The 144,179-nt window shown below is 47.1% G+C and overlaps 2 protein-coding genes across 2 annotated transcripts; both read right to left on the reverse strand.

Moving 5' to 3' along the window:
* Positions 1-690: 690 nt before the first annotated feature.
* Positions 691-30,288, reverse strand: Cd101 (CD101 molecule). The gene is made up of 9 exons (XM_057793938.1): positions 30,192-30,288; positions 27,832-28,212; positions 26,240-26,653; positions 23,574-23,960; positions 19,361-19,738; positions 18,272-18,676; positions 14,668-15,078; positions 10,569-10,964; positions 691-1,325 (listed from the first exon to the last, which is right to left on the reverse strand). Exons 1-9 carry the CDS (start codon positions 30,286-30,288, stop codon positions 1,060-1,062), a joined length of 3,135 nt encoding a protein of 1,044 aa, XP_057649921.1. The 3' UTR covers positions 691-1,059.
* Positions 30,289-48,344: 18,056 nt separating this feature from the next.
* Positions 48,345-115,786, reverse strand: Ptgfrn (prostaglandin F2 receptor inhibitor). The gene is made up of 9 exons (XM_057793666.1): positions 115,431-115,786; positions 86,879-87,247; positions 83,765-84,178; positions 79,458-79,838; positions 67,001-67,426; positions 63,724-64,143; positions 58,160-58,267; positions 53,545-53,850; positions 48,345-51,661 (listed from the first exon to the last, which is right to left on the reverse strand). Exons 1-9 carry the CDS (start codon positions 115,477-115,479, stop codon positions 51,495-51,497), a joined length of 2,640 nt encoding a protein of 879 aa, XP_057649649.1. The 5' UTR covers positions 115,480-115,786; the 3' UTR covers positions 48,345-51,494.
* Between the last annotated feature and the right edge of the window lie 28,393 nt (positions 115,787-144,179).

The following is a 144,179-nucleotide window of genomic DNA, read 5'->3' on the forward strand; positions in this document are numbered from 1 at the left end:
CTGGACTTTCTAACTCTTACACCAAGCATGCTAATGTGTGCATTCCCCGACCCCCCCCCCCCAAAGATGGGGCTTCTCTGTGTAGCTCTGGCTGTCCTGGAACTCACTACGTAGACCAGGCTGACCTTGATCTCAGAGATCTGCCTGCTTCTGCCTTCTGAGTGCTGGGATTAAAGGCATGTGCCATCACCACATGGTGCCAATTCATACTTCTAATCCCAGTGTTCAGAGGCTGGCCTTGATCTCAGAGATCTGCCTGCCTCTGCCTTCTGAGTGCTGGGATTAAAGGCATGTGCCATCACCACCTGGTGCCAATTCATGCTTCTAACCCCAGTGTTCAGAGGCTGGCCTTGGCAGGAAGAAAACTGCTGCAAGTTGAAGGACAGCCCAGACTATAAAGGGCGGGGCTCTACTGTGAGTTCAAGTTTAAGACTATCCCTGAGCTATTTCACAAGACCCTTTCTCAACAAAATAAGAACAGAAACAAAAACCACTCCCAAATCATAAAGCACAAAGTCAAATAAAAATGCCAAGAAGGCCACAACATGTTATCCTTTTGTCAAAGAACCAATACTGACTGGATACCTACTGTTACACTTTCCCGCAGGCATTTGAAAAGGGATTGTGGGGGGGTTCTGCCTAGAAAGAAACTGGCTGGGGAGTCAGATTCTGAGCATCTCAGTCCATGCTCTCAGTTCCTCTTGCTTTACTAACATCAGATTGCTCCTGCATCTCTTATCTAGAGAGAAATGATTTCCCCTGTGACCGAACCAAGCTGAGGTTTCCAAGGGAATAGAGAGAGGAAGGAAGGCTCTTTGACTGGTATTCTTTGTTTTCCAGAGGAGGGTTGGATCTCCAGGAAGAGAGGTCTATGTAAGCTGGGCCAATGACGCTATCTACCTCTGAAGGACTCAAAGAGTAAGACGGGTGATAAACAAAGAAACACAACAGGATCCGGTTAACAACACATGCCCAAGACACGTCCCTTCTGGTCCCTAGGTAATCCGGCCAAGGCCTGAAGCAGAATTCGTTCACCCTGGTCAGTCCGATCCAATTCCATCACATTCCCTCCATCAGCATAGGCTCTCCTTGGGGTTCAGCATCCTTCGTCTTCCTCCCCGTGGTCCAGTCTCCAGAGACTCTCTTCATGTCCACCCAGAGAGCCTTTTCTTTCTGTGCACTGAGACTCAGCTGTGACAACTTCCTGGCCTTCCAGCACAAGCAGAGCAGGGAAGCGAACAGAAGCAGCAGCATGAGGAAGGGACAGACGATGAGGAAGTGGAGGAAGACTTCAGAGGAGCAGATCCGGGAAGAGAACGTGGATTCTGCAACAAAAGAGGAACACAGAGAAGAGAGTCAGTGTCCAGATTACCGGGGTCGATCGTCACGTACACCTCCTTAAACATCAGCAGAGGCACGTGCATGTAGACGACAGGGTGGAACGGCACAGGCCCCGCATCCTGTGAGAGCACACGAAGAACAGGCCTAGGACATTCTCAACACCCGCGTCTCCCCCCTGCCCGGCTACTGCAGCTTTAGAACTGCCAGTGACCTACTTACAACCACCAGCCAAAAAGGAAGGCAAAACAAAAAAGGAAACCTTTTCTTTAATCTTCTTCCCTCAGAAAAGATATGTATAATTCAGCCCTCGTTCTCAGCTGTGTAGCTGGCCCTGAATTTTTAACTGAGTTATTCCCACCGCTGCTTCTGGAACTCACAATGAACTGTGCTGCCTTCTGCAGCAGCCAAACCTGTGGAGGAGCGTGCTTCTCCCCCTGATCCACGTCACACGGGTCACTCAGTCCCTGGCTCTGTGTCTCCCAAGCTCAACTGTCATTTCCTATGCCTCTGGGCACAGCCCCTGTCTGGTTGGATCTCACTTCTCCCAGCCTTTTCACGAGGCCCAGTTCTCCCTTGTCAGGCAGCCCCTTTGTTTGGCCCCTTCCTTACCTTGACTGAGATCATCTGACAGCGCCCTGGGATCCATGCATCACCTACAGTGCTCAAGAACGTTTGCTAATCCCAACTAAACCCAATTGACTGCTGCCGCAGGGCCAAAGACACTGTACATGCCAAAGCATGTGATCCTCAGGCAGCCGCAATCTGCTGCGAGGGACAATCAGAAGGCAACGCGGGGCAGTGGGGCTCCTAGCCGCTTCCCAGGGAAGCAAAGCAGAGTGGACTCAAATGCCACAGGTCCTGGAAAATGGTGCCCTGGGCTACTGATCAAAGGCCCGGGCTACAGGTAGTCAGCAGAAAGCCATGTGTGTAAAGAGCTACCAATCAATCACTCGCTGTGGTCTTCCAACTACATTTCTGATATATTTGAAATCGGGGCCATTCTGAACAATCCGATGCTGACAGCGGCTGTGCTTTGCTTGGAAAACCATAATGACACGAGCCCTCTCTTCTTCAAAGGTTAAGCTATAGAACTTATGAGATTATAGATTCTCGGTGATAAAGACAGGTTTAATGGGTCATTCTGATCAACCTCCTGCTGCAAAAGGAAATCCTTTTGGGGCCTCACTGATTCATTTTACATGCTGAAGACTGCTGGAAATCAAGAGAAAACCCAGACAGTTGCTCCAGCCTGGCACTGTGAGCTCTCTGAGGGTCGGACCTGTGTCTGCATCTTGTTCAGCACTTCCCCTAGAAGGCCTCGTGGGATCCGGATGAAGGAGTCAACTGCCGACCAAGTGTATTCTCCATGCCAGGACCAGCGTGGCCACCATGGTGCTGTGCAGAGTGCCTGGCCTTGGTGAATGTTAGGCTGCCAGTTCTGAATGGGGCTGGCACAGAACTGTTGAAGCTGGCAGCCTGGGTTTTTTCTAGTCTCATTTGTAGTCTTCATCTTGCCTTTGATTTTTCTTCTTGACAACGCGATCAGTGGAAGAGACATTTGGATTCTTTTGTTTTGTTTGTTTGTTTTGTTCTGAGATAATTCCACTATATAGCCTGAACGAACCTTGAACTCAGGATCCTCCTGCTTCCCAAAGGCTGGAAGTAGAGGTGTGGTCCTAATACCGCTTTAATTTCTAACTCTTCCGTCTCCGAGCAGTCTTTTCCCAGATGCTCCAGCTGGACTGTACTTAGTCTCCTAGGTGTCGTGTGAAGACACTTGCAAGCAAGGTCAAAGGAGTCAGAGACTAAGGCTGTGGTAGAACAGATCACAGGGCTGAACCACTCATCCCTACAGAAACTTCTTTTTCATAACAACAGCCACTGTAAGGAAATGGCAGGATCCCTGCAGAGAGCCCATAGATGAGGTGTAAACATTCTCCTCAGGTGTCCAGACTCGTGGAGAATGACAGACAGCCAAGATTTTCACTTCCTCAAGGAAGCTTATAAACCTCAGGGTTGGACTCCCTGGGATATCAAAGGGTGCCAGTGTTGACACATCCCTCCACCTCTATAATGGGCACACTTCAGCTAGACGGGTCCTACACCATTTCCTCACCTCCTCAGAGCTGCACACCCTTCCTCTGGCATCCCCTCTCCTCCCCACCCCACCCATTCTGCAGCAGGTGAATCAGAGATAGCCTGGCTACAAGCTCATGATGGGGAAACTTTCCCTTTCCTGAGACCTCTAGGAAGAGCCCCCCCCACCACCACTGCCTGTGAGCCCGAACTCTCTTTAGGGCCCCTATTGTGCTGTTGTCTTCCGTGGCATGAATAACTCTTATAATAAACTTCTGACCCAAAAGGACAGCCTGTCTTAGTGTCTCTCTTGACAGAGCTCAGACCCAAGAACTTTCTCTGACAGAGGGGGGAGCCATAGGGTCCTGGTTAAAACACCGGCCACGAGCATTTCTGCAGCAGGGTGGATGAGTACCAACTGTATTTCAGAGAGAGCTTGATTCAAATCTTCACTCTTCAGTTCACTCTTGTGAACATTGGACAAGTTATTCATCTCCTCCAATCCTCTGTTTTCTTATTAACTAAACAGGGATGATGATCATTCATCGAGTTTCAATGAGATATGTAATATAACATTTAGCACAATTCCTAGACCATTTGTCAAGTGGGCAAGCAATAGACATTAGCTAGAAGGTTCCTGAGGGAGTTGAGAAACACCTAGGCATCCTTCTCCCAAGCCTGCTGACTCCTCATAGAGACCTCAGCTCTGTGGTTTGGATCTAGAATGTTTTCTAAAGGCCCAAGTAGTCAAGATTTGGCCTCAGCTTGGTACTACAGAAAAGTCATGGGACTTTGAAGAGGCGGGGCCATTGGGAGCACAACCTTAAAGGGAACAGTAGAATTCTGATTTCTTCTTCTATTTTTCCTTTTTCCTCTTCGCTTCCAGGATTTCAAGAGGTGGGAAGCTTCTTGGAGTGTCACATGCACCCTCTTACCCACCTTGCTGCTGCCCAAAGCCATGGACCAGCCAACAGTGGCCTCAAAACTCCAAAACTATGAAATACAATAGGAGTTCCCTCCCTAAAGGTTATCTCAGGCTTCCTGTCCCAGAGATGGGAGGCTGAACACAACGCAACAGAATCCTCACCTTCCTCCATGGGCTCAATCTTACCCTTCACTGGAATGTTCAATGATTTCTTAGGAGACCCCACCGGCTGTGGTGATAGGGGTGAGCTATCCCATCCATCTCAGGCATCTGAACACTTGGTTCCCAATTAATGGAGCTGTTTTGCAGAGGTTGAGGAAGTCTGGCCTTGCTGGAGGAAGCATCGCAGTGGCAGGCTTTGAGAGTCTGAAGATCCACGCTGCCTCTAGTTCGCTCTCTCTGCTTTGTACAGTTCAAGACGAGAGCCTTTGTGTCTGCTCTATCGACTGCGCCTGCTACCTGCTGCCTCTGCTCTGCCATCATGGCTGCTTCCCCTCTGGAATCATAAGCCCAAACAAACTCTTTCTTCTGTAAGTTGCCTTGGCCATAGTCTTTTATTACAGCGATAGGAAAGTAACTAATGCACCGGCTTTCTTTCTAGTCAGGGGTGCTAGAGAATTGGGAGGTGAGTCCATGGTCTTACAGCTGCTGGACCGGCTGTATGGTGATGGTGAGATGGGGTGGGCATGCAGGAAACAGGAAGAAATTTGGCACTGGGCTATTCTGCCCCCGAGACTCCAGCCTTTAGCAAGAAGGAACAGTCTTCGTGGGGAGGCGGCTTCTCCATTTAGAGCTGTTTGCCACCAAAGGGCAGCACAGTGCCCTCGGCACAGCGCTGAGTTGGCCAACAGCTAGCAACTGTCAGCTCCAGTGCTTCTAAATTACTTCCCGGGGGAGGGCACTGTTTGCTCTGGGTCCTGTAGTCACCATTTCCCACCATCTGCCTCTCACCCATATGTGGATGAGAACTGGCGACACTCAGAACCATTCCAGCTTGGCATGGCATTTTGAATCAATCCAAGTAAGTGCCCCATACGCAAAGGACGTGACCTGCGGAATGGATCCAAAACCATAGCGAGCACACTTCATCTCGAACAGCCGCTTATATCTCGCGTCCTTCTGCCCACAGCCAAGCATGCCATGAATAGCTCTTCTTTTGGACACTACTTCGGAAAGGCTGACTCGAGAGGGAGAGGATGAAGATGCTTCGAACCTCCCGACTCCATCTAGAACTTGGGTCATGTGAGCTGGCCCCTAATCCCACAAGCGGCCCCTGCCAGCTTCCTGTTTTAACCTGGCTGGAAGTGTGCTTGTCCATTCTTTCATCAAGTGTTAGTTGGGTGCTTTGGGCCAGACCTTGCCGAGTGTACCGGGGAAAGTAAACAAACGGCCTTTCTAGAAACTCCAGTATGGCAGGAATGCATGTCTGCTTTAAGAATTCACTTTCCAAAAAAGTCCTCATCTAAATAAAAGCTAGGCGACAGTAATGAGTATTGTGCTGCCATCAATAGTCCATCTGCACCCTGCCCCAAAGCCTTATGGACTGACCTGTCACTGCATCTCAGACAACTTTTCAGAATGTGACATTTAGGGACCGGGTATGTAGCTCGACTGGCAGTGTGCCTGCCTGACATGCGCACAGCCCTGGGTCCGTTTCCTAGCGCCATGCAAATCTGGTGTAACGGAGCAGATATGCAGCCCTAGTGCTGAGGAGGCAGAGGCAGGAGGATCGGAACTGCAAGGTTATCCTTGGCTATACTCCGTGTGTGAGGACAGCCTGGGCTCCAGGAAACTCTATCTCAACAAACTAACAAGCAAAAGGATAATGCATTTGTGTTTAGGATCTGAAGGCGAGGTAGAAAGACTCGGTTTGGCCCTATGGCCCCTAGCCTGCTAAGTCACTATAAAGACAATACTGGGGGAGAGGAGCAAGGTCCAGAATATGCCTCCCCTCAAGCCATGGGATCCAGGGCTCTTTTCTGTCGTCCTAAAACTAACCCAATCTGGTACAGTCAAACAGAGGAAGTGGAGAAGTGAAGAGTAGTGGTGAATTGTATTTGACTTGGATTCCACCACCATGCAGAGTTGGCAGTCGGCAGGAGTACACTTGTGGGCTGGTAAATATTGAACTACTCTCAGGTCAGTCTAGAGCTGACAGAGGACATGCCATGCCGACATATTCCCAGAGTCCATGTCCACTGCTGACGACGCGTGGTACAGGTGTGACAGCTGACAGGCAGGGTGACAGCTGAGAGAAGGTGAGTCAGAGAAACGTGAAGGCTCAGATGTGGACATATCGTCATTCTGGCCACACAAGGATGGCATGGAGGTGGCGCACTGTCTTAAGGGTTCCACCCACAGCCAGGTGCTAAGCTGCTGCACGGACTTCACCTTCCTTCTCTCTGCCTCCTCCCCTATGTACTGGAAACATGCTCGGGATCCTACCAAATTGGACTCCAAACAGAGCAAATAACTAAAACTCATTGTTAGTACTTTCTGCCATTTCTATGGACTTCTCTCTTGCTCTTTACAGCTCTTGAGAAAAGACCTGAGCCTGACGTGTCTGCTTCCTTCCTCACTCTTCAGCCACCTCAGCCTGCTGATCTTACTGCTTTTCTCCCCCTAACATAGGTTCAGTGGAGATGTTCCCCTTCGCTGTGTGTGTGTGTGTTGCATGCATGCATACAGGTGTACTCTCCGTCTTGTCCCTTTGAGGCAACGTGTTTCCTGTACCCACACCTCACGTTTCTTTCTTGCCTCTACTGGCAGCCAGCAAACCCCAGGGAGCCTCCTGACCACCTCCCACAGTTCCAGGGTCACCAGTGGATATGAGATCAGGCCTGGATTGGGTACCAGGCCCTGTACTCAAACTCCCATGGCTGCAAAGTGGTGTTCTTAAGCACTGAGCCGTCTCCCAGTCTCCCATTCTTATCTGTAACAGGCTTTGGGTGCTGTTCTGTCTCTCGGGTTTCCCTTGTCTCCTGATATGCTATCCTGATTTCCCACCACCAACGCACGGACACCTCATGTGTCCTTCCTGGAGCATTGTCATTCTGGCCACACATTGATAGCTCCTAGGGTACAAGTCAGATACAGTTGACATTTGGAATTCCCACTATCTCCCAGAGAAACACTTCTCGAAAACTCTCTCTGGGTTGAGCTCCAGCCCAGCTTGCACAAACTGGACCCTCCCACTCCCCAGCCTTGGTTTGGTTGCTTGGCAAATGAACTTGTGATCCACTTGAGTCCCGATACAAATTTGCCTCTTCTGCATACGCACAGCCCACAGATGTCCAACTAATTGACCTCCCGATCCCTACGGCTTGTTCTTCCTTCCCCCTTCTCACTAGCACTGCCTGAGCTCGGGCCTCCATTTTGCCTCCTCTTGGCTACAGCTTCATGTCCTTCTCCCTGTCTGCCTCCCTCCACTTCAGCTTCACGTCTGCTCCCAATGGGAACTCTCTTAAGGTGACTCCAAGGGTGTCACTGTCATACTTAAACTTGTTCTGCTGCACCCCATGTCCGTCGTAATATAAACGCCCCGCCCTCACTTCCCACACTTAAACACATCTGAGCTCCATGCCACCCCCACTCCGGGCCCTCATCGCTTAGCCTTGGACTGTGTGTGCTGAGTTGCAAGCCCTTGCTCTGACATGAAGCTTATATCCTTTTGCTATATTGCGTACCTTTTCATTTTCCTAAACGTTTTCTCTCTTCTCATACATCTGTCTCCTAAGGAACCTTCCCACCCTTACTTGACCCTTCACTCTGGTTCAATTGCTCCCTCAGTATTCTGGGACTATACTTGTCTGCTGGCACTTGTCACGGTGGATTCAGCTTTCCCATTCTGTGGGAATGGTCCCTGCCATTTACGGTTTTGTGTGTGCAGATCTTGTACAATTCTTTTTTTTCTTTTGAGACAGGGCTTCTCTATATAACAGCCCTGACTGTCCTGGGAACTTGCTCTGTAGACCAGGCTGGTCTCGAACTCACAGAGATCCGCCTGCTTCTGCCTCCCGAGTGCTGGGATGAAAGGCGTGTGCACCACTACTGCCCAGCTCAGTGCCTAGGTTTTTTAAAACATATTTGTATTATGATCTTCATTTTTATGAGAAAGCCAGACATTGTCCACATCAATAGTCTGATGACATAGCTAATAAGTGATTAGGATTGCGATCTGAGTTTAGGCTTCTCTGATTCCAGCCCCTAAGGACTTTTTATCACCCCGATTGTCTCCCTAACCACTAGCCAGGAGCCTGAGTCAGAGAAGGCCAGTTGCTCAGTTCCAGGATTTCCTTGGGAACACGACGTTAGCTGCAATGAAAACCCTGTTGGTCATGGCACAGACCTGTGTGCTTCTTCACAAAAATGACTCCGTTTTTAGTATCTCCTTCCAGAGTTCATCTTCTACATGATCTCCAAGATATTCTCCATGATCTCACATAGATATGCTGGGCAGCCTCTCACCTGTCTCAGAGAATCTGTCACAGAATCTGTCCTGTTTATGGTTGCTATTTATTTTCTTGTAAAAACCGCTGATTCTATGGGGCCTATGAATTCTCGGGGAAAACATTTGTGGGGCTTGCCCAGATATGTGGGATAACCTGTAACTGTTGGAATAAAAAGCTGATAAAAAATTTCTGCCTGGTCATTTGGAAGTAAAAAAGAGTTACTGAGGAATGGACATGGGGGAAGGAAAATGGAGCCCTGAAGATGGATAGGGGAGAGGATGGTGGAGCCCTGAGGAATGAACAGGGGAAGAAGATGGTAGAATCCTAGGGAACAAGTCAGACTGAGCCTCACTGGGATGCCGTGAGGCTCTCTTTGCTGGAGAGAAACTGCCACACGCATCTGTTCCCTTCCTGAGATTGCAGCTAAAGCCAACTTGTCTGTTAGGAGTGTGGTGGGGTCCCAAAACTCTGCCTTAATTTCTCTAGTGATCCTTTCCCAACATAAGTCCAGTCTGTAGTTCACCTTTCCGCTATCTGAGTCCCACTAGAAAGAAGCAGCAAAGATAATGAACTGGCAGATACTATAGCCAGTCACGATGCATTGGTCCAGCTGGAAGAAAGAGTTCTTCTTAGTAACACATGCCTCAGAGATGCCCATCAGCTGTCTGATACTACACAAGGCTGAGACATTGGCTGAGGATGACTTTCCTACACAGAGAACTGTCACTCTTTGGCCAAAGGCCTTTGAGTAGCACTTCTCTTTCTTGGTGACTATAAGGCAGCTCTATATGGTATCCTTCCTTCTCTGGTGTCTTCCAAGACACAATAATACAATGGGAAGAGGATACCAAGTGAGCATTGCTGATGTTTGGATTTTAAATGATCATTTCATCCCCTAAAAGATCCTTGTGGGAAAGACTTGCTCCTAGTTTGGTTCCATTAGGAGGTAGTGGTTTCTTCAGGAGAAGGTTCTGATGGGAGATCTTCATGTCACTAAAGGCATGCCAGCTACACACTCCTGCCATGGTGTGTGCCTGTAGATTCAGAGTCCTGGGCCCAAATGTCTGAGACCAGAGTCTCCAAAGCTCTGAGCCACAGTAATTGTTTTCTGTAAGTTGAGTATGTTTGCCTAGTAACATTGTCAAAGACCTGACAGTTTGGTGAGATAAGAAAGAGAGAGAGACAGAAAGGGGGGGGGGGAGATAGAAGGAGAGAGACTGCCAGTCAGTCAGTCAGTCAGTCAGTCAGTCAGTCAGTCAGAGATCCCAGCACTGATCCTCTGAGGAAGAGAGTTTTTAGTTCTGTTAATTTTTCTTCCCTTGACCAAGGGTGTATTTGTGCATAACTGACTTTAGCTCAGCTAGGTCAAAACGCAGAGACGTCATCACAACTATCATCTCATTCTGCCTCATTTTCTTTTCCACCACACAACAGCATCCTGGGATCAGAGGATCGGCCAAGAGGTCAGTGTGCTGGCTGCCCATGTTCCTTGGATATCTGAGCACACATGATGCTGATGGCCTTTTGCTTGGGAAGGGAAAGTCAGAACAGAGCACATGTGCCCATTAGTCAAGTGTCTGTGCCCAAACCTCCTGGAACCTTGAGGGTTCAAATGAGTTACTATGGAGAAAGGCAGTAAAGTCATCATCTTTGAGAAATCTGAAAAATTGTCATTAGTCTGGAAAAAGAAGGAAACAAAGCTAGGAGGAAGCACAGAGGGAAGCCGGATAGGCCAGTGACCCCATGAGCCAGTGGCTGGTTGACCCCCACGTTACCTGAAGGCAGCACCCTGAGCATCATCCGCTGCGACTCATCGGAGGCTTGGTTGAGCCACTTGCCTGGGGAGCCATGTTGCTGCCACTCTGCCACCCTGCACCAGTACATCCCAGCATCCTCCAGCTCCACCCGATGCAGCTTCAGGACAAAGTCTGTGGGAGAGGATCGGTAGCAGTGCAGGGCCCTCCTGCGGCCCTCTTGGCCAAACTCCAGCAAGCCGTCATACTGCAGGTGGGCCAGCATCTGACTCACGGCGTTCTCCCTGCTCCAGTACCATGTCACGGAGTACAGGGAGGCTGGACTGTCAGGGCCGTCCAGGCCGCAGCTGAGGCCCACTTCTTCATGCTCAGTAGCGTTTTCCAACCAGTGCACTTTGCTGACGCGGATCTGACTTCCTAGAAGGCAAAGTGGTGAGCGGTTAGAGAAGAGAGGACTTTTGACACGGTCACCTCTGAGGTGTATCATTTCCACTGGGAGATCTTGTCTGGTATTCTCCAGACATTAGAACCTTCATCATTGATGTTTACCTTTGATCCTTCCCCTTTTTTTCCACACTTGCCAGAACATTCTTTGCTATGAACCAAGCTTACCACTTCCCCCCTTTTGCCTGACCTTTCACCTGATAGACTCTACCACTGAAACAGACACAACTTCAGCAGGGCTTGCAGCTTTCACCTGTCTTTGAACTTCCTCTTTGATCTCCCACAGGTGCTGTTCACAACTTTCAGTGTTCTCTCAAGTTCGGCGTTACACACCAGTCCCACTTCTGAGGAGATCACCTTCACCCACCACACCCAGATGTTATCTCTTGTTCAGACTGCTGAGAGACAGAATTTGCTCGATACCTCAGTATTTTAAGAGAATCTGGTTAACTACAAACATTCCCAAGTTGAGAAGTGCCATTGTGTTGTCTTCGTCAGTTCTTCACCACTGTGGCAAAAAATACCCAAGCAAAACAAGGAAGCAAAGATTTATTGTATGACTGGAGGTTTCAGCCTCCGCGATCCATTAATTCCTATATTTTGCATGTCTATAAAGCTAGCACTATGTGGATGGCTGATAAGGTTTATAACCAACTTGACCTATGACAAGGAGTCCTTGGACCATGGCTTCTGTGGTCCCTTAGTGTCCATGCCACAGATCCCACAGAAGCAGCTTCCTGTGGAATTCTGTGTGAGCAGTGGACTCCAGCCATTTCGCTCTCATCTCAAGGTCAAGTTATTAAAAACAACAACAACAACAACAACAAAACCCACAGAAGCTCAGGGTAGTCTGGAGCTCACTGTGTAAGATAGGATGTCTTTCTGCCTCAGTCTTCCTGGTTGCATGCCACCACACTTGGCTTTCAAAGGAAATGTACTGAATGAATTTACTCTTACATCCTTGAGTCTGATTGGTGGGTCCGGTCAATTCCGAGATACTGCCAAGGTACCTTTCCTTTTGTGCTAGTGCAAAGTTTGTAGCACCAACTTCTGATAGCCACACTTTCCATGAATCCCAACTTGAGTCTCTTTATTGGGCAGATGCCAAGGTTTTCACATTTTCTGCCCTGTTTTTGCTTCTAATTGTCACTGTAAAGCTGGCTAAAAGCAGCTAGCGGTAACCACGTCATAGCCTGAGTTGCCTTAGAATTCTTTCCATTCCTTTTGAGTTCAACCTCACTCAAGTCTTGGGGAATAAACACAATATTCGCCAGAAATCCATAGGAGTGACCTTTAGTCCAATTCCCAATAAAGTCTTCATTTCTTTGCAAAGTTTCACAAGCACAGTCTCTCTGTCCACATTCCTACCAGCATGTTCTTTCACCAGAATTGCCCATTAAGTTCTTTGTAAAGCGTTCTAGAGACGTTCTAGCCTGCTTCTTCAACCTCTTCCAGGCTCTTCCCACAAACCAGTTTCAGATCTTAAGAACCCACTTCATCAGGTTGGATCGCAGCATTAGCCCCACCTCTCTGACATCAATTTCCTGTATGAGTTTCTTTGTTGCTACTGCTGGTGTTGTTGTAACAAATGTCTAAAAGAAAGATTCTAGAGGAAGAATGGTTTGTTCTGTGGATGGCCTCAGAGATTTCAGTCCAAAGTCAGGTGGATTGTTTGCTTTGGGCCCAAGGTAAGGCAGAAGAATGTCAGCGCTGGAATAGGTGGCACAAGCTCCTCTCAGAGTGGCAGGGATGGAGAGAGAGAGAGAGAGAGAGAGAGAGACAGAGAGAGAGAGAGAGAGAGAGAGAGAGAGAGAGAGAGAGAGAGAGAGAGAGAGAGAGAGAGAATATGCCTGCACTATCGTCTTCCTTCTTCTTCTATTCTGTCTGGGACCGCCAGGCTATTTGATAAGACCACACGCATTCAGTCAGGTCTCCACTTAGCAAATTCTCTCTGGAGATGTTCTCCTAAACACACCCAAAACACACCTTACTAACCTCCTAGGTGCCTTTCAATGCAATCTATTCAATGATGAAGACTGCGAGAATTTCTTGATACACTAAAAGATCTAATACTGAGGCCTTATTTCTACCTGGGGAACACGGGCTTGAACCAAAAGACGTTGCCTCCTCAAAACCTGCAGGCACGCCGGGCGGTGGTGGTGCACGCCTTTAATCCCAGCACTCGGGAGGCAGAGGCAGGCGGATTTCTGTGAGTTCGAGTCCAGCCTGGTCTACAAGAGCTAGTTCCAGGACAGGAACCAAAAGCTACGGAGAAACCCTGTCTCGAAAAATCAAAAAAAAAAAAAAAAAAAACCTGCAGGCACATGCCGTCAAGTGTTTGGCCAGGGAGAGTGGAAGGCAAGTATGTCAGCCACACAGACGCAGAATGTAGGAAACATCAATGCAGTGGTGGTGGGCCCTCTGGAGCATCCACACAGGAGTAAACAGTAGGATCCACAAGTCTAGGGCTCAGATATCAAAATCCAAAGATGTAAGTGACAGTTTAGCCAGGACAGTGGTGTAGAAGCCCTGAGAGCAGCAGAGACTAAAGCAGAAGAGCCCACGAGCCTTCCCTGAGGAACCCACAAACTTAAAGGAGACAGGGGAGCGGCCTGGAGAGGAAGCAAGGCAGAGATCTCTTCTAAGCTATGTTTTACCCCTGCTTCTCTCCCAGACCGAGCTCCCCCTATGGCAAGAGCTGTGTCTTTTTCATCTTTGCAGTTCTGTTTCCTGGCATATGGGAATGTCCAGTTATAATCTTAGGGTTTTTTTCTTTTTAATGTCACCTTGAAAATAGTACTTGAAGCACCACATTAGATGGAGTTATTTACATCATGCTGTTGGCTCTTGTCCAGTTCCTTAGCCGTGACGCCCATTTGACTTTAACCCACAGTTAGAGGTGACCCAGCCAGTGCGGAGAGACCTAGACAAGCCTGCCCGCCTTCAGACAGCAGTGCTCAGACTAGCTCAAACGGATGGAAGTTCCATTACAGTTTCGAAGATCTCCAGAGGTGGAGAAGGCTCCCCCAGTAAGCCATTCCAACAGTTAACTACTTCTATTTGCCTTATGTTTAGGCAGCCAAATGTTGAAAAGCAATTTCTCCACACGTCCCCATAGAGTTGTACAGTTTCTGTTCACAGTGGGAGAAATATGCTTCGTATTACTCTTTCTCTGCCAAATTACAGTAGAGCCCCACTGGAGTGACACCGCTTGTTATTATAGAGATCTGGAGATACGATTCCCTGGGCAGCTGCACAGACCAGGCTGCCAAGCTGCCAGGCAGACCAGGCAAAGGGATCTTGTTCCCACTGGAGCTCAAAACCTCAAACTGATTCACCTTAAGTAACCTCTCCTCTTTTGGCGGGCGACCAGGTCCCGTGGGCATTTGTAGGTGGCCATTACTCTTATGGTCCAGATTTTTGTTGTTACTGTTGTTTTGTTTGGTTTGGTATTTTAGAGAGGGTTTCTCTGTGATAGCCAGGACTGTCCTGGAACTCGCTTTGAAGATCGGACTGTCCTCGAACTCACAAAGATCTGCCTGCCTCTGCCACTCTTTGCCACCACCACCCGGCCAGATGATATGTTTAATCTCTTCACAGTCACACCCTAGATGCTGTTGGAGAAAAGCCGGCCATCTTATAGAAAGACATATGACAACACCCTTCTGAGGTTTACCTGTGGGCCTGAGTTTCAATTCTGTGAGTCCTGAAGTCTTTCTTTCAAGCTTTTGCCAAGTACCATTTGTAGATAAGAGCCATTCCTCCGCGGCACAATGGTAGTGACCCTCGTCATTGGCTTCCATGTTCAGAATGTTCAGCAGAAACAAATCTTGGGAAACTTTCTCAGAATGAAATTTTTGCTTGCTCTGAGGGGTTTGAAATGCATCTCCGTATTTTACAACATTGGTTTGGTCTATTTCTAGGATCTTCAGATAGGACTCACTTGTAGGAGCGGGAGAAAAGAACCAAGTGATGGCTAACGGAAGGTTTCCAGCAGACCGGGACAAGACGGAACATTCTATATGTGTGCTGGAGCTGATGGGGAGCTCTTGGACTTGACTACTGGAGTTCAAACTCAGTTTGCTTTCTGAATGAAAAGGATAAAAAGAGTTACTTTGTTAGGGAAAACAAAATACAGAATTTCAAGCTAGCACTTCAACTAGGGAAGACAGCCATCATGTGGATGAATTCCCTCTCAGTAGATGCCCTTAGCTGTTCATTCAGCTTTGACACCATTCAAAATCTGACGAAGCCACCCTTCCCATCCCAGGCTGCGTGTGGCTAAGAATAGCTGTGACTGTGGCCCAACACAAAATTGCCAACTTACTTAAAATACTATGAAATTTGATTTCATTCTTCATACTTCGGCTGTGCATAAACTTTGTAGATGACAGTGTTGTGTTACAATGTCAAAAGACCGGACATGCCTGTGAGAATTCTGTGTGATTGCAAGTTGATGTCTCTCTTCATAACGTCCACCTGCTCATCCTCATTCTGTCCTTACTGTGTGGGGAGGGGGGAAGCCCTGGGAAAAGAGGCCAGCTCTTCCCCACACTATAATACTGTTGCACTCAGCAGAGGCATCTCGTCCATAGCATGTCTGCATCATTCTGAGAGCTCTCTGTCTCTGTGTGTTTACTATATGAACTGCTCCTAAGACCCCGATTTGTTAAAGTCTAGTCAGAGCTGCCTTCAAACACGAGCAAGCAAGAGGACGTTGTGCATGGGCTATGAAAATTGTGTCTCTTTTTTCTGCAGCCATGCCACTGGGAGGATTTCATGTGGGAAGGGACTCTGCCATCTTTTAACCCCAGTGGCTGTTCCTTTGTCACAGATGCACAATGAATCTTATTCTCATTCTCACTTCTTGCTGATCTCTCGACTGCTGTTGATGCTGCCAGAAGGTTCCTTTATTCCCCCTCAACAAACATATATTAATCACATATTCTGTCACATACCAGACTATTTTAGGTATTTTGTGAACACTTCCTATCAGTGAATCAGTTTGGAGCAGCAGTTCTCAACCTGTGGGTCGTGACCCCTTCGGGGGTGTTGACCAACCCTTTCACAGGATCCTATCAGGTATTTATGATTCATAATAGTGGCAAAATTACAGTTATGACATAGCAACAAAAATAATTTTATGGGTGGGGGGTCACCACAACAGAAGGAACTGTATTAAAGGGTCAAAGCATTAATTAGGAAGGTTGAGAACCACTGGTTTAGAGGAAGATATAAGACAGGAACAAAGACTCACATGTATAACAGAGATATGCAGAAATGCAACAAATATCAGGATCACCCAGCAGGTTTACCTAACCCAAGGACAGGAATGGGGAGAGACTTCCTGGAGGAGGCAACTCTGAGCTAAGACTTGAAGATTAATAGTAGTCGTTCAGATGAATAGAGAGCAAAGGAATTCCACATAAAAGGAACAATTTGAATAATGGCTTTGAACACGCGATACATGTGGATTATCAAACTTCAGGCGGTTCAGTGTGGTTGGGTCAGATCTAAGACAAAAAGTAGGAAGCCCTGGAGAAACAGCTGCGTGGGATTACCGAAAGTCTTTCAGGGTTTGCCAGGAGAGTTTGGACATGAAGAGGACACAGCTTCTAATCTGGGGCGCTGGGATGTGGTAAGGACAACAGGAACAGTATGGAAGGGACATCTTTGGACAATGATGATAATGTAGGCTCTGACACTGAGTACAGGCATGTCTGGGAAGCAGTTAGATAGGAATCCCAAGACCAGAAGGAAAACCATTCTGAACAATGAATGTGGAAGTTGTCAATGGGTGGATCGTATCCACAGGCAGAAAGGATTTTCCCTAGAAAAGCCTGGAGGGTTAGAGGACACGTCAAGCTTGAATCCCAAAGAATGGATGTTTTTAACGAAAACACTGGGCTCACTGGGACAAATGCTTGCCTACCCTGGAAGAGAATCAGAAGTTCAAGGTCATTCTTGGCTACGTAATTCATCTGATGCTAACCTGAGTTAAGAAAAAGAAAGCAAAGCCAAGCGTGCAGCCCACACCTGTAATCCTAGCACTTAGGAGGCTGAGGCAGGAGGATCAGCCCGCACTACAGAATAAGACACTGTCAAAAAACAAAACACACACACACAAAAAATTTAAATAGTGACTCCATGGAGGAGGAGAATACAAGAGAATGAGAAGAAATCATTAGTAGTAGGAAGAAAACTTCCTGTCATTGGGTCGAGAACAAAGTAAATAAATAAATAAATAAATAAATAAATAAATAAAAGATTAGAGATTTATGGAATCAATCTCAAACATCAGGGAAGGACAAGGAAATTAAGGCATGAATTCATGAGTAAGGTCATTACTATGAGCACAAATAATTCTCAGCAACACAGAGATGGTGGTGGCTGCCACGCCTGAGCATCTGCTTGGCAAGCCAGGCACTGCAGTAGGCATGCTACAGACACACCTCAGTTCACGTGCACACCAGCAATTTACAGAAGCAGTGACTGAGGTGGGGGTAGATTAAGTAACGTGTAAAACCCTGGCTGCATCACCATCCCGGGAAAATACAAGTCAGGAGAGAGAAAGCACACGCATGGCCTAGCAGAACTTCAGTTTGGCTGGGTTTTACTTTTAGCCTCTGTGAACTATTATTAAGTTAAGACTGATTTGACTGAAGCCATAGGTTCTCTCTTGTATGTTAACACATTTAAAGAGGTAGCTAAGTGTATTCTAATGGAATCGACATGATTGCCACCACTTCTAAACATGAGAAAGGTGTTGGGTCACTGGCAGGGACCAACCTAAAAGATTGTGCCCTCTGGAGGGAGGCCCTTGAGGACCTGCTGTGCCAAACGGTATCTTTTAGCTGCTGGCAAAAGAAAGTCCCAGCAGATGGGAAAAGGCACAGAGCGGTAGTCATTAGTTGGTGTGGAGGTATTTCATTGTTTTAATAATGGTCAGTATGGTTCCCATGTGTGCTGGCTTTGTGTTCATACCACCATACATGCTTACTTTACCACCACAAATGCAGTGACTGGGTATTTTTGTTTACTTCTATAGTTTACACAAAGTTGGGGGAGGAGTTTTGTTGTTGTTACAGTTTGAGACAGAGGCTCGAATTGTAGTGTCGGCTGACCTTGAATTCTCAATCTTCCTGCCTCAGCCTCCTGAGTACAGGGATTATAAGAGTGCATAATCACACCTGACCAGAAAAAAATAAAAAGATTCTTTTCTAATTTTTTTTTTTTTTACCCCTTTTTAAAAGCAGGGATCAATTTCGCGCCTTCCTTACCTGGAAAAGTGACAGTAATCCTCACTGGGTTAGAGGTGGCAGATACCCGGGCTGGGCCACTTGTGTACAGGGAATTCCTGTCATAACCTTCCACCGTGCACCGATACACCCCGGTCTCCTCCACGGAGGCATCGTGGATTTGGAGTTGAGAGCGGAGTGAAGACTGTGAAACCTTTGTCTTCCTGTGGAACTGGGAGAGGTCGTTCCCCCATTCAACTGTGCCATTGTGGGTGATCCGAACTAGCTGATGGAAGGCTCCAGAACCAGCTGGCTGGAACTGCCACGTCACTGAGCATGGCAGCTCGAGGTCCGAGTGGTTGGCCCTCACTATGCAGGACAGGTCGAAGGTGTGGGTGAGTGTCACGTGTGGCTGACGGCTCATCAGACGAACCTGTAAACTTGATTCTGTGGGGGGGAAGTGAGACACGCTTCCTGTTTACCAAGCCCCAGCGCAGGACGTCCAAGTTTTCTCAATGGCACCCTTCACACAGGGACACACATTTGTGCTCCTGGACTATCATGAATTTGGGGGTACAGTCTGTCCCGAATCCCAACCCCAGCCCTCCCAAGTTTCCCGCATTGCCGCCGACTGTTCCCAGCAGCCACAACAAACAGGCAGTGTTTCCACAGTGTGCCACTCAGACAGCTGCGCTGAGCAAGTGGAACACTCACAGCCGGGGTCTGGCCTCCTTCCTCTCCCCACTCAGCAAGTAGAACACGCACAGCCAGTGTCTGGCCTCCTCCCCACCCCCAGGGTTCAGCATCACTCTCTCGCTTGGGCTAGAAAAGACTTTGGGATGCCCAGGCTGCTGCCAGAACGGAACAGGCTTGGCTCCATTCATCTGGAAGCCAACTCCTATTCATAGGGGTTTGTGCTCAACTTTGAACAATTCACAAGCTGCGCTCTAGAACCATCTATAAGGATGAATGAACTCGAAGGTTAGTCGGCAGGCCTGATAGGTAGATCCTGCTTCATTTATCGTGGGGGTACCTACACAACTGGCAGGGGGTCTGGATGACCCTACTCAAACTGCAGTATAGAACGAAGTGATTGACACACATTCAGAAAAGGATTCCCCAGATACTCACTCAGAGATTTGACAGTGATTGCAATCTTTTGGGTCCACTGCAACTCTTTGGCCTGGTTCTGGAGCCTCTCCGACACTCTGCATTCATAGGTGCCACTGTCTGTGACCATGGCCGAGACGATCTCCAGCCGAAAGGTGGCCCAGTCCACTTTCTCCAACCTTTTGTTACTGTGGGACCTGGGGCCTGGAGAAGAGACTCCCAGCTGAACAGTACCATCTTGTTCCATGCCAGCCACAAACACAGGTGTGGTCTGGGCCTGTGGGATGAGCCACCAGCTCACAGACAGAGGACCTGCATCCCCACCTGCCTTGCAGAGAAGGGTAAGCTCCTCTCCTTCCCACACGGCCTGCTGCTCGGCAGACACGGTCACATTTCTTGCTGTGGATTACAGATTATGGAAGAAAAGTGCTTTAATTAAACAGAAACATTTCTAAAATACAGTGGCATTGAATTATAGAGATTTGACTTGCTTGTGACAAATCAGAGCTGGTTGATTCCTCCTTATCACACCCAGAACAAAGATCTGCCAAACGTTTAAATCGTAAATGGATGAATGGATGGATGGATGGATGAATAGATAAACGTATGTATGTATGTATAGATAAATATGTGTGTATGCATGTGTGTATATATATGTATAGATGGGTGGATGAGGGAGTGAACAGATGGATGAGTGGATGGATGGATGTGTAGATGATAGATAGATAGATAGATAGATAGATAGATAGATAGATAGATAAATGTAGATGGATACGTGTGCATGTGTGTATGTATGTATAGATGGGTGGATGAGTGGGTGCATAGATGGATGAGTGGATGGATGTATAGATGATAGATAGATAGATAGATAGATAGATAATAGATAGATAGATAGATAGATGTAGATGGATAAGTGTGCATATGTGTGTGTGTGTGTGTGTGTGTGTGAAATAAAATTTTCCTAAGATAATCATCACAAAGTAGAAACAAGACAGGTGATACGTACACGATTCGTAACATACACTTATTTTTCCTACTGTTTTGTTCAGTCATCCCATCCTGAAAAATATCCAGTTGAGCAAATATCTGATAGTATTTTGTTTGATTCATTAGGGCGAGTAAATGATCCCGAACGTAATGAAGTCCTGATGACTTAAATGTTTAGGGTACTTGTTTTGTTTTTAGAGTACAGGCTGTCTGGGTTTTCAATACGTTCTCTGTCTTCCTATTTACTGTGCCCTAGTCAGTCCTAATCCACTCAGGGTGTGTTTTAAACAGGGTAAGAAAATTAACTAGGTCTCTGTGTATAATACTACCATTAAAAAGAAACTAATTTGGGGAAATGTATATTTATATATACACAAGTCATGTATACAGATGCATATCTATCTATCTATCTATCTTTTATCATCGGCAAAGATAGTCTTCTTATGTTTGAATTACTGTGCATAACTATAAATGTAAGGCTGGCTCCCAGATGGGAAATTCAAAACCTGGAGAAATGTAAGTATTCACTCAACAAATGCTTATTGTGCAAGGTCCTGTCCCGGCTGCTCTGTGGGCCATGCAGACATATCAGGAGCTCCCGCGTCCTGGGCAGCCCAGCACTAAAGGCCAGCCACCACCACCCAGAGGCAGAACGACTCAGGGCAGCACACTTGACCTCTCTGAGCCTTCGCGTTGTTTTCCAGGAAAAATGAGGGTAATAACAACAGCCACATTTTGCTTTGTTGAAAAGATTGAACAAAGGCCACACAAAGGGCTTAGGCCCTGGGCTACAGAGAGTACTGAAAAGGGGTTAGCTATTACCATTAGTGTTTAATAAGAGACACTGGCAACAGCGGAGGTAGTTCAGAGCAAAAAGAGAAAAATAAAACAGAACCAGCATTAGAAATCTAAAGGGGATCTAAACGAATCTGCAAATTGCTCTTCCCCACCGCTTCAGGCAGGCACGCACCAGCTACAACAGCAGCATAAAGACTAATCTTCATAACCAGGTGGAGCAAATTATCAAACCTGCCTCTGCATTGTGGGTGTCAGAGGCACGATCATGCTATCTGCCTTTTGTTTTTAATATAAAAATGACTCATAACTGAAATTTAGAAACTAGAAAGAAAATGACTAGTCATAATTTCACCACTGTAACATAGCCATCGTGATTAGTTTCAGGTAACATCCCTTCAAGCATTCACTGTGGCCATTAGCCTCATAGTCAGAAGAAAGGCACAGGGAGAGTGGGTGTTCCCTTCTGTTTGAAATATTCATGGATGAGCCGGGCGGTGGTGGCGCACGCCTTTAATCCCAGCACTCGGGAGGCAGAGGCAGGGGGATCTCTGGGAGTTCGAAGCCAGCCTGGTCTACAAGAGCTGGTTCCAGGACAGGAACCAAAAAGCTACAGAGAAACCCTGTCTCGAAAAATCAAAAAAAATAAAATAAAATATTCATGGACCAATAAAAATCCGCTCATATTTCAAATAGCAGTTTGACTTTCCAAAACAGAATGTTAGACAAGGTCCTCAATAAATATGTTAATAAGTTTTCCAGTTGCTACATGCTAGGCCCAGGTTGGACTCCAACCTATGGAAAAAAAAAAACCCTCTTTATCATTGAAAGATAAGTCCCCGGGACCAGGAGTGGAATGCCATGACGCACCCTTTGGAGCTCCCAGGGTCAAGTTCCTATACACGGGATTTAGGGAAGTTGGTAGATATTTGCCTGGAAACTTCAGAGTTTTAGTGAGTTCTGTGTAAATATGTAAACCACCCACATTGTCTTTCCTGAACCCTAGAAACTTAGACCAAATGTTTAGCGTGTAAACTGACACCAGGACACTTCCTATCCTGCCACTCTCGTCCAGGGCTTGCTATCTTCCTCCAGAGCCACTGGGGAGCGGGGAGCAGAATGCCGAAGAGGCATCCATCTATCTTTGGAGACACCCTAATGAGCAAGTGTAGCAAGATAGCTTTCATTTTAGCTCAGTTTATTTTTAATTAAAATTTCTTCCCCTAGTTTTTGCTTTTGGGCAAATTTTCTTTCTAGACTTTGACTTTAACACTCAGTCCAGACGATTCTAATATTGGTTCTGGGTGCGTCTGTTTTTGCTCTATGTAAAGCACTGATTATTCAAACATAATTAAAGTCACTCAACCTCCATAAAGCAAGGATGAACTAAGTGACTGTCCTGAGTCTGTCTTCTGTTGCAATAACGAAATATCTGAGACTGGGTAATGGATAAGGAGGTTCGTGGTGCTCACGATTCTGAGGGTTTAAAGAATCCAGATATTGCAGTACTGGCATGGTGAGGACCCTCCAGCTACAGCAGAACTTTATGGAAGAGAAAGGGAAGCCGGAGCAATAAGCACCCATGGTGGCCTCGTTTATACAGTCCTGTCTCCCACGGTGGCATTAATACATCCGTGAGAGTGGAGTTCCCACAACCTCATTGTGTCCACATCACTACACTGGGGACCACACTGAGCCTCTGAAGGGCAATTAGACACAGGGCACAGCAGTGGCTCACGCTGTTTCATTCACAGGGATGCTCAGGACTAGTTGAGCAGACATCTCACCGCATCACAACAAGCATAGAGAATGGAGTCTGTCTGCTTTCATTTGTCTCCTCATTTCTCACTGAGTCAGAATTATGACCCGCTGCAAGTTAACGTAACGAGATTAGCAGAAAGCAATTGAAAAATGGCTGCCCTGCCTCAACTCAAGGTCAGTTTACTTGGCCGTGTGTTCCCCAGGAAAAGGGACTCTACCCCCGCTCAACCCCCATATACACATACATTCACACACACTGGTACACACATGTGCAGTATATTCATGCACTTGTAAGCCTATGCTCATGTGTGTACATGTGTACAAACACATAAAGTCAGAGGACTTTATTAATACAGAAAACCTAGCATACAAAAAAAATGTAACCCAAAAAGCCAAATAGACTCAAACAACGTAAGATGACAAGAAGGGACTTAAGGGCACCTACTTGTGTCATTTTATAGACAAGAGAGTTGAACTGAGATAAATGAAGAGAGGTACCCATGGCCTATGTCTCAGGAATTGAACTCCCAACATCTTGGCTAGTCTTGATACATTCCCCTCCTTCACTTCACCTCCAGTGGGGTCTGACAGACTCCAGACTCTAAAGGAAGATGCCTACTGTGTTCCTGTACTACCCAGGGAGGGCGAGTCTGAAGACAGCACCATCTGTGGCTATCCCCATGTCACATACCTGCTGGCTCTCTCAGCTTCACCTGGGTGACTGAGGACTGCTTTCTCTGAAGAACCTGCCAGGAGTTGGTCTGAGTTCTCAGCACCTCTGCCACCTCACAACTGTAGGTGCCTACGTCCTCTGGACCCACAGAGAAGATCTTGAGAGAGAAAGCCTGGGGGTTTAACTTTGAAACCTGCAGCAGTCCTTGACTTGCTCTGTCTCTGTAGTCTGTCTTCAGGCTCAGGACCCCACCAGCATCAATTTGGGCAATTTCCTTCCCGTTGAGGAGCCAAACTCCCTGAAACTGCAGGTCACTGCCCCTGCCAACAACCAGGCAAATAAGTTCCAAGGGTTTTCCTTCAGCAGGTGAGCTCCTGGCTGTGATGTTCACTTCAAAATCTCTTGCTGGTCAACAAAAGCAAGGCAGATGTTTAGAAAACCCACAGTACTTGCCCCCTTTCAGCACACGAGAAATGAGATCTGTGATAGCAATACCACGGTTGCATCTTATGTAGCCTTTCAGTTCCATGGTGGCTGTGAGTTCCCTACTCCAAAACAGCCCCACAGTGAAGGAAAATCACAAAGTCCCTGACTATTCCTAATCACCCAGAAACGACAGTATCCATGGTTTTCTGAAAGCAGTCCCCAGCAAGTAAAAAGCATGCAACAGTTGTGTTAAGTATCTACTTAGGCGTGCCTCCTTAATTAAAAAGTGAAATATTTCATGCTGTGTTGAATTGCTGTAAATTATGATTTCTGGTTTTCTCTTTCATTTTTGTGCTGGGCATTGAACCTGGGCCTCACTGAGTGCTGGGCTATCACTGCTTGCTCTGAGCCATTATCCCCAGCCTTTATTTCTTACTTTGTTCATTTGTCTAAGAAACAATCATAGAATTTTTCTAACTTCTGAGCATATGTGATATGACTTTGTAGGACCTAGTGAGTGTATCTCAGACACTTGAGGGCCATAGGATGATTTGTAATGGAGCAGAGTAACATATAAAGTTAGTGATCCACCACTAGAATATTCCTTTCCACGGTATGTTGTGGAATATCATATTTGTTTAACTATGTAAAGACGTGTTGCTTTTGTTTATGTTGCATTTTTTTTTTAACTATGTAAAGATGCATTACATTGGTTTCACTTTGTCTGCCTAAAACACCTGATTGGTCTAATAAAAAGCTGAATGACCAATAGCTAAGCAGTAGAGGGATAGGCAGGGCAAGCAGGCAGAGAAAACAAGTAGTAGGAGGAATTTAGACTCAAGAAAAAATAAGGGAGAAAGAGGGAGATACCCAGACCAATCAGCCAGACAGCCACTGAGGAAGCAAGAAATAGGACATATGGAGTGAAATAAGGTGAAAGCCCTGAGGTAAAATGTAGATGAAGAGAAACAGGTTAATGTAAGTTATAAGAGCTAGTGGGACAAGCCTAAACTAAGGCCAAGCATTCATAACTAATAATACGTCTTCATGTAATGATTTGGGGTCTGGCAGTCCAAGAAAGTCTGCTACATTTGGTGCCCCACATTTGGCGCTAAAATGCTGTTTTACCTTCCTCACAGTGGCTATACATTAAACACTAGAGGCCCAACTGCTCATTTTAAACACTAGAGGCCCAGCTGCTCAGGTTGTAGCCTGGGGGGGGGGGGGTGGAATTCTTTCCCCCAGACAATGGCTCTGTTGCTACTATGAAAGGTCACTTTACTGAATCTCTATTGTTCTAATAAAACTTGAAATTCAAAGGCTGGTGTGAAAACCTGCCAGCGCATAGAGTTAGAGTAGCGACTGGCTAATTTTCTGTCTTTGCTGGCATCCCCAGAAGCCCCTCTCTTTTTATCCCACCTCTTTCTGCTACTTCCTGTCAACTAGTTGCTAACTCTACCTTTCTGAGCCCAGGTTAATTTTATTTAATAACACAAATGCAACACATAGTTAAACAAATACAGCATAAACGAATGTAATACAGTTTTGCCTAGTTAGACAAATATTCCACAGCAACAGTGGATACTCAGTTTTAGCTTGGACCAAGGCACATAAAGAGACCAGAAAATGACCAGGCCTTTCTGTCTACTTTTGACAAAAATGTCAGTGGATCATAAAAGGTGACAATTTCAAGTCTGGTGGAAAGACATTCTGTTACTAACAGGGACAAGGCTTCATAGTGGAAATTATTGCAGCATTGAGGCCCAGCTGCCTGTGGTAGGCAGTCTTAGGAGAGAGGCAGATTTGACTTTGGAAGTAGGTTCCTCTTTTCCCCAGCAGGGATTAGAACGTACTCAGGGTGTTGTAACTATGGTCCTTTGTTTTGAAAACATGGGGCTGACCAAATTATGGGATGATTATTTGACCTACAATAAAATAATAAAGATAACATGCTTACAAAATGCCTGACAAACATGGTTATAAAATCATGTCCAAGGCTGGTTTGTGGCATCCAATCTAGCTGTTTCATATTTCTTGTCCCATATAAAATCTCACATGAGCAAAGCCAAAATGGAACATTCTGGAACACCTCCACTTTAGTTATGCTTCCCAGATGACAAACACAAAATTAACTTAAACTTTTTATCTACTTTTTAGGAAAAGTCAATAAAAGGTTTAGAAAAAAAAAAAAAGCTATCCGGCTATCCCTAGTGTAACCACTGACAGCAAGTTCACAGGTTTCCTGAGAAGATAATTACCAGCCGGCTGGATCTTCAGAGCTGTTTGATCTGTCCGCTTCCTTGTGATCAAAGTCCACGTTTCATCTGGATCCTGAATCCATTCTGTGGCCTCACAGAACAACTGGCCTTGGTCTGAGGGCTGGAGCCTGCCTATGGACAGCTTGAAGGAGGTGGCACCCAGCTTGTCCAGCCGCACGTCACCAGCCGCGAACCTAGCTGCATAGGAGGGCCCGGGGGCCAACAGAAAATCCCTGGAGAGAGAAATGATCTCAATGGCTTGGCTCTCTCCTTCCCGCATCAGGTACCAGGTGAGAGCGAGGTGGGTATGTTGAGCTGTTGCTTTGGTTGCCTCGCATGTGAGTTCTAATGGCTCACTTTCCTTCTTCCTGAGCGTCTGGGAGGGCATGGTGGCAGAGAGGGTGTCGGGAATCACTAGGAACAAAGCAACAGTGGTCATGTGACTGGTCCATGTTTCCTTCATTAGACCCTCTCAAGGGAAGGTGGCACCTACATCTTATCTCAAAGCACATCCTTTGAGTTTGCTTTTCTAATGCAGGCCTTCCCAATTGTTGAGGGATATTGGGAACTTCGCACAGCTAGTGGCTCAGTGATGTCTGGCCCTGGCTTTGCTCCATCAGCATAGGCTAGAGCCAGGTTAGCTACTCAGCCACCAGGGGAAGGAGCACTGGAGCTTCTAGGTCTAGATTATGGCCTTCAGCCTTCCTGCGTCTCTAGATGCACATGAGTGGCTCGCTTCCTTTCCCTTCCCAGACCCTAATCTGCGTTCTCCATTACAGAGCCCTGAAATCATATCATTTGTTATTCAGATCCCCAATGCAATCTTTCCCAAAGTTTTCATAGCCCTCGTAGGACCCTACCACTCTCTTCTTCCTCAAATGTAAGCCATCCAGCCCAAGCCCGTGTGAAAGCAGCACAGAGATGGAGTCACCAGATGCTCCAGACACTGCTCTAAGAGGTGGGTGTCCCCAGGAGCTTGGAAGTGGTGGAAGATGTGCATATAAATAGCCAGTTATGGCATAACTGGGCAAATGCTGGTAAACACAGTGTGAGCAGGGAACTAAGAAGAATTAAGTTGGGGTAGGCCCTGAGGCGATCTAAAGGTTTCTGAGAAGGTGGTAATGTTGAATCTGCATCCTGGAATTCATGGAGGTGTCTGCTAAACTGCAAAAGAAAGCTAGATACACCAGGCAAATGACAGTTGCAGGAATTCCTATAGAAGTCTCCATAGGACAACGTGATAGAAAATGGTGGTTGGAAAATAACCACCCTACGGTTAATGACATCACCTATGATATTAGTGCTATCTCTCTTAGCAAGTTGCAAGGTGATATGGGGTGAGGGGACAAGCAAAAGTCTATCTAATGCTTTGCTACTACCAGCTTATGAGTGGGGACCTTGGAAATGCCCCCACAATGGCTCAATCTGTGTGGGGTAGGTCACTGAGAAAACTTGAGACCCCTACTTGTAACACATTTCCAAAATACTTGGAGGGGTATCCAGAGCAAGCAGCCTAGTGGAAAGCCTTTCGCATGGCAGGGCACTGTGATGGTGGAGACAGGCTTGCCAGGGGCTAGCTAGCAAGAGCTCACCGGTTAGATCTGTCTTCGCACTGTAACTTCCCAAGTACTTCCTATCCGTGTTGGGGGTGTGGCACTCATATTCGCCAGCATCCTTCATCTGGAGCTTTGTGATGTGCAGCAGGACCGAGTTGCCCCGCAGCCTCTCCACGTAGATCTCCTTGCTCTTCACCCTCTGGGCATACACTGCGTAAGAGAAGCTGGCATCCTTGGTACTGATGATCTGGACTTCCCTGGTCGGGGCTGTTGCCAGGTAAATGGACCACTGGAAATCCTGCATAGAAGGTCCCTGATGACCACTTACGTTGCAGCTGATGCTGACAGGGTAACCTTCGGCTCTGTACAGAGGGCCTTCTTGAATTTTCACTTCCCTCTGGCCGAGGCTGAGCTTAGCTTGCAAGTCGGAGGAAGGAAGGGGAATAAAAATAGATGAGCGCTCTAATTCCCAGGGTACCACATCATGTAGCTCTCTATATTACCATCCTAGTAAATGAGATCTCAGGTTATTGGTTATCATCACCTCAAATCTTCACTGCCTTCCTTAGGCTGGCTGGCAGCGGAATGGCTCAGTGAGGTCACTGCTCCTCCGTTACTTAAGCTAGCATAGGCCTGGTCTCCTTTTGAAAACGTTTAGCTTCAACCATGTACCAAGACCACACCCACAAAGCAACAGCGTGTCTAAATGGACTTACTTAAAAGGTAATATAATATCTGATTTTTTTTGTGTGGTATTTTATGGCAAAACAGCATAAACCACCAAACCTCAAATTCCATGACACAGTTTCTCTCACGCAAGGGCTTTCAAGAGAGGCAAAGTCCTCAGCTCTGCTCTTGACTTAAAGGTCTTAGTCTTTCTTGCTGGCTAGTTGGAGATATTTGTAGCTCTTAGCCATGTCTGATGCAAAAGTAGATAAAAGGAGCACCGGAAGTGGCGACAACACTTCCTGTCTACTGTAAAGGTTTTTCTTTTCTATTTGCTTTTGCTTCATTTTGCTGTTTTTGCTTTCTGATTTCTTAGAAAGGCCCATTCACTTGACCGAGAAATCTAGACAGGATGCTTTATGAAGCCCTGCAGGTTCTTTGCTCAGAGTTTAATTTTTTTCTTATGGTTTTCAGCTAGGATATTTTCCTATTGAAACTGCTGTGGAATATGATTTTGAGATGTGTTACATTTGTTTACCCTGTATGTTATGTGGAACATTTGTTTTATTGATGTAAAGATATGTTGTATTCTTTTATGTTGCACTTGTTGAACTCTATGAAGCTGTGATTCTTCGCCTGTCTAAAACATCTGATGTTCTAACAAAGAGCTGAACAGCCAATACCAAGGCAGGAGAGAGGATAGGTGGGGCTGGCAGGCAGAGTATAAATAGGAGGAGAACTCTGGAAGGAGATGGTCACAATAAAGAAGGATTAAGGAGTAAGAAAAGAACGGGTCATCCGCCATCCAGCTACACAGCCAGACACGGAAAAAGAAGGAGAGAAAAGGGATACAGAATTAGAGCAAGGTAAAAGCCCAGAGGCAAAAGATAGATGGGATAATTAGTTAAGAAAAGTTGGCAAGAAATAAGTCAAGCTAAGGTCAGGCATTTTTAAGAAAGAATAAGCCTCTTCCGTGTGTATTTATTTGGGAGCTGGTGGCAGGCCCCTCAATAGAGTAAGAGTTAAAAAAAAAAAACTACAGAAACCTCAGAATATTAGGTTTAAAGGAGAAAATGTGATCAAAAGGTCATGTTCCTATAGAGAAATTGCTGGGGAATATTAATTTCAAGTGTGTGACTTTTGTTTACACTGTGTTTGTTAAACTGTGAAGCTTTGTTACTGGGCCTGTCTAAAACACTGGATGGTTTAATAAAGAGCTAGATGGCCAATAGTGAGGCAGGAGCAAGGGTAGGAGGGGCTGACAGGCAGAGAGGATAAATAGAAGGAGAGATCTGGGAGAAGAAAAAAAAAAGAGGAGCAAGAGAACAAGGAGAGAAGGACATCAGGGCCAGCCACCCAGCCACCCAGCCACCCAGCCACCCAGCCACCCAGCCACCCAGCCAGTCACAGAGTAAGAGAGAAAGAAAGGTATACAGAAGTAGAGAAAGATAAAGGCCCAGAGGCAAAAGGTAGTCAGGATAATTTAAGAAAAGCTGGCAAGAAACAAGCCACACTTGTTAGGTAAACATAACTAAGAATAAGCCTCTGGGTGTGACTATTTATTTGGGAGCTGGGTGGTGGGCTCCTCAGAAAGCCAAAAGAGTAAAAAATTCACAAAACAAGAAATGTTTTTTCCATTCGGCATTATTTTTTTTCCAAAAATCACTACGTTTGTTTATTAAGACTAAAAGGGAAGGGATCTCGTCTTGTGTTTCTGAAAGAGCAGAGACCAGAGACAATGATGCCACAGTGATGGACAAGATCTGCCATGAGGGCCCGGGAACCCTTGAAGAACCAGACGGGGTGGATGACATCAAAAGCGTCCATCGAGAGCTGTGGCAGGGACAGAGGAGCTGACAGAATAGAATCCTTCAGAACAGGCTCCAGAGAAGCAGAGCAGGGACAAAGAGTTCAGGCGACTCCTGTGGGGGGAGACAGATCCGTGCAGAGCTCGTGAGAAGGGACAGAAACTACCAGAAGATACAGAGGAGGCTTCCTTCCCCCACATGGGGCTAGCGATTGCTTGACGGAATCGACTAAAAACTTAAAAACTGCATCTTAAAAACACTCAACTAAAACTGGCCGAGAAACTAATCAATACCCAACCACACACATTTCCAGTAATAATTTAAAAATACATTCAAGTATTCATAAATCTCAATGCTATATATTTATATCACACTTTTTGTGCTGAATATCTATAAATAGGAATTAGACACATTAGAAAAAATAATTACTTACCAGAAAATGACTACAGAGGAACATTTTCAGCCAGGGAGCATTAGTGAAATGTGGACACTGTATACCAGGAATATTTATAAATATGAAGGAATATTTACAGCTGCAGTGTTCATTGTCACCCCAAACAAGGGAGAGCTCACATATCCACCAACAGTAGAATAGATACACTATTGTGATGTATCATAAAATGGAATATTTTTAAAAGTTTAAAGTAAAAATTATAACTATTTGCAGTAACATGTAGGATTATATCTGATCAGATCCAGAATACCTTCGAATCTCTTTGAATATGTACAGGAAGTCTATCCTTTATAAAGTTAAAAACAGGGACTGGAGAGATGGCTCAACAGCTAACAGTACTGGCTGCTCTTTCAGAGGACCCGGGTTCAATTCTCAGCACCCACTTGGCAGCTCACAACTGTCTTTAACTCCAGTTCCAGGGGACCCAGCACCCACCCTCACACAGGCATACATGCAGACAAAACACCAAAGCACCTAAAATTAAAAATTTTTAAATAGGCAAAACCACATTTTATTGTTTAGTTGGGTTAAAAATCATAAGCCAGGAAGTGGTTATCATGAGAGTCAGGAGTGATTTGAGAGGAAGGATTGTGTACAGTGATGTACAGGCAGGATGGCTGGGCACCTCTAGGGACCTAATGATGTTTCTTGAACCTTGTATTGATTGCACAGGTTTTATTTTCTGCTTTTTTGTCAAAGTTCACATTTATGCTTTATTAACCTTTTCTTATATACTACACTTCACCTTGAGAATATATTTTTTAGAACTGAGGAGATGCCTGTTGCACATGCTTAAGGAACTGCATCCCCAGTATCCAGGTAAAAGTTGGTCACAGCGGTGTCCCTGTAACCCAAGTGCTGAGTAGGCAGAGACAGGAGGATTCCTGGGACTTATGGGCAAGCTCATCTATCTAAATCAGTGAGCCCCAGGTACAGTGACAGATCCTGTTTCTATATATAGGGTAGACAGCCAGCTGTGACCAATTTGACACAATTTCCTAAGACTGCAATACTGGCACTCGTATCTTGGTAGTAACCAACGGCTCTCTAATTGGACTTAAGGCCTTTTGAACAGGAGAGAAACCATACCTGGTACTGGAAACCTAGCCAGCTGCACGGGGCTAACGAGGTCATGAATCTTAGAGAAGAACCTACTACTGCTACTTTACTAAGTCAGCCTAACTCCCCACACATTCTAAATATTTATCTCTATGCCCACAGATACGTGTAATTCTCATTACTCATCAAATAAACTTTTCTTTGCAGCTAAAGGAGAACATTGCAGAAAACCATAATTAGTCAAAATGCAAAGAACGAGTAATCGTAGGGTGCCCATCTCCAACGCTGCTGCCGTATCTAAGGCTCAGGTGACATCATAGAAGAGGGGGACAGAAGATGGTTAGTGACAGAGGACCAGGAAATCTGCTGGGAGAATGTCTTTTAGAAACGGCAGAGAAGCTTCACCCATCCCTCAACAACCTGAGTGCCTAAACAAGACCTGAGAAGCACAACACCAATAGACAAGCTCACATGGAAGAAGGAAATCTCACTGGGCCCCACCCGCGGACAAAGAACTATAGGCAATTAAGGATTTGTTGAGAGCAGGAGAAATAGTTATCCCCAGGAAGGAGCCCCATAATTGTTTCTCCAACACCAAGTGGTCAGCCATGAAATCATACACATATAAGTAAGACTAAATGGACCGAGCAGGTTGTATTTATATACATATGCATATCTATATGTATATATACATATATACATACATGTAACAATGACAAAGAAAAAGATGCCATGAATTTGATATACACATATACACACATGGATGTATAAGTGTATATATATATATATATATATATATGTACTTATATAAACATTTTTTGTTGGTTTTTCAAGACAGGGTTTCTCTGTGTAGCCCTGGCTGTCCTAGAATTCACTCTGTAGACCAGGCTAGCCTCCAGCTCAGAGATCTACCTGCCTCTGCCTCCCTAATGCTAGGATTAAAAGTGTGCCCCATCACCTCCCAGCTAAAGAAACATTTTTTAAAGTATAGCTTTGAGGTGCCATTACTCTTTCTGTCAGGGCATATTATATGATCATTTTTATTGTGGGCAGCTGGGCCACGCTGCTTCACATTTTTGTCACTTCTTGGTGAAATACATGCACATTAGAAGTCTCGATTCTGAAAACAAGTACTCCATGTCCCCCTGCTTTATTTGCCAATTCAATAAATATCTATTCAGCCACTTAGAGGCTTTCTGCTATTTGAGAGTACTTTGTACTTCTTTGTAACCTACAAAGAAGAGTGTGGAGCCATCTCTGACCTTGGGTCTTAATAAGCAAGCCAGTTAGAATGGCAATCACCTCCATGACAAATATACAAATGCAAGCCCCTGGAGGAATTTAAAGAGAGTAGAGATTTCATTACTGGTGTATGTGTGGTGGGGGTAAGTGAGGCTTGCAGGAAAGATGCTATTCTATTTTCCTTCTGTTTCTGTGGCAAACAGCATGACCAAAGTCAACTTGCAGGGAGATGAGAGGGCTTAATTCAACTTATAACCCACAGGCCATCATAGAGGGAAGCCAGGGTGGGAACTCAAGGGAGGAACTGGAAAAGGACTAGAGAAACTCAGCTTACGGGCTTTGCCCCAGGCTTATGTTCAGTTACCTTCTTACATAGCCCAGGTCCACCTGCCTGGGGATGGTACTGCCCGCAGTGGGCCAGGCCTCTTGCATCCATTAGCGATCAAGAAATGGTCTCCATGGATATGCCTACAGGGCAATCTGGTGGTGGTGGCATTTTTCCAATTGTGATTCCATCCTCCCAGGTATGTCTAGGTTTGTGTCAAGGTGACAATTCCAACTAGCACAAACGGCATCGGGATCGGACTTAGGAAGAGTGGGAAGACTACAGGCCAAGTGGGGACAGAGACTTTCAGATGAGTGAGACTATGCCAAGATGACGTGCGTAAAACTGAAAAGAGATGTTCAGAAATAGGAAGCGGTCAGCTTCGGGGAAAGAAGGACAAGCAGACTGGGGTGCGGGCATGAGACTGGCTAGGAGCGTGAGGAGCCTGACTGTCATGGTTAGCAGGCTGAAGTTAATCAGGCAATGGGGAAGCCACTGCGAGAGCCAGAAAGATCTTAGGACACGCAGCCCGAGGGTTGTGTGGAGAATGGTGGAAGTTGGAAATAGACACCAGAACATCTAGCTCAGGACAGCGGTGATGCAAGCGCAGGGCTTGAAAAGGGACGGAACTTAAGAGCTATTGTGGAGATGACAGCTGGAGAGGTCAGGGCTCTGGACGCTACGGTGTGGTAGGGCTGAACATAGGACAGGAGGTTGGAGGAAACCATGTTTGATAAAAATCGGCTGGGAGAATAATGGTACTCAGCAGAAAAGAAGAAGGGGGTATCAGTGAGAATTACTACTGTGTATTCATGGTGGGTAAGAAGATAATGCATTTAACTTTAGAGGCAGGGAATTTGAATGCTCTCGGGTAAAAAGGAAAGATACCAAAATAATTTGGGGAAATAATTAAGTACGTGTATTTTACTTTTAAAGACTTGTAGACTTCGAAAACATTCCATTATTTCTGTTTAGTAATGTCAAAATTCACAGTGATTCAGCCAAACTTGAACCTGCAAGAGCCCAGCTGGTCCATGGCTATGCCCACTGTTTCTTACTGCCCTGGCAAGTCCCTGAATCTGAGCTGTAGATGTAGACCAGGCCCACTAGAAGTATTCAGACGTTGTAGGGAGTCTGAAGAAGATGGCCACGGAGAATCTCTGTTCAGAAAATGAGGGGGAACGAGAAATACAGAAGGGGAGTGGGAAGTCAGGAAGGAAGGAAGGCAGCCATCACACAGTGACTTGAGAACCACAGGATGTAGAGTGTTCTAAGAGGAAAGGGCTTGGCCAGCACTGCTGAGGGCTGCTGGGGGCAGGGACTGGAAGCATCCTTTGAGACGAGTGGCTCCATCGCTCTGCAGGTCTCTGTAAGAAATCCCAGGAAAGCAGAAGCAGCGGTCATGAGGCTAAGAAGTCACAGCAGGCCATATAAACTACTTCATGACCTTGTAGGGGACAGGATGAGGATGGTAGCTAGAAAGGGTAAGGGAGTGACAAGCAGTGAGTGGCAGGATGGATAAGGGCACCTTTGTAGAGGCTTCAGTGAAGGGGACAAGAGAGATGGAGCCAGACAGGGCAAGAAGAAGAGGAGGCTGGACCACAAAGCTGAAAGTCACTGTGCAAAAACAGTCATCCATCTACTAAAAGAGCAATGGTGGTCCCCTGCAGTGCCATCATCCCTAGGAAGAAGAGAGAGGCCCTGACACAGCACACAGCGACATGACGGTTAGGCACTTCAGTGTGCAATCCCTGCGAACTGGCCTCTTGAATTCTGCTATTTCCATCTCAAGTATACTGGCTGGGGATGTGGCTCAATGGTTGAGTGCTTGCTTAGTATGCACGAGGCCCTGAATTTACCCCCAGAACTGCAAAAATAAATGGCTAAATAAATAACCTGTGAAACCTCAACACTTTCTCTTTCTCCTCTGAAAAGGTCTATGTCTTAGTCTGTTCAGAGCAATATCAAAAACCTGAACGGAGAAGAGCCAGAAACAGCCCCCAGAGACTAGGCATTCCAAGACTAAGGCCCTAGTCGATTTGATGCCAGTGGGAGCCTGATTCTTGCGGATGTACCTTCTAGTTGTGCCCTCACACATGGAAGGGACTAGCTGGGTCTCTCCAATCTCTTTTAAGGGCACGAAGCCATTCAGCCACCCACCTTCCAGAGGCCCTATCTCCTAATACCACCCTTCTGGGTTTAAAGTTCCAACAGGTGAATACTGAGAGGACACAAACATTCAGGCCGCAACACAGCCATGTCCTGGGCTGCACAGTGAGACTCTGTCTCAAAAGCAAAAGAGTTTGAAGTAATTCCACCATATGCAAAACCTACCTAAGGTCCAGCCAACACATCAAACAACTGCTCTTTCCTTGTACATTAAATGTGCACTGGGGGGGCATGGGGGGCTGGGACGTCATCCATCCTGACTAAAGTGGAAACTTCTTTGTTTCTCCATGAACACAATCTCAGTAACACAAAACTAGCCCCTTTCCATCGGCTTTTGTGTTAATACCTCCCTTAATTGTATGGCAGCTGGTCGGGGTCAGAGGTGATCCAGGGAGCAGGCAGGTCCAACAGCTAAGCCCAGGGGAGCATTTACCCACCACATGAGCCTCCAAGAGTCACATTCTAATTTATGGCTTGGTCTTTCTGTTTAATATGAAGTAAATAAATAATTAAAAAGGGTCTGGTAATATGGCTCATCAGGTAAAGGTACTTAGGAAGCAAACCTGACAATCTGTGTTCAATCACCAGAACCCATGAAAAGGCAGAAGAGAACTAAGTCCACAGAGCTACCCCCTGACTCCATGCATGTTCACATGCAACATGCAAATAATAATTAATTTTTTTTAAATAATAAGTTGAGGTGTTGAGTGCGGCTCAGTTTGAAAGTCCCTGGTGAGTGGGTGCTGGGTCCTGGAGACTTAGTCCCCACATTCTAAAACAACACAACAGAGCTGGGAAAAAGACTAGATTCACCAAACAATGTGACTGATGGCTTTAGCATCACTAATCTCCTACGTTTCTTCTCTATAATTATAATGACACATAGCAGGCTTTCAAGTTATTTCCTGATTTACGCATGTCTCATGTAAAAACTGTGATTCCATGCACAGTTAGAACTTGATATGAGTCAAAGTCTAAAAGGGACAAATGCAGAACCGGGGTCAGGCAACCGTAGCAGTGGGTAGGGAACTGGGGTCAGGCAACCATGGCAGTGGGTAGGGAAAAGCACCCAGTTTCTCCTTTTTCTATCTGAGCCATTATGGTCCTTCCTCCCAACCTTCCAGCCTGCTTATCAAAAACAAATGGATAACTAAAGACTAAAAACAACTATCAGAAACCAGAATGAGGCTGAGTAACTTTCTGCATCCCTGTTCATTGTAAACCCATGCACCCACACACAGGGCAAATGCAGTCACCAAACACGAAGCATGCATCCTCCATTGGATGACAGAACAGGGTCACGGACGCAGCAGTCCGTGTGGGACCCCACCAAGGCCTCAGCAATGCCTGCCCTGCCAGGGTGCTGGCAGGTGCCAGTCACCTGGCAAAGGGTCCTAGAACACTCCTCTGCAGGCTTCCTGTCTCCTCATCGGGCCCCAGGTCTGATCTTCATCCATAAGCTCTTTGAGATGTGAGCCTGGTTCAACCCCACCAGGGCTTGCTGGTCTACCCATGATACTGAATGCTGTACTCCTTTCATTTTTTAAAAAAGCCACAGCCTTGGCCACACTGGCTACAGCCTAGCCCAGTTCCTCCCTCAGCCCAGCTGTCCGGATCTGCATAAACTCTGCTCAGTCTCTGGGAATCAAAGGTTCTAAACTTGAACCCACAGATAGGATGAAAGGGTTCTTAAAACAGGGTAAAGAAAAAACCTGATATCTTTAGTTTTCATTACTCTCCAATGAAAATGTCCTGTGTCCTTTAGTGATGGGCATAGACAAGAAATCAGATATTTATATATTATATGACAATTTTTATGGTCATATTAAAATAAGTTCTCCATTCCCACTACTTCCTTGAAGTTGGTGGTTAATAAATATTCCTCCAGATCTTGAATAACACATAAATAAGAAAGGAAATAAATATATAATCTTTTAAAATGTAATTTAGATAGGGCTCACTATATAACACAGGCTGGCCTCCTACTTGGCTCTCAAGTGCAGTTATTACAGATGCCACAACACGGGCTATTGAAAATATTTTGATACCTCTATTTCAATATGGCCAGTTTACCCTCTGGTCCTATGCATTTTATAATATGCATTTATAGGTTATTCTGTGATGGTCGCTGTACACAGTATCCCTGGTACCTGCCCTACTTGGCAAGGGAGTATTTTATTCCTTGCTCAGTTCACCTGCTTCCTTCCTTTACCTCCAAATTGTTCCTTCTGCTACCCTGTTCAAACATGTATAAAGGCTTCATATGGCCTTTAGCACAGAGCAAATCAATCTTCTTAATCTCTCTCTCTCTCTCTCTCTCTCTCTCTCTCTCTCTCTCTCAGCCCAGAACCTTCTTTTTTAGCTTGGCCTAAACTTTGGAGAGCTCTCCTCACCTTTTACTCTACCCAGCCACATTCATAAGCACACTCATCTAGTTACACCCTAACATCAGGCAAACCTCAAGGCCTCTTCATGTGGCAGCAAAAGCCCTCCCTCCCCCATAGGATGGTCAGCCCAGGAAGGTGACATAAAGTCAGGGACATGCGAAGCTCAAAGACAGACAAACTTTAAAACATAGAGAAATAAAAGATATGAGGTGCCCAGGATACAACAAAGTGTTCCACTGCCCAAGATCACGAGGACATCTAAGGAAGCCTAACACTGTCACCAATAAGTAAACGATGACCACAAAGTCAGTCTATAACTTAGTTGTTGCTGTGAAGACCAAACTGTACTGCTCTCACCCAGCAGCCTCTGGATGACAAGGCCCTGTGATGGCAGAAACATCAAAGTTGTAAAACTTACCCAGAGAGAGAAAGAGAGATACCGCACACAGGATGTATGCCATCTGGACGGGCACTGCCTCTCGGGGCAGTGGCACTGAGGTTGCTCAGAAGCTGAGTGACAAAATTCTGTGCTGTCACGGCAAAGGAAAAGAGGAAGCTATGGTGTGGTTTTCAGCCCACGGAGAGACGGAGACGGCTTGCAGAAAGCAAAGGTGGCTACGTTCACAGTCACTTGAATCTGGGTGGGAGGTAACTAGTTAGCTTCATGGTGAAGCAAACACACGCAGACAGACAGAAGCTGGGGTTCTTCCTGGCTAAATATGAAGGAATTTCAGAAAACTGGATGAATAAAAAGCACTGAGAAATATTGTGCTCCCCTCTTGAGGGAGGAAGCATGAGGGGGCCCCTAGCAAATACGAACTTGGGGTCACAGGAGCGGTGAAGATGGAAGCTTCAGAGTTAGGCTGCCTGGGGTTGGGGGCAGACTCCACTGGTAGCAGCTGTGTGACCTTCCAAAAGCTAACCCTTTCTAACTCTCATCTCTAAAATGGGGCTGCTCATAACACACACCCCACAAGAGAGCCAAAAAGATCACTGGTTTAAAGCACTTAGAACAATATTCGGCCCACAGAAAGTGTTCAATGGATATTAGCTCCTGTTAGCACCATCAGAAGACTCTAAGTGGATTTCTATCTTCCCAGGGTGGACCAAGGAGAGCAGTTATTAGCCTCAGTCTCTAGGACCTGGTAAAGCTGAGACTTAGATAGATTAGTAGCAAGTTTGTTTGTTTTAGGGCACAGTACCAGATAGATTCTTCACTGTTCTATCCACGACCACCATCCACCTGTCTACCTACCCAAACGTCATCTATCTACCCACCATCTATCCACCTATCCAGATCTCCTCCATACACCCACCCACCCACCCACCCATCTGCCAATCATCCTTCCATCTATCTGCCATCCACCCACTGTCTGCTCACTCATTATCCATTCATCGATCCACCATTCATCTATCATCCATCCACCCATCCAACCATTCATTCATTCATCCAGTCGTTCCCCCCCATGCTCTGTTTTTTTTTTTTTTAAAGTTGTTTTCCCTGTGTAATAATCCCTGACTGTCCTGGACTGTCCTGGAACTCCTCGATTTGTAGATCAGGCTGGCCTCAAACTCACAGAGATCCATCTGCTTCTGCCTCCCAAGTGCTAGGGATAACGGTGTGCACCACCACGCCCAGCCAGGAAATGCCTTCTTAATCAGATGACCACCAATAGACGTGGCCACAAACAATGGGCAGAGAAGGAAGTTGGTGGGCAGAAGGGAAGGTCAGGATAGATGGGACTGGGCTAAAGAGAGGACTAGAGGAAAAACAGCTGGGGCACAATTGGGAAACACTCTAGCACAGCAGGGCAATGCTGACTGTTCCTTCCTTGGGGCTGGTGTGGGGAGGGCATCTATAGGTTGCCTGGGACAGATCTTAGCGGGTTGTGATAGCTAGCCAGACTCTAATCTTGAAGACCAGAGGAACCATCAGGAGGGTTTTTAACATGAAGATAGCATGGTTTTTCTTTGAAAACAAAATTGTATTATTAACTGGTTGGAAGGTGAGGGAGGTAGAGAGGCCTATAAACAAAAGGTCAGTCATAGATTTTTGTAGTTGTTTGTTTCACCAAGAATGAGTTCCTGAATTGGGGCATTTAAAATAAAGACAGGACAGAGAGAGATGAAACATCAGAAACTTAGTGAGTCCCTCTACATGACAAGATACCAAGTGCTGGAAAGCCTCATGTTAAAGAACAATCTCTCTTCTCTAGATGGTGAAGCCTGACAGTGGGGAGCAGGAGAGAACATGACAGATTGTCACACTGGGGAAAGTAGGGGAGGTCCCTTGGGAGATGGCTACAGTTGCAGGAGGTAGGGCATATCTAGTCCAGAAAGGAGCCTTCGGGACAAAGGCATTTTAAGGTAAAATTCATTTTCTTAGTGCAATGACCGTAGATCAGGGTGCATCTACAGAGCCGGGATATTGATATTTAATCCATCCATCCACTCTGTATTTATCTATCCACACACCTGCTCACTGAATCATCCTGCCCTCTGGTTAAATTCCCTAGCTGTGGGCTCTTAAAGACTAGCTCCCTGAAACCAGTTAACCTGCACAGGCGTTTGTGAAAGATTCTGGACTTCCCTCTTCAAAGTTCTGTGTAAGACCTGGAGGGTAAAGGAAGGACAAGAAAGCTCCACCCCTCAGGAACCTGGAGTCTAGTTCAGTAAACATCTGAAGATAAACAACAGAAACCACAGGAGGAAGCAGGCTTGGGGTGTCCAGCGCATGGCCTGGCAAGAAAAACCCTAGGAGTGAATGGATGGAGAGGCAGGTCTGGCCACCAAGATCGTTTACAAAAGACATGCTCTGAAGTAGGTCCTTGCAGGTCCAGTATGATTCCAGTGGGCAAGAGGGGATAGGAAGGAGATCCCAGGGAGAAGTAAAATCCCAAAGACAGAGGCAGGGGCATGCTGGCTGTGTGTAGGAGAGCATTAACTGGCAGACTGCCTAGGGCTGAGATCTCAAACTCACTGTCCAAGCTGGTAATTATAGTATCAGTACAACTCAAAATGCAGAAATCTGTTCACCATTTTGGTTAGAGTTGTCATAGTCCACATTATGGTATTAACAGTTTAGTAGTATTAGCAATTAGTACTGCGTAATAAACATCTACACAACTTGGTGGCTTCAGTGATAAACATTTATTTTTACTGATCAGTCTATGTGTTAGCTAAGTAATTTCACTAATATGTTGGGTGATGGGATCAGTAATGGTGTAGGATGGCCCTGGGTTGGACAACTCAGTGCTTTGCCATGTGTCTTACACATTTTCACAAAAAGAGTCCCATAGACCTAGTAAAAACATTCCATCCTAAAAGAAAGTTCCTTAAGATTAAGGAAGTAAACAACTCACAAGTCTCAGGAAGTCCCTAAAACTTACCACATCCACAAGCCCTTCCCATGCCCAGTATAAGCAACAAGGATGCTAAGGACAGAAGACTCTCCACTCTTTTAAGCTTCCTGTTAAGCTGTGCAGAGAACTCCAGGCATCTAGCTTTCGTGAGCTGCCAGCCATGCTGGCGTGGGTGTTTTCAGTGCTTAGCTGCCTTATCTCTGAACCTATTAGTAACCCCTTACTTAAGAAGTAAGTAACCTCAGCAAACTCCCTGGTTCACCAGTTGGACTTTGGTGGCATTACTTTGGTCTGTTATTGGTTCCCATCTGTAGTGGGTGGATCATTGCTAGAAGAATTATACCACAGAACAAAGACCCAAATCCAAGTGCAAGCTCTGCCTCTTGGCTGCAGGAAGCAGCTCAATGACCCAGCAAAGGGGTGGGGGTAGAGCAAAAACCTCGAGCACCAGTGCATCTGTCAAATGCAGCGAAGAGAGAATTATCTCAGAAATGAGCATGAGCCACGCGGCCAACAACACCGAGTTTCTGCAGCCCTGAAACGTATCTGACCCAGTAAATGTGCTGCAACTTCAGATTCCTGGCTCTTGCCAAAACATTTTTTTCTCTTTCTATTTTTGTTGCCTCCATTTATGCCAGAATTGACAGGGTGATGTTGCTTCTTTTCTAAAAGGAGGAGGGAGGGGAGAGAAAGAGAGGGAGAGGAAGAGGGAGAGGGAGAGAGAGCGCGCGCGCACTTCTGTTGTCAAGGAAAAGAAAAGCTCTCCCAGTTCCTGCAAGATCGACAAAAAGTTCTATTTCTTCTCTCAAGCTGACACACCTTGATATTAGTTCTACAGAATCACTGAAACTGTGAACATTATGATCTCACATCATACGCATCTAGGGCCCCAGAACAAACTGCGACTTTTCCTTACTGGGTGCACGGCAATTTCATAGACTGACGAATGGCGGGCATTGTGGGTCCCACTTTACAGCCAAGTGAATGGAGGCTCCAAGCCCTGGGCTACTCTGCGGAAATCCTCAAGGTTAGAGTCCGAGGCTGCTGTGCTGACTAGTTCTATGTCAACTTGACACAAGCAGAGGGAGCTTCAACTGGGAAAATGTCCCTCTAGATAGGCCTGCGGTGCATCCTCCTAACTGGTGATTGATGGGGGAGGGCTCAGTCCTTTGTGGGTGGGGGTCACTCCTGGACTGGTGGTCCTGAGGTAGGAAGCAGCCTGAACAAGCTACGAGGAAGGAACACCCAGTAAGCAGCACCCCTTCAGGACCTCTGCATCAGTTCCTGCCTCCAAGTTCCTATCCTGACTTCTCTCAGTAATGGAGTGTACTCTGAGAGTTGATACAAGCTTACGAGCTCTTTCCTTCCCAAATTGTTTCTGGTCATGGTGGGATTTTTTGTTTTTGAGTTTTTTTGGAGGGGGGGGGCGTGTTTTGTTTTGTCCGTTTCTTTAAAGACAGGGTTTATCTGCATAGCCCTGGCTGTCCTGGAACTCACTCCGCAAACCAGGCTGGCCTGGAATTTAGATCCACCTGCCTCTGCCTTCCAAGTGCTGGGATTAAGGGTGTATGTGTTGCTAATGAAAGGTCAAGTGTAGGATAGTGAGTGACTTGCAGAGGGATTAAAAACAACAAAAACAAAAACCAGAAAGCCTAAGGGGTCAACAGTAAACCGACTGCCACTGTGTCCCCTGGAGCCCTGGAGTCTTGCCCCAAACTCAGACTTGCTGATGTCAGGCAGCCTGTGACTAAGCCTCATAGCTACCTGTTCAGCATCCCAGCCACTCTGCAAGAAGAAACCACGGCTCTGAGTGACACTGTTGCATGCTGGGCCTGTGCTAGAGGATGCTGCCCCGTTTCACTCCAGCCCCTTTGTTCTGGCTGCTTGCTGCCCTGGCCCCATCAACACATTTACTATAAGGCTAAAGAAGTTTTCAAAGTGTGGACTGAATTCCTGTGAGCAAAGGCCAAGGGCAGGGTTTGGCACAGAAGCAGGGCAGCACAGGGGGTGGAGAGCTGGAGATCTGCTTAGCTGCTTGCAGAAGGGAAGACACCACCGCAGGGATCCCTAGGTCGTTTCTTCTTGCTAAGAGAACATTCCCCAGGGAAGGGCGACTCTATAAACTTCCTGATTCACAAGCAACTTTGATGAACAGTTTAGAGAAGACAACTCGGAATAGGAGGGAGGAGTGGGGACAGGAAGCTCCCATACCCACCCTTAGGGACAAATACCCAACTGTTGTGGCCGACACTGTCTACATTGTTCAAGGGTTCGTTGTACTACAAAGCCAACTTAAGATTTGTGTGTGTGTGCTGGCGGGGTACACAACTTGTTGCACTCGTACGAAGGTTTGCTCTCACACTGTGGGTCCTGTGGACTGAATTCAGGTAGTCAGGCTTGGCAGAAAGTGCTTTCAACCTGCTAAACCACCTCGCCAGCCCTAATCACCCCTTGCTACACTAGGGATACACAGCCCAGTCCAGCCTCAAACTCACTAGGTAGAACAGGCTGACCTTGAACCTATTACTGGCTGTGTTTCTGCCTCAGTCCCCCAAGTTCTGTGATTACAAGGGTATGCCACCACATCCAACATGTCTAGAATCTACTGCCTCGCAGTATGTAAAGCCACTACTGCCTTTTCTTTAATGTGGAAGAAGTTAAAAATACATGTGGTGCCACGGGAGCACTGAGCCTTTCTGTGTTTTTTACACGCCTCCTCCTTCGCCTGTGGCCGTTTTGTTGCTCTGACTTCTAAGTGCTTTAGATGCTCTACATAGTTCCTGTATCTGGCATAATATCATTAAGGTTCAATCATGTGTATGCTCAAGGATATCCATCTACCTACCTACCTTTGTATTTTGGCGCATGCGCGCATGTGTGTGTGTGTGGTGGGGGATGGAGGTCTCATGCACCTGTGTGAGAATAAACATGCACCCGGAAGCAACTGGGGTTCTTTCTTGATCACTCTCCGACTTATTGTTTGGGGCAAGGTCTCTCACTTACAGTGGAGTTGGCTGATTCAGCAGGGTTGGCAGGCCAGAAAGGCCCAGGGAGCCTCTTGGCACTGCCTTTCCAGTCCCAAGATTACAGGCACGTGCTGCCATGCCCAGCTTCTCCATGGTGTCCGTGGTCAGAAACTCAAGCCTGTATGGTACTTTGCCACCTAAGCCATATCCCCAGCCCCAGAATCTTCTTTTTAAAGGCTAAACAATATTCCGTTTGGTTTACTTGTTCATCTGCTGACGGACACTTAAGTTGCTTCTACCTCTTGGCTACTGTGAAGATAATGAGCATATGTGTCTCTTGGAGACATGGCTTGAAGAACATATTTTATTTAGGACAGATTCCCAGAAGTGGGATTGCTAAATCATCTGGCAGGTCTATTTTTAATCTCTTGAAGAACCTCCATACTACTTTGCATAATGGCTGTACTTCACATCAACACCAACACAGCTTATTCCAACTTTTCTGTATCTTTTTAAGATTTTTCATTTACTTACATTGTGCGCGCACACACACGTGTACACACACACACACAAGCATTCTTGGAGGTCAGAAGATGGTATTGGGTCTTCTGGAGCTGGAGTTACAGGCAGTTGTAAGTCACCCAATGTGAGTGTTAGAGACTGTGGGTCCTCTGCAAGAGCAGCAAGTGCTCTTAGCCACTGAACCATCTCTTCAGCCTCTGCCTTCTTGCACAAGAGCGGGCATCCTAACACACACCACGTGGCACCTCCTGGTGTCTGATGGGCAATGATACTAGGCATCTTCTCATTTGGATGTATTCTTTAGAGTCTTCTACGCAACTCCTTTCCCAATTCTTAACTTTAATAATCAAATTTTTCTTTTCCTTTTGTGGTTTTTTTCAAGACAGGGTTTCTCTGTGTAGCTTTGGAGCCTGTCCTGCCATCTGCTTTGTAGATCAGGCCAACCTCGAACTCACAGAGATCTGCCTGCCTCTGTTTCCCAAGTGCTGGGATTAAAGGCGAGCATCACCATCACCAAGCCAATAATCAAATTTCTACACAGTTTAACTACTAATCCTGTATCACATATACGGTGTGTAAACATTTTCTCCTTTGCACAACATTTAAAAATTTGGTTTGGTTCCATTTGTCCATTTTTGATTTTGCTACTTATGTTTCTGATGCCATACCCAAGAAATAGCTACCAAACCCCAAGTTTTAAACATTTTCCCCGCATCTTCTCCTGGGATTTTTATGGCCTTCATCATGGACATCCAGTTTTATCAACATGCTTTGACAGCACTCTGACCTCAACATTCCATTGCTTCTTCGACCATCAAAGGACTCTAGAAAACTGTAGTATCCAGTGCTGCTGGCCCAATATATTTGGGAATGCATAGAATAGGGACGACTCAGGCAAGCAGGTTGAGCAGGGCCTCAGCTGGCCCCACACTCCATACAGGGAGTGGTCATTCATTGTACTGATTTCCTTTCAAACTTTCGATTATTTTTTTTTATTGTTTTATTTTTTTTGAGGCAAGGTTTTATTGTGTAGCTTTGGCTGTCCTGGAACTTGCTTTGTAGACCAGGCTGGCCTTGAACTCAGAGAGATTCACCTGCCTCTGCCTCCCAAGTACTGGGATTACTGCTGCCTGGCGACTTTCAATGTTTTAACATTAGAAGTTTCGCTAATTTCTCTCAGGGTGGGCTGGAGACAGGGAAGAATATGGTGCTGAGAGCATGCCACCCAGTCCAGGGTCACCCTCCTCCTGCCTTATACCAAGGTTAGGTCTAGACAGGTAGGGATACTCTCGATTGTGCCCAGCCAGCCTGCCCTTTCTGCGCACTAGCACATGGTAGGCGCTTGCCCATCTTACAGACTTTCTCCTCACTGACGCAGGCGTCATCCCACAGGGCCTCCAAAGTGGTGCAACTATGTGTCCTCCGATGCCACCTGTGGGTACAACCATCTTCTCAGTGGCAGCCGCTGCTGGTGTGGTGGCTCTGCCATATCCAAATCACCACACGGCTATCATTCTAGTGTCCCATGAGCACTGCCCTGCAGTTACAGGGAGCAGAGTGGCTGCCATTTAAGGACCTGTGCTGGAGCTCCTCAGGGTGACCTGAAGATGAGACCGCATCAGTGTGGGGACTGTCCCAATGCAGGGCACACCCTAAGAATCCCAGTGTGGGACTGAGTACTGGCCATAGCCGTGAATGCCCCCATCTTCATGGTACCATCAGACTACCAGAACATCTGTCAGGCAGCCTCTTAGACCAGGGCAGAGCTGCATCCCTGGAGCCTAGAGAAGGTCAAGTTAGACAGATTTCTGCAGCAACCTGTGAGAAAAGGCCCAGGGGCAGGCCCGTGGCAGGTGGCCAGCCTCAGCAGTGCCTGAGCACGAGGCAGCAGGTGTGTGAGAAAGTTTGTTTTGCTTTTGACATTGAGAAGGAACCATTTCAGTAACAGTAGAGTTGCCCAAGCCAGGCTCCGCCTGTATCAGGGTTTGGACTGGAGAGAATGTAATGACAGGCCATTTTGACAGCAGATCATTTAACCACAGGATGTGAGCGACATACGCTCCATCTGAGTAACTCACGTGAGGTGGTTACTAAACGGGACACAGAAACACAGGGTACAAAGCAAGGCCTAGAGGAATGTCAGCCCAGGAGGCGGGCTGCGGGTGCCTGCAGAGCTGGAACAATGCAGGAGGGGCTGCAGGTGCCTGCTCCTGCCCAGATCTGCTGGGGAACAGTGTGGTTCTTATGTTGCAGAGTTGGAACCCCAAAGTGAGTCAGAAAAACCACCTGTTGCAGACTGTCTGGTCAGAGAATGTGAGTGTTTCCTCCTCTGCAGAGACGGATGGTTTCCAACTTCTCGTTCCTGAAAGAGAGACTGCTAAAGGTCATGGGAATTGAGCAGGAGACGGGGGGGGGGGAGGGGGGAGCAACAGGATCTCACCCCTACACCTTTCTGCTCGCTGGGAACCTTATCACGGATGTGATGGCTATTCTTGGTTGCCAACTTGACTACATCTGGGACTAAAACCCAAGCAGCTGGAATCCCCTGTGAGGGACGGTTTTTATAATTAAATCATTTGAAATGGGAAGACCCAGCTCTAATCTGGAATTTTTGAAGTGGAAAGAGCCACCTTTAATCGGGGCCACAGCTTCTGGCCCAGCCTGTACAAAGGACAGGAAGGAAGGAAGCTTGCTCTTGTTGCCAAGTCCATCCTATCACTGGCGGCAGAGCCAACTTCTTTGGGATTCTGGCATACACTGAAGATCAGCTGGGACACCCAGCTTCATAGACTGAACAATTACCTGGACCTTCTGCTTGTAGACAGCCATTGCTGGCTAGCTGGACATACACGACCTGTAAGCTAGTCTTTTATGTGTGTGTTTATTCATTTTATGTTATGTTCCTATAGAGAACTCTAGTGGACTCTCTGGAATGCAGCTGTTTCATGGGAGGTCAGAATACACGCCGCTGTCTCTGTGTGTGTATGTCTTGCCTGTACATGTGGAGGGCAGAACAAGCTCTATTTTTGTCCACATTTTGTTCTGTTTTTGAGCCATGATCTCTCACTGGATAGGGAACTACCCATCCCTGCCACTTACTTAGTACGGGACGTGTGTGCTACCATGCCCCGCTTCATATGTATTTTGGATCTTAGTCTTTAATGTCTATGTGTGCTCTGCCTGCATATGTGTATGTGCCCACATGCGTACATGGTGCCCACAGAAGGCCAAAGAGGGTGTCAGATCCTCTAGAATAGAACTGGAGTGACAGATGGCTGAAGCCACGATGTGGGTGCGAGACTTGAACTGGGATCCTCTGCAAGAGCAACTAGTGCTCTTAACCACTGAGCCATTTCTCCAGCCCCCACCCCAAGACCCCCATGCGTCCAGAGGATTGTGTTCCGGTCCCCATGCCTGCAAGGCCAGGACTTTACTGTCTGAACCACCTCCCTAGCCTGACAGTGCTTTTACAGGATTTGAAGAGAGCCGAAGATGCTGCCGTTGCACCTGGAATCGGTCACAATTCCTCCTACTGGTGAGAGGAGAGGCCCACAGAAGCCAATTACCAACTTCCGCACACAACTTCAATTTAAATTAAACTTCCTTTAATGAAATAAAAAGCAAAAACCAATGGTGCATTGCATAATATTTGTGGCCACAGTATAAAACAACACAATTAGTTTGTATAACATTGGATATGGACGAAAATACACAAGACCTCTTTGTCTACGGAAAAGTCTGCAGATTCTCGTGTAGTACACTAGAAAAGAAACCCAATCTTGTTCTCCTAGTGAGCTGCACACGTGTGTCACTGAGAATATGGTCACACAGCGGAGGAGAACTCACCTAAACCCTAGTTCCCTTCTTCCTGTTGTCAAAAAAAAAAAAAAAAAAAAAAAAATTCCCCCGAAAGTAGCGAGTCGTGTAGTATTGCTTAGTGTTCCTGCTCCAAAGGTGCAGTCTTTGGCTCACAGGTGCCGTAACAAAATCATGGCTGCAGGCAGTCTGCAAAGCAGGAGGCAAAAGCCCCCAGAGAAACAGACAGAGGTCTGGGCAGGAGGGAGCCCTGTGGCTGGGGGGAGGGGAGGAGACACACATCAGGACATTTTTCAATGAGGATTTGATCCAGCTGGTGAGTCAGGGTGCCAGCAGATCCCATGCAGGAAAAATCTGAAAAGTTGTTAAAAAGCCAGAGTTTGCATTTTTCTTATTATTATTTTTTTTTTTTAAAAAGTGAATCGTGTGTGTAAACATCATAAAGTAAAAGTAAACACTTTGAAGTAATTTCTAGGCTTCGATCTGAATGGAGCTCAGGCTCTTTCGGGGGCGGGAGGGGGAATTTTTGCAATGAGGGGAATAAAACCCAACCTTCTATAAAGTTTCTCTTTAAGAAGTGCAATTTCATTTGCCAAGGCCTGGCTCAGCCTTCCCTTCTGTCATACCGGTACTTCAGGGGAGTGGGCGGGGCTCAGGAAGAACACTTCAGGGAGAACCCTATTTGGTACATCAAGAGTGTTTGACCACACTTAAAGACTCACATCCCAGAACGTTGATAGTCCCAAAAGGAACTAAGGTCCTAGGGCTTCTGGCCCCTCTCCCAGCCCTAAGCAGTTTGGGGGTTTGGGCATGAAGGCCAGGGCCTCAGCCACTCAGGCTCAAATCTCAACACCAGTTGAGAAAGGGGAAGGCAGGCCTGAACACTCATCTGTCTCACCATCAGGTGCCTGCTCTGGCCCACCAGCGGCTCTATGTGCACCCAGGGCCTATCTCACCCAAGGCTAAGTCCTTCTCCTAAGGAGGACCGCACGACAATGACCCTGAGTCTTCTTCAGTAACTGCAAAACTCAAAGGCTGTAACTAAAGAAGTACCTGGCTCTACTCCCCTAATTCCTATTTGTATAGTCACCTGTACCCCACCTGATCTAGTGGTTAAGGAAGTGACATATAGAAACGCCTGTATCTGTCAAGACCCCCCTCTTCCTCTGGCCTCTCTTGTTGCATGGGCTGCAACTGCTATCTCTTCTTGTTACCTCTACACTTGGATCTACCTGGGCTGGACCTGCTTGGACCCACCGGCTCAGAATCTCAGCATAGGAGCAGAGCAGTCCCCAGGTGGGCAAAACAAGCAGAGGAAACTGGATGGTGAACACAAAAGCCACCATGGGCCACATGGAGACAAGGTGGGGAGGGGGGCTCAGCTCATCCTGGCCCATGGTGACAAAGAGCTGCACGTGAATGGCCATCTATTTATATTACTTTATTGCTCAAAACGAAGAAATCTCCCCCCTTTGGAAGACAACAGTGTCAAATCCTTCAGAGCCAGAGGGACAAGCAAGGGCATCAGTTGGCAGTGAGCCTTGGTACCCAGGGGAGGCTTGTGGGTGCCCAATGCTGTGTTAGGCTGAGACTGGGTGGCTGAGGCCCTGATGGAGACCTGGAAGGTATGTCCGTCTGATGTCCTAATTGCTGCGGTGCCCAGTCAGGCAGAGCCAACTGTTCTCAACCTGATTTTACAGGCCATTCACATGACAGTAAATTGCTGGGTTCCCTTCATATTCCTAATAGGAAGGCAAACATCCACAAAAATATACCCCTCTTCACTACCCCCTACAGGGATCTTAAAAGGACTTCAAGGACTGAAAAGGTCACAGAAAACACACTTGCTCTAAGCAATTTTTGATTCCTTGCAGTCAGTTAGTATTGCAGGCAGCAATCTGCTTTTGTGTGAAGGAGCTCGCGAGGCAAGTGAAGGGTGTGGCACACTGTGGCTCCCATGCAGGTCCTGTGGCAACCAGTGACAGTGCTTCTCATGAAGGGACAGGGCACCTGGCTCAGTTGTGTAACTCCGATGCCCTCAGCTCCTCTCCTCCCCTGGGATCTCTGGAGCGTAGTGGCCCCTGAGCTGTCAGGAGAGAGAGCATCTATTCCTTTCCTTGCCCCCAGTGTCCTCTTGCTCGCAGACCTTCTGCCCTGAACAGAGGTGGCAGTGGATTTTTCTTCATTCTCATTCTTAAGGCTAAGGTGGCAAGATAAGGTGCTTGGTGGAAAGCCAGATTCTAGACTCCAGGGCTGCCGTTTCCTCACTCACAGAAACAAACCCGAAAACAGAAGAGCGGGGAGAAGGGGGGGGAAGCACAAAGGGCATAGGAATCAAGAAATCACAGACGCTGAGTTTAGGTTCTAATATAGTTTAAACTCTTGAAAATGGGGACTGGGCAGGGTAGTCAAAACCACAGCTTGCCTTTGGTGCAAGTCTTTGTCAGCTCTGGGCCAGCATGGAGGGCAGCAGGTAGCAACTCTACAGATGCCAGCCCCTTGCATCCAGATGCTAGCTCTCAGGTGGGCAGGTACCCGCTCACCCGCGATGACCAACTCTGAACACCTTCAGCCTTCCTCACCACTATCCCTCAAATCAAAAGCGATCAACACACACAAATGAAAGGGTTGAGAAGCCGCTAGGAGGAAACTAATTAGACCAGGGTTAACCGTTGAAAAGCTGCAGCTGGGGAAACACACACTCGATTGTTACGTATCAGAAAGTGCCGTGGGAAGAAGAGTCGTGTGCTGGTAAACATGTCCGCGCTCAGAACTTGACATGCAGAAAAGAGAGAGCGCCAAGTCCCACCTGAGATTAGAGAGGACTGGTTTTAGTGTAACACACTTGGTTGAAAAGTATTACTGGTCCTCTTCTCACCCCCGCCATTCCTACACTGTTCCTCTGTCCCTCCATCTCCGCTGCTTAATCCATCTCCATGGACATGAGCCGGCGGCGCTCCCGACGCGTCTCCCGCACCTCCTTCTTACAGCACCAGTGGGAACTGCAGTACCCGATGAGGCAGGACAGGAGTCCGATGGCTGTGGACAGGCCCACGCCGATCAGCAGCGGGTACTTGAAGGCATTCAGCACTGGACACAAGAGAGAAAGAGAAAGGGTTAGTGCTGAGAGGGAGGGTGCTAGGGAGCACTGGTTCCCCCCCCCCCATCTGTGTCCCCCACCCCTACTCATCGGGTCTCTCCAGAGACCAGAGCTCCCCAGATCCTGCACCTGGCACAGGATTCAGAAAGGAGTTGTCCAGCTATATTGAAGAAATGAGCCCATGCCCCCCGCTCGGCTCTTAGGAGCTGGGCGTGTGTGTGGGGCACAGTAAAGAGATTTTACTTGATGCCTTTGAATGTCAACTTCCTTTTAGGGTTTTGGCAGGAGATTGATTTTAAAAGTCAGTATAAGGGCACCGCACATTGAGCAGCAGATGCATCCTTAAAGGAAAAAAAAACCTGAATAAATCAATTCTATGCATCGAATAAACTGAAGTGTACTAAGGATGCTATTTTAAGTAACACTATAGTAAATTATCGAGCAAAGTGAATAATCACTCCCTTCCTTGTTTGGTAAATCTGGATTTTCATATGGAGTTACTTCAAGCGGGGTTTAGATGCAAATGAGGCAGAGATGACAGGAGTTTAGATCCCACCCAAGGAGCGCCATCTTCCCTCCCAGCAAGCACCAGCATTTTGTGTAGATGCTGCCTCCACTCAGGTCCTTAATGTTTGGAACGATCTAATTTTCATAACAGCCCCATGGGAGACTAATGTCACTTTTTATCAGGATGTGGACCAGAAAATATTGTGGTATTCTGTCCTCCCGGTAGGGCATGGCTGTCGCCATCTTCAAGTCAGACTGGTTCTGCTTACCTTCTATTACCTTCTATTAGACAGGTTTACTAACACTCCCTTTTGGGGAGAGTGGAGGAGCAGCTCATGAGACCCTCTACTCCAATATAGAAGTGGATCGTAATTACTGGAGTGTGGGTGGTGGGGATGAGGGGGACGGGGCATGATTCTTCTTCAGTGGTACAGCTGCCTGTATGCTGCCCATACTCCTGTAACACTAATAAAGTCACTGAGTCACCAAACGGACTTGGGTCCACTGTTTCTTTGCTTAGTCATTGCTTTCGTCAGTGGTGACTAGAAGTGGACTTCCTAGGAAAGGTCACTCAACAGAAAGACTCAGTGACCTGGAGGAGTTGGAGTGGAAGGCCCCTCTCCTCAAACCGATTGCTGCTAGGGAAACACACTCTTGGTCCAGGCTTCTCCTGGCTTTCGGAGCATCTGGAATCAATTCTCTCTGTGGAGTTGTTCCAGATGGCGTAACTTTCTGAAGCTTTCACAGGGCAGATACGTTTCTTGGGAATAAAGGGACAAGTGTTCAGCTCTGAGGTGCTCAAGGGGCAGAGATCTGATTGGTTTGGTTGAAGTTGGTATGGGTCAGTAAAGCTAAGAGACACACTCCCATCTTGGGGTTCCAAGAGGTCCCCACTCTGCGCTAGTGGCTCTGGGGAGAGCCTTTCTTTTTCTAGAAGTAAAACGATATGTGATGGGAGGCTCAAGTGGAAAGATCAGGAGTTCAAGGCCAGTCTTGAGCTAGACAGTGAATTTGAGCCACATGAGATCACATCTCCAAAAGTAAAGCAGCGGGTGGGGAAGAGTAGGCGGCCTTTAATCTATGCCTCCCCTAGAGGCCTCTCCGCCCCCACATGGCAGAAGCCATGCCAACCTTAGGAGACAGTGAAACAGGTTTCCACAGACCACAGAAGGGCCAAGGCTCCCACAATCCTTTCCCAGGGGTGTCACCAGGCCCGGACTGCAAAGCTTACAACATGCAAAACTGCTTTGGCCCAAGCAAGGCCCTAGATAAAAAACAAGCTGCACCAAACTATGGAACCTGGATTCTATGCGCCACAGTAAAACTCAAGAAGGAGACAATTCAGCCACTTGGCGAGGGAGCTCACCGTCCATCTTCACAGTTATAAAGAGAGGCCTGGAGTGGATCTCGGCCTCCCTCTGCCAGGAACCTGTTGGTGACCTCACCCATGGAGTCACAGAACAGTAGTAGTTGCCAAAGTCCTGGTCCTCAGAGCCATGCACTTGCAGCAAGAATTCCAGCACGCTCACTCGCTCCAGGCTGAGAGTACTCTTCCAGTCCCTCTGGCCTGTAGTCACGACTCCCTTCCGGTCCAGGGAGGACAGAAGGACGGGAGCTTTGTCCAAACCAAAGGAGTGTACTGCAAACCAGGATACGTCGAAGGCCATGTCGTCTGTGGGTCACCAAGCAAAGCATGGAGGTCAGTGTATGAGCAGAAGTGATGGACATACTCTCCATGCCTGTGACCCTTATTTCAGGCTAGGTCTGTTCTACATGAAGCCTCAGGCAGTCTGTGATGACGAACTGTCACAGTCACCCTTGTGGCAAGGCCACACAGCCACAGGAAGTAGTGTGTGAGCCTATGACAAAGTGTCCAACCTGACCACCACCATAAGGAACCATGGGAAGAAGAGCAGGGGTCACTTGCCCCCACGGACAGACAGAGAATAGGTATGATGTGCAGGGTTCCTGGGCTCTTCAAGGAGAAGAACTGGAGACTGGAAAGACCGTAGGGTTGAAAGAACAAATTGTACATTTAAAACAAAATGTACCCAACTTAAAGCTGTAGACAATTTGAATTGGATTGTTCACTTTGGTGTTTCCCCCTTCTTTTTCCCCTTGCAGAAGTGTTTAAGCTCAGAACAAGAGAGGAAAAAAAAAAAATCAAGCTGAGAAAATTGAACAGAGTTAAGAGTCCCCGAGAGTAAAGCTGGTGGATCATGAGTACTCTGTGAAACTGAGGTTCTAACAGCCGCAGAGAACTAAGATGGGGGTGGCACAGAGAATGTAGAAACTGAGGCCACATGCTAACCCAGACCCCCCTGGACAGTGCCAACCAACACTAGCTGTGAGGACTGTGGGTCACACACAATTACACCTTAAATCTGCTTGACAAAATTTCCTTTTTCAAACAAACACCAAAAATCCCACTGAGTATTGAACCCATGGCTGTGCTGGGCAAACACTCTGCTGGCAAACTACACTACACCCCTGGCCCGGGACTTTTTATGTCAGTTTTCGCTGAACAACAGCAAAAAACAACACTCATCCATTCAGTGAAAGTGTACCAATAACGTGGGAAAACACACCATAAGGCAGACAGTGTTATCCAGACCCATGTAAGACAGAATGGGTGGAACTAACAACAGGGGTTTCCTAACATGTCCAAACGGTGACTCCTTCTCAGCTCACTATGGAGGCAGATCATCCCTCCCCCACCCTGTGTACTCAGCACAAACAGTTCGCAGTGTGTAAGTCTCTGAGACCAGCCTGGCAGGATTGGGGTGAGTGTAGCGATTTCCACTCAGTGCCAGGGCACAGTGGGCTTTCCTACCCACGGAAACTCTGCTGCCATGTGCAAGCCTAGAGTGGCTATTAAGACAAGGAAGGAGGTCTTCCCATACTTCATTCCCCACTGTGCACCATAGGATGGCAGGGAGAGCCAGCCTGGGCTAGAACCCAGTACCTACTGGCCACATGACCCGAACAAGCCAAGTTAGCTCACTGCAACTTAGCTTCTTCATCTGTAAAGTACAGTTGATAGGGGTCTGGAAAGATAGCTCAGCAGTTAAGAGCACTTACTGCTCCTGTAGAGGACCCGGGTTCAGCTCCCAACACTTACATCAGGTGGCTCACAACTGCTTGTCACTCCAACTCCAAGGGGATCTGACACTCTCTTCTGGCGTCCATAGACAGACAGACAGACAGACACACACACACACACAGTTGTGTACAGACATACATATAAAAAATAAACAAAAAAAAAATGCTACTAACAGCATGGGCAAATACTGCAAAACCACGCCTGGACCACAGTGAGTGCTTACTAAAGTGAGGGCCCTCATCGCCATATGTGGCCAGACAAGTAGATGCCGCTAGGTGGAAGGGCATGGGCTGTCTACCTGTTGTCAAGGCTGTGGGTCCCTCAAGTGAACAGCTGCCGTGCTGAGCCACTTCCTCTCAATGCACACACTGGTGCAGGTACTAGACACGGACACTCTCGAATTGTACCTCTCTACTCTCGAATTGTACCTCTCTAGAGCCACCTTATTTGCTAGAAAGGCCTCACAGAGGCTCCAAGCCACCATTAACTCCAGCCACTCAGCCTCTGGACGATGACTGAGCACCAAGGATATGAAAACCCAGCTCCTGGAAGACCCTCAGCTCCAAGTACCATTAGTTCAGTTGCTGGGACTCACAGCACACTCTGGAGAAACCCCCCATGACTCACACTGGCCTCGGTTTTGCTTCAGAGTCTGACCATGGTGCCACCCACGCTTGGCTGTTCCTGGGTGCCCTGCCGTAGGGTACAGGAGTGCCTTGGCTCTTGGCCCACTTATGCAACTTTCCCACAGAGATTTCCCTCTCAGAGCCCATAGGATGAATGAAAAAAAGGGAAAAAAAAGAAATTACAATTTGTGTTTAATTATTCAGAATCTTCCACCCACACAGACCAAGAGCGCAAAGTTCTGGAACAGCTTTGAACAGCTACCTATAGCTTTTGCAATTACACCGGAAAAACGAGCATTTTGTGAAAGGAGCAACCGGCGACCTATTAATTAGCTGAGAAGGAACATTGGAGGGGGTATTTCTGAATATACCATAGACGAGCTCTGAAACTAAAACAGCATTGCTCTATGCAAACTTTTAAGGGGGTTTTGCTTGCCTTTCCTGGGGAATCTTTTCTACCTTTGCCTTCATTTCCGCTTCCACAGGTACCTTTGTGTCTTCCCACTCCCTGGCTTCAGCACAGTAGTGGCCGCCCACTTGAGAGCCCGTCTCCTCAGGCTTCACCCCCAGGAAGAAGCACAGCAGCTCTGGGTGTGCAGGGGTGTGTGGTGGGGATGGGAGGGCTCTTTCTTTCCCTCTCCTTCTACAAACTCCTTTCTCCCACCTCTAAAGCTTATCAACACTGGTACCATCAGGAAACCATGCCCGCAGGTCAGATGGAGCCTACCTTGTCCTGATGAACAGATTTCCTGCTCCTCAGTCACGCTTGTTTGCTTGTATTGCCCCTCACTGCTGCTGGCCTGCGTCTGAGGCAGAGCTGAGCTGCTGTGACTATCTGACCCACAGAGACAAAACCACTTCCTACTGGGTCCTTCCTAGGAAGCATATGTAGGTCATGAGCTGGTTGCCACCTGAACGTTTGAACAGTAGTCTTGAAGGAGCCAGCATTCATCCTGACGGTGGTGGCTACCCAGCCGATGACCTCCAGATACTGGTGAGCCCTGCATGGGCCACCATCCCTGTGTATCAGCCCTACCCCTTCAGAGAGAACAAAACCTGCCTGCCTGCCCCCAGGGCCACACTTCCAAGGGTATACACACAGAACTCAGACAATTTGACTGCTCTAAAGCGCATGACTTTGTTAGGAATGGGGTGGAGCGAGACAGTGTCAGGGTCACATCGGGTGTAAGGGATAAAGGCAGGCCTCGGCAAGCTAGGCTCTGCACAGAACCTTTGAGAAAAGGCAAAGCTGGGCAAAGCTGGCCAACACCCTAATGCCTTTAATACTCCTTCAAAACCAGAAGAACCTAAGCAAAGGATGTCGCCTGGCTGAGAACGCACCAAGCAGAAACTGTCTGAGGGATGGGCCCACAGTTCTGAGGCATCTGTTGACAAGGTTAGTCTTTTCTCTCAAGAGGTTCATAGAGCTGGGGACGTTGCGCAAGATTCCATCTCCAGTACGATGGGAGAAGGAGCATTACAAAGCTATCCTAAAGTCCTAAATGCTGTTATTTTTCCTCTGGTCTGTATTTCTTCATGGGTGTCCTTAACTAGGCTCTCTGGGGCAGGCCTTGAACATGTTCACTGCCCTGTTCCCAGCATCTACAGCTGCTCTTGTGTACGGAAGGAGCTCAGAAACAATGAACCAATGATATAAAGAAGGAGGGCCCTGTGAGCGGGTCTCTAACCAGGCCACAGCAAACCAGGAAGAGATCTACTGACTGCCCTGGAAATGTTTTCAAACCTCATACAGGTACATGGCCTCAGAACCAAGCCAGTGGGTCCTGGCTAGTCTTTGTCAGCTTGACACAGCTAGAGTTATCTGAGAGGAAGGAACCCCTACTGAGAAAATGCCTCCATAAGATACAGCTGTGAGGCATTTTCTTAATTAGTGATTGATGGGGAGGGCCCAGTCTGCCGGGGGTGGTGCCACCCCTAGGCTCTATAAGAAAGCAGGGTGAGCAAGCCATGAGGAACAAGCCAGTAAGCAGCACCCCTCCATGGTTTCTGCTCTGTTTGAATTCCGCCCTGCCTTCCTTCAGTGAAGGACTACAATGCGGAAGTGTAAGACAATAAGCCCTTTCCTCCCCAACTTGCTTTTGGGTCATGGTGTTTCCTAGCCACCTAAAAAAGACAGGTAGAGATCAACAGACAATCCAAACCCTCGTCCCTACACCTGAGAGACAGTGACAATGACAAGACAAACATTCACCAAAAGCAACTGGAGGAGGGGGAAGAATGGAGGGAGGTACCTGGATCCAGCACGGCTCCTTCCAGAGTGACAATACAGAAGAGCTGGATGAGCTCTCCCCGGGTGACTGATGGCGTGTCCGAATGCACAGAGACATTAAATATGGGACCTGGAAGAGAGTGGCGTTTAAGTCGCATTAGTCTCTTTCACACAAGTTCAAATTCCATTCCTGACGCTCCAATAGCATCTAAACGTGGTTCGCTTTCCTGGGAACTGGTCTGGGGAAATCGTAAATCAGGTATTCGAAGATCTCTTTTCTCTATTCAGAGACACTTGCATCAGGCACACCTAACTGAACGTGGTCTGGACGAACTCTGAACTGACCTTCTCTGCCTGATGACCACAGCTTCCTTTGGTGGGATACACTCACCTCCCAGCTGGGAAGCTTAGGCAGGTTCCGCGTTTGGTGCAGTCCAAACTAGCCAGGGTGGGTGAGAGACCAAAGGGTCAGGGGTCAGGGACCCAATCCTTTTGGTCCCAGTTGGGTGACTGGCCTTAGCATGTTCTGCAGTACTGATGGGGACAAAGACCCCAGAGTTAAAGGGTTGAAACCCAGTTAGGAGACAGACCAGCCCCCAGCAATGACAATGTTTACATAAAATATAGGGAGGGGCACTGAGAGAATGCTAGAATTTTAAGAGAAACAGACAGTGTGGAGCGTCCTAAAAGTCCAACCAAGTTGGGGTAGGCAGGGTGCATATACTTCTGGGTCACCTTTGCTGCAAAACTAAAACCATATCTCAGCCTCCACCAAGATAGGCTTTGTCTCACCCCTCCCCACAAGAATACAGCAGCCTAATGATTACTTTGAACCCATCTCTGATTCCTCTTAGATTACGGGCATTTCATAGCTCAAGTCAAATTGATCCCAACAGCTTAACGCTTAACTTTATTATTCCACCTTCTAAAATCTAGGAATAAGAAAAACTGAAAGAATGTTCTAGAATATCAGTGCTGTGGGATTCTACTTGGATTTTCAGCAGAGCATAGACAGACGGCCTGGGAAGCTGAGGTAGAGCTTACTTGAGGAATAGGGACATTACTGTTTCCTTGTTCAGATTACTGGAAAGGAAAATGGACCCCAAAGTGTGTTTTAAAGCATCCATAAAAAACCTACTGGCTCAGGAGAGTGTATGAAAGGTCACACCGCCATGAGGCAATGAGCTGAAATGACTCTGGCTGGATTTTCACTTCAGTTTGATGACTAATAAGAAGTCATGAAATTGCTTTCCTAGCACTAAGGATATGAATAATCTGTGTAGTCCCAGGAGAAGGGTAAAGAAAGGGTGGACACAGAGATAGGTGTGTTAGGGAGACCCCGGGATTAAACTCCAGAGGGGCTGAGAACATGGCAGGACGGCAGGCCCAGGGGACATCATCTCCTCCAGATGCCTCAGCTCTGGCCCCGCTCTGCCCACGCTCTGCCCACGCAGTGTGGAGTTCAGGGCCAGCCTTACTGCTCTGAACTGGTTATGTGAAAATGACTGAGAACGTTGTTTCTGTTGATTCAGGGTGTCAGTGGCCATGGTGAACAAGGAGGTTATACTTTTCCCGTAGATTAGAAACTTGATTGTAATAAACCACTCTGCTAAGGGCTTTCTTTGAAAGTATTCAGGCCCCTTCTAAGAAAACCCCAAGTGACCAAACACTGAAATGCTCAATTGATTTATGTATTTTTCTTATTTGAAACAATGAAGACTTACCTAATTTGAACAAATGTCACTTTTCTTTATATTTCCAAAGAAAACCCCAAATGCCTTCTGGGTCACAAGTCATAACTCCTATTCCCCTACTGGTGGCTGCCGTGGGAACCAAGGGGGGGCTTGTGAGCGGGTCTGTGCTGTCTCACAGTGCAGACATGGCTGGGGAAGAAGGCCTTCATTGTGGCAGACAACTCAGAGCAGTGGGTTGCCTTCCGATGAAATCAATAGCTCGATGTTAATATGGTCATTATCCCGGAATAGTGGGATATTTCGAAATATTTTTATTATGGTCAGTTTTTGTGGCAATGCTATTTTGTGAGAGAATTTGTCTGGCTAACTCTGCAGACCACAGACTATGACTTGAGAATTCAGTGAGCAGCCAGAGTGGCTAGGGGTCCCTGGATTCCCAGTCAGCTAAGAGTATAGGGACTACTTAACTTGTAAATACAAACACTGACACAACCACGGTCCATCCCCACCAGAAAAAGGCCTGAAGGGCAGCATCTCTGTGCAAGCAAACACTGCAACCCATCTGCTCCTCCAGCCGTGGGGTCACGGCTAAGTGATGCTCCTCTCTGCAGCCCCTGGGCCAGTATCTACCTAGCACTTATTGTAACAGGACAAATGATCATCTTACATTAAAGGGGAAGGAAGTGGGTCATAGAATTTTATCTATAGCCAAGATTTCCAAGTCATGAAGATAACACCAGAGGAAAAGTTCTAGAAAGATGAACAACCTAAATTAGTGTTTCGTAGGGCAGGGTGAGAGTGGGGGTGTGATTGCTCTACTTTCTGTAATATGGATCTATTTTAATTTTTTAATCATTATTTTTATCCTAACTGTATGCCCGTTTTGCCTGTGTGTACCTCTGAGTACCACATGTGTTATTCCCATGGAGGCCAGAAAAGGGCGTCAGATCCCCTGGGACTGGAGTTATATATACGCACACAGTTGTGAACTGCAATGTGGGCACTAGGAATTGTTCCCAGGTCCTCAGGAAGAGTGCCCAGGGCTCTTAACTTCTTAGTGCTTTCCCTCTATTTACACATTTCTATGCTAAAAAGAAAAAAATTAATGCTCTTTTAAAAGGATAACACCTACATCATCACACTTAAATCTCATTTCAACCCTGATACCTGGATCAGTAAATGCCTGGGAAACTCAGATCCCACTAACAAGAGACCAAGGCTGGGGATGGTGGAGCCAGAGAGGCCTTCGTCATGGGTCTCAAGGCAGAGTGCTGACGGGTAGAAGTGAAGGCTCTTCATGATCAATTCAGTTGTTTACTGGGGCTCTAGTATTGGGCTGGTCAAACAGGTGGCAACTTCTAATTAAAGATGGGGATAGCCTGTGACAATTCCACAGACAATATAGTTTTTAGGCGATCTATTCAACCTGGAAATAAAGAGATTACTAGCTGCTATTCTGAGATTTAAAGAATTAATAGACCCAATATCCACCCCGAACCCAGAAATATATATGAGGGATTTTATATCTACCTCCTCCACATAAATGAAAGAATGATCTAATAACCAATGTAAAATAAGACAGAATTGACTATAGCAGAGAGTAAGACAGAAACGTACAAAAAAGGGCAAGATCATGTAATCATCTCAACAAACACAAATATGGGAGGGGTAATCATTTGAGAGTGGATAAGTGCTTTTCATGACAAAAACGCCCAACAAGGCCAAGTGTGGAGGCGCAGGCCTTCAATCCCAGAACTCCTTAGGCAGAGGCGGATGGATTCTAATTTACCTATAAACAAATGTGAATGATTTAACAATTTCTTTTTTTAAAAGACACATTTTATTTTTTATTTTTTTGTCTTTTTGGTTTCTTGAGATAGGGTTTCTCTGTGTAACAGCCCTAGCTATCCTGGAATTAGCTCTTGTAGACCAGGCTGGCCTCAAACTCACAGAGATCTGTCTGTCTCTGCCTCCTGAGTGCTGGGACTAAAGGGATGCATGACCACCGCCTGGCTAAAAAGATACATTTTATTTTTAATTATGTGTTTAGGTGCATGCACATGACTACAACTGCCCAGGAAAGCCAAAAAGGGTATTGATTCCCTGGAGCTGGAGTTACAGGTGGGTGTGGGGGTGCTCAACATGGGTGCTGGGAACCACACTAGGGTCCCAGCATAGTCATGTGCTTTTAACCACTGAGCCATCTCTCTGCCCCCAATAATAATGATCTAATTAAATAATCTAATTAAAGCATCTTGCATTTGTTATATTGATTTAGTTAATGACAGATTTTTTTTTGTAAATGAGTATAAAAGTATGCATTCAAAAATTCTCAACTAAAAAACAAAACAAAACAGAAAACCCCAAAACTCCCTAACTAGCATGTATGGTGGACTAGTGAGAACTGTTAGTCTAATGTTGACAGAAGACAGTTCTTAACAGGGATCATCTAACTGAGACTGGGGATTTGAAGCTTTAAAAGCCATCTTCCTACTGAAAGACATACACACAGAAGGTGTGCCAGGGCCTGGTGAGTCACATGTAAGTGTGAAATATTTCCACTTGAGAACATCCACCTTGCAGCCATGCAGTCAGTCCAGAAACGTGGGCTTTTCTGCCTTATGACACGATGCTATTCTAGTTGCTAAGGATAAATTCATTTCTGAGTAGGTAAATATCACGAATAACTGTTGTCAACAAACTTGGCAGAGTCGCCAATACACAGCACCACAGCAACTCTGGTGACGCCTATTACAGGAAGTGTATCCAATCCAGGACTCAGGGGAGCAGTAAGGCTGAGGGTCACGCCAGGGTGGAAACACTCATGAGAGGTGGAACCTGGAGCTGCTGTTACCACATACAGTCCTCCAGTTGGAAGCCACGAAATGACTGGATTCAGGCTCCCATTCCAAACCATCCACTTTGACAAGCCACGTGCTTTTCTCTCCACTATGTTCCTCAAAGACTGAAGTACCAGTTCTGGTCTTTTTAAAAATAAAACCATACATTTCCAAACAACCAAAACAAAAGAAATAAAAACTTGCACGTGCGTGTTTAAGACAGACTTATACCAGCGGGGAAGCGGACAGACCCGAACCGTCCATCAGCTGATGAGATGATAAGGTGTGGCCTGACCATGTAATGGACTAGGCAGTCACAAGGATGAAGTGAAGGAAAGCAGGCTACAACATGGAGGACACTTGAAAACCCTGCTCAGACACCAAGGTGACCTATGTGTCGAGAACACAGCACAGGGAACCCAATATACAGAGAAAGCGGAATGGCCACTGTTGGTTAAGGGTCCGAGTTTCATCTGGGTGCCACAGGAATGTTCTATAGTTGTCTCTGGTGACTGCTGGTCACACAACCCTGTGAATGTATGAACAGCCTCAGAGTTATGGACCTGGTAGGGATAAACTCAAGGACATAATGACTTCTGCTTCACAAGCTATTTTAGGCAAGGACAAGGGCTTGGGAGACCACACAATATGTAAGAGTGATCGCTGCCTATAAATGAGGATCTAAGTTCAAACCCAGCACCCATATAAAAAGCCAGGGGAGGCCACATATGCCTGTGACCCCAGCCAGCACTGTGTGTAAGTTGTGAGTGTTGGGGAGACAAGGATCCCTGGCTTTCTCGCCATCTGGCCCAGCTCCGGGCTCAGTGGGGAAGTGTTTCAGGGGAGGGACGCAGAGTGACAGAGCCAGACACCTGACGCCCTCCTCTGCCTTCCAAGCACACATGTGCACATAAACCACACACATATATCACATACACACACAACTCACACATACCCAAAGACAAACAAACAAATAAAGGGCCCTCGATTAAAATATCAGGCTTGTCTCCCAGCTCAATCTGTGGCGTCATGGAGCTCAGTTCTTCGCTCACCTGAGGTTTGGAAGTCAATCTCAATGGGATTGGAGAGACTAGTCGCTGCTTCTCGCCACAAGCTACCCCCAATAGGAGACCAGGCTGTCACCATGCAGCGGTACAGCCCTGCGTCAGACACCTGAGTTTGGTACATTCGGTATCGAAACTCATCCTCTTGAACCTTCTCTAACACAACACCGTCCACTCGCGATGCGTCAGTCCAGTTCTCCAGCTTCACCACAGAGTCCTGGTCCAGGGAGATGATGTACTTGGTTTCATTGGGACTGGAGAGGTCCCCAACAGGCTTCTCAGCCGTGATGAGCACAGAGTAGCGTGGCGACTTAATATTCTTGGAAGACACTTTGCAAGTCATCTCAAATGTATTCCCCGCGGCAAAGAAGGGCTTTGGCTGCCGTGCCTTCACCACGAGCACAGAATCTGGAGTGAAGAATCAGAGGGAGGTCATTTCCGAGAGATTTGGTTAAAATGGAACCATGGGAAGAACAGAGGAGCTAACCAAGTAGAGTGGGCAGTGGAGAGCTGTGGGGGAAGCTGATCAGTCTATACAGGACACTCAAGGCCACTGAGGGGTCTCTGAGATAGGGAACCTGTGAGAGTTCAGGGTGGAAGAATTTCATGATCTGATTGGATGATGCTAAGGGTGTGATTATTATTATTATTATTATTATTTTATTATTATTATTATTTTATTATTAGTCTTGAGACAGGTTTCTCTCTGTAGCTCTGGCTGTCTGGAACTGGCTTTGAACTCAAGAGATCTGCCTGCCTCTGCCTCCCAAGTGCTGGATTAAAGGAATGTGCCACCACCGCCCGGGTTAAAGTGTTATTAAGGGTGGATGCATTGAGACCAGAGTGGAGGCAGTGAGAGATAGCAATGGCTCGTGAAGAGTGGAGCGTGAGGGGCCATTAGACTAAGCCAGCGTCCAGAATGAGGAGTCAGAACCGGGCATGGCGGTGGCTGTAATCCTGGCACGTAGGAGGTAGAGACGGAGTATCAGGAGTTCAAAATCTTCTCTGACTACATAGTGAGTTTGAGGAGGACTGGGCTACACGAGACCTTGCCTCTAAAAAAAGGGCCAAAGGCAATCAAACAACAACCAAAAAGGGAATGTTAGGGGTGGGTATGACTAGTTTGCATAAGGCTTGTTAGGTCCTGGGTTTAACCCCTAGCACATTAAACAGAACAAAGCAAAGCAAAATAAAGCGAATGAGGAATCAGAAGGGAAGGCTCAGGTTGGCAACTAAAGATGGAGGAAGACAGGATGCAGAGGCCAGAGGTTCCGTTTTGGACACAAGTCTGAGAGGCAACAGAACACAGAGTCTGGAGTTCAGAACACGCTGGGATAAACATGCAGATCTGGGAGTCAGTCGCTGGCAGCAGGGTGAGAAGACATTGCTAAGGAAGGTAAACAGGAATTCAGGGACTCTGTCCTGATGTTACGTCCTGTATGGGAACCGGGAGAATGGACAGGAAGCAGCAAAGGAGGAAACTGACAACAGGCTTCTGCAGTGTGTTGATGTCTGGCGGTCTTAATACATGCAGTGAGGGGGAAAGTAGGTACCAAAGAGAGATGGAGGAGAAACTAGAGATGTTAAATATAGTTCAGTCAAATCCTCCGCTACCAAAGGACAGAGTGGTGGGCAAGGGTTGTAAGAAACAGAAAGATGAAGAAAGAAGATAGACCAAAATTAGTTTCCCTAACAGTACTCTTAACAGGCTGGTGGGAAAGGACCAGAGGAGAGAGAATATCGAAGGCACAAGAGAGAGGGCCATGTGCCTGAGCTGTGAGGGTCTGGCCTTTGCTAAGACATAAGGGTGGGTAACAGGTTCAATGCTGAGCCCGGCAAACGGAAGTTCTCCTTTGTCTGTCTTTTTATAGGGGATGGAGAAGCAAGGCCAGAAGCTGATGGAGGCTGGGGGAGGATGTTTGCAGAGAGAGCAGGTGGCGTGCAATTATCACTTAGGAGAGTGGGGAAGTAAACACATGAAGGAAACCAGGATGGCTCTCAATGTTGAGAGCCCACGGGACAGAAGGGATCGGAGATTTAAAGTGAGGCCAGACCACTGTTGGAATGTTTTTTTCCCTTCAACTGCATCTAGCTTTGCATATGCAGCCAAAGAGACAGCAAAGTTGGCTTTGAATCAGGTTGTGTTTTCAGCAGAATATAGGGTAGACCAAGCCAGTGGCAAGAGATGCAAAGGAGGGATGTGATCGGTAACTTAGGCTAGGTATCACCAAGTGATCATATAATTTCCTTACCCCTTGGCCCTGCACACAAACCAGAGTGGGCTATGTTGGACTTCCTGGTAAGAGAGAAGTGAAGACCCAGTAAGGAGGAAAGACAATGGCAGATGGCAGGATTAACAGACTGCAGCACTCAAGGAAATGATCTAGAAAGACGGTGTGCATACAGAATCAGGAATGTGAAACTCAGCGATGGAGGGGTTGGGTTTCAGCTATCAGAAGTAGGCTAGTCTGATGTACAGAATTGGGAATGAAGGACCAAAAAGCACAGAGGATGCGACACTTAGAGGAAGACAGGGGACTGAGAATGAAAGCCTTGCCTGCACCAGGGTTCTCCACAGTGGCTACTCTAGAGGATTCAACATCAGCCTCCAGACTACACACACCGCAGAGCAATTTGAATATAATCTCTACTGGGATCTTTGCTTTTGGAAGCTCCCAGGATGATTTCAACAAAGCAAGCCAGACAGGAGTAGTAACAGAGTGGCCATGAAAGCAAGGCTGGCATCTCCAACAAATGAGCAGAAGACCCAGGAGTCAATCAAGTTAGTGATGGGAGGAGATATGAGAAAGAGGGAAGAGGAAGCGGTATGGCCCTGGGCAAGGAGAAACAGGGGGTGGGGGGGGACTTCTGGGGCTCAAAGGAAATGGTAGAAAGAGCACTGGGGAACAAAGAGGGTACCTGACTCCTTTGAAGAAATGTGGGAAGCAAACACTACCACTTAGGAGGGTTCCTGGGACAACTGTTCTCAGTCAGGGGCTTGGCAGCTGAAAAGCAAAAGAAAACAATGGGGCGCGGGAAATGCAAGGCTTTGCTAATGAAAGAGTGAGAGAAGCCCTTCCCTCTTAGCTTGGGGGCATAGGAGAAGCAGCAGTGAGTCTAAAGGAAGGCAAAGGGGGTCATGGGGTGATAACAGCTCCCTAGATTACAGCTTCTTAGAGCATGGAATTGTAGTGAGAGTGGGGGTGACGGTAACTGAAACAGACACAGACAGAAGACTTCAGAAACTGAAACATGAAGTCCCTACCTTCTGAGGCCCAGAATATGTTGACAGGCTTGGAGAAGACGTCCTTACTCTTTACCCAGCTGTTGTTTCTCTGCCTGGTCCAGGCAGACACAACACAGTAATAACTGCCCCTGTCTTCCTCTGTAGTCCTTTGGATCCGGAAACTGAATGTGTCTGTGTGCTCCTTAGAAAAAATAAACTCTCCACTCTGGGCCCGCTGCTTGCTCCTCTCTCCGTATCTTAGAGTCCAGTCCCCGTCCATGACTGCAAGAAGCTCACTGGCCACCACGTCGTCACTGCGACGGTTCATTTTGTAGTACCATGACACGGTAAGTCGGACACCGGCCTCCACGCGCTTCGTGTCCACCACCCGGCATTGCAGTTCTGTGGGGTCGTCTGAAAACCCAGGGACCTTCGAAGCATTCAGGTAGACTTGATATTCTGGTTCTGAGGAGGGAGAGAGAGGAAACACAGCAACATAAGAACTGGAAAAAGGAACAAGGCAAGGACCGCTCAGATTTGTAGGAAATTGTCCATCCTTCTGACACAGAGATCAAGTCTTTGTGTTGGGCAGCCAAGACCCTATAAGAGCACTTCTTCCTCTATCTGCTTTAAGAAAACAGCCGAGGTGGTTAGAGAGATGGTTCAGAGGTTAAGAACATTGGCTGCTCTTGCAGAGGACCTGGGTTCAATTCCCCAAACCCACACTGCAATCACAACCATCTGTAACTCCAGTTCCAGGGGATCCAATCCCCTCTTACAGGCTTTGAGGACACGATACACATGTGGTTACAGACATACATACAGATAAACACCCATACACCTTAAAAAATAAGACTAAATTTAAAAATAGGAAGAAAAATGCCCAAGGCCAGCAGTCAAATGTCCTGGGTCAGAACCCCCACTTTTGCATAGGATAAGGGAAGCTAACAGGTGCTCCAGGAAGTTGGGGTCTTTGAGATGGATCTCAGAAACTTAATGTCCACATCCTCTCAAGATTCTCTCTGAGATGCCAAGCAAGCCCCACTTGAAGCTCCCACTGGAACAGCAATGCAAAGTTAACCCAGAGAACAATCTACAATCTGAGGCCCATTAGGGCTCAGGTTCCTGCCACTCCTGGCTGTGCCCCAAATATAAGGCCCCCAGGTCCCCACACTCATACATATTCTTCTCCTCATTTGCTATTTTCCACTGAATCTGTATTCGGTCAGCCAACCCCTGGCTGAAACTCCCCAAAAGGACATTCTTTCCACTACCACAAATAACTCACTCTGTAACTCTGCCAGCCGTGAAACCAGCACCTAGTGAACCTGGCCCTGGTGAGTCTGCTCAGTCTCAGCCCCCACTTCCCTACCGCGTTTCCATGTTTGTGCCGTCACTGGCTGCAGCCTCCTCCACACTTGCCTCCTTAAGGAACCTGTATTAGAACCCCTTGGCAGCCTTCCTCCCTCTCCAGTCCCCGTCCACAGGCTTCTCAACCGCCCGCCATACAGGCTGACGCCCTTGTGGTACAGCAGTGTTTGGGATGTTCTGCAAGCTTCAATGTCCCCTGGGGGTGGCACTCTTTCTCTGAGCTCCCATACGTCTTTTTCACTCTTTGCTTGGGAGTCTCATCCGCAAGATCCTGGAACACAGTAGGGATGCAAGATCTATCCCCTGGATTGATGGTAAGGTTAATTAGAAAAGTCTACTTTTTTTTTTTTTTTTGGCTCCAAGCGCTTTGCCTTCTATGAGGAAAATCACTCGACTTAAATGGAGCCTCCACTTTCCAGTGCTCTCTTTATCTCCACCGCCTTCAGCAACTTTGTTTTATTTCTTGCTGCTTTTATTTATGACTCACATGGATTATAAACTGCTGAGGTCAAGGGACTGTTCTTTGGTGATTTACACTTCTAATGAAATTTATGACATCATGACTTCTCCAAGAATGATTAGCAGGGCTAGGAAATGGAAAGAACTCAAAAATCTCGATTCTGTCAAATGTCATCTTCACAAGCATTTAATTGTGAGTAAGACTGGGCTTCACCACAGAGGTAAACCCATAGGGCCCCTGCCTGGCTGTGTGAGCAGCCCCGCTGTGCTGGGGATGCTGTGTAAGTAGGTACCAGAGGATGCTGGGGCATCCAGTGGTAGAGAGGACTGGGGCTGCCTCACTTCACTCGGAGTGGAGCAGCAGTGCAGTGGGGGCTCTCTCATTGTCTTCCCACCTTCTGGGAGGGGGCTACCATGGCACACATAAGCTTTCCCAGCAGCAGGTGATTGCGGGGTGACCTCCCAGGAACTTGTGAGAGATGCCGTATGCGGAGAACATGCGATGCTCTCAGCATCCCGCATTCAATGCCCCTTCTGTTATCTCAAAATTTGGTTCAGACTGAAAAGCAGAACAGAACGACCAAGTTCATCTCACGTGGAAATGACAGATTTGAACTGGCTGTGCACACAGCAAGGTGACACAAATATATTGGGTGCCTGCTGTGTACGAGGCAATATATTGAAGCTCAGGGGGTGAGACCCTCAGACAATCACTTTGGAGTGGGCAACTGCCATACGAGAGAACACAGGAGCTTGGAGGAAACGTTTCATTGACGGGGACACCAAGGACACCATGGTGGCAGGAGTGTGTGGCAACCGGAGAAACTCAGGTGACGTGGAAGGGGCAGGCAGAGGAAGGAAGGCTAGCAAGAGGTTTTAACACAGCTTTCTTGGAAGCTTAGAGCCAGTGAAATAGAAACATGAAACACAGTGACCCTGGACACTGTACTCGACTCTGGCTGCCATTTACAGAGCTCTGTCTACGTTGAGTAAGGGTTGGGTAGTACTTCCTGATGCAACAGCATCAAGCTGGACGCTGCTTCATGAGGCCATGGAGAGCCATGAAGACGGCCTGTGGTGGTGCAGCACCAGGGGGCAGCAAGCAGACCTCGCTCGCGTGCTAACCCTGCTTCTCCCACTGACCTGCAGACAGTCTCAACCGATTTCTTAAGTTCTCTCGTGTCTCATCTGTAACAATGCAGACAACGACTATAATACACCTCCCAACACCACCGCAAGGGTCGGGAACTAGAAATGCCCACAGACGGGGCTGAGAGTTGGCTTGGTAAGTAAAAACACTCGTTGTGCAGGATTGGATGACCTCAGCTCAGTCTCTAGAACCAATGTAAAGAACCTGGTGGTACTCATAACCCCAGCACTTCTATGGTAAGATGGAAGGCACAGACAGGGGAATTACCTGGAAACTCACAGGCTTGCTAGCCTGGAGTACACAACATGGCAGAAACAACAGGAGAGCCTGCCTCAACTGGGTGGAAGAGAAAACTCTAGACAGTTGTCGTCTGACCTCCACACATCCCCTGTGGCATGATTGTGCTTGTACCCCCCCACACACACACAAATAATAAAACAACAAAAAGGTGCTTAGCCTGGCTCCTGGAGTCCACACCAACATATATGAGCACATATACACACACACATTTCACTATTCACAACTCCCATTACACACCCAGAAGGACCTTTAAAAGCCGAGTAACTGCTTCTTGGCTCACGGGTGGAAGATCCTGTCCCAGGGCTTCCTACCTTTCAAGACCAGCATGTCTGGTGCTAGGCTTATAGTTTCTAAGTTCCACTGCTCGACAGGATGATTTTCAGTAAACTAAAGGCTTTGCTGGCCATAACACTGCCAATTACTGCCACAGGGAATGTGACCAGAAGATGGCTTCCCATGGGCCTGAACCCCAGGCCGACTGAGGTGCCCTGCTGCTCCCCTCAGGACTTCTGTCCTCTATTAGATCACGTACCTTTTAGTAATAAACCTCTCTGTCTTTCATGGTTGACTTCCACCCACAGGCACTCCCTTCCAAAGTGACCCCTTTCTCACGGCTGTTAAAGTGATGATGAGCGACAGGGAACGGTCATGACGGCACTGTTCACAGTTTAGGAGAGGGAGCCCACCTGTAAGTGTCAACGGATGGATGGACAAAGACAGCATAGGAGACATGCGTGTGTGCAGCACACATGTACACACACACGTGCACACACACACTACAGTACTTTTAGGCTTTTAAAACAGAGGAAATCCTGTCATCAGCAATGACATGGATGAACCTGACAGAGACTGTGTTTAATCAAAATAAGACAGACACAGAAAGACAAATGCCTCAGAGGATCTAAAGAAGTCAAACTCATCGCAGCAAAGAATAAAACAGTAGTTCTCAGGGGCTGGGCAGGGAGGGGAAGGCGTTTGTCAAAGGATGTCAAACTTCTGATGGACAGGAGATAAGTCCAGAAAGTAGGAGACTATCTATAGGTGCTTATAGGTGCTTGAGAACTGCTAAGAGAGGGGATCTGAAAGGTTCTTACCACGCAAAGTCAGTGCAATCATCGGAAACAGAGACATTCATTAGGCTAATTTAGCCATTCCGCCCTGCAGACATAGATCAAGTATCATCGTGTTACACCATGATTATACACAATGTTAATCCAGATGAGGTAGCGTATAGCTTTAATCTCAGCACTCCAGAGGCAAAGGAGAACCACTGTGAGTACCAGGTCATTCAAAGTTCAATGGTGAGCCCTGCTTCAAAAAGAAAGGCAAAACCACATACCCACAGAGACACAGAGACACACACGCATATGTATAATATAGGTATACAATTTTAGTTGGTCAGCTAGTTAAATTAAAAAGATGATTGAGAAGTGGAAATGATTAACTGACCTTTTAGTGGTCAGGGGGAGAAAGCTCCACCAGGGTACTCCCCCTACCCCCTTTTTTCCTCCTTGGCTACTCCCCAAAACTCACCCACTCAGTGTTCTATAGAATTCACAACCCAACACAGGTGTGAAGCTGTGTCAGGCACATTGGCTGGGCTCTGCAGCACCCTAAGTGTAGCCAGGTCACCAGGTCACCACATCAGTTCTCATCTCCCCTCAACAGTGTGCACATGGAAGAAACACAGCTGGAACCCACTCCTAAGAGGCACAGCCAGCTCCCCACTTCCCAGCTTCCCACTGACTGTTCTTAGAACCACATGACACCGTTCTTTCTCCTGGCCACCCCGAGTTGGGGTGACATATCCCATCTCCCACTTTGCCTATTCTAGCCTACACACCATGAGAAAGTAAGCCCCATGTGTTCTCCCTCCCTGGAGTCCCTTCCACTCTTCCCACTCCAAGCCTGATGCATGGCAGTAAGAGCGAAATCATAGGCAACATCATCCTCACCGTGGCCCTTGCTGCCTCCAGCATGGCCTCCCAGTGATCCTCTACATTGATATACTGGGCAAGTCACAGTCATAAACCTCCCGGGCCTCCTTACCCCTGCTTGGTTCAGAGCCTATGCCCTGGCCTGCACTCACGACCTTCACCATTTGAACCCAACCTGACCCCAGTACCGCCTCCCCTCCATGCTCCATGGGTACTCTGCTGCTCCCAGTTTCTGCCATCCTCCCTGTCACACCTTCTTCCTCATCCCCTAGGGCACCTGCTCAGCATGCGGTTGAGGAAATAGCTCAACAGATTCTCCTCTACTCCCCTCTTCACCCTGAGAGGGAGGGACCTGCCTCCCCTCCTGTGACCCAGGAGATGGGGAGGGGCAAAACACAGTAGGGCCGCAGAACACGCACATCCGGTTATAAGAATCTCACTGGCAGGAAAGGAAAATGTCTCCATGGGCTTCGGCGGCTGCTCTCCTACTCCTGGTGAAGTTAGCCTGAGCCCCACCTCCACCACCGCCAGCCTGAGCCCACCTCCACCACCGCCAGCCTCAGATGGACTGCATGGACCACTGGCCTCCTGGCTTGTAAAAGGGCAGAGAGCAGGTTTGTTTGAGCTGCCTACCAGCTTTGTGAGTCAGTTTCAGATAAAGGCTCTCAGAGAAGACTGGATGCTGCCTCTGACATCAGAGTGGCAGGAGTCGGGATGCAGGTTCCTGTGTCGTTTCTGTCTTGTGCATGTGCGGAAGGTGCCCTTTTATGCTGTCTCGCAATTCCAAACATGGTTTGTGGAGCCGGTGTCTTTCTGCAGGCCCCCAGTACCACGCCCTTCTTTGTGGCCGCACCTTGGTAATACAGAACGACTCCTCTGATCGCACTCAGCAGGCAGCCTCATCCCATACCCCACTTCTCATTTCAGAAGGTATTCAACAGAGATCCTACCACCTGCCAGGCTCCCCACTCCCTGGAGATTTTACTAGAACACTGCCTTGAACTTCTGCGATTTGTATGTACATCTCATGGAACCTTAGCGGACTCCTTCCACAGCTAAGGACTACCCTGAGCATCCATCTGCACATGCTACGCAGAAAGCGCCTTCTACAGAGATATTAGCATACTGGCTGAATTGGACTAAATTCAATATTTTGCATAAAAATGCTCATTTTTGGCATGGTATTTCACTACTGATTACTGCTACATTCTGTCTGATCTCATCAAGAAATCAGCTAAGAACGCAAGGAGAGTTATGTTTGAAGAATGCTCAGCAGTTGGGATACATCCTGAAGTATCTAGTAGTGAAGTGGTATCTGGAGACTGCGCGTGGTAGTACACGCCTGTAGTTCCAGCACGCGAGAGGCAGAGGCAGGAGGGTGCTGAGTTCAAGTCCAGTCTGTCTTACAAAAGAAAAGATATGGCATATTGGATATGGTTATGCTCCTGCAGATAAAAAACAGTGTAAGGAGGGAGGGGGGAAGAGAGTGTGTGTGTGTGTCTCCAAGGAAGGAAAAAGAGCTGAAATCAATGAGTAAGACGCTCACGGTTAAAGCTGGTGATTATTTCTTCTACTGTGAATGTTTGTAAATTTGTTTTGAAAGGCTGAAAACAAACAACAACCCACGCTATCAGCTCTTTCACAGAACACGGAGCCATTATAAGCCGAATGCCAATAGCATGTGAAAATAGGGACCTGGTTTCTAACATGGGTACCAGGGCCACACCTGCGTGCATACGCGAGCTCTTTCACACACACACACACACACACACACACACACACACACACACACACACGAGTCTCTAAAGCTGTATACTCCCATGTGACCCTCCTCAGAATTCTACTGGAAACATGGATCATTAAATTTCTTTGTCATAACTGTCAAAACCATGAAAAGCCTCACGAATCACTGGCTAAGTTATAGATTCAAGTACTTTGTGCCTATTGTCTTCAGGAACCACGCGCTTTTCCCTACAGTGTGTCAGCAAGGTATACAGATGCCTTCTGTTTACTCTGACAAGTCTATAACGAGGGTGTATAACCTTATCCCTATTCAATAATGACAGTGACAACTAGCATCTATTGAAGGCCTTCTTAGATCCCAGGCAGCAGACCACAATACTTTATTTTGCTTAATCTTTACAAAATGTCGTGGGATTAGTATTATTTCTGTATTTGTTTTAAACGACAAGCAAAACTAAAGCCCATGGGAGCTAAGTTAGAGAATTTTTGTATAGAGTTTGAGCAGAATTCCAGGGAAGACTTTATCTACATGGCCTGGCTCCCTATTCAACCTCGTAACAAGCTCATTCCACCCCTGGGGTACAAAGGCTTTCTCACAGCCTGCTCCCTCCCAGGAGCCCAGGGTGATAGCTGAGAAGCTCTGATTGACCCACTGTGCTACGCGGGGGCATGGTCTAACACCCCTTCTCCAACTGTGATCTTGCTGTGGCTAATGAGGGGAAAGGATGGAAGGCAGAGTTAGAGAAAACAGGAGGAATAGACTATGTCTGTGGATCTTGAAGTGGACAGGTACTTCGGAGGCGGAAGGAGTGTACGGCTGACTGCCAAAGAGTTAGCACAGTCATTTGTATACTAAAGATTCTCTAATATTTAACTGAGGTGGGGGAATTGCTCTGCAGAGCCTAAACAGAACTGTTAGTGTGACAGAAGTCAGCATTAGCCATTTCAGAGCAATATGAACATTCAATATGAACACCTATGCCAGATACCCATCATCCTCAGTGCTGGGTGTGGTCAGCTCAACCCCCTTGCCCCAGCATGTCCTGGAAAAGCTACTTTCAGGACACACATTCTTGGTTACTCCATGGAACCCAAACAGGTGCCCAAATGCATACACCTACATCCTAACTGGCTACACTTGGTGGAGAAGACCCTCAAGAACTACGAAATTGTCCCCATTACCACCACGTAATGCACCAAGCCTATCACGGACAGGTACTATGCTCAGCACTTTATGCATTTTCCTACCAAACCGTGAAAACCAAAGCCGATGCAATGGAAGCCCACACAAGTTTCCCTGACTCCAATGCTCTACACTCACACTTCTGGAATAATCCTGGACGGATCTGAGCAGTAACCATGCTAAACAGGATGTCCTAGAGACAGCACAGAATTCAAGTTTCTACTAAGTACTTGCAGATTAACAGTCCTTTTAAAGAAAAAATAATTACCCTCCTTGCTGGCACACTGCTGAAGAGGGCCAGTTCTCCAATGGGGGAGAATGCAAATCAGGTTCTTAGGCTTGAACAGTAGAGCTCAGCTCTGTCCCCTCCCCACGCCTGACTCCCGCATCTCAAACCCTTGGAACCTACTCTAATTAACACCGCACAAGTCTGGTACTTTGGGCAGAGAGCTCAACCATAAACTGATTAGTATCCAGCTTTTGCCAAAGGCTCGTTTAAGACATCTGATAGCAGAGAGAGATGGCTTAATGTGCAGATTAACCGGCCCTTCCGCTCGGCTCTCTACGTTTCAGCCATACACTAAATTGGATCAACACAAAGCAACATTTGTTTCCTGAAGCAATTCAAGTTCTTTTCGGGAGAAACTCCTTTCCACACTTACAGCTCATGCTCTCAGTTCTCAGAGAGAGTGGGTCTAAGGAACACCCATCTGAACAGTCACCGTGGGCCTCTGGTAAAAGAAAAATCCAGAACACTGTCATTAAATTATCCATTGCCCCCGAAATGAAAGAGCATGGGATATGTTCTGTGCCAAGGAAGTTTGCTTCTCTGAAAGAGTTTATGTTTCTGATCATCGCATCTTTTTGACTCAATTTCAAAACTCACAAATGCATCAACAATTCATCCGCACCTCCTCGTAGTATCCAGTCTTAGATTCTCTTCGCCCCTTTTGATCTTGATTATATTTTTATGTCTGCTGCTTTGTTCTTCATTTTGTACACCAACTTGTATCTTTTCCTGCTTCAAAGGGAGACACAAATCCTAGCAAAAGGCCTTTTCCTCACCCAGATTTCCCCGCCCTTGACTTTTCAGACCATCAATATCAGGCCCAGGCAGCATGATAGACCTGAGAGGACCCCGTGCCACCCTCACCAACCAGAACAAAGCTCTGAAGATGAGAACAGAATGCTGGCCATCTCAGGGGGTGAAGCTGATGTCCAGAGATAATCCTCACATATGACGACAATGCTTAGGACAGACTCAACTCAGGCCATAATTCTAAGCCATTCCCAAACAAGAAGCAAGAATTTGCCACTGGGGGAAGAGTCCATTTCCTAAGACGGCCACTAGCACTTCCCACCTGTCCACTTAGTGCATATGAAGTCCTCCATCAGTGCCTGGAAAAGGTGAGTGTTCAGGAAATGGTCATTATATGTCTGAACGCGTCAAGGGCCAAGCTGAATGTTGTGTCCTATCTGTACAGGGAGCCAGATTAAGAATGTCCCTGTGAGCTGGGCGGTGGTGGCGCACACTTTTAATCCCAGCACTTGTGGGGCAGAGGCAGGTGGATCTCTGTGAGTTCGAGGCTAACCTGGTCTACAACCAAAGAGACTGAACGCCTCTATGATAAGAGTCCATGTCGACAACCCAGGATGATCTACACACTTAGCAGGTCATCTATTTTCCCGGCTTTTTTTTTGGGGGGGGGGGCACAGCTTCCTATACAAGCTCCCAGCTGTACTTGATGGAATGCACAAACAACATTTCTAGAGACAACAGTTAAGGTCGGCGGGCTGCCTCACTTTCTGGCAGAGAGTGCGGTCTGCAGACTGTGACTAAAGCTCAGGCCTGGGTCGTCTCCCAACAAGTGTCCAAGCAGCTGCAGAGTGTGAGTCACAGGCGGGGCAGGGGTGAAGACTGGAGGGGAGGAAAGAGACAAACACAGCTGTTTTCCACAGTATTTACACTCCTGGTGAATTCACGTGTGTGCAGGGGTCGCTGAATATTCTCAGCCATGGTGATGCCTGCATACAATTCTGGTTTTTCTATTATCTGTGGGTTGGGGCTGACATTTTCTCCCTATTTGGTGTGAAGCATGGGGAAGGTATGGGTTCTATTGGAGTTCCCCTGCGGCGCTGGAGACATGCACAGATGACTTTCACAATGGGGCTAGCATGGCAGGGATAATAAAGGAGTCTTTCCCACAGTTTAGCCTCTTTATTTCTCTCAGTCTCTGGAGGAAACGTCACCAACAAATCCCTTCCAGTTACAAAGCCCGTTCCCTCCCAGAGCTTGCCCCTGATGTCTGACAGAGCCTGTACTTCCCCCAGGGTACATGGGATCAATACACCAGGACTTCAAAGAAGCCCTCAAATTGAAGAGCAGGCAGAATTTTCAAAAAAAAAAAAAAAAAATCCTGGAGCTAGGATTCAGAAGTTGGCGGGGAGGGAGGGGGAGGGAAAGGCAGAGTGGGAATTTGACAGCGCCACACAATGCACTAGGATCAGAGCTACGAGGCAGATTCAACTCCAGAGATGAAAACTCTTCGCTTGGTGCTGACAACATCTGTTTTATTTTGAAGGTTGCTAAGGAGAGTCCTAGCTGGGCCAACATTGTTCCAGCTCAGGACTTCACAGTGCGCCTCGCGCAGGCTTCTGACTGAGGGAATGAAAGCTCGCCAGATAAGCCTGCTCCTTTGGCTTTCCAGATATCAAAGCACCACTTTGCTCACGGGGCTGACTAGCACCCCCACACCCGCTCACCCCTGTCTCGGCCCTGATTGGACTTTCCTTACGGCTTACTCTCTAACTCTCCCCCCTGACCCCTCTATTACCCATCCCTGCTCAAGAAAGGCTTATTAGGGACAAACAGACAGCAGCTCATCCTCAGGCCAGCAGAGGCCCTCTATGAAGACAGAGAAGAACTAACTACACATGAGCTGAAGATGGGCACACACAGGAGGAGGTTTAGCATCAGGTAGAGGGGGGCCTGGCCTTTAAAGATCTGTGCTGCCTCCTTAAGGAAAAATCAAATGCCTCTGTCAGGCCCAAAGCACTGAAAACAGCAGAGTTGACCACAGGCTGTCCCTGGGAATGATGCAGGTGGGGAGCGAGTCGCACCCCTCAGGTCATCTCTCCTCAGGCCCATCCCTCAGGCCCATCCCTCCTGAGCCTAATTGCTATTTCAAGCCTTGATGAACAGCAGGAAGGGCTAGTAGACACTCCTCCCAGTGGGCAGACACACAGGAAAAAGGGATAAGAAAAGGTCACTACAGGAAATAACGTCAAAGCTGGCAATCACACGTAAGACAAGGCAAAGACATGTAAGACACATGTGAAGACATGGCAGGAAGCACATGTAAGATAGCAGTCACATGTAAGACAAGGAGAGGACACAGCAGGAACCACATGCATGATGAATTGAGGACAGCACATACATGACAAAGTGAGGACACCAGAGAGCACACATGGTAAAGCGGGGACAGCAGGGAGCACACACGTGATAGAGAGAGGTCAATAGGAAGCATGCACGCACACACAGAGGATAAAGTGATGGATGATACTGTGAGGACAGCAGGGAACATGCATGATAAAGTGAGAACCGGTCAGGGAGCACATACAGTAAAGTGAGCACTCTCCAGGGAGCACACATATGACAAGATGAGGATACATCAGTTGATATATGACAAGGCAGAACAGGCCCACATACGTGATAAGGGAGGGGCACTCCAGGGATCACATACATGACAAATGCGGGACACTATGAGGAGGAACCAGTCATCTTCCCACATGTTAAAGCTGCTCTCAAACATGGCTGTCCCCCAAGCAAGGGAGAAGCACCTGGGCTGGGAGCCTGAGGAGAGACAGCCAGTGGTTGGCCCCTACTGTAAATGCACCTGCAGAGAAAACCACAGTGGGCTTCTAGCAGAAGGGGTAGAAAACACATAAGCTGGAGGAGGTGATTGCCCTTTCTTGTGCTTTAGGAAGCCCTAGCCCAGGGCAGAAATGCCCAAGGGACTAAGAAAGCAGAAGAGCAAGGCCATCTCTTCCCTCAACAAAGAGCCACTGCAAAGAGCCATTCAGCTCAGCTCCCACAGGCAGGTGACTCTCAATAACAAAGGAACCCACATTCTCCAGCAAGGGCACTGGAACAAACATCACCTATGCTTTTGTTTGCTGGCCAGACTATTTCAGCCCATCGTGCTTCCCTCCAGCCTGGGAGTTGGGGAGCTCAAGGACACTCGTCTGATCCAAAGGTCTAAAGGAGGCAGAATGCCCAGCCTACCCCAGGCTTCCTGAGTGCACAGGAAGGATTAAGCAGACAGCCTAAGAGGCCCTCTTCAAGTTACTCACCTAGCCAGGTCACGCTTACACTGGATGGGGCAGACATGGCCTCTGCCACCTTGTGCCAGCTCCTATTGTGTCCAGGAGCCCAGAGGGCCACAAGGCAAAGGTAGTAGCCAGAGTTTTCTTTGCTAACATCTCGCACCAGTAGATGGTAGGAGCGGGTATCCACATGGCTGAGAGCAATGTGTGGTGAGTTGTGTACTAGGGAGTCACGGTCCAGCCGAGCCAGCATGTGGGAAGCCAGCAAGGAGGCATCGGGTGTCTTTCTGAAGTACCATGTCACCTCGGGTCGGACATCATCCACACGGTCTGTTGTAATGTTGCAAGAAAGGTCCAGGTCCTTCCCTTCAGCCACAGACACCGTTCTGGGCACAGCCAATTGCAGAGCTACAAGAGGAAACCAAGTCTGTCAAGCAATCAAGTGATCTGCCCTTTCTAGACCCTCCCTTCTCCTTACCACCCTCTAGATCACCTCCTTTTAAGCTGATTTATAGCATTAAAATTAGAAGGCTTTGTGCAGTTGAAAGTGCTGGAGGAATAGTTAATGAATAAATTCATGACACACTAAATTGGTTTTGGAAAAGAGAAGCAATGAAAAGCAGCAAACACTTCTACTGCTTTCATGTGCTTACTGTACGTTAATCCTGAAAAATAACATGAGGTGGGTGCTATTACGGCCATTCTATTGATGTGGAGGCTGAAGCGCAGTAGCTCCATGGTAGAGCCCTCCCCTAGCATCACTGGCTCCTGCACCCTGAGGGTGGGGGTGGAAAACCCTACACTACAGATGAGCCAGGAAAGCGAAACCAGACAATTCGCCTCTCCTCGGGAGTCAGACATTTACGATGTGATGCATGCGGACTATCATTTCATTAGACACGCCCAGCTGAGAGTCAAGCATGAGACATACTCTCAGCCCCAAACCCAATGAGCTTTGTATTCTCCATGCTACCGTCCTCTCATGACTATGGACATTGAAAAGTAAGCTATATTTAGGGGAGGCCTTGAAGTACTGGGTGCCAGAGACTCAAGGAAGGCCTTGTTTAGCATTCCATTGTCAAATCTTTCAAATGAAAATATTTTACTCTATTCAGGGAGTTTTTAAAATGTCGAACATCTGTAATCAGAGTGGAAAAATTCAAGTTACAATGACGCTCTGGGAACGATCACTAAATGACAGCCAACTTCTCCCAGCAGAGTCAAACAAGACACAGTTCCCACCTTCCAGCAGAACCCATTCAGCACCCACTGCTGTTGCCAGGAAGCTCAGGGACAGGTGGTGGTGTCTAAACCTGTTCCACCAAACACCAAACCCACTGCCCATGCCCTCCGGCAGATATTGCTTCCACATGAATGTGTTCAAATCTTAACAATAGTTCAAACAACTATTTCAAGCCAAGTTCAACATCCATCCCAACACAGGACAGAAAATGAGGTGGACACGGTACTAGGAACGAGAGTTTCAAAGTCTGGTTTGTCCTTTCCTCTCTCCTCTTTATAGTTCGAGAAATGCATTCCTAGGGTCCAGTAATATTGGAAGCAATGTCTTTCCAGTTGTATAGTCTGCTTTGTCATTTCCTCAGTGAAAGTGGCTAAATATCTGTCCTATCGCTAGCCACAGCTCCTAATAATCCAGATTTAAAAGTCTGGCAATGGGAGGTGAAATAGAGCCAGGGGAGGGGGAGCAGTTCTAAGGATTCAGACGCAAGAGGAGATCTGGACAATCTGTGCCAGTCCAGGCTTTCTCCTGTAGAATATTGCTAAATCCTCAAGTTACATATAAGACTTGTCTCACAAGCAACTCCCACCATAGGAAGAACGTACCACATGGGTGACACAACTTTGCCATCTAAGGGGCTCTGAGCTGCCTGCAGTGCCACTATGGTCAGAGAACGTGAGCCGGCACCTGTGACTAGGGCACAGGTTGATAATAAGCAAAAGACCACCCCTTGGCTGGGTATGGTGGGACATGTCCACAATGCCAGCACTTGGGAGGCAGAGGCAGGCAGATCTCGGTGAGTACAAGATAACCTTGTGAGTTTCAGGCCAGTGAGACCCTGTTGGAAAATATGAGTAAATAGAGAAAGAGGGCTACAAGGATGGAGGGAAAGAAGAAGGAGGAGAGGGAGGGGGAGGAGCGCATGCAAGTGAGCGCACAGCCCTCAAGCTCAGGGATTCTTAGCTTGCAGTGCACAGAGTCTGTGCATGTGGATGAGAAAATTCATTCCTATTTTTATTTTCATTAACCTTTGCCGATGTATTACTCATCTTTCCTTTGAGAGCGAGCAACAAGGCAGTATTGTATGGCCTATACCTGGGGCTTGGTCCTTGACAGAAATAACAGCTCTTCATACATCACTTTACAGGAGCTGTAGACATCTGAACCACCATTTGCATTCCCTGCTCCCTAGAAATTATGATGGTTGTTAGGCCTGCCAATATGGCTTATTATTCATGTGTTAATAATGAAGTATAATTTAGTATAAAACAAATTTGTCTTAAAGATATTTTGATAACTACTTCAGTATAATTCTTTCCCCGTCACCTTATATATTATGTTTCATGAATTAAGACAGTTTTGGACTTCAAAAGACTGTCAAAGAGGCCCGTCACACGCGAAAAAAATCACAAGGCCAAGGATGCTGGCGCAAGCCTGTAATCCTAACTCTTCTGGAAGCTGAAGCTGGAAGAACACAAGTTCAAGGCCAGCTGGAGTAACTCAGCAAAGTCCTACCCCAAAATAAAAAGGGCAACACAGCTAAGCAATAGGTGCTTGCCTAGCAAGCGGGAAGGCCTGGGTTCAACACCAGAAAGGTTGGCGAAGCCTCAGCCTCGGGATGGAGCTGCTGTGACCGAGTCCTGAGTTCCCATCATATAATTAGATGCTATGGGTTTGTGGTGTGCTTGAAACAAGCACCGCCTTTCCGATTGAAATTCCTCCATTAAGTGGTGAATTTGCTGCCAAGCTAAGCTCTTAGCTCGCCTGCCTCATTAAAATAGTTGCTTGGTGCACACTGAACAGCTAGAGGTTTCCTATGCAGATTCCAGACAATCGCTTTGGCTAAAGAAGGTGACCTGAGTCCATCTGGAAAGTCATTTCTGCAGCCAAGAGAGCCAAGGCCACACCTCGGCTGCCACAAGCCATTCACGAAGATACTCACACCCACTTTCAGATACAAGGAATACTGCCCAGAACCATGCAAGTTGCAAAAACAATCACTGACCATAGCTTCCTGCTTTTCTTCCCAGGGAGCAGAGGAGGCCACACACTCATTCCAGGGAATGAGTCTAGCCAAGGTCTCCCAGGAAGCAGACTGCTATCTGAATATACTGGGCTCCTAGACAACCAAACACACCCAGTGATCCCTAGCAGTGACATTAACCTGCAATGCTTTCTTTGTACTTTCTGTTCTTCCTGAAGCGACAGGCTCCAGTGACCAGGGATGAAGCCTGCAGTAGCTCTGAGCCCAGGGCCCAGCACAGTACTGAAATCAGAAGGCTCCCTACCAATGCTTGTCCAACACTAAGTCAGTAAGAGGTTTTTCTTTCTGTTTTTGTAGACTTCTTTTTTTTTGTTTTGTTTTGTTTTGTTTTTTGTTTTTCGAGACAGGGTTTCTCTGTGGCTTTGGAGCCTGTCCTGGAACTAGCTCCGTAGACCAGGCTGGTCTCGAACTCACAGAGATCCGCCTGCCTCTGCCTCCCGAGTGCTGGGATTAAAGGCGTGCGCCACCATCGCCCGGCTTGTAGACTTCTTAATATGCCTTTTCTGTCTTGTTTCTGTAGTTGAAATTTTTAAAAAGGAGGTATATTTGCAAATTATTAGACAAAAATTAATTTATATGGACCATGTATGGCTGAACTTTCTGAAACGTATGCCATAGGAAGCGAGAAGCCTCACCCACGGTTTGTCACCTGGCAGAGGATGGTGCACCTGATGAGGGTGGGAAGGCAGGTCCAGGGTGTACACAGCAGAGCTTTGGAGTCAGCCACACACAACCTAATAGCTGTGGGGAAGGCACACCCAGGGATTCAAGGAAATAGTAAACAAGCAAAAGTTAAAGCAGCGAATCCACCCGCACCCCCAGGGAACGTTAGGTGGGCCCTGACAGGACACATTCTTAACCTCTGAGTCAGAAAGGAACCTTCCTATACAAGATGAGCAAGAGCCCAGATTCACTAGAATCGTCCCAAGCTACCAACACCACTCTGCTCCCCTTCCCCAATGAGAGAAAGCGGGGTTTCTCCTTTTCTGGTCTAGTCCTATACATGTTCACTGATTCCAATCAGCGAGGGACACATTTTCAAACCCTCACCTGTCGGCTGGATCACCACGGTGGCCACTTCCACAGCTTTTTCTTGGATTTCTTGCCAGCTGCCCTGCTCTGTGATCCACTCACTGACCACACACCTGTAGGAACCCTGGTCTGCAGAGAGTGCCCGGGCCACAGAGAGGCGGTAGGCGTCGCTGCCCACTGTGTCCAGGCGTACATCCCCACTGTGGTAGCGCTGCTCATAGCCAGGGCCTGGGTGAAACCGGCCCTCGTGGCTTAGGGATAGGATGTTGCGGTGCACCGGGCCACGGTGCAGTTCCCAGCGAAGTGCCAGGTGAGTATGCAATGGTGACATCGTCGTCGCAACACATCGCAGTTCGAAAGGTTCTCCCTCACGCAGGCTCAGGCCTGGAGGAGGCCGGGAGCTGGGGCCCACCACCAGGGCATCTGCCAGCACTGTGAAGAACAGAGGGAAGAGGTCAGTCAGTGGTCACCATTGGTCCTACCCCATGAGGAAAGAATAGGCTAGCTTCCAGGCCTCTGGCCTTGAGCCCTGGAAGCTGCCCAAGAAAGATTCCTCATTCCATTCCTGGTTCTAAAGCCTAGATACGCAAGTCATCTGTTCTGATCCACCCACAATCTCAACTGGTGTTCTGACTTGAGAAAACCAAAAGAAAAATGAGACAATAAATAAAACTCCATCCAGCTAAAATGGGTTTGTGAGAGCTTCTGTCGCCATGGTGCAGGTTTACTTTGCTCTTTGTGCCTCAGTTTCCTAGAAAGGAGGATGATGACTGTACCCGCTTCACAGAACCAACAAGAGTCCAGCCAGTGACAGAGTAGCACCCGGAGTGGCAGGATGGCTGTGCATGGAGCTGCAGGGGGAGGAGCCTGGAGCGGCAGGGCAGGGCGGAGCCTGGCACCAGGATGAAACAGACTGACAAGATACCCAAATAATCCTTTGGTTGGGACATGGGGCTGAAGGAGGAAGCCTGCAATCTAGAGACAAGTGAGCTGCCAAGACTCAAGATCTCCAGGGAGAGGTGATGGCAGGGGTTGCCTGTGGTGTATGTCCTGGGTAGGGTAGATCCACAGGACAGGAAGGGGCCACAAATACTGAAAGTTCTATGCTAATTTTTAACACCAATGGGAAGAAGCCACCACTGCTCCAGTCTTGAAAAAGAGGATGGGTTCAGGAGAAGTGACAGTGACAGGGCTGGTGATCTGGTAAGGGGGAGGTAGTTGGGAGGGGGGGACGGCTGTCTACCAAGGGCTGGGAAAATCTTCCAAGGTCACCAGGAACATCACAAGTCCTCGTCTCCTTGGTACACACTCAGAAAGGGATTATTCCAGGTACCAGGAACGTTACTGCTTTAGAAGAACACTCACTTAGGCCCATCTCTTCTACAAAACTAAGATCGTGGCCTCCATTACACACATCAGTCTGTGAGTGTAGCTAGCACGGTGTCTTTCTCAAGGCCAGTTCCTCACTGAGCAACCTCAAGGTCCATGAAGCTGAAGGCCAGATAGATGCTGGACCACATCTAGCTCCTGCCAGAGACTGCACCTGGGCGGGCAGCCAGCCTCTCTCACACTATCCTCCTGCTCCCCTGAGCCAAGAAAAGCCTCCCCTTGCTTCTCTCGCCTCGAAGACTAGTGAAGAAACAGGCAGATATCAGGGGGGCTGGAGGTTCTCTCATCCTCTGCTTCTTACCATAAATCAGAGTGTATCTGAGCTGAGGGAGGGGGAGCTGGTACTGCTTAACTCAGGGCAAAAAGGTCTTATGGGAAATCTTAAAAGAAAAAAAAAGTCAGGCTTTTTCATTCCCCAATTCTAGAAGTCAAATCCAAGGCCTTGACTATCTAGGCAATCACTCTGCCACTGAACTTCCGAGTTCCCTATGCCCCAACCACCAGATGGAGTCTTGCTATGTAGCTCAAGCTGACTTTGACTCACAATATCGTTCTGCCCGGCTGGCCTCAAACTTTCAATCCTCTTGCCTCAGCTTCCCAAGCACTAGGTTTACAGGTGGGTGCTAACATACCCACCAACATTCTATTCCTTTTATGGGAAATGGAAGAGGTAGACTGGATGGCTTACTGCTTTGGCCCCTACTTGACAGACATGGCTGACATTTCATCCCCTCGTGGTTTGGTAAAGGACAGCAGTAGCTGAGCCTGAGCGACAGCAGTCTTTACCAACCATGACAAAGGGTGGGGGCCTAGATTCGCTCATTCCTTTCTATTATCATTTCCTAACTTTCCAGGTAATTATATACACACCTGCCCTAATACAACTACTTTCAGAAACAAGGCAGGGCACAAATAAATGTACAATTAATAACAATAAGAATGTTTTCCGTTTTGTTAGCCTCAAATTGAAATAGCTTCTTCTTGCTCATTCACTAATGAGCTATGTCATTTTAAGCAAGTAATTAACCTATGTATTTCCATCTCACGTGTGAATTATGAAAATAGCCTGTCCTAGCTTCTTCATTTGGATTCAGATAATTGAAGGCGTGCGCAAACCCAACAGCACTTAGAAAACATTCCAGATGCCTACGATGTCAACTTTGCACAGCTGGGTTCATGAAATGGCAGTAACCACATGGTTTTACCATCTATATACAGCAAGTACAAAATTCTGATGCAAACAGGTATTCACTCATGAAGGTCCCAGAGAGAAAGACAGGAACTCTGAAGTTTTAATTTCTCCCACAAAGCTGAACCTCACAGTCATGCCTTCCAGCTTGTCTGTAAGCTGAATGCTAGCAACGGTACAGTTGGAGAGGCCTGGAATAGGTTAGCCTTCCTGTCCCCACACCTTTTAAGGCTCTGTTGGACACAGGAAGCTGAGGCACGGACTGAACCAGGAGCCATTTGGCTGACAAGTGGAAGACCCAGGAGCTGACTGCACAGGCAAGCTGGTTTCAGAGTTGGGCTCTCACAGGTGACCACACCACGGTGCCTACCATTCATTGGCCATAGGATGTGTCGGAATTATACTGGCAAAGGAGAAGGGGCTCTCAGGGGTCACTTGGTCCACCCTCCGCCTATCATCAGGTAAGACACCATCACTGCGACGGAGAGGGGAACCGAGTGTCTCTGCAGCAGCAGAAGAGCAGAGGAAGGTCCGGCACCATGTGAGAGCTGTACCTTTAACCTGCACTGTATCCTCATAGTTGCCCTGGACGGTGGCATCTGTGCTCGGGGTTGAGCACTTGTAGTGGCCTTGGTCTGAGGGCTGGACATTCTTTATGTGCAGTTCCACAGCATCGTTGGCGGTTCTCCTCAACAGGATGTCACCCCGCTGCAACCGCTCCTGGTACAGCTGTGCTGGGAAGCCCACTTCCCAGGTGCTGGCGAGCTCCACGAAGCTGCTCCCCGAGGATGAGAAGCTCCAGTCAAAGTTCTGCTCGCTGGGGCCATCATAGTCGCTGACGTTGCAGGGGATCACCAGCTCAGTGCCCACCACCCGAACCAGGCTGCCCGCAGGGACTCTCACCACACGCCCGCGACAGATGGCTGTAACGAGAGGGAATGAAAGGTGGACCTTTACTCACAGAGGGCCTTCTTGGTATAAAAGTGACATTTGTACGATGCTCTTACTCAGGGGCCCAAGGGCAGAATGTGGCATCTCTAAGAAAATGGACCCCCATAGAAGAGGATTAAGTCATTCCTGAAATTATAGGTTGGAAGTAGCACCCTGAAATGAATGCCTTCCACACAACCAGTTTCCCAGGGCTGGCAGGCAGACTAAATATGAGAAGCGGGCTAACCATGGCCTCAGATAGCTCTGTCTTCCACCGTTAGCATTTCCCATGCCATTGTCCTGCAGTGAAGGCAAAGGCTCGGTGTGAAAGGACACAGAGCAATACATATTTACGTTTCTGCCCATCGCACACCAGCCTTCACCCCAGAGACCGTCCCCAAGACCTGATTTATAATGACGGATGCCAATTCTCAAATCCTCGAGCAGCCTGCTGATAAAATGATTTAACTCCTGTTATCTGACATTGGTTATAAATTATTTTTAAAATATGACAATTCCACCAAGTATTAATTTTCTATTTTCTGGCTCATTTCCTTCTCTCTACTCTTCACCCTGATCTAAATTCAGAAGGCTGATGGGGAAGCTCAGAGGGAGGGAGATCGCCTGGTGCTGTCAGAAATACAGCAGCTTGTGGTTGGAAAGGAATACGGTAGACAGAGCCGACGGCCGGCTGACATTACCTGCCAGGGGAGCCTGTGGTCCACAGACCTCTGAGGCAGGACCCTCAGCGACAGGCACCTGCCTGTCCCTTTAGAAGGTCTCACTGCAACGAACTTCCCTTCAGCACGATTTTGTAGAGTTTATGACCTGGATTTTGAATTTCCATTTAGACCAAATGACTAACTGTACCAATCTTGACATTCTACAAACAGGTGCAACAATGAAACAAGGAGACCAGAATCAAATCTCTCTTAGCTTCCTTGGTTGCAAAATAAGATGGTTATCAATGAGTTAATAAAACAAAACCTTCAGCTGAAGAGTTCTCTCTGTAACATCCGTTCAATAGGATGGGGCTTTCTATTGTCGCTATTGGATTTCTATCATCTGTTATGAGTTGATCTGTGTGCCTCACACAAAATCCATATGCTGAATTCTGAAATCCAGTATGTCACAGCCTTAATTGGGAATAGGGTCACAGGAGATGTCACCAGGCAAGCTGTGATATGGTCATATGGCATAGGGCAAGCCTCTGAGCCAATGTGACGGGCGTCCTTAAAAGGGAGCTAATTTGGCCACCCGGGGAGAATCCTGCACACAGTGATGAAGGGAGAGAGCAAGGTGATGCATCCAGACTAAGAACACCACAGACTGGCAGCCAGCCAGCATAGGCTTGGAGAGGCAGGCCCAACCTCCCTCCCAGACCTCAGAGAGCAGACTCTGGCCACCGTGCTTTGACCTCTAGCTTGTAGGGAAAGGGGACTGTTGTTTAAGTCACCTGGTCTGCAGCATCGTTCCCAGGAACCCAGCACACTGGGGCTGCTTGTTTATTGCTGGTGTAATTCATGTTCTCAAACTCTGGCCGCCTATTAGTGGATTCAAAAATGAATTTATAGTGGTTGTGTGTGCTTTTAGAAAGAGCATTTTAAATGAACAAAAGCGATTAAAGTCCAATGCACTTGGTAAGGGATAAATATTGCTATATACAGCACTTTGTTAGGTAAACATAGGTATGCGTGAAGCAGATGATGATGAAAAACTAGCATAAATTTGGGTCAGGGTCGGGGGGAAAAAGCTGAGGGCCATTTTGTAAAACCTCACTCTTGTTTTCTCTAACCTCAAAAGCATTATCAATTATCATTTCCTTTGGGAAAGGAAAAAAGAAGCAACTGTATAAGAGAAATATTGACAGACAGTGTGAGACACTGTTCACATAAGGGGACTTTTGTAGTTTAACGTAATTTGCCCCCCATAATCTCATAGGGAGTGGCACTATTAGAGGTTATGACCTTGTTGGAGGAAGTGTGTCATGGGGGTGGGGGCTTTGAGGTTTCCCATGTTCAGGATATCACCGGGTGTCTCAGTTGACTTACTGCTGCCTGCTCCAGCACATCGACCTCATGCCGTCATGCTCCCCATCATGATAATGGAATGAACCTCTCAAACTGTAAGCCAGACAACCCAATTAAATGTTTTCTTTATAAGAGTTGCTGTTGTCATGATGTCTTCACAGCAATGACAACCCTAAGACGGGGGCCAACTGTCTTCCTGTTCGAGCTGAGCTAGGGGCAGGCCCAAAACAACTTCCAACTAAGAGAAGCTGCTGAACCCCAAATTGCATCAATGCCCTTAAAATCAAATAAAGTCGGGCTGGGGTGGCAGGTAGCTCAGCACTAGAGTTCCTTTACATGAGGGAGGGGCTGGGCTCCACTCCAAGCACTGACAATAAAGCTAAATAAATAAATAAGTAAAATTAAATGAAGTATCATATGCTTATAACACAGTCAAGAAGTTAAGAATCACTTGAATTTAGGAGTTGGCAGCTCCTTGACATTGCAAGACCCTGGCTCAAAAAGAGAACCTAAAGGATATGGTGGCATTTCCTGAGAGGTAACCATAGTACCAAGGGAGACAGCTCAGTCAGTGAAGCATTCGCCATGCAAGCATGGGGAACTGAGTTCAGATTTCCAGTGCCCACATGAAAAGCTTGCACAACTGTAACCTACTGTGTTGGGGGGTGAGGTTGGGATAGATACAAGTGAATCCCTGTGGCTTGCTGGTCAGCTTCCATCTAGCTATGTGGTGGGAGACCTTAACCCCCAAAATGTGGAAAGCCATCGAGGAGGACATTCAATACATACCTATGGCCTCCACATTCACATGGACACATATGCATGCACACCTGAATACATGGAAGCTCCCACCCAAAAATATGTACACATACACACACACAATGCACATGTAGAACAAGAAACAGCAATGGAACCATGATCGCCACTCTGCTCCAGCCCTCACCCTGGGTCCTGGGAAGGTTCAGATGAACCAGTACAAGGAACTCACAGCACCCAGCATGTGGTGAGGATCTCGGATAACGTTTGGGATGGGTTACCACATATCAGGCACCTTGAAGGGCTCACAAAAGATTTTCCAAATGGGTAAATATTTCTACCCCTTGGTAAAATGTTGGCATCCAGGGCCTTCAGGCCTAAGCCTAGCTTCCTTCGGAGGTTTCTATCTTTATTCCTGGGTGCCTGGACATTTGGAAAGGGGTCCAGCTCATTGTCTCAGTTCTCCAAGCTTTCTTGCACATGGCTACCATTAAACATGCGAAACCTGGCATCCCATGGATCAGAATTCTTTTTCCAGACTTACTTATTTCCACCTAATGTGTACGAGTATTTTGCTGACTTGTATATCTGTACACTGTGTGCTCACCTGGTGTCTGTGGAGGCCAGAAGAAGAGGCGGAGCCTGGAGCCCTTGGATCTAGAGTTACACAGCGGTGAGATGGTATGTAGGTGCTGGGATCAAACCTAGGGCCTCTGGAAGAGCAGCCATTGCTCTTAACCACTGGGCCATCTTTCCAGTACTATGGACCAGAATTCTTCAATGGTTGCTTATCATATATGGCAAAACTGTCTCCCAATAACCTACCGCACACACACATACTGTGGCTACCCTGGTCCAGGCTATTACCTCTTACCATCATTATTGAAATAACTCTCTTGCTGGTTTCTTGGTTTTCGACCTACTACAAAGCGATCTTTCAAAAACAAACATTTTCCTCAGTGCCAAACTCTCTAGATGAGTGGTCTCATCGCACCCCAAATCCTTACCTTGTTTCCTGAGCCCTACATTCTGTTCCTCTCCCTTCGTGACACTCAGCTGTGCTTAACTCTGAAGATTTCCTTAAACAGGCGACAGACAGTCTAACTTCAGGGCTTCTAAGAATGAATTTTTAAAAATATGTGCACATGTGTGTGGGGGAGTACCCATGGAGGATGGACCCACCAGAACCCCCTGGGTGGGGCAGTTGTGAGCTGCCTAACATGGGTGCTGAGCACTGAACTCAGGAACAGTCACTTCTCCAGCCCCAACTTCAGGGCGCTTGCACACCTCCCTCTTCAGGTCATGTACCCTGCTGGTTCTTTAACCAGCCTTTCCCCATCCCCTAATATGGCATCTCCCATTTTTATTCACCGCAAAACTTAACAGCAGTCACTAACGTATCTTGTACACTCATCTGTTCTTCTTATTTATTATCTATCTCTACTCCCACGAGGAGCACTGTGTGTCTAAGCAGAGCTTGGTGCCCAAGCTATCCAGTCAGTATCTACTGCATGGAACACACACACGATTCTTCCTGACCTGGCCCGAGCGACCACTCTAGCTCCCCGCCTCGCAACATCCTTCCCCACTAATGCTTATAGTTCAACAAAGCCAAACTACCTTCTTCTCTGGAAATACCACCATGCCCTGTGGTACCCAGGCTCTCGGCTTTACTGTCTCCTCCAGGCAGCATGCCTTCCCAGCAATCCTCTTGCCCAGAGAGGCTTCAGTACTGCCTTCTCCTCAGGGAGGCATGCCCCTCTCCCGGGACCCACTCACACACTCCTTTCTCAAATTCTGTTGCAACCTGGGCAAGGACCTGGATGGAAACTTTGTCACAGTGCCACTGGGAAAGGAAACAGTAGCAGCAGATGCCTGAAAGCAAATTTTAATCTGAAAACCTATAAACCCGAGCAATGTCATGCATGCAAGAACCAGGGTGTCCTCTCATCCAAGCATACGGAAGATTCAAGATTTTGGTAGCAGAATTTCAATTTGCCAGCAGCAATCTGGTATTTAGTACAGATTTCCCTTAATATTGTTAAATAGCGGCAACGATACTTAAAAATAAATATAACTTGTAAAAGGGAAAGCATATGGCTTTTCTCAAATCAAGAAGAATATCTGCAGAGCCACATTTGCCAATTTTTGTCACAACCTTTGGTAACAGCTGATAACTGAGGGAAAGAGAAAAAGACAAGTTTCTTCGGAGTTCCCAAGTGCTACCAGTGTTTCAAATAAGAGTCCTAAACATTTCTGATCCTAAACAATGTTACCATAACTCCACGTAAAAATGTCTTTGATGCTGGGCAGTGGTGGTAGAGCATGCTTTCAATCCCAGCACCCGGGAGGCAGAGGCAGGCGGATCTCTGAGGCCGAGGCCAGCCTGGCCACCTAGCACATAGAAGTGAGTTTACTTCAGATTACTCGTTGTTGTTTGCTACTAATAATATGACATTCTTTTGTCACGTGTGGCTTGTCCTTGTGATTGCACGCTTTATTCATGTGATTCTTCTTGACCCTCAGAATATAAATTGCCTGATGCGCTGAATAAGTTAACTACTGCATGAGCCATTAGTCTGCCTCATTTTCAGGAGCCATTTTCTAGGTCCCACTGCAATTGGAGTACACAGTTTCGTTCAAAGTTCTTTCTTAAATCTATAGGAAAAAATCATTTAATACAACCACTGCTAACTTCACCTGTCATTATTCCAACTTGTAAGCCCTTGTCCCCCTCCCCCAAATATAAAATTCATGTTTCTTTTTGTACCCTGACTTCAAAGAACATCAGTATTAAATACAACATTCAACTATGAAAATCATTTAGCTTAAATTTCTTTTTTTTTAGCTTAAATTTCAAATAATTATCTCCTTCCTTTTTATTTCCCACGCTGCCTTGTAAAGTTTAGCTTTTTTATCTTATTTCAAAGTTGTCTTTTCACTTGTGTATTTCATTGTGAGCTGCCTCGAATATTTGGGGGAGGGGTAAGTAGGCATAAATCTAAAAAGTGAGTAACTCAGATCTGCCCTTGTAGGGTGCTGTTTCTGGTAGAGACGGTAGTCGGTTTCAAACTGGAACAGCCTAGATCAATGCCTCCTGAGTGATGAATCACCATCACTGAATGACGTCCCATGCTTCTACTCTTTAGAAATAATGCCAATTCTCAGGACGTTGACGCCATAAAATGTATGTCTAAACGCAGAGCATCGAACACCTCACGGGGTCAAGAAATAACTTGCAAGTTCAGGAACACACAGAGAGCTAATGCGAAGAGCCAAGATTCTACTTGGGGGTGAGGCCGTCAAGAAGCGGCCCCGGCATCACCCAGGGCTTCTCCTCTCACACAATGGGTGTTTTAGAAGACAGATCCTATCTGAGGGCAGGGTACGTGGCTGAGAGGCTTTGAAATAAGATAAAAAAGCTAAACTTTACAAGGCAGCATGGGAAGTAAAAAGGGAGAAGATCATTATTTGAAATTTAAGATAAATGATTTTCATAGTTGAATGTTGTATTTAATACTGATGTTCTTTGAAGTCAGGGTACAAAAAGAAACATGAATTTTATATTTGGGGGAGAGGGACAAGGGCTTACAAGTTGGAAAGAAACCAACGGGTTAAACTTCAGTGTGAGCCTAGCACATACAGGGCTGAATTAGCAAGATTCCCAAGAGTTTGAGGCCAAGCATAGCGAATTCTAGGTCAGTCTGGGCAACAGAGGAAAACCCTACTTCAAGCAACAAGTTGCTTACCAAGCATGTTGAGCAGTGTTTTTTTTTTTTTTTTAAACCAACTAATAGGGTGAGGGCACCACAACTGCAATTCTGAATCCACAAAGCAAGGTAGGCAAATCTTTTGACTCTTAGCTATAAGCCTGGAAGGTCCGTGCTCTTGGATCAAAAAAAAAAAAAAAAGCGGAAAAAAAACGGCAACAAGAGCCAGCAATACTGAAATCTAGACCAACAGCTTTCGTGCTGCTCACTGGAGCAAGGGAAGCTTCTTGCTCTGCTGGTACACCAGGGGAAAGTGTATCTTCTTGAGCACATGAGCTCCTCTGGGGACTGAATGGCTTCTCCATGTTCAACTGCTGTTTATGGGACAGTCACTAGAGTTAGGGCTGGAGATACAGCTCGATGGGAGATGATGGCCTGCCTGGTAAGTGAATGGCCCCTGAGATCAACACCCACTACCACAAAGATTAAATTAAAATGAGCTGGAGAGATGGCTTGGCAGTTAAGGACATTACTGATCCTGGATCATCCACTTTGGGAAGCTCATAATCACCTGTAAGACCAACTCTGGGAGAACTGACCCCTTCTTGTAGCCTCTGAGGGCACTTGCATATACCTGTGCATACCCACACAAACATACATACACATGCATGAATAGAGACAGGAATAAAGGAAAGTTTAAAAAATGAGATGACAGAACCAAATGGCTAAAAATAAAGGAAAAAAAAGCACACACTAGAGACAGAGCCGAAGGGTTGGAGACACTGATGCAGACACAGATAATAACGAGGACTTATTAAAGAAGCCACAAGCAGGATCTTACCTACTAAAGTAGGATCCATTAAAATGGAAATTTAAATTCAAGAAGTAAAAAATACAGTAACTAATTAAAGAATTCACTAAGTGGTTCTGATAGCAGTTTAGAGGTAGCATAAAAGCAATCAATATAAAAAAAAATTCACCTGAACTCCAGGGTGTAAAAAAGATTAAAAAAATATACAAAGGCTGCTGGTGGTAGTGGCACACACCTTTAATCCCAACACTCAGAGGCCAGCCTGGTCTACAAAGGGACAGAGCAACACAGAAATGCTGTCTCAAAAAAAAAAAAAAAAAAAAAAAAGAAAAGAAAAGAAAGAAAAGAAAAAAAGAAAAAGAAAAAGGAAGCAAAACAAAACAAAAAGAAGGATGTGAAATATATGGGCACAGTAAAAAAGGTTACAAATGTGTAGAACAGAGTCCCAAAAAGTGTGAGAGAGAATAAATAAGAGATAGTAGCTAAGATTTTTCTTATTTAACTGAACAACACTCTGCTGCAAAAGCAAGCTACATTCTATATCACAAGCGGGAGAGTGCTGAGAGGCAGAAAAGGGAGCCATGGCACAACTGATACCCGACACTCACCGGAAACGATGCTCGGATAACCATGGAATGGCAGCCCTAAAAAGTAACTGCCAACCTAGAGTCCCACAGGCAGTAAAAAGGTGTGTGTGGGGGATACTTTTAAGTGGAAGCAAAATAAATATGCTTTCAACCAATTCACAAGAAGGAAAAAAGATAATCAATTGGCATCCAAAAGAAACACTAAATGGAGTTCTTCAGCCAGAAACAGCTGGTTCATCTTGAAACCATGAAAACACAAGGAGCAATGAGAGACAGAGATTCTGTGGGTGGTACTACAGAAGCCAAGCAAATAGTGTCAGTGACCTCCTTTGGATTTTAATCTATATACTTAATAAAAAATATATGAGCTCCACAGCATACAAAGTAGTAGGAGGAGGTGGAGTGAAGTGGAAGGACCTGCTCACAACTCAGGAGTAAAGACCGTGCCACAGATCCTGATGCCCTGAGTCAGATCCGGAGACTGACCTCAGTAGGTTATCTCGGACCTAGTGGGCTCACACATACACCATACAAAATAAGTGAAAATGTAGTAATTTTTTCAAAGCTCACTAATAGACACAGAGGAGTCAACAATGGACAGAGTTTATTGCTTTTAATTTTAATTAAATAAAGGGTACACTTAATTAAGCGTTTTCTACATATTCAAGCACAATTTAAAAAAATAAAAAACTTAGCCAATATCAACTTTTCTGCATTAATTCAGCCGAAGGTAAATGTGGCTGAAATGGTTGCTGGTTAAATGTGTAATAATCTATGTCTTAATTCCTAGGGTAACCACAAAGATAAATGGCTGGGCCTGGGGCGGTGGGGCAATGGTGCAAGTCTCGGAAATCACAGCACTAGTGAAGACAGAAAGATTAGAAGCCAACCTGGGCTACATGAGCCAACCTGGGCTATATGAGATCCTATCTCTGATAAAAAACAAAACAAAAGGAGTGGGGGTGGGTGATAGGCTTGAAAAATATCCAAACCTCCACCTAAAGTCACAGGAGCATCAGTTGGGCATTAACTTTGATTAAGAACACACAGTGTGTCTCTGATATGCCATGCTCTAAGCTGGGTACTGTTCAGGGGACTCCCAGCCCAGAACACCCCAGGAGACAGTTGTTCCCAGCCTGCAACAGACTAGGAGGAAGATGGATGACCGGAGGAGCACCAGCCAGGACAACTGAGTGAGGAATACAGTACTTGCCCCCCTCTCCGCCCCTACCCCTGCTGCTGAGCTATCATGGGACCCCAAGCTGGGATGGTTTTGCCTGCCCTGAGGGAAGGAGAGAAACAGCTAGAAATCCCTTCTGAAATATTTCACATTCCCCAATGGCAATAGGAAGCAGGCAGGCAACAAAACAACAGAAAAATGCATTGTGACGAGGAGAGGAGAGTTCCAATAAGTAGGAATGAAAAGAAATGAAAGGGAGTCTTGCTAAAAAGGGGGTTGGCAGGACGGCTCATGGGTTACCGCTCTTACAAGACTGAAGTTTGGCTCGCAATACGCACAGTGGGTGGCTCACAAACACCTGTAACTCTAGTTCCAGGGCATCCAACTCCCTCTTCTGGGCTCCCGGAGCACCCACACAAACGTCTGCATACACATACACGTATCAATAAATTTTTTAAAAATCTTAAAAAATTAATTTCAAGTTTCTTTACATCTCCCCCCCCCCACACACATATGTTCACTTTCAGTTTTGGAAGTGATGCCAACTCTAACACACACACACAGAAAAGGTAATGCAAGCTTTATCTCAGATGGGTGCCTGGAAGCCCCAGGCTGACATCTCAGCAGCAGCCAGTTAACAGACTACCATTTCCCTCCCTTTCGAATACTCAACAAAGTAATTAGATGCCTTCAGGTTTCTGTATCTGGAACAGCTAGGAGAGGCAGGAAATGCCAGGCGAGGCTTTCAAGGTAAACAACTACATAAGCAATGTGTGCGGCTGCGGTAAGTTCTATGGCAACCTAAGAGAGATGAGACAATAAAGACCACGCTTTATTTATCGATCCCTTCCCACCTCCCCCCTGATAGCCACGGGAAATAATTTTATTTCTCAGGTTATCATCAACATTATTCTAAATCAAGACCTGCAGAGTGTGGCCCAGCTAAAGCATTCTTGCAATCTGTTCCTATTATTGCTCAAATTTTTATCATCTGGCTTTCAGATTGGAGCCATTTGTAAGATGCGTATCAGCGGCCGCGATGACAGCGGTGCAGGTGAGGCTGAGCCCTGAAATAAGGAGCTCATGGTGCTTCGGTTGCCAAAGACACTGACGCTGCTCCTCCGCAGTCACCCTCGCTGGAGCCCAGGTGCCCACGGAGTCCTCCAAGGACGGCCCAGCGCTCGGGTGGGCTAGACATGGGCACACAGAAGCACACACTTACAAACCTTTAGGTGAATGCCTCTGCTGGAGTTCCTGCCTCAACAAATGAAAATCCTGTCTCCCTCCGGCCTGCCTCCGGGAGACCTGGCATGGAGGAGCATGCCAGTGTTCATCGAGACAGTCCCTAAGTGACAGGAATGCTGCAATGTACACATTAAACAAGTCACAGCCGGCAGAGACTGTGAAATAAAGTCACACATGGCCAGGACTTCAAAAATGCCATCCCAAAGCAAATACGGGTTCTACTAGAACGGACCTTTAAAAAAACAGAAAGTTCAGCTAAGACCTCAACTGCAGTGGTTTGAACACGCAATGTCTCCTCCTCTATGCTCGTGTGTTTGAACACGCGGGTGGTTTTTTTTTTTTTTTTTTGGAAGGTTGTGGAATCTTTAAGTGGTGGAGCCTAGCTGGAAGTATAGTCAGGCTCTACTTCCGGTCTGCTCTTTGCCTCTTGTTCCATTGAGTAGTGAGATGGTGAAGAATACAGGATGCACGCTCCTGCCAGTGAACCACCTGGCACCTCCATCAGCTGAATCTGAGAGCCAAAGCCCCTCCTCTCTCTAAATTGCTTCTTGTTGGCATTGGGTCACAACAACAAAAATGACCAATGTTCTCACTAAGATACACTAGACACATATCCATTATTAATCCAATAAACAACCACAGTGCAAGAAACCGCTGTGCTAGGCCATAAGCACATGAGGTGTGCCTGGAGTCTTAAGGGGTATGCAGAATAATAAAGGGGAGTGCTAACAGGTGCAGTGGGGGTTAAAACAAAACACAACAATACCAAGAGCATTCCCGTCCACAATGATTGGTGAAGGAGACTTCGGGCAGAGTCATTATTCTCACTAGACCTTCAAAGAATGGGAAGGCTGAACAGAGACATGGAATAATATAAGGCTATATTATATTATGCATAACATAATAAGATAAGATAAGGGTAGCGGCCTGAACAAAGGGCTCTGTGTAGAGTGTGTACCCGGAGCAGATGTGGTAGCCGTGGATTGCGCCAGGTCCTTCCCTCTATAGAGAAACAAGGAAGTAAAAGGAGGGTCAAAGCCAGGGGGATGATCAAGATCAAACAGAGGCAGCAAGCTCTCGGCTGTGCTCAAAGACTGTGCTGAGAAGTCAAGGGGAAGCTAATAGCCAGTAAAAACCATTTCCCAAAGGAAACATTAGAAAACCAGTGAGGGTCCAGCAGGCTGAAATGTCCGTAGGCAGCTGTAAGGGCGGTGTAACTAACAAAGCCACAGGAACAAATACAGGTGGTCGGGGAGTGAAACCCTACTCTCTCGACTTTGTACAACTGTTCCCAGGTCTACAGTCCTCTTTTGGTCCTTTATGTCTAGAAATCTCTGAGCCTTCAGACTACATTTCCTGGGTCACAGAGGGAAAAGAAGCGGCTGTCAGGAGTCTTTCTGTAGCCACCTGAACTAGAACTAATGGGTTCTTTACAGGCAATGCTTCCACTGCCTGGGTAACCATTACCTTCTGCATCACAGACAGCACTGTAAGGAAGACTGTCAGGGATGGAGGGCAAATTCTCAGGCCACATCTCACAGACTGGACCATGAGTGAAATGAACTCAGCCTTCCAGCTCTGGGGGTCTTGGAGAGGCTGTGGCAGGCCGAAGCCATGTAAGTCTTTAACGCTATGTTATGAAACTGTGGGGTTTGGATTGTGTCAACTTGACTAAGCCCAAACTACATTTTCCAGAATCCTCTTCTCTCTGTTAATTCCAGGTTAGAGTTAGACAAGGCAGAGTTTCATGTGAGTTTTGGGTAGTAGGAGCCTTCTGCTCTGGTGGTCCTCACAGTGACCAGCTCCTGACCTTCCAACTCCCCTTTCAGACTCTAGCTCTTTCCATAGTTGTGTGAACTCTAGCTCCTATCCCATAATATTCACAGTGGCTCCACTTCCCTGCTGGAACTTAACCAAGAGTTGAGTAGACGTCCACCCCCTTAAGGACGCAGAACCACCTGACAAGGCACTGCTCCCTACAGTTTGCAAACTGTGCCCACATGATTTCATAATCCCCCTGGAGAGAACTAAATAAGGCAACTGAGGTTCCAAAAAGTCATGTGACCAAATGATAACTTTTACAAGAGAGAGAGAGATGTAAAATAAACCCAAAAAACAAAAAACCACTTCGAGGCAATCTGTACTGTTGGCTAAACAGAATAACCCAATAAACACAAGATGATTTAAAATGATGCCCTGCCCATGGACCGCAGACAGAAAAGGCTGAAGCACCATCTACCCACACAAGGATTAGTTCAGCACATTCTGCAGATTTAACAGCTGCCAGGGGCCCGGGCAAGCCTATCCCTCACTACTCAGCCATTCTCAATCCTCTCCACGTACAAACTGGCCAGCTTCACCTGCCAAGTTCTGTGTGAACACCTGGTCCTCCTCTGCACTGTGTGTTTGAAGAGGACAGGAGAGCACCGAGCTTGAACTCACAAATGGGCACGAAAGACACCTGAGCTGATTCTGGGGCAAGGTTCCCCCATTCGCTATTTGGTTAGCTTTTTGTCTTACTGTATGTCTGGAGGTATTACTGTGCCCATTTTATTATTTTTGTTTTTATTGAACTATATATTTTTCTCTGCTCCCCTCCCTTCCTCCCCCTCCCCTTATACTCTTGCCTATCCCCACGCTCCCAATTTACTCAGGAGATCTTGTCTTTTTCTACTTCCCATGTACATATGATCCATGTATGTCTCTCTTAGGGTCCTTTTGGTTGTGAATTGTAGGCTGGTTTTTCTTTGCTTTATGTCTAAAATCCACTTATGAGTGATTACATATTATATTTATCTTTTTGCCTTACTATTTCTAAAACCAGTCCCTCCTCCCCCGCAAGATCTAGAACCTGTTCTTAAGGTTCAGAGACTTTGCCAGGTACTGTGTGGGTGGTGTGGGGTCCATGCCAGCTTCCCTGATGCGGCTCCGTGAAGAGCTGCGTGTGGCTGCAAGGAATCCAATGGAAAGTGTCTGCGTTTGTCTGCATGGCTTTTAAAGAAAAGACTATATCAATGAGACAGGAATGAAAAGGCCTTGCATTCACAACCCTTCACTGCACACCGATTGCATATAGACACATATAAATTGATAGGACCCCTGATGGTCAATGAACGGGACAGGGGTACACAGCACACCCGTGGGCATAGGGATCCTGCAATAATCCCAGCACTCGGGAGGCAGAGGAAGGTGGATCTCTGTGAGTTCGAGGCTAGCCTGGTCTACAGAGTGAGTTCCAGGACAGCCAAGGCTGTTATACAGAGAAACCCTGTCTCAAAAAACCTAAATAAATATATAAGAAAAAAAAAAGAAGTAATTAAAGGATAAAGGGAACTAAAGCATTCCAGGTGATGTGTGGATCTCTCCTCAATTATATGACATTTTCCAGCCATTTCCCGGTAAAGATCCTACATCTAGGCATGCCCAACTTTTGGACAGAGAATGATGACCTCAATAAAGCCTAAGCTCAGAAACCATGTGACCAAATTATGAATAAATAAATTCAAAATAAAAATCTATTCTGTTTTAAGTTAGTTTCTGATTTTTGTGTTGGGCCACTTGCCTGGCTCTTCTTGGCTGCATGCAGCATACAGCTGCCCATAAGTCATCCATTACTTCAGCGGCAAGCTTCTCTTCTTCACTCCAAGTCAACATGCAGGAGTAGGTGGGAGGGGACACACCTGGAATCCCAGCCCTCGGGAAGTTGGGACAGAGGATCATAAATTCACGGCCAGTCTGGGATATATAATGTGTTTCAGGACTAGCCTGAGCTACATAGGGACACTTGTCTCAAAAAAACAAAAGAACACACACAAACACAACTAAGAAGCACTTATAAATCAGGGTATATTTTCCCCCACATTCCTTCATCTGCTTGGAAATCCCACCTCTTCTGGGCCAGACAAAACCTACTGAATATCATGACTTAATGAGCTCAAATAAGTGCACATTGCTGAAGCCACAGTACCCACCCAGGAAGAGTTCAGGAAGTAGCTGCAGAGGGCCAGTCTACCCATTAGCATTCCAGGCTTGAAGTAGTCTGTCACCCTGCTGGAAGTGAGACCCGGAGGGACAGAAACACCACATCCAAGTCCAGCTTGATGATACAGGTGCTGTGGTCACGCCTATCTCCACACGTTCCCGGAATTTCAAAGGCATTTTGGACCTTTGGTTCTTCATCCAGGTGGGTTAACAGGAATACTTAATCTCATTCATTTTAGAAAGAGTCCCCTACTAAGACATTTTCAACCGAGCTCTTGGCTGAGCTCATCACAGAAAGTGAAGGGCACATGTCTGGAGCAAGTATGACACATGTCATTGAGATGGGTTACATCCTGCCAGTCTCATGTTCTCCACACCAACTCCCCACCTCGTCACAGTGCTCGTCTCTGAGATGGTAACAGCCAACAACATCTGGGTGCTTCAGAGCCTTAATAAAAGCATTTCTGGAGACGCCACTAAAGCCTTTAGATAGGCATGGACAAATGCAGAGGTGCCCCCAGCAGTGACACAAACAGGCAAAGAAGCACACCTGTGTTGTGGAAAAGTCCTTTATGCTATATGCAAAGATGTGGCACCATGATTGGTTTATGGAAGAGCCGAATGGCCAATAGCTAGGCAGGAAGAGAAGAGAGCAGGACTTCTGGACAGAGAGAAAAGGAGAGGAGATAAATCTAGGCAGACAGGCCAGAGGAGATAGAAAGGAAGCAGGCCACGCAGGAGGACAGGTAAAAGCCATGAGCCACATGGCAGCACACAGAGTAATAGAAATGGGTTAGGTTATAAGAGCTGGTTAGAAACAAGCCTAAGCTAAGACCGAGCTTTCATAATTAATAAGAAGTCTCCAGGGCCATTTTTTGGGGGGGGAGAGCTGGTAGCCCAGAGAAAAATCTCTCTACACACCTACTTTCTGCAAAAGCATCTCTACCTGAAGTAGCAGAATGCGCCCCAACTTCCTTAACTGTTTCTAAACTTTCAGCCTTTAACAATCCTTGGACATTTCTCCAAATGCCACCTCTTCTCCCATGGATGTCAAACCTGTCAGTTAAGGAGTCAAGGGACGATGTATGTCCTTATGTGCCCCAGGTTCTAGAATAATGACTGGCACAGGGTAGATAATAAATCATGGGTTTGAATGAGGCAGACAGTGAGGCGTGGCACGGGCTCCAGGCGGCAGCCTCACTGCCCTGCCCCGAGACGTGGCTCGGAGCTGGCGGATGGCTGCAACAGTGATGACAAGCAGCCGGTCTGTGGTGGGGACCAGCCCAGCCATAGTGTGCTGGAAATGAGCATGGGGAGAAGGAAGTCTTGTCTCTCCACTGTGGACATCAGGATGAGGCTTGGGGGTGTGAGGAGCAGACGCTGTTGTGAAATGGGAGAGGCTACATCAACCCCACAAAGGGAGGAAGGGGTGGAGACAGCAAAGGGACCATACTGAGAATCTAAGAGTGGTGTGTCTTACACACAAGCTGCCAAGAAGAGAACAGAGACGATCCAGAAGGATAGACACTTTCTCTCTGTGCATGCGTTCGTGGGTGGCGTGTTTGTGTGCACGACTATGCATGGATAGTACTGGGGGAATCTTGTCTGCTTGTTGGGCTTTTTTTCCGTGAGTATACTCTATTTTTCCTCTTCTACAATCTTTTGTTTTAGAAATGAAGTCACAAGCAATTCTTTCCTAAATACAGTAGTAATAACAAAAACAGATGGCAGGCATACAGACAAAAAGACAGCAAGTAGCTGTGTCTGTGATCTCAGCTACTCAAGAGGCTGAGGCAGGAAGATCCCAGTTCCAGGTCTGCCTAGGCTACAGTGTGAGTTAGAAGCCATTCTGGGTAACTTAAGGAAACGCTATCTCAAAATCAGAAGGCAGGGAAGTGGTGGCTAAGGATACAGCTCACTGGTAGAGTGCTTTCTTAGCATGGGTGAAGCCCAAGGTTCAGTTTCCAGTACAAAAACAAAGACAGACAGACAGACAGAGCTCATAGACAGCCTCTGTTAAGAACCACAGGACAGATCTCTGTGAGTTCAGGGAAAGCCTGGTCTACAGAGTGAGTTCCAAGACAGCCACAGAGAAACCCTGTTGTCTCGGGGAGTTGGGGGGGAACCACATGACCACAGTTTCACATATGGTGTGCGCCTGTGTGTATACGTGTGTGTACCACATAAGTATTAGATAATATATACATAAACCAGAGGTACTTTCAAAGCACATAAGGAAATACAAAGACTCATGCCGCTACACACTTAGATGAACAGGAAGCCTGCCTGCCTCTGTGGCCCTCCAGGGACACCCAAAGAGAGGAACGTCCCCCAATTACTTCTGTACCAGGCACCACGCTGCATTTTCTGGGACTCATACTGATGGTTTTAGATGAACCTGTTTGTGGGATAAATAGTTATTAAAGTGAGAGCCCGACAAATTAGCCACATGACTACATAAACCTTGTTTCCGTAGAAAACCAACTAACGTCCCAACCTTCCTCTCCTCGGGTGATAGTCCTCTAAAGAAATGCTGTGTTTAACGACCTAAGGGGACCATCAGTAATCGTTTGGTGAGTTGTTTTCCTCGTAAGAAACAGCCAAAAATAGGCTTATGCCTGACTTATCACCTTCATTTAACAGGCGTGCTCCCTAGAAGCCCCGGAAGACTTCACATGCCGTGTGCACGTGGCTCGGGATGCTCTGTGGGCGCTGGCAATGCTGCCAACACCTTTCAGGGTGACTTTGCACACAGTCATCCTCGCCACCCACTCCCCTTCCCAGAATTTAATATCCACAGCCCTGAGGTCTCTTACTTTCTCGGCTTAAGTCAGCTAATCCCTAAATGGGAAGCCAAGCTGGACACATTCATCTCCTCCCGGCGGTCATTTTTCTACCACTGGCCCACCTGCTCTGTGACAGTGTTCCGTAACAGCTCCCGGCCCCGGCTATGCCCCTTTAACCATGGGCACAGCCATCTAATAACTGATTCGCTCAGACCCTTGAAAGCACCTAGGATCCATCCCTGCTCAGTTACCACTGGCTCCATTTCTTCTTGGGACTGCATTTAATTCCTTTGTAATGTGTCACGGTGTCAGGAACATGGTAAATATTCCCCGGCACTGCTGAAGGGAAAGCAGGAACGCCTTGGGTTGCAGGAGACTAACAGTCAGGCACAAATCATTTGTTCTTTCTAGAGCCACAGTCGTGCCCACTGACTAATATGACAAAGTGTTCGTGGTGTACCCAGCCCTGGGTCAGGCATCATCATCTTAACTTGGATTTACTGTATGGATTTCTCAATCAAGGATGACAGACTGTAATGTCTTCTAATAAATAAAAAACATTTGGATGTGCCAGCTTTCAGAAAATGGAAAAATGAATAGCTGTGCCAAGTGCTTTTTTTTTTTTTTTTTTTTTTTGGTAGCTCCTCATTGCATACAAGCTAAGAGGCAACACCCTGGATCAACACCAAGTTCAGCGTTGCCTCTGGTCATCCTGGGAGACAATGTATTTAGAAAACAGGGTCGACCCCAACACCTCTAGAGTAGGGCAAAGTAGCAAGCTATTAGCACACAGAATTCACCCCTAAAGGGGTCTCTCTTAGTCAATATCAGCACACAAGACAAGGGAGATAGCATTGTTGGACTTAGTTGTACCTCGAAGCAGCGAGGGAGGACTGGGCATCAGCCAAGATGCATCAAGTCAAGTCATAGGCCAGAGGCACAGGATGCTATCAGTATGAAAGCTTTCTAGGATGCATTCCTCAGTGGGATGGCACCCAGCAATAGTCTTGAACTTTCCCTTTTCAGACCAAAGGAGAAGGAAAACCCCCAGAAACATCAGGGCACATTAAGCCAGTTAGGGCTCATATGGCGGGGGGGGCGGGGGGATTGTCAGAATCTTAACTCTCCTACCCCTCCAGGATGGGCATCAAATGCAGAACAGTATCAGTGTTGAGACACACCTAAATACCTGCATCCTTTCTTGCTGTGCTGGACGTGGTGACACATGCTCGCAAGCCTTAGGAGGGTGAAGGAGGGACACCATGCATTTGAAGCCAGCATGGGCAGGAGGGAGGAGGGAAGCAGAGGGCAGGAAAGGAGAGAGGGGAGAGGGAGATAAACAAGGAGAGGGCACCAGCTGGGTAATTCTGCACAAGGCAAGCACATTCCTGTAGGGCAGAGCCATCAATCAGGCCCTGTAGGAGACCCACAGGATAAAGGTAGAAGAAAACACAAGTTACATTTGGACGGTTGGAACTTAATCACATAATCCCAACCTATATCCTCAATCAAAACTCACACCACCAACAAAAAAAGGTGGTAATATAATTAACAGCTAGCCACTTTCAAATGTTATATGGGTATTAATTATCATTTCTGTCTGGAAGCCTAGATAACCTAGGGATGAGGACCCCAGAACCCTAGAGAGCACAGGAAATGGGTTGTGATGAGGAGCAGTTGCGGCTACACGGACAGAACTGTGGACAATATCCAGAGCCCTTGATGGCACCACCCAGTGACCAGGCCAGGCCAGGCAAGTGAGAAACAACACCCAGGCATGGGCTGCAGACTCGAGCAGTGCTGGGGAAGATGGCAATGGGCCAGCAATGCCAGGAGCAACCAAGAGGCCCATATGGCCAACAGCAGGAGTCAGCATGCTCAACCAAGGCTGGGGATAAAAGGGGAGCCCTTCAGGACCAGCTACACTAATCCCTTTTACCGGGGCTAAGAGCTACTCAGCAATTTGTTCAAGGTCAAGAAACTAGTGAGAAGGAATGGAGGCAGGATCTAAGCCTTGGGTCTTTAGAAGACAGTGAGACGATGGTTAGCACATGTTAACGACTTGTATCAACTTCCCACATGCAGAGATCCATTTGAAGGATGTTTTGGCACTGACAGTGTGACCCTACGCATTTTATTTCACTGTGTCTCACTTCCTTTACCTATCGGGTGGGGTTAGTAACAGGACCAATCTGGTGCGGTTACAAGTCAATACATGGAACGTGTAATGCCTGGTACATGCTGAACACTACAGAGAAGGAGAGAAGGGATTTCCTAAAGAATTCTTATACTGGTTGCTCCCCAGTCCCAACTTATCGCAGTTACCAGTTTTCACTACTGTCCCTACCACACCTGGAACTGAGACTTCTAAAAAGTTGTATGGCTCTCGCCTACGTGCCTGAGGGCCACCCTACTCTGATATTAGAGCTAAGCTGACCAAAACAGCAGAAAGTCTGATAAAATGCTTACTTGATAACTGGCTGCTCCATCTATCACCCCACAGACTTCTATGATGGAGAGTCTAGATTCTGGACCACAGACTTCTGTGATGGAAAGTCTAGATTGTGAACCACAGACTTCTGTGATAGAGAGTCTAGATTCTGAACCACAGACTTCTATGATGGAGAGTCTGGATTCTGGACCACAGACTTCTATCATGGAGAGTCTAGATTTCGGACCACAGACTTCTATGATGTAGAGTCTAGATTCTGGACCACAGACTTTTGTGATGGAGAGTCCAGATTCTGGACCACAGACTTCTATGATGGAGAGTCCAGATTCTGGACCACAGATTTCTGTGATGGAGAGTCTGGATTCTGGACCACAGACTTCTGTGATGGAGAGTCCAGATTCTGGACCCTCAGATCCCCTGCTGAGTCACTAAGCCTTGAAGTCTTGTTCACCTGACTGTTCTATTTGATCTCCTTGGCCAACCTTCCCTGTGATGTTCTCAGCAGCTCCCTCGAGTCCTTGGTCCCCCATCCTTCTAACCTCATTCCATGGAAAGAAAGACATGATGTCATCCCTCCTACGTGCCAAATTTAGTGGATTAAACACAAAACCAAGCTTGCAGCTTCCACTGCATGCCCACACTATCCCCATCCTCCATTGCTGATGCCTCCCACATCCGCAAAGCCCAGCTCCTATCACTGCCATGACCTTTGCCTCAGTGCTCGCTGAGAAGCCAGGCTGCTGTATGTTCTGCGTGCTAACACCCTTACACACTAGGACTTCCCACTCATCAGTGTGCGCTTGAGTCTCCTAGGAGTATGGAAAGTGCAGACTCAGATCCAGCTTATCAGATTGGATCTGGAGAGTCCCCTGGGAGCTACTGCAGTCCCAGACAGCTCTAGGAACATGTATGTATCAACTGGGATGCTTGCATTTTAAAGCTAATTTTTATACTGATGATAATCCTACAAGAGAGGAATTCTTCCCATTTCCCTGAGGTGGAAAGTGAGGTTCAAAGTAGTAAAGAAACTTGCCTACAGTCTATAGTGCAGGAGGCAGGGTTCAAAGGAGGGCTGGTTCCAAAACTTAAACCCAATATTTTTTCTCCGTGTAAGTTATTTTCAGCTGGGAGTTGGATTGGGATGGGAAAGGTAACGGGCACAGAAACAGTATTTAGATCATACATGTAATTGTTTGTAACAAATCACTGATGCCTTCTTTGAGAATATGGACAGAAGAGAGAAGGGTTTCACAATGCACACATGGGCTGGGTATGTGGCTCAGTGGTGGAGCACACACAAAGCCTTGGGTTTGACACCCAGCACCACAAACACTTTTTTCTTTTTAAATAATCTTTCAAAAACTCACCCAAGGGAGCTATAAGATGGCTCCGTAAGCTGAGTACCTGCTATGCAACCATGAAGACCTGAGTTTGATTCCTAGCACTCATGGAAAAGGCCAGGTGTGATACACATCTGTAATGCCAGCCGTGGAGAGGTGAAGACGGGGATCCCTGAGGCTTTTGGGTCAGAAAACCTAACACACACATGCACACACACATACACATGACATAAAAACAGACTTTAGGGAATAAGTTAATTCTACTGGTTCAGACGTTAGATAACACCCCAAAACTTTAAACATGCAGAGAAGAAAAAAAGACACACAGAACATTTCTCCCTAGTGTCTGGGGACTATGGGGACATTCTAGGGTTCCAAAGGCTGAGAGGACTGCTGGGACCACACAAATCCTGCCTGGCCCTCCTCAGCTCTTCTTGAACCATGCAAAGCCAGGAATTTGCTTTGGGCTCCAACTTCACTGTCCCTGTTCTCTGGAGTCCACCTAAGACAGTCGTGTTTACTCTCCTCTCTCCGGTTCGTTTCCCGGGTGTCCTTTCCACATGCTAGTGTCCCTGGACATGTTGAACAGGTGCTACCCCCACAGTGGTCTCCTTGAGAGGACAGATGACAGCCTGTGTCTAGAATGTTCTCCCTTACCCACCACTCCTCAGCATGTTTTCAAACCCACCTCGACTATGCAGTCAGACTTCAGAGTCCCAACCCAAGAACCTCCACGCCAGGCCCACACTTTTCTCTCTTCATCCTTCTGGTTTGCAGAAGCACTTTCCGGCCCCACTCCCTCTTTAGCAAGTTCCCACTCATCTCTGCTTCATTTCCAATAAGGTTCTCTCATGGCTCTTTTCCCAACCCCCAATGACTACTTCTAGAACTTTCCCTTCCGATCTGCTGTCAAGCAACTCTTGGACCCACTTTCTGTGAAGGTCCTAACCCCACATCTAGTATATTTTTTGCCACCATGTAGGGGAAACCTGAATCTGCTCTGCTCTGCTCACTTCAGAGTCCCCAGCACTCAAGATGACAAGCTGTGTACCTGACCCTGGCTCAGGGTCTGCCACTAAGCTGCTTAGCTTCTTCCTTCCCTTCCCTCTTTCTTCTCCTGCTTCTCTTCCAACCCCATCTCCCTATATAGCCCAGGCTATCCCTGAACCTCCTGCTTCTGCCTCTACAAAGCTGGGATTAGCCGCAGACACCATCAAATTCAACTCCATTCCATCTTCAAACAACTTACTGCGGTTGGGGCGGGAGTACTGAGGTTCCCTAAGGGAAAGCTATATCCACAAGCCTTCCTCACTGCACTCAGCAATGATCGCATCTACAAGGCTCAAGGGCTTAGAGATGGCCTTTGATCTTGGGCTCCCAGGGCCCCAGGGCCAAACACCAGAATACAGATACAGCTACACCTACAACCCACACGAAACTGACAGAGATCCCTCACCCCAGTACACAGGCTGTGAAGTGCTGGCCTATTCTAGCTTTAAGCAAGAACAAGAAAGAACCATTCCCAAGATATTCTTGGCTCGTGGTCGCTTTTTTATTTTTGAGACAGGGTTTCTCCGTAGCTTTTGGTTCCTGTAGACCAGGCTGGCCTCGAACTCAGAGATCCGCCTGCCTCTGCCTCCCGAGTTCTGGGATTAAAGGCGTGCGCCACCACCGCCTGGCTCGTGGTCTTTTTTAAGGCCTGAGATGTAACCCATCTGTCTGTAAAGTACCTCTATGTCATTTAGATCCCACGGCGGCACGCATTCGGCAACGAACCTGGAACCTGTGCGCACGCGTGACTCTGCTCTTCACTGTTCTCAACCAGACTCACCCGAGACACAGCAGCATCCAATACATGGTCCCTCGATCCCCAAAACCTTCCAAGTGATGCCAACGCTACCACGTTCCAGCTGCTTAAACAGACTGCAGGTAGAGCATCGGAATGTCATGCTTAAACTTGAATCATGCCATTTAGCGACTCCATAATCAGCACAAACACTCAGGGAGCACTGAGAGAAATCAGCATTCAAAGAACAAAACACACACTTCCATTGTCCTTTTGTCTCCTGGAGATTGCATTGCCGGTATGTGATAGCATTTGGCACTGGGTCTGAGGCTGCTGCTTCCCAAAGACTACAAGTGCTGTATGTATGTGTTGGTGGGGAGTAGTCCAAAAAAAACAGAAAACAAAAAACAAAAAACAAAAAAACCCAAAAATTAAAAAAAAAAAAGACTATGCCAACTCCAGCACTTCGCCTTTTCCAGAAGATAAATTATTTAGAATATTTTTGGCCAGTTCGAGTTATTTTCCCAAATGCAGTGTCAAATGGCCTAGCAGCCCTGCCTCAAAGAAACCAATGCAATTAGAGCCAACAGCTATGAACTGGTCCTGACAGCTTCCACCAACTTCATTTGATAAAGTGAGACGCAGACACACTCCGACAGACAAGCCCACACTTTATTCACTGCCAGACGCAGCGCCAATATGTAAGTATAGATTCAGCTATAGGGAGAGAAATCAGCTCAGCAGCTCATCACTAAAACCAAATAGCCATCTAAAAGCCGCCTAGCCCAACTGCCTTGTAAGGAATATCACCGGCAGCTAGAGCTCCTACCCAGCAGGCTAATAAGAATAATTATAGCCAGGGCAGGCATTAATCAGCTTGGCAGATACAGGAATTCTGTTAACAAGGCTGAAATAAGTGCCAAGGAATCTCTGAAGACCACAGCACTTCAAAGGCTGTTAAGCTAGAGGGATTCACGCGTGTTTCTCCTGCGAGCCTTCCTCCTTATCCAGGGCCCTGTGGAGCAGCAAGCTTCATTTCAGCCCCATTCCTCTGAGCAGGCATGCGAACCTGCAAGGGCTGCAGGCAGTCATATCTGAGAGGTGCGTGCCGACACCACTATTCCCTTCTGGGTTGCACCTGGGCCCCGCACACCACAGTTCCTATTTTTAATTACAGCTTTGTTTTCTAACCATGATCATCTTTTCTTCATCTAAATTAATCTGCAGTATATGGGCATGGGGAACCACCGTCAGCTGATCCTTAGCACAGACAGGATGGAGTCTGGCCATGATTTGAACATGCCACTTCACTATTCCGGGCACCTAGTTCCTCATCTATAGGATGACAATAACTGAGCCTTTCCCAAGCTTTGAGGACTGACAGGATGTATCCAAGAAGGATAGCTACTGGTGCTCTGTGCCTCTCAGGTTGCAAAGTCCTCATAGAAGCCACCAGAAAAGAACACGGCTGGGGATGAGGCTCTTAAGTAACGGAATATACAGGCCCTGGCTTCATTCTCGAGTACCACCAAAAAAGGACTTGATTTATCTTCTACCACGCATCCTCTATAATTGACAAAGGCTGCTTGGTGCCCTTCCAAATCCCAAATCCATCCTTCCGTTTTCTACAGTAGCCGGCAGATGGCTGCCAGGTTCCTCTGTGTTTTTCAGCTTCCCTTGCAGCTAGTGTGACATGGAACCAAACTGTCTCCAACGGAATATGCACAGAAATGATGTCACTTCCAAGCTTGGCCTAGCAAGTATCCGTTATAATACCCAAGCTGCATCTGTCCTTTGAGGGGCTGAAAAAAGTAAGCACGAAAGGTAAGTGATCTTAAAAATCAGGAGCTAACGGGGTCACCAACCTGGGACCAGAGGAGCTTCAGGGAAACAAGGGCCCACCCAAGCAAGCTTTCCCGCGGAAGCGTTTCCTGGCCAGTGATACAGGAAAAGAAAAAAAGAAAGAAAAAAAAAGAAGAAAAAAGTTCCTATTGTTTGAACCACTGTGCTAGAAGTATGTGTTAAGGCAGTTTAACCTGCCTAATTAGCATAATACACTTTTTCAGCAATTGAATTTGAAAATATGGAAGTGATGCTTTTGTCACTTAAAAGCTATTTCAGTGGATTTGCATTTTTTTTCAGGTGGAGAGAATATATTAATCACTCTCCACAATCTCTAGGTCTCGTGCTACACATCAGTTAAGGGCTCAGCCCCCTCCTGTCGTGTTAATCTCACCCAGCAAACTTCTCATGGCGACTTACTTTCCGCACAACGAAAAGGACACACCCATGTATAGGTGTTATAAGGCCTATTATTAAGAGGATAGAAAGAGAACAAGACCAACGGGATCCCTGCTGTTGGGGATAATCAGGTGGAAATGTAAGACCCAGGAAGAGACATGACATTCAGTGTCGTGATCAGAAGCCACTACGTGAAACACAGGCTGCCTGGCCACCCCCAGGGAGCCAACAATTCACAATCCAGAGTGGACCACATTGCACGGAGAGTCAACAGCGCCTCCTCCGAAGTCAGCCCACCCACCCATCATCTCTTCATGTAGAACTCTGGCGCCATTTTAGAAGGAGCCACGCACTTCGCTCACCCACACCTTTACGCTTTTCCCCAGAAGATGCTCTTCTATCCTTTCTTTCAAAATTCTAATTACCCTCAAGGCTCAGCTCAAACGTCACTTCTTCAGCAAAAGCAACCCCAACCCAAGCCAAAATGAATCCCCCTCCTCGCTGCTTCTCCCCTGGGCTGGGCTGGTATCAGGGGTGGCACTGTTTTTACCACCTGTCTTCACAGCCAATGAGGCACTATATCCTGGTCATTTGCGGGGGACTCCCAGTACTCAACACACTGTCATAGAATAGGTACTTAAGAATATTGAATAAAGGGATGAAGGACAGACACAGGCAAGGAGGTGAGACTGAGTGGTTCTGGCCTGACCCTGGTCGGTGGGCTTAGTGAGAAAGCTTTAAGGGGGAAGTGAGCTTCAGGGGCAAACGGAGATACACAGGGAAGAGGTGGGGGGCAGGAGGGCCAGAAGGCTCAACAGATTCCATGAACAGGCGCTTAGAACAAAATAGCTAAACAGAGAGAGCAGGGAGCAAACACAGAGGCATCTCCTAGCAGGGAAATCACAAGAACTCAACGCACACAGGTGGAAGCCCCAAAATCACCCATCAGAAAATTGGTGACCCTCGAAGGGAGCTGGAGGAAAATATCAACATGAGGGTCAGAAGTTGTCTTGGTGGGAACCTCCAGGGCCTTGGCTAAGGTGGGAAAAGCAGGAGACGTGGACTAGTGGGGTGTGGGGCTCCCTCAGAAGGTGGACACAGCTTGAACCTGTGCTTGGCCAAAGTTACAAAACAAAGGGCCAGGGAACAGGTGGAGGTCACAGAACAGAGATTCACCAGGCGAGGAGCAGTGACAGAGAGCATTGACATCAAGATTCCATCCTGGCAGCAGGACGTGAGGGAAGATGATCTTCCTTATCAACACGCTCCATTTCCGGATTCGGCGTGTCTGGGGAATAATGGGTCAGACTACAGCTGCACCCGGGGTGGGGGTGGGGGTGGGGTGAGGTGTCAAGGGGCAGAGTTTGCCAGCAGCACATCAATGGTTCTGAGAAGTGAATCTGCATTGGCCAGTGACTCCCAAAATTTCTTAGGGCTCATCAAGGTTGGGCACATGAGTATACCACCACGATTTCCCTAAGCTGTGCTTTGTATGTGTGTGTTGTTGATTGTGGTTTGTTTGTTTGTTTTTGTTTGGAAAGAGGGAGCGGATCCAGAGCCTGGCAAAGCTACACAGGCACTTCCACAGAACTACAACCCCGGAGCACTCAAAGGCATTCTTTTTTAAACTTCTACTTCATGCTACCCTCTCAACTGGTTCATACACAAACTGCAAACTGACCTCACTCTAGGGAAAGTCATTCACATAAACAGCAAAAGTGAGTAGCAGATGGGAGGGGTGCCCTGTGCAATCTGTGCGACCATAGGCCATGGCCCTGCTTGACCCAGACACATAAGCCAATTAAATGGTGTGGTCCGTCCCCAGCAATGTGCAACACACACACAACTTCCATAAAGCCCCAACAATGTGCAACTAATACGCAACTTACAACAGCAGGCGCCTGGCAGGGGAAAATTAAAAGAGCTTGGATCAGAAACCACAGAGGGCCATGGGATGTTTTCTGCACATGGGCTGTGGCTGAAGAATTGTGGCTAGATGAGTTCTTGGAGCGAGTCATTTCCAGAAAACCCCTCCGAGGGAAAGTATCACACTAGCAACTAGAAAGGCTAGTTTGCAGACAGCCAGAACTCATGGGGGCTGGAACAGTGAAGTCCCAATGCCAGCAGGAAGGGAGTGGTAGAGGGAGGCCTCCGCTGGGACCCTTAGGCCACCAGAAGTGCAGTGATTTAGCCTACACACAGCTGAGGCCTGGGCTGGGATACACAACACACAGCACGTGCCCTGCAAAAGACTGAGCTCTGTCTTCTGCAAGGGCTTGGAAGGGAACCTAGGGCTGAGTCTGGGATTCTGTTTGTCCTAAATGACACTGATCCTGATCACAGGGATTGAAGCACATAACCGCACTTGGGGATCTGCCTTCTTGTACCATGGAGCTAAATAAATACATCTTGTGGCTGGTTAAGATCACCCCGTGTGTATCTACGTGAAGATGGTGTCTGTGTACGGAGTGAATGGAAAATGGAGAGGGGGGAAGCCCAGGAAAGATTCCTAGGGTGGGGGTAGGGACACTGGGCCAAACCACAGAAAGGCCCTAAGGGTTTCCGGAGGGTAGAAGAGAAAGGGGCAGTAACGAGGAAAGTAACAGGTAGAAAAGTTGGGGAAGCAGGGCTCTCGGGTCTTTGTGTATAAATCCGAGCCTAGCCAGCTTCAGGAAAAGCTGGAAGGAAACACTGAGGCAGATCTAGCCAACAACTAAAATGACGGGGATGGTACACGATTGCCATTGTAACGCTCTGGGTCACCCAGTGACCTTCGTGGAAGGAAGTTGGATTCTCTTGCTCTCCTAGAAAAGCAACTCAGCGTGGGCAGAGTGCAGAGTGCAGAGCGATCCGGACCGGCCGCGGCTATGGCGGGGCACAGCAAAAGCTCATATTTCCGCCCAGCCGTGCACGCGGGCCGGGGCCGCCCGCACCTTCCGGGGCCGGGAGTTCAAGGTGAGCCCGGTTCCCGGCGGCCAACAGGTAGAGAGCGCTGTCGGGGAACCGGCCATGGGCCACTCCCCCGGCACACGTGAGGACCCGGCTCCGCCAGGCCGGGCGGCTCCGGGTACCCCGCACGCGGGCCCAGGGGGATGTGCACCGGGCTCCGGGCGACCGCACACCGTTCCCCGCCCGGCTGGCGGCCCCGCGCTCTGGAGCTGGGTCTCCAGGGAGCCGCCCCAGGCACCCCGAGTGCCCCAGGCCCCGTGCTGCAGCCGCGCCCGCCCCCCACCCAGGACCCCACGCCCCGCCGAACCCCACGCGCACTCACCCAGCGACAGGAGCGCCAGCAGCAGCGGCCTCGGCGCCGGGCGCCCCATGCTCGGCCGGCGGGAGCGACTCTCCACCTCCTCCTCCTTCCCCGCCGCCGCTCCTCCTCCTCCTCCTCCAGCTCCGGCTGCTCCAGAGTCGGCGGCTCCGCCGGGCCGCGCGCCTGCTCCGCTCTCCCTGCCGGCCGAGCAAGCCCAGCGCCGGCGCGGACGTGCGCACCTGGCTCCGCGCGGCCCTCCGCCTCCTCCCTTCCCGCCCTCCGCCAGTCGCCGGGCCCCGGAGCCGGCCCCGCCGATCCCAGGGCGCAGCCCCTACCGCCTCCCGAACGCAAAAGGGAAGAGCCGTGGCGTCCGCCCGCCCGCGCCTCCCACCCGGCGCTGTGCCAGCAACAAACACAAACTTTCCCAAGCCCCTCCCCGCTCCAGGTAACGGAGGAGGTGGCCGGGGCCACCGGCTTAAAGGGGAGGAGACGCCCGAGCCCACCCCAGCCTTCCCCTCGGGTCCCCACCCCTCGAGAAACTTTCCTCCGACCTTTAAAAGTTGGCCTGGAAGAAGTGTCTGGAAATCTCATCGCTTGGGCCCTATCCCGGGACGTCCGGCATTCCTTCGCTGTGGAATCCCCACGAGTGTCTCGCAGCCAGCAACCCACACGTGTGTACACCCTCTGGTCCCCAGCTAAGCATTGCCACCCGCCACCTGCTTAGCCCTTGCTAAAAATAATTGCTCAGATAGGATTGAAAGGGCTTCAAAGGCAGTGAGTTCCCACCCCCTCATGGTTCAGAGCCCTGATGTGCTGGGGAGGGTTGGCCAGGAACTCTCAGCCAGCGTGGGATCCACCAACGCTCTGGCCTCACTGTCCACCACCCTGTAGTTGGGTGGGCCTGCCTTCCTCCTGGCCCGCCTCCCTCTCCAGGGTCCCTGTGGTACTAATTAGAACAACTTCCAACGAAGGTACCCATAAAAAAAAAAAAAAAGAAAACCCACACCATCCTATTATTAGCTGTAGCGCTTCAAATGGTATGTCTGCCACGTGAGACTATAGTCATTGCTTTAAGTGGACACGTCTGGGTTTCTATTAAAGACTCTTTTTCCTCCCACAATAGAGTTTTGTGCTTTGGATTTGAATACAAAAGACTCCACAGTGCTGGGGGGGGGGGGATCAGTGTTCCTTGTTTAAAACTTCACAAGGATGATTCAGACACTCAAAAAGGCTCTCTGGTATCCAGTGAGACCCCCTCTCCCCACCCCTTCAGGCCCTGGTCTTTCATTAATACATGCAAAACAAATCACAGATGTTCCTGGGGCCAACTGCCCTCTTCTGTACAGAACAGCCCTCGTGTTCTGGTTTCCACAAGTGTTTCTCATTTCTGCTAACTGACATGTGACTAGCCAGGTGTGAAGCCTTGCAAAAGAAACTCTTAAAAATTTATTATTTCGAGCCAGGCATGGTGGCCTCCACTGCACTTTGGAGGTAGAGGTAGGATCCGTCCAAGGTCATTCTTGGCTTCAAACAGAGCTCAAGACCAGCATGGGCTTCATGAGACCCTAAATAAATAAATTCCTGGTGGTTCAACAATGTGAATTTGCTTACTGCCACAGAGAGACAACAGAGTTAAAATGGTAACTTTGGCGTTAAGTGTATTTTACCTCGATACATTTTTTTCTTTTAATTTCAATCTTGCCACCAAGCCTTTTCCAGGGCTCCCCCGCCTGCACCCCTACCCGTCGTTCCTTTTCCGCACCTTAACCTTTTCCTGGAATTTCTGAGGGAAGTTTCATTTTCTTTTGTTTCTCTCCATTCTACCAATCCTGAACACAAACTTAATGTTAACTTATGAAATCTGCTGGAACTATAGAGAAATGTAGGGCCTGGCTCCCCCAGAAGCTCAGATTTCAGCTCATCAATCTTCCTGCTCTCTTACCTCCCAGAGTGCTTAACGTCTGGGCCGCACATTTTGGCACTTGCTTAGAGTCAGTTCAGTACACTATACATCCCGCTTCCCCCTCTAATAATGCTGGGACCTAAGAGGCTGGCGCATTGTCATCGTGCACCCCCACGCTGCTGGGAGAGGAGTCCCATGCTCTTTGTTTAAGAAACAAACAGAATCTGGCCCTTGGAAAGTCCTCCAGAGTGCAGTCTGTGAGCTAGTCCCCCAGGACAGCAGCGGTGAGTCAGTTCCTGCCCCCGAGTTTATAGTGAGCCCTGTGACTTAGTGGTGTGTCAGCAGGTGCAAAGTCCAGTCAGGACACACCCAGGGAGTGGTCAGCGCTGGAGAAGATTTAGGGACTTTACAAAAGGATGGCTGTGCAGTGAACCCCGCTGACCAGGAGCTCACTAGATGTGAGGTACATGGAGGGGCTTGACAATAAGTGTACACCTTTGCCATGGCGGGGGGCTGTCCTCCCTTCCCAGCACCCACATGTTATTAAACTAGTGTGCACTTTATAATCGCGGTAATAACTGTGGCGAACGACTGAACTGGTAGGAATAAATGAGACTGGCCGGGTAAGGCAAGTGCCAAGGAGACGAAATGGATGGCTGTCACCTGACCGACTGATTGGCAGCCAGTCAACTGTGGCATGAGAATGCACCGATGAGCCATTGAGTAGCAGAAAAGCAGCACAAATTAATAACACCAGACACTTGATCCTATTACCACCCTTTGCGCTGACTACCAACAGATACAATGTTTCCAGCTAGGAAGCACCGCACCTGCCGCAGAGGCCCACAGTAGCTCCATTCATCTCTGTGGGATCTGATGATGCTTCCATAATGACAGGCGATTATTTGCCAGACTGAGTAACTTTCTTCACAGGTAAACCTCTTGCCCCAGCCAGTGATTCTGTTTGGTTCGTGTTTAGGCTTGCCTGAAGCAACAAGACTCCTTTCTAGTAATCCTAATTAACCCTCCCCCACCCCCAGGGAAGATGAATCCCAGCTTGGCTTGCGCTGTGACACAGTGACCCTCAAGGGCACCAGCCACCCTTTATTAGGTCTTGATAAGAAATATCAGCCTGCAGCTGTGGCCCTTGAATGTCCACAAAAGTCTTCACATTCCTTCCTCTCAAACAGATTTTCCTATTGAAATCTGGCAAACCAAAACACTGCATCATTTAAATTTCAGAAGGACATGTTAAAAGGCTTTGAATAAATGAGTTTGCTAATTCTCAAGATGCAATCAGATGTGGTAAATTTACCTTGTTACGCCCCAAAGCCCATGCCTGGTCTGTAGCCAAATGGACCACGTCCATGGCAGTGGGTCTTAGGGAAAGAGGTGTGTTCTATCACAATACTTTAGCCCACTGGTTGTTTGCATTGTACACTTACTTCTGTGTCTGGAGATAACTTCCCCATTGAAATGAAGGGATTACTAATCTAAGAGAAACGTAAGGGTTGGAGACTTGCTCAGAGGTAGGACACTTATCCACGAGTTCATTCTCCAGCAATGGAAAAGTGGGAGTGGGAAGGAGGGGGAAGGAAGGGAAGGAGGGAAAGGCGGAAGGAAATAGAGGGGGAGAGGAAGGAATAGCTGGTTTGTACCCAAGGCTACCCCTGCTGACCCACCTCTTGCCCTCACATCCAGCTGAAGCCAGGGAGGGAATTCTCTCATCTCTAGGGACAGACTTTATCCTGGTTGCGCACATAAGCATTAAGGGGTACAGGGCTGGGGAGAACAGGGCGTGTTCTTCCCTTTCCTTCACTGGTTCCCACTGACCCCCTCCCCAATCTATACTCAGGGGTCTACGTGGAACCTCAGTCCCAAGCACTAAGTCTTTTTGATGCTATTTACAAACTTGACTACATCGATTGTAAGGTCATTGACTAAAACACAGGATACCCACTAAAATCTGATTTTCAAGTAATTAAATTATAACTTTTTAATAGGAGTATACCAAAATAGTATACAAAGTGCACTTAGACTAAAAAGTCATTCCTTGCTTATCAGAAACTCCAAGCAGCTCAGCGTCCGCTGTTTGTATGTGCTGAGTCTGGCAACCTTCTTCCACAGAGGAATCCCCTTATATGGAAATGGGTCCCCCTTGAAGGATGGAGAAGACAGTGTGGCTCTCTGTGTAAGCTGTCTTCAGACTGTTTCAAAGTTTTGTGTTGGTTTGGGGTATTCCATAGTCTCTGGTAGAAAATTCCTAGAGAACCTGCCTAGTTTGTAAAGGCCAGCGTTAGCTCAAAGCTCCTCGGAGCTACCCTTTTGGGTGGCAGCCCTTCATCTGTAAAACACATTCATCCTACCGTTAAGTGCCTTCCAGGGAAGGGAGCCATTAAACAGTTTGCTGCCTTACGAGGAGGAGTCACAGACCAGCTCACTTGAAGGATGTTCTCTCCTTAAAATGGGCAGTTCATCCAAGCCCAGCTGTCTCTAAAAGTTCAGTCTTGGCTCTAATTATTCATTCTTTCCCCTTACAAAAGCAAGGACTGAGATGCATGCGTCCTGAAGCTTTAGTTACATCTGTAGATGCTCATCTGTAGATGCCACTGTTTAACTGGGAACGCAGAGGTCCACGCTTCTTGCCACCTACCTGATGTCTACAGAAGATAACCCATCAATTACTATTGGAGACCCAAGCCACATTTTCAGTACGCATCTCTGAAAAGAAAAAAAGGTTTTTTTTTTTCTGTTTTAATTATGTGTATGGAGTTGGGGGGGGGGGGTAGTGTCCATGTGAGTACAAGCGCCCCATGCAGTCTGAAGGTGTCAAATCTTCTTGAGCTGGAGTTACAGGAAGTTGTGAACTGCCTGGCGTGAGCTGGGAACCAAACTTGGGTCCTATGCAAAAGTAGTACTCCACTCTTAGCGACCAAATCATTTCTCTGTAGTTCTTATTTTTAAAAATGAGATGTATGGTTAGCATGTGCTTGTGTGTGTGTGTGCACGCGTGTGCGTGTACCTACGGATCATGGTGCATATGGAAGCCAGAGGACAACCTGTAAGAGCAGTCTGGTCATCATATGGGTCCCAAGGATGGTACTCTGGTTATCAGACTTGAGTGCAAGAGTCTCTACCCCCTGAGCCATCTCAATGGCCATTGTCTTCACATTTTGACTATCTTGTAATTCATCCTCCCTCTCAGGTCAGCCAGTCCCTGCCTTGCAGGGCACACTTTGCTGCTTTGTCTGCCTCGGAGGGTCTACAGGAGTGGGTGTTTTGCTAGCAGTGATTTCATGGATACTTAGGGAATGATTTCTCACTCCAACAGTGGCCACATCCATACCTTCCTGCACCGAGTCATGAAGCCTGAGGTAGAATGCAGTGACCTTCTGGGGTACTCTGCCCATTGGTACACCGGAGGTCAACTTCTGAGCCATAGCCAGTTGTCTGTCCTTCACCAGGTGATGTCAGGTTTGCCCTGGCTGGGAGGATTGATCGGCAGAACAAATGATTTTATGGCTAACCCACAACCGAAGAACAGCCAACGTCCAGAAGGTGATTTCAAACTTACTGTCTCTCAATATTTTTTTAAAAAAATGCTCAGCCAAGAAAAGCAATATTTATGGAAGATTACACGAAGAAAATGCAGCCTGTACATTGTAGAATCCCTAAGATCGTCCCCTGAGTTATGAATTAAAGAGACTGTCAGTGTGAGCTTAAGACTCGGATACATCACATCAGCACCCCCATAAAGTTGTCTTTGCAGATTGCTCTTTGTCACGACGCCATCAGCCTTTATTGAAGGATGTCCTAAGAAAGAGCCCTGAGCACTTTGTCATTGTGTTGTACACAGGACAGGTTTACAGGTGCCCTCTGTCACGCCAGGCAGCCGCCTCTCTGCCTGCAACAATGCAGAAACTGTATTCTCACCGCCGCGTCTCTGCTGCTCTTCTGCTAGAACCTGGCTTCTGTTCACCTCCTGGACTGTGTAATTGTGTGTCTGTTGGCGTTTTCCTTTCCACAGTACACAGAATGCTTATGGTGAGAGCTGTGACTCCCCACTACCCCACAGACCGGACCCCTGCGGCTCCTCCCTTCTGGGTCCTCCTCACCTCCCCACCCTTTCTTCCCCTCCCCCTCATTTTACTCTAGTTTTCTTGTGTACACACTGTTTTTGCTCTGCTTGCACCTTATTGTAAAATTCAGTCTGCAGCTCCTGCCCTTCAAAAGACATTTTAAATCAGAGCTCCCCACTTGCAGACGACATGCAATGAGGTAATCATCTCAATGAGCTCTGCTTGGCTGGGGAAGGCTGCGGCTAGATGAGGCCCGGGTGCTGAGGAGGGCACTGGGACCCATGGAGGACTACCAAGTTCTGGACAAAGAGCATCGTTTCCTGGAGCAGCCGGCAGTGGCTGTGTCTCCTCTAACCTAGGAGTGTGCACAGTTATCCATCCACAAGGAATGAGTAAATATTAGGAGAGGTTTGCTTTCTCTAAGCACACAGTGATTGAGGGGACCGAGTGGCCTGAGTGTTTAGGCCAGTGGGTGGCAAGCTAGTCCAGTTTCACACTGCTAACTGCACCAGAAAGAACCAGAAAGGTCTGGCTAGTGTGGAGATGCTCAGATCTCCCTCCTGCTCCCTGCTGTCTCTCACCATCCCCAGCCTTGATAGTGCCTCTCACCCTCTTCACAGGGCCCAGTAAAGCTCCAGACGCTGATTTGGTTGTGTCCATCCCTTAAGAAATGATCTTGGAAATCAGGAATGAGGTGGCAGGGATAGCCGGGAAGGGTGCCAGAGAACCAAGGGGGTTTGCTATGAAAGTATGCTCTGCTGTGACCCCCTCACTGTGGAAAGGGGCCCTGGGGGTGTCCTTTGCAGACTTTGACTCCCTGGTCCCCACTTTTTGCTTCTGAGGTTAGCTCACAGTGGCCCCAACTCTCCTTCCTCAAGGGTCAGTATCCTCCTGGTCTCAGCATCCAGAAGTTGTCTGTCTCCCTCCTCCACTGAGATGCTAGAAGAGACTGTGTCCAGCACTTCTGGCACTGTGCCCAGCACACAGTAGGTCTGCTTAGTAGATGCTCCAGATCCTGCTAGGAGTTCTGCTTTCATCATTTAGATAGACTAGAGTGCTACATGGATGAAAAAAAGTCACCTGAAACCACTCAGTTTGCCCAACTGAGGCTCAGAGAACCTAAGCAACTTATCCAAAATTACACAGCACATTAAAGTAATTGTGGAATATTAAAATGAGTCCACAAAGCAAGCCAAAGGCAGATCAGGGAGGCAACTGAAGCTGCAGTGTGCTTTGTGAACACTTCAGATGGACGGTTTGGCCACCTCTCGGCTGAATTTCCAGTAGGAAATTGTTTGAAATAAATGAACTTGGAAAGTTCCTGAGCTCTGATTAAGGAGATGAGCGATATGAGTGAGGCTTTCCCTTCTGAAGGAAGATGTTCGCCCTCTCTAAGTATGGCTGTTTAAATAAGCATGGCCCCCATTGACTCATATATTTGAGTGTTTAGTCACCAGGGAGTGGCACAATTTGAGAAGGACTAGGAGGTGTGGTTTTATTGGAGTAGGCGTGGCCTTGTTGGAGAAAGTGTGTCACTGGGGATGAGCTTTGAAGTTTCAAAAGCCCAAGCCAGGCCCAGTCTCTCTCTCTCTCTCTCTCTCTCTCTCTCTCTCTCTCTCTCTCTCTCTGGCTGCCTACAGATCTGGTTGTAAAGCTCTCAGCTCCTTCTCCAGCACCATGTCTTCCTGCACGCCTCCATGCTCCCCGCCATGATAGTAAGTAAATCTTCTGAAACCATAAGCAAGCTGCACTTCAATGCTTTCTTTTCTAAGTGCTGCCTTGGTGGTGGTGTCTCTTCATAGCCATAAAACAGTGCCCAGCACAGCAAGCATGCTGATGTAAGGTAGCACGGATCTGGAAGGAATGCAAACTCCCTGAGCCTTCTCTTCCCCTGACTCGTTTACCAACAATGGCAGCAGGGAGACCATGGTGGCTTTGTTTAAAGGAAAACTGAAGCTGTAGAATGTTCCTCTAACTCAATAAATCATAAGAGCCCTCTAGAGCCTCCTTCTCCTCAGCGTCCTGCTCCCTTCCTACCTCTCTATATTCTTCCGCTGTGGTCATCAACACATTTGTAAGGCACATGGTGTCAAGGACTTTCAAAGGTGACAGAGTAAACCAAAACTTTAGAGGATTAGGAAAAAGTTGTATGCAGCACATACCCCAAATCTCACTGCGGAGGTGGCAGAGACAGGGGACCTGTGGATCTTGATGGCTAGCTGGCTTGGCCAAACTGGTGAGCTCCAGGCTCAGTAGGAGACCCTCTTTCAAAAGCTAAGGTGGAGAGATGGCTCTGTGGTTTAAAGCACATGCTGTGATTCATTTGCAGAGGACCCAGGTTTGGTCCCCAGCACCCACATTGGGTAGCTTCCAACTGCCTGTAATTCCAACTCCACGGGCTCTGACACCCTCTTCTGGACTCTAAGGGCACCTGCACTCACTCATGCAAATACTCGTGTAGTAAGAGCAGCAGTCTGCGTTCCTGCCGCCCAGCTCCCGGCCGCCTGGCTAGCTTATACCCCGAAATAACAACACACAAACTGTATTCATTTAAGTACTATCTGATCCATTAGCTCTAGCCTCTTATTGGCTAATTCTCACATCTTGGTTAACCCATTTCTCTTAAGCCAAGAGGTGGTGGCTTACCGGGAAGATTCTAACCTACATCCATCTTAGGCTGGAGCTTCATTGTGTCTGCCCAACTCTGCTTTCTTTCTCCCAGAATTCTGTTCTGTCTACTCCACCCACCTATGTTCTGACCTATCAGGCCAAGCAGTTTCTTTATTAGTTAACCAATGAAAGCAACAGATAGATAGAAGACCCACCTACATCATACTCGTACATACGTGTGTGTGTGTGTGTGTGTGTTTTAAGAGATAATAACTGAGGAAGACACTTAATGTCAATATCTGACCTCCATGTACACACTCCTACACATACCCACATGAAGAAACACAAACACACACAAACACAAACACACACACTCTACACACAATATACCAAAAAAAAAAAAAAAAAAAAAAAAAAGGTATACCTCTTCTCCCAGTATGCTAGCATAAAAAGTCAGGGAAATATACAGTGATGGTGTGGGTTGCCCTGAGAGTCCTGGGAACTACTTATTCCTGCCAAATAATAGAAACAGGATTTATTTGAGCAGACACACTCGAACTAAGCTTGTTTCTTTTGCACAGACAAGGGTCAACATTACTCTGGAGATGAGCAACTGATGCAAAAACACTTAGGGAATGAGAGGCAGATGCCCAGCCCTGTCTGTGTGGCCCATCCCCAAAAGATTTCCCTCTGACACTGATATGAGCAGAACCATGATGTCAAGTGATGAAGAGAGATGGTAAAGCTCTCCCCATCCCCAAAGCAACAACAACAAAAGAGGCTAAGAGAGCAAAATGTTGAACTTCAGACGCCTGGAGAGCATGACCCAGCTCGGCTAGTCGGGTAAGCTATCCAGTCTTGGAGCCTTACTTAGCTCCCCTGGGCCTCAGGCCACACTTGTGTAAAGTAAGCAGTGGGCATACATAAAGCAAAGGTTTAGGGGATGACTGAGAAAGGATGAAGTCGTTAGTAGGAGCAGTTGCTTCATCAGCACTTGGGACATTAAGTATGTGCTGGGACATTAAGTATGTGCTGGGACATTAAGTATGTGCGGTGTCCACTGGGAACCACCTTTCCTGCTAGGAACGTAGTTCCCATCCCCGCCATGTGGTTCCGTATGGTTCTTCTTGCTACAGAGTGGAGCAGAAGTTGTATGCGTTAACTTCAAGATGGCCAAGCTCAGAAACAGTTCTTTGGCTTCTTCACACCCTTTCCCCTTGTCTACTAGGTGGAACCAGAGGCCTAAGATGATGACCCCTCAGAGCCCCCCCGAGAGTCCACAGAGACAAAAGCTGGCCCCGGTCATGAATGCTGGGACTGTTCTGTCACACGGGGGCTGAAAAGTTTTGATGACGGTAAGCAACCAAAACATGGGACTCACTTGTGACAGTGGCTACGGTCATATCAGGAACAAACCTCTTTCTTTCCTAATAGGGCCTCAGTGTTCTTAACAGAACCTATTCTTAACACCTATTCAAGGGTGGTTGACTCCATTCCCAGTCCAGGGTGTGAGTTTTGACTCTTATATACCTCAGCACTCTACACGGAGAGGCTAATCCTCCTTCCCTGCCAGTGATCGGCTTAAGCATGGGCATGGGAGGGAAAGCAGGCACTGAGATTTGAGATGCCTCCTAGAAGGGATTCTTCGAGAGGCCTTTGCTTTCTGTTGCATGGCCTCTTTTGCTTACCTTTGTTTTATTTTCTTCAGTGAGGGGAGGTTGTTCTTTGCTTTCTTTTTCATTGTTAAGTATGATACAAAATAAAATCTATCGGTTTAAATGTTGGATGGGTTTTGGCAAATGTGGGCTTGCTGCCACTGTTATGAGGAGTCTCCCCCATCCCTTCCTGAAGTTCCTTGCACCTGATGAGTCAACACCCTGCCTCCACCCCCAGTCCCAAGAACACTGCTTGTTTGCTCTCATCGTGTTTTGTTTCTTTGTTTTGTCTTTTTTTTTTTTTTAGATTTATTTGTTTATTATATACACAGTGTTCAGCCTCCATGTATGCCTGTAGGCCAGAAGAGGGCACCAGATCTCATTACAGATGGTTGTGAGCCACCATGTGGTTGCTGGGGTTTGAACTCAGGACTTCTGGAAAAGCAGTCAGTGCTCTTAACCTCTGAGCCATCTCTCCAGCCCCATTGTTTTGTCTTTTCTAATATTTTATATAAATTGACTCATGTATATATATATATATATATATATATTTATTTATTTATTTATTTATTTATTTTTGTTTGAGTCAAGGTCTCATATGGTTTCCCAGGCTACCTGAAGCTTACTATGTAGTTCGCCCTGGCCCTGAACCTGGCAATCTTCCCCATGCCTGTCTGGAGTTTAATGCATGTTGTTCTACATACAGCAGGCTGTTGCTTAGTAGTGCTGGGAATTATTCCGTCCTGCAGCCACAACACACTTGGTTCCTCCATTTGTTGGTTGATGAAGATTTAGGTTCCTTCTAGTTTTAGCCTATTATGAACCAGGAGATCACGAATGCTTGTGAGCAAGTTTGTGCGTGAACACATACTCTCTTAGGAAAAACCTTGGGAGTGAAATTAGAGGGCTGTGTAGCAGGTTTACATTGAAATTTATAAGACATTTCCCCCAAAGTAACAGTATAGAATATATTATTTAGCACTATCCGTGAAAATATGTGAACATTTTAGCTCTTCTGGCCCTTGTCAACACTTGGTACTGTCAGATAGTTTTAAAGGACTCTGTGGTACAAGCATGGTATCTCATTGTGGCTTTGATTTGCATTCCCCCTGTGACTAATTATATGTAGCATCTTTTTTTGTGTGCTTTTTGCCATCTAGATACTTTCCTTGGGGAAATGTGTGTTAAAATATTTCCCACTTTTAATTGGTTTATTATTAATAAGTTATGAGTTCATTATATATTTTGAATATAAACCATTTGTCAGGGGGTTGGCGTGTAGCCCAGTGATTGAGTGTGTGCCTAGCACACGTTCAGTTCCTTAGTACTGGAAAGAAAATCTTAGATACAGTTTACAGGTGTTTTCTTGGCTCAGCAGGTAAAAGAGCTTGCTGCCAAGTCTGAAAGCCTGAGTTCAATCCCCAGGACCCACAGGATGGAGGGAGAGCGCTATTCCTGCAAGTTGCCTTCTGACTTTCACGTGCATAACATTCACCTCTACATATACAGGGTGCACACACACACACACACACACATGCACGGGGAGGGGCGGGGTATGTGGGCACGTATACAAATAAACAGATGGTTATAAAATGAGAGCATGGTAGATACTCCGCAGTTGGCTTTCGCTTTCTTTTGTAACTGGAGTATTGAAAACGCTCACCTTTAACATAGTTGGTGACGAATGTTTACATCCATGGTTCTATGACTTTTTTTCCGTTTGCCCCATCTGTTCTCTCTCTGCCTCTCCTTGGACGCAGCTTTGATCTGTTTCGTAGCTCGCTGGCTTCTCACTTGGACTTCCCCACCTGTTCGTAAACTGCAATCCCACCTCTCCCAGTCGGCCCCCACCTCAGGTCGGGTGGGAGGCTGCAGCCCTGCCCTGTCTCCTTCCCCTCTGTTGCTGTCCTCATTTCCATTTCTTCGGCACAGACTGTCGATCTCCGACTGTATTAATGTCATTTTTGTTTTAGCCCATCAAAAAGTCAGAAACTTTAACACACCGAAAAACCTTTTGTAGTCATTAAAATGTTTCCATTCGCAGACCTCCTTGTTTCTTTGTGTGATTCCCAAACCCCATCTGCTTATTCTCCTGCTTGAAGAATTCCCTTCGGCTTCTGTTTGCCTGAAGATGTCTTTGTCTTCATCTTTTAATCCATTTCCCCTGAATGCAAAATTATAGTTTGTAAGATTTTATATATATGTGTGTGTGATATAATACATTTATAAACCATATATGTGTGTGCTATGCATGTGTGTGCATGCATGTGCACATGTGTGCATGTGGTCTTTGTGTGTGGTGTGCGCGTGTGGTGTATGTATGCGTGTGTGTGTGGTGTGATGTGTGTGCATGTGTGTGTTGTGTGTATGGTGTGTATGTATATGTATGGAGGGAAGCCATCACCCACACTGGGTAAAGACTTTTACTGTGTTGTTTGGGGGTCATCCATGCTCCTGCAGGCAACCCCTCACCCCTGCTCTGTAAGCAAACCCAATAAACTCATTCATTCCTCAGAGTGACTTCCCTGGAGTGTTGTATTGGTTGGTCATCGCGAGTTTATGAGACAGCATTTAAATCTTCCTAGAGAAGGAATTCTCAAAACGAAATATGTTTCTATAGGCCTCCTCTCCTGGTATGGGCCATACTTTCCTGCTTCTTTGTGAAGGTGGCAATTCTTGGTTGCTAAGCATCAAAGAAGTCACTGCAGATTATCTGAACTTTGTTGTCTTCCTTTAAAGGGTAAACGCTTTGTTGGGTGGACAGTCCAGGTGCCTGCAGGTCAGCATCTAGATTCTCTCTAGGATTGTGTGCTGAGCCTTGTTGAGAAAGACAGCCTTCACTGTAGGGTTAACTGAAGCTCTCTTTGAAGGTGTGACCCTTCTGGGCCCTTAGAGAATGCTCCGCTCTCCTTTCTACCTGGATGAAACACAAATAATTCTCTTTCCTGTATGAACAGAGAAATGGTTCAGGGCAACGACCTCCAAGAGACATTTTGATTTCCTATCCTATGCAGTTTCAACTAGAATTGGTACAACTTCATATTCAGCCAAACACTCCTTTGGGTGACCCGCCCATACTTAGCTTATCATGGCTGGCCCCCACAGTGTGTAGCCCTTGGATTTCTCTTTTTGTGAAACTTCCCCTCCAGCTCCCATTCCCACAGAGGGACAGGTCAAAACACATTCTAAACCGAGCAAGAAGAGACCCCCCCCCCCCGCAACCCCAGAAACCAGAAAATAGCAGAGCTGTGTAACCTTTCCAAACCCTGATTTTGCACCCCAAATTCAGAGCTACAGTGTTCCCCTGGGGACTTTGCACCTCTCTGTAGTCCAGGAAAGACTTCATAAAGAAAGCCAGGTGGTAGCAGGCCCTTCTGTTGTGGGTTACCCTGAGAGGCCCTGACCCAGGGTTCACTTGCTTTGTCTGGTTTCCAAGTTGCTTTGTCAGGAAGGCATATCCCTGGTAACTCTTCATGCTCAAAAGACAGAAGTGTGTCCTTTTCTTTCTTTCTTTCTTTCTTTCTTTCTTTCTTTCTTTCTTTCTTTCTTTCTTTCTTCTTTCTTTCTTTCTTTCTGAGACATGGTCTCTCTGTTTACCTAGCTATGTAGACCAGGCTGGCCTCCAACTCAGAGAGGTTTGCCAGGCTCTACCTTCTGAGTGCCACTAAAGGTGTGCACCACCACTGCCAGACATTTTGTGTGTGTGTGTGTTTAAGAAAGGATATTGGAGTGTAGACTTACCTTGAGCTCTCCACAATCTTCTTGCCCTAACCTCCAAGTATTAAGGCACATGTGGCCATGCCTGACATTACCTGGGTTCTTAAAGACATCAAGTATACACTAAACCTTCCCACCATGGAAAATCATGAATGGGTAAGAAAAAGAATTCTTACATTTTCAGCCAATTGAACTGGGTTTTATTTTATTTATGTGGAATCCAACGCATCCTACATAGCACAAAGTAGTCTATTATAACACATTAGCAATAGTCAGTGCTCAATCATTGTTAGCCAGGAATGCTGGATCCTATGCCAGGACATTGCACAGATAGTAGACTGGGTACCACACACCTCTTCTACCCTATGCACAGCAGGCCTAGTATGGAGATAGCAGTGTTAACCCCAGTGCACAGACATCAAGGCTGGGGAAACCCTACATTTCCAAGCTGACCAAGTTTAATTCATGGCACAATCAGGCTCTGACCCCCAGATGTGCTATTACTTTTTCTGACTCTCAGAACCATAGTTCATTTTACTTCAGAGGAAAACTGACCGAGAAAAGGGTACCTCAAAATGAGTGTTATCTCAGAGTCAACTAGATAGAGAAAGTTCTAGCCTGGGCTGCACCTCCTAACTTAACCCTGCCTGAGCTCTTCTGAGGAAAGAGATTTGTGATCTTAGTCTAGTCAGAAGGAATAAACAAGCAGGAGCTGGGAGTAGGTCTTGTAACCTTTAAGAAGAAAGAAAAGAGGCTAAATCCATGTTGAAGATTCTATAGGGATGACTTACAGGATTGTCATGATTGTGGAGAGTTGGAATGTTGCAAATCCAGCGCCAAATTATTCTAATGCCTTTAGTAGCCATCACTGACCACCTCTGTGTCTGACTTAGCACACTTTTGTTTATTGGATAAAACCTTCCGACTGTATTCTTAGCAGATCTCCCCCTTCTGTCAACCCAAGACCTAAGAGTGTCTTCATCTAACCCCGAAACTACCGAAGGAAGCTCTCCCCTGCTTTGCTGTAGCCCACCTAATCAGTGTGCTACAAATGCACTTGGCAAATAACTTGATTTATGACTTTGTTTTGTTTGGTAAGTATAAAAACTTCATGAAAATTCGTCTACATTGCAATGTATCGATCCAGCAATATGACTTTGTGCTCCTGGGGCATGACCTCTCATGTTTGCCTTAAGAATGAACTATATCTCCTATTCCTATTTGAGGTAAGAGCTGGGCTTTTCTGGGTGGACAGCACTACCCCCACCCCCAGCAAGTCAGGGGGGTGGGTGCTACTGAAGAAAGGTTCTAGGTCAGATCAAAGACACTGGAGGCAAAACCTCTGGGGGATGCTCTGTGTGCTGACTCTGCTCAGCACAGGACCCGGATGATGCTAGCTTAGAGGTGCTGGAAACAGCCTATAGCCCCTAAATCTTTCCTGGTCTCTGCTCGGAATGCCGCCAAAGTTACAGTTTTAAGACGTTGAGAGACGTGAAAAACGGACTATGTTATGGCAGTGCACAAACACTGTAATTCTTCTTGCAAGGGTTCAGCCGTTCCATGCAAGTGGAGCTTCTGAGAGCTGCTATCACAGAGAGGAAGGCAGGAAGAAACCCTCCCTGGGCATAACTTCTACATCACAGCAGCAGATAAACCCACAGTTTATCGCTCACTCATTTGGAAAAGAGAAACAGCACAGAGCAAATGACTCTAACAGCTCCAAGTGATGTTGCTGATATCCAGAGACAGAGTTCACTCAGGGACAGCAGGCAGAGGTGGCACCAAGGGGTCATAGGTCCAATTGCCCAGTGCCACCACATCCACATCCTCTGATGGGAAGGACAAGGAGTAGATGCTGGCTCTGCAGCAGATACGAACCATGGAGGCTTGCAGGTCGTGGCCTCAGTTGTACTCATTCAGGTCAGCCACGGTACTGGACACCAAAGCCAGATCCAAGCCAGAAGCAGGAGATAGGGAAGGGTCCCCTGTTTCCAGGGTAAGAGGCTCCTATGAGTGGAGGAATGCTGGAGGCCAGTGTGTTTGTTGAGCTGTGCAGGCCTGTCTGTGTTTTTATGGCCCTTCAAAGGCTTATCTCATCCTTGCAGATTTTTTGGTACCTGCTTCTGATTGGTGCAGGCTGATGGCCGCCAGGGATTCGCTTGATGCACCTGCTGCTCATTCCTGCTCTTAGCTCAGTCTGGTGTCAGGAACATCTCCATTTTTGTTTTCTTTATTTTCTGTCCTGAGCTTTCACTCAAAAAACTCAGACCACTGGGCCGTGGTGGCTCATGCCTTTAATCCAAGCACTTGGAAGGCAGAGGTGGGCAGATCTCTGTGAACTTGAGACCAACCTGGTCAACAGAGTGAGTTACAGAGAAACACTGTCTCAAAAAAAAAAAAAAAAAAAAAAGACAACAAGAACCAGGGGAAAAAAGGGTTCTGTTGAGACATCAGGAATGGTTAGCACTGAACTGATTAGACAGAATTTCATTATGTCTCCTGCGTGTGTGCACACACGTGCAGATCAGAGGTTGACATTGGTGCTTTACTTTATTGTTCTTTACCTTATTAAAAAAAATTAAATTACATTTATTTGTGTATGCGTGTGGTCTCATGCATGCCGTGGTGGAGGTCGAAGCACAGCCTGTGGGAGCTGGTTTGTTCCTTTCAACTTGTGGGATCCTGGGGATGGAACTCAGGCCACGAGACTTGGCAACAGGTGCTGCAGGTCCTCTGGCCTGCAGACGGGGCCTCTGATCAGCAGATGGGTTCCCTGGTTAGCAGATGGGTCCTCTGGACAGAAGGCGGGTCCTCTAGACAGCAGACGAGGCTTCTGGGCTGCAGATGGGTCCTCTGGTCAGCAGACGGGGCCTCTGGCCTGCAGACGGGGCCTCTGGTCAGCAGATGGGTCCTCAGCAGACGGGTCCTCTGGTCAGCAGACGGGGCCTCTGGTCAGCAGATGGGTCCTCTGGTCAGCAGATGGGTCCTCAGCAGACGGGTCCTCTGACCAGCAGACGGGGCCTCTGGCCTGCAGACGGGTCCTGTGGCCAGCAGACGGTCCTCTGGTCAGCAATTGGTCCTCTGGCCTGCAAGCTTCAGGTGAGCTGCCTGTCTCTCCCCACGCAGTGCTAGGGTTACAGAGCTCTCATCTTGCCCAGCTTTTCCCTGTAGCTGTCAGGCTCTGAGACAGGCACATTGCCCACTGAGCCCTTTCCCCACCCCCTCGTAGCTATTGTAATGATAACTCTAGGCAAACTGGAGACCCAAGCATAAAACTCAACAGTCATGTTTCCTTCGTACTTGGTGCCTTTGGCACAAAACTTGGGCAAAGCACCAGAGGAACTAGAAACACATTACCAACCAAGGGTTTTACCTTCCTCCTCTTCAATCCCAGAAAGGCAAAGATGGTGATAATTTAAATATAACCACCTTCAGACAGAAGAGGAGACAGGAAAGGTAGCTTGTAGAAGGCCCAGCGCTGGGAAGGTGGAAGCAGAGAACCAGGAGTTCAAGGTCATCTTCAGCTACATAGCCAAGTTTGGGGCAACAGCAGAATATATGAGAACACACACACACACACACACACACACACACTGAAACCCTATTGTTGGTACTTCGGATGCTTTCTAAAAGGTCTGTTATTTGGAAAAACATTTTTTAAGTAAATGACATCCTGTGTTTCAAAGTCCGGGTTCTGTCGGATATTCCCCCAGTCTTCTGACTTGTTCCTGGAATCTCACTCCCTGCCCCACAGGCTGGTAGCGCTTTAAACTTACCATGAGAACAAAGAAGAGAGCCCGTGCTACATGTTAAGGGCCTCCAGCTGTGGATTAGCCCTTCCGGCTTGCAGGAGCCTCAGCCATGCCCTTCCCGAGCTTCTGGGCAGCTGTGCGCCTGGGTCTTGGCTGGTCTGTCCAGTGTGGAGAAAACCTTGTGACCCACTGTCACCACCACCTCTAACCCCACACCTACCCGTGCCACCACCATTGCATCGCAGGATCAGGAGCAAAAGAGGGAAGCTTCGGACAAATGAGCATCTTTGAAGGCCCTTCCTTGTACTCCCCCCTAAGAGAATCTACTGAAATTCCCAACTACCAGACTGCAGATACTGATATTTTGAAAATTTAAGACTGAGAGCTGGGAATGGCGGCTCACACCTATCATTGCCGCTCACTAGAGGCCTGGTTGGAAGAATCCTGAGTTCCAGGCCAGCCTAGAATGCAGAGTGAAACCTGCTCTAAAACAACAAAACAGAGAGCCCAGCAGGGCAGGGCGTGCTTAGAAGCCCAGCACTTGGGAGGCAGAGACAGGAGGATTGTCCATGGTGGACTACATAGGGAGACCCTGTCTAAAAAGGCCACCAAAACAAAACAGGAATAATGAGGAAGTTCCTGAAAACACAACATATAAGATTAACATATGAGTCCATAATGCACCGGGACTATACTGAAAAGATGTGGAAGCAGGGACTCAACATTCCTCACAATGACTCAAAGGTGCAAGTGACCAAAGCCGCCAGGATGGATGAATGGCAAACAAGGTGTACCACAGGCATACAATGGAGTAGTATTCAGCCGATGTGGTTATGTAGAGCCAGCTGACCTGGAACTCACTATGTAACCCAAGCTAAAAGTGAACATGAGACAATTCTCTGGTCTGAGCCTGCCAAGTGCTGAGGTCACCAGCATACACCTCCCCCATGTATAACATGGATGAACCCTGAAGACAAGCTAACTGAACTGAGCCAATGAGGAGAGGGCAGGTAGTTTATAATTGGGCTTGTTTGGTGTAGCTAGAAGAGACAGGCTCATAGAGACAGAAGATGGGATACTGGTTACCAGGGGCAGGGGCAATCAGAAACAGGTTGTTACCATTTGACAGGAATAGTGACAGTTTGGGATAATGAAAAACTTCTGGATACAGACACAGTGCTGGCTATACATTGTTCTTACCACCAACTGAAGTAACCACTTGAAGTATTTTAAATGGTAAATCCATGTTCTACATGGAAGTTTCTCTCTTACCTGGTTCTGTAGCCATTCAGTCCCAAAGAAACACACAGAGGTTTATATTAATTAGAAACTATTTGGCCTATTAGCTCAGGCTTATTATTAACTAGCTCTTACAATTTAAATTAACCCATATTCTTGTCTATGTTTAGTCACATGGCTTGGTACCATTTCTCAATGAGGCATTCTCATCCCTCTACTTTTGCCTGGTAACTGCCTCTGCCTTTCATCCTCCCAGAATTCTCTTAGTCTGGTCCTCTCACCTATACTTCCTGCTTGGCTACTGGCCAATCAGCATTTTATTAAACTAATACAAGTGACAAATCTTTACAGTGTACAAGAGCATTCTCTCACAGCACTCTGCTATGTTTATTTTATTGCAGAAAAAAAAAAACCAAACAGAATGTCATAATTTTCTTATTCATTTGCCACAAAGCTCCTGTGGAGACCTTAAATGCCAATATTGAACCAGGAAGAAGATACAAAAGTGAGTAAAAGACATTTGTGTTTCCCAGAGACACTGTCACTTGCTATAGTGTGGGTCTTGATGTCCCCAAAGACCCATGTGTGGACCCAAAGCCTTGGTTTCTGGGGTGGCAGCATTGGTAGGTAGTGGAACCTCTCATGAGAGGTGTAGATGTCATTGGGATCATGTCCTTGAAGAGGCTTGTGCCCCCTCCATCTACCTCACTGTCTATATTTTGTTTTTGTTTTCAAGACAAGGTTTAATGTAGCCCAAGCTATAGGATGACTTTGAACTTCTGATCCTCCTGCCTCTACCTCCCCAGTGCTGGGATTATAGGAATGCACCAGCACACTTGGTGAAATGGAGGGAAGGTTTACTGAGGCACATGGTTTGAAAGGACTGTCCGTCATGGTGGGGAAAACATGGAGAAGGCAGAGGCTGCTGTCAGCTCCAGGAGAATAAGGTTGCTTGCTCACATCTGGGCAAACCAAGAAGAGAGCCAGATTAAAAAGCAGGGCCAAGCTAGAAACCATAAGGTCTGCTGCCACCAACCCACCTCCTCCAACTGGGCTCCACTTTCTAAAGGCCCCACACACTCCCAAAACAGTGCTGTCGGCCAAGGATCAAGTTTTCAAACAAAAGTTTGTGGGGGACACTCCACAGTCAATCATGATAACATTCAACTACCTGGTCAAGAGAATGCATCAAGGCACAAATGGAAACCAATTTTCAACGCCGTGGACCAAAGACATAACCCAGCAGCTTGTACTTGCTCTACCACCACTGAGCTACATCTCCAGGCAGCTTTTGTTGTTGTTTGGGTTTTTGTTTTTCTCTTGAAACAGAGTCTTACTGTGTAGCTCAGACCGGCCACAAATTCTCAGACTTTATGCCTCTGTCATCACAGTGCTAGAACCATAGGTGTCTATCATCATGCCAGGATCTCTCTCTCTCTCTCCCCCTTTCTCTTATACTTAGCCCCTTTCTACTTTATATATACATATATATGTGTGTATATATATACACATTACTATATATATATATATAATGAACAAATTGAGACACAGTAATCTTATTATATATTCATCATATATTATAAATGCTGACCTCCCTGAGTCCTTCTATCTCTTGACATAGCACTGTGTACACTGTTCCTGCTTCAGATGAAGGACATGGCACAAATAAAACCTGGAGACTCCATGTGTTCACATGGACACTTACTTGCAATGCAGACTCTCAAGCCTCCCCTTGGCCCTATTTAAATGAGGACTCAGCCAATTAGCATATGCACACCAACTTGTAAAGCCCTGGGTGGGTGGGTGTGTGGGTGCCAGTGTTTGCTCTCATGCTTGATGGATTCTGACCACCACCAACAGCTTCTAGAAACAGCCTCTGTTCCCTCACTCTGGCTCATCGCTCCCAGTTTTCCAACAGGAAGGTGGCTGAGCTGGGCTTATGTAAGAAATGAGGAAAGCGGACTGGCAGAAGGCGAGGATTCCAGCTGGTCTGGGTGGGGCTGTGGAGCCCCTGGCTGCTTCTTTCAGTCAGATTTCATTACCGAGGCAACACTGTCGTGGCAAATCCCTCACGTGGGAGATTCCTGGATTCCAGCTGACTTCTTTCTTCTTTCTGGGAGAAAGTCAGTAATTTTTGTGATTCGAAAGTACTCTATTAACAAATGCTAATTAAGCCTCCACCTTCCTTCCTTCTGGTATGCCAGGGCCAGTCAGGGTCTAGGTGAGGCTGGAGGTAGATTCTCAGATACAACCCCTTGTCCAGGGCTGAATCAAACAAATGGAACTAATAAGAAAGAGAGAGGGGGGAAGGAGAGAGGGAGGGAAGGAGGGAGGGAGGGAGGGAGGAAAGGAGGGAGGGAGGGAGGAAGGAAGGAAGGAAGGAAGGAAGGAAGGAAGGAAGGAAGGAAGGAAGGGAAGGTAGTTTCACCTATGCAGCTCTGGCTGACTGGAACATGCTACGCAGGCCAGGCCAGCCTCAAACTCACCAAGATCCACTTGCCTCTGCCTGAGTGCTATGATCAAAGGTGTCTGCCACCATGCCCCGTCTGATTTTATTTATATATTTGAAAGATTTGTTCAACGTTCAGCTTGCGACTCCAAGAATGAATTACTCTTCTATCAGGACAAGCTCCTTATAGGCAATTTTCCTACTGATTTAGTTCGGGCCCAAACAGAGTCTGGGTACTGGTGACACTTGGCAAGATCCAGTCCTCTTTTTAACTGTTGCTCTCAATGGAGCTTCTTTCACAGTTTCCCAAGAAAGACACTTTCACAGCGTGAATATGAAAGGGTCTAAATACACAGAAGAAGAATGGGATTAGCCAGTCTCATTGAGCCTAGTACCACTGCCCTATTCCAGTTCAGAATGTACCCAAGTGTGGGCTATGGCTTCCGTACTGTTGCACTCAGCTGTTTGTGCATACGCGCTAGCATGCAGTCCGCGGAGATAAAGGAAACACGGGCATAGTGTTGTACACTACCTGTCAAGGGTGCTGTGCACTTCTGGGAAAGAATCGGCATTCACACTACTGGCAGACGACATAAAACAAGCGGGTATGGCTCCCAGTTGACACTGGTAGTGTTTTTGGTACCTTAGGCAGTCACTCCAGGGACTCTTCCAACTCTGATTGAAATCCAGATGGAGGTGGTCACCGTAGGCTTTTGACAAAGAGGAGTTGAGGAGAGTTCTGGAAGGAGAGACTGCTGGACGCGGCAGACACACAGACTTGTGGTACTTCTTAATCTCTAGTAGCATGTCTACATGCCCTAGGAGAGCAGGAAGGGCTTGAAGACATTTCCTGGTGCCTTCCCTTCCCCGCTCCCTATGGGGAAGGACTGACCCAGCAATGGCTCACATCTTCCTCGCTGTAGGTACCAGCAATGGGTAACATTGACTGAGGACAGAGGAACAGATAGGATGGCAGATATCACATGACCACGGTGGTTCTTGTTCACAAGTATGCATCAGCTTGTCTAGGATCTTAAAAATGAGTAGGAGAGACAAGGTTGACTGGAAACCCAGCCACAGCCCCACTGGGGCAATCTTATCATAGTTAAAATTGAATAAACTATATGCTGGAAGTCAAGACTTCCACTCTTGCTTAGTTGGGGAACCACTGACCAGTTATGATCTCTCTTTTTTTTTTTTTTTTTTTTTTTTTTTTTTTTTTTTTTTTTTGGTTTTTCGAGACAAGGTTTCTCTGTGGTTTTGGAGCCTGTCCTGGAACTAGCTCTTGTAGACCAGGCTGGTCTCGAACTCACGGAGATCCGCCTGCCTCTGCCTCCCGAGTGCTGGGATTAAAGGCGTGCGCCACCACCGCCCGGCAGTTATGATCTCTTTTACCTGGGTCTCTCACACTTGTAAAACAGGATCATGTTGGGACTAGAGAGATGGCTCAGAGGTTAAGAATGTGTACTGCTCTTGCAGAGGGCCTGACTTCCAGCACCCACTTGTAATCCATTCCCAGGACCCACAACTGGGCAGCTCGCAATTGCTTGTGACTACAGCCCCAGAGAATCTGACGCCCTCTTCTGACCTCTGTGGGCACTGTGCTAATATGTGCAAACCTACACACGAACACACATATACACATAGTTAAAAATAAAGTATAAAGTAAAAACCAGAGTAATGTTAACTGCCCATCTATCAGGAGACTGACGGATGCATGTGTTATAAAATGTATGGAAACAGTTGTTAGTTACGAGAGAAAGTCAGACAGCAGGAATATAAATTCCCAAGAGCAGAGCCTTTGGAGAAGGGGCTGTAGATTAAGGTGAGAGGCAGCCGGGAATGAAACAGTTGAGACTTCATGGTTGTGCCAAGAGAACTAAACAACAACGGGAAACACCCAAAGCCAGGTCACTGGCAGGATAGCCTGTGTGAAGGGGGACCATGTGCTGTAACACAGCAATGCTAGTCTTTTGGGACGTCGGCCTCTCTCCATACTGTATGGAAACTTGAGTTTGTGTGTGAGTCACCCGAAAGGACCGCACTGGGTGAAACTGTCACTGGGGGTGCGCACTGTTGGAAAAGAAAGTAAGGCAGGGTTAGAATTGGTGGGTGGAATCGTAAGTGGACACACCTGTCTCCGCGGTGCCCACGGGCATAAACAGATAAAACGTGACCTATGTGCTCCCTGATTGGCACCAGCTAGTCTGTCTAGCTAAGGGCTTTCCCAGGCTGGGTGGAAACCCACTGTTCATTCTAAAGGTCATTGCTACTACGTCAAAGTCTTGGGATTTTGTTAATAGAACAAGCAGCAGACTGAGGGGCTCAGGTCCTGATATGCATCACTGCAGCAGGTGCCGGTCACACAAACCCCAGCAGAACCTTCTGTTTGTTCTGTCCTGGTGACTCTCTCCGGACGTAAATTCTGAGTGTTCTCGCAGATTAAGTATGATAGGCTTTCCAAAGGGATGTCACCGAATGCTGTGCTCAACACATTTCAGCAAAAACCGCTGCACACGGTTCCTTGTTCATATGGAGAGCCCTAGCGGCAAACCAGAGAACGTGGTGCAGTCATCTGGGGTCAGATCGCTGGAGTAGAGGGACGTGCTCCTTTCCCCCATGAGCCAGGGACAGCTTTGTGGTTCATCCCCAGGGTTGTAATCGTTCAGTTTTCAATCAGTCTTCAGCAGGTCATCAAGGTTCGTTTCAACTTCAAACGTAGGTATCAGTTGTCAAGCATTCATAGGGCAAGGAAGCGTTCAGAGCCTGAACTTCGGCACCACGCAAGCGCGTGGACTTCTCCTCGCTCTGTCCTCTCAAGCTAACCCGATGCGCCCCTGAGAAACCAAGAGAACAGCGTTCTCCTTCACCTCCCGTCTTCTGCTGAAGAATGCAGGGATATGACTTCTCCAGACAACCAAAGCTTACTCTACAACCTGCCAAGATTATAGTTGAATCTGTTTTGATACAAATCTTTAAAAAATATGTTACCCACCACTTTAAAAGTGATGATGGTAAATTAGGCAGGACCCAAAAAAATGAATAATTTCTTTCTCAGAGAGTAGAATGTTACTATAAAAAGGCTACAGTTATATATACATATATATGTGTGTGTGTGTGTATGTGTATTATATACAATACACATATGAATATATCCTTATATTTACATATAATTATATGAGATAAATTTATATATAATTATTTATACATTTATATTATATAATATACATAAATTTATATATAATACTTTACTATAAAAGAAGGCCTCTGATATATATAAATATATGTATTATATTTTGTGATATATAATATAAATATATACATAAATATCTATATTTATTTATATTAAATATAATATGTAATAATATATAAATATACATGAATATATACATATAAAACAGTAGCCTTTTTTATAGTAACATTCTACTCTCTGAGAAAGAAATTAATAAAAGTATTTCATTCAAAGTAACTCCCCTAAAATTAAGTGTTTAGGATACCTAACCAAAGAAAAGAAATATCTATAATAAAAACATCAAGGTATTGAAAAAGAAAATCCCAGAAGATACCAGATAATGAAAAAATATCTCATGTACCTGGATAGGCACAATTAATATTATGAATGTGTCTATACTGACAAAAATCAATGTACCGATTAATGTAATACCTATCAAAATTCCCAAGTCATATTTCATGGCTTTAGAAAACACAACATCAGAGTTCATATGGGACCACAGATGACCATGAATAGCAAAGCAATCCCAAGGAGTAAGAACACAGCTGGAGGTATTACAATACCCTACCTCAAATTATAGCACAGAGCTAGAGTGATAAAGACAGGCTGGTCCTGGCATGAAAATTGACATAGAAAATAGGAGCCACAAATAAAACAGCAAAGCTTTGCTCTCAAAAAATTTGACAAAGGAGGCAAAAACTACATTGGAAAAGAGATTTCCAACAAATGGTGCAGGCAAAACTGAATTTCCACCTGCAGAAGAAGGAAATGAGTTTCTTCTCTTTCTCCTTATACAATTTAAAATCTGAAACATTGAAGCTTCTAGAAGAAAACACAGGAGATGCCCTTCAAGCTATTAGGGTAGGTGACTGTGGGTTAAACAGAACGCCATCGACATAGGATCCAGCCCCAAGTATCCACAGATGGAGCTACATGAAAACAAAAAGTTCCGTTCAGCAAAGAAACACTCAGTAGGGGCAAACAAACAGCCCACAAGATGGAAACAAAATCTTTAGCAGCTACGCTCCAGACAAGGGCTAATATCCAGAACTGACAAAGAACACCAGAAATGAAATACCAAGGAAATAAAACTGCCATCAGCAAATGAACCGAATAGAAAGTTTTCAAACAAGTAACTATAATTGGTGAAGAACTACTTTTAAAAGTGTTCAATATCTCAAACCCTTGGGAAAATGCAAATTAAAACTACTTTGCTCTTCTGCCTCTCCCCGGTCAGAATGACTATCATCCACACATGTTGGAGAGAAAGAAACCTTTATTATTCACTGTTGGTGAGCATTCAGATTAATATTGCCTTTGTGGAAATCAGTTTGGAGACCTCTCAAAAAATTAAAAACAGAACTACCATGGTGATGACACCAGACATTGCTAGTTTTCTTTAAACACATTTCAATGTTTTAGGATAATTGTTAACTTGCAACCACTTAGTCAAGTGTTTGCTGAGTGACTGTTATTGACTGTACATTCCTAAGGCCTAGCAAAGCCGTGTGAAAGACAATGTAAACCCTGGCCTCCAAGTCCACCAGAAAATGGAGAAGGCCGAGATATGAGCCACAGCTGCTCCATGATGAACCGCGGCTGTTGGGGGCACCACTGGGGTCTGAACGTGAAGTGGCTCCCTGAGACTGGTGCGCTTGAATACAGTCCCCCAGCTGAACGCTCTTTGGGAGGGGCTGTGGAACCTCAAAGAGGTTCTAGCTAGAAGTGAGTCACTGGGGTACAGGTCTTGAGGCTTGGTGGTGTGGCCCCACTTCCTACTTGCTCTTGGCTCTTAGAATACAGAGGCGGTGTGGCCAGCTGGCCCGTACTTCTGCTATCCCGCCTGCCACCACCACCAGGATGTTCTGCGTCCCTTCTAAATTACAAACCCAAATGAGCTCTTCCTCTCTTAAGTTTCTTCTCAGGTCACGGCATGAGAAAAATTACTAACACAGACACTTTATTTACTCCTGAGGTCTGGAAAGGCTTCCAAAGCGGTGTGTGGGCTGAAGCGCTGGAGGACATCAGTAGGAGGGGATTGAGGGCTTGAAGGGAGTCTCCTGGGAGGAGAGAACCACAAAGCAAATACTCTGGCAAAATAGTTTGGAGGGAAATGCAGAGTAAATTAGAAGGGGTTAAGGTGAGAGGTGCCCTCCGGTGGCTAGTGTAAAGTAACCAACCAGTGCACGACTTGAGATACTGACAGAGCCTGGGCATAAGCATTTTCTATGCCACTGTCTCCAGATTGGATCTTTAGCCTCTTTTCCACTATACACTATGAATTTTGACTAAACAATGACAAATGTTAAGTGGTCGCTCCCAAATGTCAAGAAGTGGTACAAATTGCTAGAAGTGTGTAGCCACGAAATTTTACTAGAGGCTTGCATGGGTTAACTATTTAACCCCTCAGGAAACAGATCATTATTATCCCCAGTTTTTGGGGAGGAAACTAAAAGTCCGCTAACATAGGTGGTGGGCCCACAGTCACACAGCTCCCCTGGCGTAGACGGCCCTAGATGCCACAGACAATGGTTGCTGGGCGAGGCCTTTGCAGAGGCCATGGCATTTTAATAGCCAGTCTTGGAAGGCAAATCCTCATCTCTGCCAAACATTATAAGATCTTCAACTTGAAAGAGAGGTAGCTGGCCCTTGACCTCAGCACTCCATAAGAAGGTCAGCGTCAGCCGGGCGGTGGTGGCGCACGCCTTTAATCCCAGCACTTGGGAGGCAGAGGCAGGCGGATCTCTGTGAGACCAGCCTGGTCTACAAGAGCTAGTTCCAGGACAGGCTCCAAAACCACAGAGAAACCCTGTCTCAAAAAACAAAAAAAAAAAAAACAAAAAAAAACAAACAAACCAAAAAAAGAAGGTCAGCGTCACACCGTCAGAGATCTTGAAGGCGAGGACCATTGAGGTTGCCGTCTTTGGAAAAAGCAACTTGCTTCCAGCTTCCTCGGGAAAACAGCAGTGATGGAGGAAATAACCTGTTGTCTGCCTGGAACTATTGTGCAGTGAGAGGCCTGCAGAGTGGGGGAAACCGACACCCCCAGCAGTTTTGACTGGGGGGATTCAGTGATGGTGAACCGCAGAGGCGGAAACTGCTCTCTGGATCCCCATACCACGCCATCTGGAACCATTCTTGTTCGGCATCGCCCAAATCCTAGCAGCGATGCCGGTGAGTGGCGGTGGTGGCACACGATTGGTGTTAATTTAATGATTTTGCAGGTTCTAGTCTATGAGAAGTAAGGCAGTTGCCAATGGAGGAGGCAGAGCTTATATTTATGTATGCAATTTCTTACACCTGGGCCCCCTGGGCAGACAATAGCGAGCTGTGTTTCACTGAGCAATAGTGGGACTTACCCTGGACAGCTCATCCAGGAAGGAGTGTCCTATAACAGGAGTGTCCTGTGAATAAAATGAATGGGAGCATCTGTCAGTGTGACCTCATCTGTTCCACTGACCAAGAGTTAGGGCAAGAATGTGGAGGCTGGAGAGATAACTCAGTAGCTAAGGACTCTTGCAGAAGACCCCAGTGACTCACAGCACCCACATGGTGACTCACAACCATCTGTAACTCTTGTTCCAGGGGATCTGACACCCTCTTCTGACTCTGCAGGTACTAGGTGCACATAGAGCACACATACACACACACACACACACATGCATACAGGCAAACACTCATACATACAAACTAAGAATAAATAAATCTTAAAGAAAAAGACTAAGAAAATGGTTTGTTATTGCTGAGGAAGATAGGTCTAGAACCATCTCCCTTTTGTTGTACTAGATGGTCCAAGAATTGAACCAGCCAGAAAGGAGTTAAAACCCAGATGACTGTGAATATCAGACAAAGAGGTTTCATCTTCTTGCTAGACAAGGGATTTCCAAACATTTTTGATCCAAAATCCTTTAGCATGAAGTTTTTGGAGTACGTTCTGTCAAAATGACTCTCATTCCTTCTGTAGGAATAAAAGCTTTGGTGGAAGATGCATTCAAGAATAGGACTTGAGGCAGATGAGTTAAAGATAACCCTGATGTCCTCCACACCCTAGAAGACTCAGGTGCGCACTACCCACGCTGTGGGCCACTGACTCAGACAGCAGGGGAGATCTGAAGGGTCTTGTCTTAGAGTAGC

Source organism: Chionomys nivalis, chromosome 18 (assembly GCF_950005125.1).
Source record: "Chionomys nivalis chromosome 18, mChiNiv1.1, whole genome shotgun sequence".
In the NCBI taxonomy this organism is placed as follows: Eukaryota; Metazoa; Chordata; class Mammalia; order Rodentia; family Cricetidae; genus Chionomys; species Chionomys nivalis.

Excerpts from the sequence above, each read along its gene's own strand:
- Ptgfrn (XM_057793666.1), bottom strand. The coding sequence starts at position 115,479 with ATGGGGCGCCCGGCGCCGAGGCCGCTGCTGCTGGCGCTCCTGTCGCTG. Across the intron at positions 64,144-67,000 it reads CATATTCTGGGCCTCAGAAG|ATTCTGTGCTCGTGGTGAAG; the intron begins GTAGGGACTTCA and ends TCTTCACTCCAG. Across the intron at positions 51,662-53,544 it reads TATAACTGTGAAGATGGACG|TGCTGAATGCCTTCAAGTAC; the intron begins GTGAGCTCCCTC and ends TCTTGTGTCCAG.
- Cd101 (XM_057793938.1), bottom strand. The coding sequence starts at position 30,288 with ATGGACGCTTTTGATGTCATCCACCCCGTCTGGTTCTTCAAGGGTTCC. Across the intron at positions 28,213-30,191 it reads CTGTGGCATCATTGTCTCTG|CTAAGCTCAGCCTCGGCCAG; the intron begins GTCTCTGCTCTT and ends CCGACTTGCAAG. Across the intron at positions 19,739-23,573 it reads GAAGCTGAGAGAGCCAGCAG|CAAGAAATGTGACCGTGTCT; the intron begins GTATGTGACATG and ends TGTAATCCACAG.